The sequence below is a fragment of the Coregonus clupeaformis genome, chromosome 9 (assembly GCF_020615455.1).
Source record: "Coregonus clupeaformis isolate EN_2021a chromosome 9, ASM2061545v1, whole genome shotgun sequence".
In the NCBI taxonomy this organism is placed as follows: domain Eukaryota; kingdom Metazoa; phylum Chordata; class Actinopteri; order Salmoniformes; family Salmonidae; genus Coregonus; species Coregonus clupeaformis.
Window position 1 is genome coordinate 18,716,047 of NC_059200.1, and position 134,247 is coordinate 18,850,293.

General features: G+C 44.5%; 2 protein-coding genes across 6 annotated transcripts; both read right to left on the reverse strand.

The window, feature by feature from the left end:
* Positions 1-885: 885 nt before the first annotated feature.
* On the reverse strand, positions 886-87,287 carry LOC121573421 (semaphorin-4D). Of its 5 annotated transcripts, none has more exons than XM_041885390.2 (17): positions 87,143-87,287; positions 70,386-70,496; positions 54,295-54,366; positions 22,234-22,370; positions 18,358-18,503; positions 18,210-18,272; positions 17,969-18,067; positions 17,492-17,585; positions 17,151-17,264; positions 16,513-16,664; positions 15,757-15,932; positions 6,237-6,393; positions 5,835-6,057; positions 5,491-5,606; positions 3,638-3,810; positions 3,415-3,461; positions 886-3,139 (listed from the first exon to the last, which is right to left on the reverse strand). In XM_041885390.2, exons 4-17 carry the CDS (start codon positions 22,328-22,330, stop codon positions 2,124-2,126), a joined length of 2,673 nt encoding a protein of 890 aa, XP_041741324.1. In that variant the 5' UTR covers positions 22,331-22,370; positions 54,295-54,366; positions 70,386-70,496; positions 87,143-87,287; the 3' UTR covers positions 886-2,123. The 5 variants fall into 5 exon arrangements, with proteins under 5 accessions (XP_041741324.1, XP_041741321.1, XP_041741320.1 ...); XM_041885387.2 differs by lacking the exon at positions 54,295-54,366 and adding an exon at positions 80,806-80,889; XM_041885386.2 differs by lacking the exon at positions 54,295-54,366.
* A 6,405-nt stretch (positions 87,288-93,692) lies between these two features.
* Positions 93,693-99,582, reverse strand: LOC121573423. The gene is made up of 3 exons (XM_041885391.2): positions 99,239-99,582; positions 94,837-94,964; positions 93,693-94,611 (listed from the first exon to the last, which is right to left on the reverse strand). Exons 1-3 carry the CDS (start codon positions 99,532-99,534, stop codon positions 94,568-94,570), a joined length of 468 nt encoding a protein of 155 aa, XP_041741325.2. The 5' UTR covers positions 99,535-99,582; the 3' UTR covers positions 93,693-94,567.
* Between the last annotated feature and the right edge of the window lie 34,665 nt (positions 99,583-134,247).

A 134,247-nucleotide genomic window follows, 5' to 3' on the forward strand; every position in this document is an offset into this window, starting at 1 on the left:
AATAATGATTTACATATTTTCATTAAAAACGTTATTTGGATTAATTTATTCATACTATTTCATCCTTCCACAAGATATAGTCCCGACACAAATCTAGGGTTGCTACCCAAGCCGGCTGGTCATTTGTTCTATTGGTTCGGTTGCCAGAGACGCGACCCAGTCCTTCAGTCTTTTTGTTCTGTATCTTTGGACACGACCCAGTCGTTCGTTCTAAATGTTCTATTGGCATACTGGCTGGCAAAGTTATTCTCACTAAGTTATTGCTAGCTAGCTAATTTACAGTCACGTCAAACGGTGCAGCCAGAATAACAACAAAGTAGCTACATTTGCATTTGTTTAAGCTGTTTTCTAGTGACATTTATTTGGATACATCCATAACAATGAGCTAATGAGGCGCGATTTCACCTGGCATAGAATATGTGCTCTCTTGTCAGGACACTGTTGTTCAGAGGAGCTAGCCAATAACACAGCGAACACAATCACTTCAAACTGAAGCTGGAAAGACCGCAAACTAGCTGCACTTCGTTTCATTTGACCTGTTTTCTATTGACATTTCTTTGTATACATCCATAAAAATGATGCTGATTCACAATTTGGACTGGCTGAGAAAAGCTGCCTGTCTGTCTGTCTCATCCCGACACGTTCATTACTATGGGACAGCTGGAGATCGAATTTCAATACTGAAACAATGTTGCAAATGTCAGAGAGACAGACTATTGAAAACCAATTGTTAGTCTTAAAGAAATGGGAGATAATGTCTAGATGCTTTTTATAGTGGAGATCAAGTTTATGAATTGTCTGGCTGGGCTGATGAGACAGTGGCTTGCGCAGTCAGATGGAACAGAGTAAATAGGCATTTCAACGTCATAGATTTAGCCAGTGGTAACTTGTGGAATAGACACCGGTTGGAATGCGGTTTTAACCAATCAGCGTCCAGGATTACACCCACCCGTTGTATAAATATCTATAGATCTCATACCACAGTCGTACCACACCTCTTCCTTCAGTCAGTCACTGGCCACCAGTGGTTTTATCTGTTTATCACATACCTTTTTCTAACCACCACCCTCCCATTGTAGTGAACAAGGCTTAGAGCGAACTAACGAACCGTCCCTGAGAATTTACAGATCGTACTAGAGGTTCTATGGGAGATCGTACTAGAGGTTCTAGAGGAGATCGTACTAGAGGTTCTAGAGGAGATCGTACTAGAGGTTCTAGAGGAGATCGTACTAGAGGTTCTAGAGGAGATCGTACTAAAGGTTCTAGAGGAGATCGTACTAGAGGTTCAATGGGAGATCGTACTAGAGGTTCTAGAGGAGATCGTACTAGAGGTTCAATGGGAGATCGTACTAGAGGTTCTATGGGAGATCGTACTAGAGGTTCTATGGGAGATCGTACTAGAGGTTCTATAGGAGAACGTACTAGAGGTTCTATAGGAGAACGTACTAGAGGTTCTATAGGAGAACGTACTAGAGGTTCTATGGGAGATCGTACTAGAGGTTCTATAGGAGAACGTACTAGAGGTTCTATAGGAGAACGTACTAGAGGTTCTATAGGAGAACGTACTAGAGGTTGGGATGGAAAGCAGCTGACCTACTATATCAAATAGCCTTATTCACTGAACATTCAGAAAAAAATTAACAAGCGTTAGAAGAGTTTTCCCCGCATTGTATAAAAAAAATAACTAAAAGGCTCCAATTTGGAAAACATCAAGTTAACTTACCAATTTGGTAAACAATGTTTCCAATTTGGAATAAAAATCAGCGTTTCTTGCTGGAAAATGCCGAGAGAGAGGGTTACAGGTTTGCACAGAGATTAGGCTATGATTTTAATATTTAGTTAGTAGGTCCTAGATTGTATTGATCTTGGGGTATGTAGAGTGAGTAAGAGAATCTCTGAAGGCAAGCGGGATGTGTGACTTGACCTCCTAATAACTGAAGTAATCTGCCTCTGTCTGTCCTTCTGAAAGAGAGGTGGCCACTGAGCTTACGTTTACCCATGTATAACACACAGGTTTGTATATATAGGCCCACTATGTAGAGAGAGACAACGAGGGAGAGTACCCCTATAAATAACAAGCCTTAATATTCACTAGTAAAGAGAGAAGCTGGGATGTGTATCTTTCAGTACGGTGACGCGTCTAGATCCGCGTCTGCATATTCAATGGGCTGTGAGTCACAGTCCACGTCAAAGGGCTTCTCTTTAGAAGGACTGTCTTCCCCCCCGTAGCTGCGACAGGGGATCCTGCCGTTGCTACACTCTGGCTCGGTCTCGTAGCCGGTGTCTCTCAGGGCTCGGAGCTGTGCCCCGTTCTGATTCAGGTGGATCTGATCCTTTACGTCCAGCTTCTCTACCGTGACAGGCTCCATGAGGCCGGCCTCGCAGGCTAAATACTCAGGCTGGGGCTTCTTCTGGCTTCCCAACAGAGCCGCACGCAGACGAAGACACGGCCCTGGTAGGTACTGCATGTAACAGTTGTAGACCAAGGCAGCCAAGAAGAGGAGGAAGAAGAGGAGGAAGAGGAAGAGGAAAGTGCTGCTGCTGTCGTGTTGGAGGTACTCTGTCGCAGGGTCCCGGGTCTCATCGGCGTCGCTGGAGCTGGGGGGAAGGAGCTTGGGCTGAAGCCTGGCGGTGCTGCTGCTGGGGGGCGTGGTTAGTGATGGCGAGGCGCTGTGAGTGGGTGGTGGTGAGGTGAGGGCGGTGGAGCTGGGAGGGGCTGAAGTTAGTGGGAGGGGTCTCACGGTGTTACCGTTATTACCTTCAGCGGCAGCGGTGGACTGGTGGTGGGGGTGAGCGGAGCTGAGGGTGACTGTCTGAGGGGGGTGGCCTCGCGGTGAAGGCCTCCTGGGGACATCCAGGCCTAGGACATACCCACCCAGGAGGCGGCTGAAGTTCTTCCCTGCAACAGGGGCCCACTCCAGTGACCAGCACTCGTACAGGCCCTGGTCCTCTGGGGCCACGCTGTAAATGAGCAGACCTGTCTCACCCATCAGGTGGAACTTGGAGGCCTCGGTCATGGTGCTGCCGTTCACCTTCCAGACCACCACGGCCAGGTTGGACTGAACCAGGCATGGCAGCTCAGCTGAGCTCCCTGGTTTAACTGTCACACGTTGGTAGTCTTCCACAGAGAGACCTGGCGCTGTGAGGAGGAGGAGAGGAGGAGTTTACTCTCTGAAGAGAGGGGTGGGTGTTACTATATCTTTCCTGAACTTTCTTGCTGTTTTTTAATGCTGTGTTTAATGACAAAAGCTCTGGTGAGTAAGATGTTTATATGGCAATTAAACTTTAACTAAAGCGATATAAAGACATTCCTAAATGAGTGTATTTGTTCACTGTTAGCACTGCATCCTGGGTCTGCCAATAGCTAGTCAGTATGCAGAGACTTTGGTCACGTTAAGACGCAGAGCTACATACCTGAGGGACACTTGTCTGCATCACCGTTAAGGCTCTGGATCAAGTTCCTGAAAAACAAACAGAACAGACATTAAGTAAACATACATCACAAAGTAGACAAGGTTTGACACTTCCAGGCTTGTAGTCGGAGAAACAGGATGGACTGGGTTACTCTGAGGCAGTAAAAACATGTAGGTTTTGCATTGTGCTGATAATCCTAATGCCATAATGAAAGGAGTGTTACCGGTGTGTGAGGCCCTGGGTGTGGAAGATGTTGACACAGGTGGAGGAGTCTGGGTCCCAGGCACAGTAAGGGTCCCGGGTCAAGATACAGTCTGAACAGGATGGGTACTTGTCACAGAACGCAGTAGGAGACTGCACCACGCCCGAGTCAGAGCCAGCATACAGGGACCTCGTCTGTGAACACAACCAGGCACATAGGTCTGTGATGGTAACTGAATACCGTGTAACTGACGGTTATGGATGAAAACCGCCATGAAAATAAAATAACCCTCAAAGACATTTAAATAGGCCTACATTCATTTTGGGGTATATTTTTTTTATAATTCACTTTATTTTCATGTAGATAAACTTTACCTAATAGCGGGAGTATTTATAGCCTATACTACAGCCATTCAGCAAGCAAGAGGATTGATCGATGCTTCTCTCCTCGAATAGGCCTAGGCCTATTAGTTTTAAACTATATACACTGAACAAAAATATAAAACGCAACATGTTTCATGAGCTGAAATAAAAGATCCCAGAAATGTTCCATAGGCACAAAAATCTTATTTCTCTCAAATTGTGCACAAATGTGTTTACATCCCTGTTAGTGAGCATTTATCCTTTGCCAAGATAATCCATCCACCTGACAGGTGTGGCATATCAAGAAGCTGATTAAACAGCATGATCATTACACAGGTGCACCTTGTGCTGGGGACAATAAAAGGCCACCAGAAATGTGCAATTTTGTCACACAACACAATGACAACAGGTGCCAGTTTTGCGTTTCCTCGGGGTGCAACTGAATTAAACATAGCCAAGCTCCTTTCATGATTCATCCTATAGAATGCATAGCCTATAACCTAATATTGTCAGTAGCATATTATTTTTCCAGTAATATATGATTTCTCTCATTACTGCGTCCTCTTTAGAAACTTTGAACAACATATTGTCACAGAGAATGACCGCAGCAGCTTTGGTGACGTTATGTGAATTGTTAGAAAAAGTGGGGGCAAAAACATAAATCGGACTGATGTATTATTGATTTATTGATTTATGTTTAGTGCGTCAAAACCTGAATCTGTGTTCTTTCGGAATTCCAATCTTACATTTCTTAGTTTGTATACCAGACTAATATTTAGAGGTAATAACTTGAATAATAAGAATGAAATGCTACTGATAAAAGCGAAGTTTAATGATAATATGGTAATAGTGAAGATGCAGAGAAAAGCCACGTCTGATACGCACCAATTACCGTAACCTCAAATTCCAAGACCGTCACAGACCGTCACAGCACACACACTAAAAGTCAACACATTCTATGAAGCACAACTTTCCCAGTGTCTGTAAAAATGCTTAAAAGCTGTGTAAGTCTGGCACACACCCATAGCAGAGCGGAAGCATAGAGAGAAAACAATGCTCATTATTCATTCACTGAGATTAAGGAGCAGTTGTGGTTTTAACTTCGGTGCAGACTTCCCGTCTCTGGTCGGAAACTTCCCCTTTTCTACTCTCGAGTTGAAAAGCTTCACACGAAAGCCAAAGTTAGTGGGTAGGTAGAGTTCTCAAACTGAGAAATAAAGAGCTTGTCTTGTGTATTCAATAGCTTAGTTTTATTGGGAATGGCTTACCAAGAAAAACTTAGAAAAGGACTAATTTGAGATTTAAAAAAAAGGAGTTGGAGCAGTTAACAAAAAAAGACAGATTTATTTATTTTTGCTCACTTTAATCCATTGTACAGGATGCGAACAGGTGACTGACGTTTCGACGTCTTCCTCAGCTGTATTGTTTTAGTGTTATTGTTATCACAGTAGATGAGAACTCGAGTTCCGTGAGAGATATGAGAGTCTCCTTCCATATTTCACTGTGACTTACCCCTTGTGATGACAGAAGCAAGGTCTTGATAGGCTCAGAGTTGTGGAGAAGCTGAATCTCTTCTACTGTATGGACCTCTCCTTCATACACCACTGATTTGTGCAGGATTCCTTTATCTAAAAGGGTTAGAGGGGGAAACATGTTAACGCCATATCAACGACTGAAAGATGTCCCTTAATCAGGAGCTGAGAGTTGATCGTAATAATAGTCCCACCAAAGAAGCACTTTTCACAACAACGAGGAAAATAGTAATTAACTGAACTGAAATGGAATTAACGCCAACTCCACACAACACTATCCTCTGAACCTCGGCCAGCCCCCCCCTGAGACCCGTTCGCGCCTACCGGTCCCGGTGAATATGACGTCATATACGTTGTTGTCCAGCGCCTGCACCCTCTCCACAGCGATCTGGGTGTAGTTGACGTCCTTGGTGATGAGTTTGGGCCCGTTGCCGATGGGAAGGACGGGGTCTTCCAGTAGGGGATGGTCTTTTACAAATTGTAGTGTCTTATCAGGCAGGTGGAGAGAGCTGTTGATGTTCTGGAGACGGTTGTGGTTGTTGATACACTACAGATGGATAAGAGTGAGAGGGGGGTGATGCTATGAATGGTCTAACCCAATCCAAATATTACACAATTCAATCCCCCCCCAAAAAATTAGGGTCAATGGAAAACAGTGGGGAAACCTGTTTAAAATGTAAATTTCGTAGTTATGTTTAGGAGGTGATTTCAGCAAGCAACACTTACAGCTCCTGGGCGAGGGGTGGGGGTGTTTCCGTTGTATCTCACCCACTTGGTGTGAGACTGTTCCACTGTTGCTTTCTGCATGTACTTCCCATTGGAGAACACCTTTTCAACTGACGACATGTCGTAGGCACACACTGCAGACAGGCCTACATTTCCCCTGGAGAAGAAAGACGAAGCCAACGAGGTCACAAAGACCCTTCCACAGGTGGGTGTCACCGCTTCCATGATGAGATGTGGTTGCTCCTATACCTGTGCAGTTACTGTCATTTCACTACATTTACATTTTAGTCATTTAGCAGACGCTCTTATCCAGAGCGACTTACAGTTAGTGAATACACATATACATATATATATATATATATATATATATATATATATATATATATATATATATATTTTATTTTATTTTTATATACTGGCCCCCCGTGGGAAACGAACCCACAACCCTGGCGTTACAAACGCCATGCTCTATCAACTGAGCTACATCCCTGCCGGCCATTCCCTCCCCTACCCTGGACGACGCTGGCCAATTGTGCGCCGCCCATGAGTCTCCCGGTCGCGGCCGGCTGCGACAGAGCCTGGATTCGAACCAGGATCTCTAGAGGCACAGTTAGCACTGCGATGCAGTGCCTTAGACCACTGCGCCACTCAGGAGTATGAGTAACACCATTGTAAAATTACAGTGCCTTCTGAAAGTATTCAGAAAGTGTTATTCTCCTGTCTTAACTGGTGTCCTGTGTGAATTTAAGTATGCTCCCTCAAATTCTCTCTCTCTCTCCCTCTCGGAAGACCTGAGCCCTAGGACCATGCCTCAGGACCACCTGGCCTGATGACTCCTTGCTGTCCCCAGTCCACCTGGTCGTGCTGCTGCTACAGTTTCAACTCTTCTGCCTGCGGCTATGGAACCCTGACCTGTTCACAAGACGTGCTACCTTGTCCCAGACCTGCTGTTTTCAACTCTCTCTCTCTCTCTACCGCACCTGCTATTTCAACCTCTAAATGCCCGGCTATGAAAAGCCAAGTGACATTTACTCCTGATGTACTGACCTGTTGCAACCTCTACAACCACTGTGATTATTATTTGACCCTGCTGGTCACCTATGAATGTTTGAACATCTTGGAGAAAATTCTGGCCTTCAATGGCCATGTACTGTTATAATCTCCACCACGCACAGCCAGAAGGGGACTGGCCACCCCTCAGAGCCTGGTTCCTCTCTGGGTTTCTTCCTAGGTTTCTGCCTTTCTAGGGAGTTTTTCCTAGCCACCGTGCTTCTACATCTGCATTGCTTGCTGTTTGGGGTTTTAGGCTGGGTTTCTGTATAGCAATTTGTGACATCTGCGGATTTGATTGATTGATTGATTCACACCCCTAGACCTTTCCCACATTTTGTGTTACAGCCTGAATGTAAAAATTGATTAAATGTTGATTGTTTGTCACTGGCCTACACACAATACCCCATAATGTTGGTGGAATGTATATATATATTTTTGTTTTTACAAATGAATTAAAAAAAATGTCTTTAGTCAATAAGTATTCAACCCCTTTGTTATGACGAGCCTAAATAAGATCAGGAGTGAACATTTGCTTAACAACTCACATAAGTTACATGGTCTCACTATGTGTGCAATAGTGTTTAACATGATTTGAATGACTACCTCATCTCTGTACCCCACATATACAATTATCTGTAAGGCCCCTTAGTCAAGCAGTGAATTTTAAACACAGATTCAACCACAAAGACCAGGGAAGTTTTCCAATGCCTCGCAAAGAAGGACACCTATTGGTAGATGGGTCAAAATAAAAAAAGCAGACATTGAATATCCCTTTCAGCATGGTGAAGTTGTTAATTACACTTTGGATGGTGTATCAATACACCCAGTCACTACAAAGATACAGGCGTCCTTCCTAGGGGTGACCCCATTTAGTCGACTGGTCGAGTGTTTGGTCGATCAAGATTTCTTTAGTCGAGCAGTAGCAAAAAAAATAATGCATGGTGTACAAGACACCTGTCTGATTGGCTCCTGTCTGAGTGGACTGATCCATTGTGGAGGCCGTGGGGATGGCACAGTCCATCACTCTAAGACATGTGCTGCTGAAATTGTATTTGGTTAAGGACAATGGTGCAACACTAATACATTTTTTATTATTTTATAACAAATGCGCTTTCTCCTGCGTTTGATAGCGGTCGCTGTCCGCGGTTCTGAAACATCAGCGCGCTGTTGAATTGGCGCCTATTCCTAGACCGTGTTGCTATGTGCATAATAGCAAAGTTAACCAGCATATTGGTGTTGAGAACAATGCGGTGGAGTTAGGAGACGAGAAAACAGCCCTTGGCCTTAATTGTCTAAGAAAAGTGAGAAGATCGGAAACCCCAACTTAATTAGGTCTATAATCAATAGCCTAACCGTTAAATGTGCCTGGATTTATACATTTTACATTTACATTTTAGTCATTTAGCAGACGCTCTTATCCAGAGCGACTTACAGTTAGTGAATACATATATATATTTTTTTATACTGGCCCCCCGTGGGAATCGAACCCACAACCCTGGCGTTGCAAACACCATGCTCTATCAACTGAGCTACATCCCTGCCGGCCATTCCCTCCCTACCCTGGACGACGCTGGGCCAATTGTGCGCCGCCCATGAGTCATCCATATCATCCATATACACTACCAGTCAAAAAATGTGGACAGACCTACTCATTCCAGTGTTTTTCTTTATTTTTACTATTTTCTACATTGTAGAATAATAGTGAAGACATCAAAACTATGAAATAACACATATGGAATCATGTAGTAACCAAAAAAAGTGTTAAACAAATCAAAATATATTTTTAGATTTGAGACTCTTCAAAGCAGCCACCCTTTGCCTTGATGACAGCTTTGCACACACTTGGCATTCTCTCAACCTGCTTCATGAGGTAGTCACCTGGAATGTATTTCAATTAACAGGTGTGCCTTGTTAAAAGTTAATTTGTGGAATTTCTTTCCATCATGCGTTTGAGCCAATCAGTTGTGTTGTGACAAGGTAGGAGTGGTATACAGAAGATGGCCCTATTTGGTAAAAGACCAAGTCCATATTTTGGCAAGAACAGCTCAAATAAGCAAAGAGAAATGACAGTCCATCATTACTTTAAGACATGAAGGTCAGTCAATACGGAAAATGTCAAGAACTTTGAACGTTTCTTCAAGTGCAGTCGCAAAAACCATCAAGCGCTATGATGAAACTGGTTCTCATGAGGACCGCCACAGGAAAGGAAGACCCAGAGTTACCTCTGCTGCAGAGGATAAGTTCATTAGAGTTAACTGCACCTCAGAAACTGCAGCCCAAATAAATGCTTCACAGAGTTCAAGTTATAGACACAGCTCAACATCAACTGTTCAGAGGAGACTGCGTGAATCAGGCCTTCATGGTCGATTTGCTGCAAAGAAACCACTACTAAAGGACACCAATAATAAGAAGAGACTTGCTTGGGCCAAGAAACATGAGCAATGGACATTAGACCGGTGGACATCTGTCCTTTGGTCTGTTGAGTCCAAATTTGAGAATTTTGGTTCCAACGGCTATGTCATTGTGAGACGCAGAGTAGGTGAACGGATGATCTCTGCATGTTGTGATGTCACGAGAGGCTGTGTCCTGGAGGGACGTTACATCCCCCTGAGGTGGCTGCAAACCCAGACAGCTATGGCTCCATCTGCTGGTATGGTCGGGAACTCCACCCCTCTATGGCCAATCTTCCCACGCAGCTGAAACAAATGAGGAGCTGATGAGCTGAAGGTTTGGGGAAGGGAAGAGACACAGTCTCCAACCTGGGCTCTCTGGAGGACAAGAGTGCTGCACGTCCACTTCCATGAGGAATATAAGGATTTGGAGATACTTACCTTTGGGAAATACTCACCTTTGGATATATGCACCTGTGGAAATACGTGAGAGACATTTGGAAGGACTTTTTGCTGGGTTGGCCACTAGCTGCAACGTGGACTACAGTAAGGCTGGGGAAAAGTTATCTGAGCGAGTGAGAATTATGACTTTGGATGTGGAAGAGACATCCCTGAACTGTTAACCCTTAAAGAGCCACAAGAGAACAGAATTTTGTTATATTTTCGTTAATTTCCCAAGACCTATAATAAAATCCTTGTTTTGTTTGAACCTTGTCTCCTTGCACTACTTGAGCAATCCCGCTGAAAGCTGTGTAGCCTCTCGTGACGTCACAGATGGTGGAGGATGCAGGCACGCTCAAGCGTTAATAGTGCATGTCAGAGGAGGATACCGAAGGTTTGATCACCCAGTTTTCCAAGTTGGCCGTAGGCTCCCCGCCGACTGAAATGGAGGACATATTGAAAGCCCTTGTTGCTGGCCAGCAAGCCCAGATGCAAGCAAACGTGGCTCTCTTGGAGGAGCAAAAGAAAGCCAACCTTCTGAAGGCAGAGGAATTGCAGTTGCAGAGACAGAGGGTTGTCCAAAATACCCGCCCAATAAAGGCAAGTGACTTTATATCTAAGATGGGAGCTACCGATGACATTGAGGCATACCTGCATGCATTTGAGGCCACGGCCACTAGGGAAGCCTGGCCCAAGCAACAGTGGGTTGGTCTGTTAGCCCCCTTTCTAACCGGGGAATCGCTGAATGCTGTCCGGGACCTGGGCCCTGACCAGGTTACTGACTATGATGCCCTGAAGTCTGAGATCCTCAGCAGATATGGACTCACAAAGTTTGGTAGGGCCCAGCGCTTTCACGGCTGGACCTTCCAACAAGACCAACCTCCTCGGGCGCAGATGCATGAACTTGTCCGAATCGCAAGGAAATGGCTGGATCCGCAGAGGAATACAGCAGCGGCGGTGGTGGAGGCCGTTGTGGTGGATCGTTACCTACGCGCCCTGCCTTATGAGGCAAAACGGTTCATCAGTCAACAGGCCTTGACCACGGCTGATCTGACCGTGGAAGCTGTGGAAAAGTACCAGGCCACAGCGGAGATGCTGAATGCTTCCCGAAAAGACCCCAGGAGTGCGGCCCCACCACAAATGGGAAGAACCCGTCCAAAGGACCCCAAGGTCTCGAACCCAGCCACGTCAGGACTTATCCCGGCTCCAGGGGGAGCCAGAAACCAGGCGGGTCCAAGAAGAGTACACCAGGAGGGGGAAACTCGACAGTGTTACCGGTGTGGGGGAGATGGGACATATCTCCTGGCAGTGTGGGAAACCAGCCGATGAACCTATGCCCACTGCGGAGTCCTCCAGCTCAGCACCCACACACCGTTTTGCCTCGCTCTTGGGAGTCGTAGATGGCGGCCCAGATCGACCCCCCACCTGCCCGGTAACTGTGAATCACCATGATGTGGAGGCCTTACTGGATTCTGGTAGCCGGGCCACCCTGGTGCGTAAGGATTTGGTGGGCCCAACGTGTCTGACCCCGGGGAAAGTCCTCCCAGTTTCCTGTGTCCATGGGGACACCAGAGAATACCCCATTACTGAACTTACAATGACCAGCACACGGGGAACCATACACACGACGGTGGGGGTGGTTGATTCCCTCCCGTCCCTGTCCTAATTGGACGAGACTGCCCAGCCTTTTACCCACTCTGGAGAGAGTCTCAGGAGAGGATAACCCGAGTACCTCGGAAACGGAGAGGCAAGACTCATCCTGGGAAGGCTCCGGTGCAATCCTCCGAGTTACTCACTCCCGCCCGGGCTCTGATAGGGATGGCAGGTGCCCAGACCGACACAGAGACGGAGCTACAGAATCTGGACAAAGAACTGTCTGGTCTGAAGGGGACCGCTGAGAGGTATCGTTTGTTAAAGCAACAGTTAGACATGAAGACAGAAGAGTTAGATATCCTCCAGGCTAAACTCCAACAGAGCTCCTTCCATAAGCAACAGGGGGGAGCTGGAGAGGCTGCGCAGGACCATCGAGGAGTGTGAGGAGACCCTGCGCAGTAGTAAGGGAGGTCCAGAAGAAGGCAGAGGAGAAGTACAAGGTGTTGGAGAACAAGATGAAGAATGCGGAGGCAGAGAGAGAGAAGGAACTGAAAGCTGCTCAACAGAAGCTAAACTCTGCTAAAACCAAGGCTGATGCGTTCAGTAAGAAACTCAAGGAGAGACAACAGGAGGCTGAGTCCCTGGTCCTAGAGGTGGAGGAGTTGAAGAGAGAGCAGGCTGGCAAGCACCACGGCAATGCGGACGCCCTCTCCCGGCGTGATGCCTTCTTCGCTGCCTTTACCCCGACGAGGACGTCGGTCCCGAGGAGGGGGATGTGTGATGTCACGAGAGGCTGTGTCCTGGAGGGACGTTACATCCCCCTGAGGTGGCTGCAAACCCAGACAGCTATGGCTCCATCTGCTGGTATGGTCGGGAACTCCACCCCTCTATGGCCAATCTTCCCACGCAGCTGAAACAAATGAGGAGCTGAAGGTTTGGGGAAGGGAAGAGACACAGTCTCCAACCTGGGCTCTCTGGAGGACAAGAGTGCTGCACGTCCACTTCCATGAGGAATATAAGGATTTGGAGATACTTACCTTTGGGAAATACTCACCTTTGGATATATGCACCTGTGGAAATACGTGAGAGACATTTGGAAGGACTTTTTGCTGGGTTGGCCACTAGCTGCAACGTGGACTACAGTAAGGCTGGGGAAAAGTTATCTGAGCGAGTGAGAATTATGACTTTGGATGTGGAAGAGACATCCCTGAACTGTTAACCCTTAAAGAGCCACAAGAGAACAGAATTTTGTTATATTTTCGTTAATTTCCCAAGACCTATAATAAAATCCTTGTTTTGTTTGAACCTTGTCTCCTTGCACTACTTGAGCAATCCCGCTGAAAGCTGTGTAGCCTCTCGTGACGTCACAATGTGTGGTGGGGTATGCATGTGTGGTGGGGTATGCATGGGTGGTGGGGTATGCATGGGTGGTGGGGTATGCATGGGTGGTGGGGTACGCATGTGTGGTGGGGTATGCATGGGTGTCCTAGCTGTATGCCAGTAGTTCAAACAGACAGCTCGGTTTATTCAACATGCCAATGCAAAATTACAATGCTTGTCTTTCATAATTTGGTGAGATATACTTGGATGTGTAGTGTCAGCGTTTGTTGCTGGCATGTCATGCCTAAGTTCGCTAACCTTGCCAATGAAAAAATCATTAAAGTAGTTGGCAATATCAGTGGGTTTTGTGATGAATGAGCCATCTGATTCAATGAATGATGGAGCGGAGTTTGCCTTTTTGCCCAAAATTTCATTTAAGGTGCTCCAAAGCTTTTTACTATTATTCTTTATGTCATTTATCTTTGTTTCTTCTTCTTTTTATTCAGTTTAGTCACATGATTTCTCAATTTGCAGTACGTTTGCCAATCGGTTGTACAGCCAGACCTATTTGCCATCCATTTTGCCTCATCCCTCTCAACCATACAATTTTTCAATTCCTCATCAATCCACGGGATTTAACAGTTTTTACAGTCATTTTCTTAAATGGGTGCATGCTTATTAGTAATTGGGATAAGCAATTTCATAAATGTGTGAAGTGCAGCGTCTGGTTGCTCGTCATTACACACCACAGACCAACAAATATTCTTCACATCAACAACATAGGAATCACTACAGAACTTATTGTATGACCTCTTATACACAATATTAGGCCCAGCCTTTGGAACTTCAGTTTTCCTAGATATGGCTATTATATTGTGATCACTACATCCGATGGATTTGGATACTGCTTTCAAACAAATTTCTGCAGCATTAGTAAAGATATGATCAATACATGTTGATGATTTAATTCCTGTACTGTTTGTAACTACCCTGGTAGGTTGATTGATAACCTGAACCAGGTTGCAGGCACTGGTTACAGTTTTAAGCTTTCTCTTGAGTGGGCATCCTGATGACAGACAGTCAATATTTAAAATCACCCAGAAAGTATACCTCTCTATTGATATCACATATATTATCAAGCATTTCACACGTTATCCATATACTGACTGTTCGCACTTGGTGGTGTATAGCAGCTTCCCACCAGAATGGGCTTTAGGTGAGGCAGGTGAACCTGTAGCCGTATTACTTCAACAGTATTTAACATGAGATCCCCCCTAAGCTTTTCAGGAATGTGGTTCTGAATATAGACCACAACACAGCCCCCATTGGCATTTCTGTATTTTCTGTAAATGTTATAACCTTGTATTGCTACCACTGTATCATCAAAGGTATTATCTAAGTGAGTTTCAGAGATTGTCAGAATATGAATGTCATCTGTTACTAGCAAATTATTGATTTCATGAACCTTGTTTCTTAAGCTACATATGTTAACTTGGGCTATTTTTAACACTTTTCTGGGATGCTTTTTTCCTGCTTTACTGGGAAGCTTAGCAGAGGTAGACATACTCAAGTTATTTTTATTAGTGCAGGGTGAGCTGCACACAGTGGACTTCCTCATAGGGCACACCACCTCAGTGCTAACAGTATTACTCTGGTTCATAGGCATATGATTACTGCATACAATAGCTGTAGGATCAGCAGAGGCATTCCGGGCAGTAGGAGGGACATAAATTAGGTTATTTACATTGTGTCTTCCAACGCCCCTAGGATAATGTAGTGGTCCTCTGTAGCTCAGCTGGTAGAGCACGGCGCTTGTAACGCCAAGGTAGTGGGTTCGATCCCCGGGACCACCCATAAAAATGTATGCACGCATGACTGTAAGTCGCTTTGGATAAAAGCGTCTGCTAAATGGCATATTATTATTATGTACATTTGCTGAATCATTATGACAACTCAGCGACACAATGGTAGGGATTAAATGAGCTGGACTTGGGTCATTGATAAGTCATTGTCTCAACGCAGCCTTATAATGCTGTGAAAGGATCCAGGAACCCAAATGATTTGGGTGGATCCCATCCTCGTAATACGAGCTTAGGAAAACTAGTGGAAAACCTTGTTCAGTCTGCTTTCCACCAGACACTGGAAGATTAATTCACATTCCAGCAGGACAATATCATAAAACACAAGGCCAAATCTACACTGGAGTTGCTTACCAAGAAGACAGTGAATGTTCTTGAGTCGCTGAGTTAGTTTTCACTTAAATCTACTTGAAAATCTAATAGCAAGACCTGAACATGGTTGTCTAGCAATGATCAACAACCAATTTGACAGAGCTTGAAGAATAATGGGCAAATGTTGCACAATCCAGGTGTGGAAAGCTGTTAAAGACTCACCCAGAAAGACTCACAGCTGTAATTGCTGCCAAATGTGCTTCTACAAAGTATTGACTCAGGGGTTTGAATACTTATGTAAATTAGATATTTCGGTATTTCATTTTCAATAAATTATCCAAAAATTATAAAAACATGTTTTCATTTCATCGTTATGGGGTATTGTGTGTAGATGGGTGAGATATTTTTTTAAATACATTTTAAAGTCAGGCTGTAACACAACAAAATGTGGAATAAGTCAAGGGGCATGAATACTTTCTGAAGACACTAACACGTTAATAAAATGGTGTTACTAAAGTTATTACAGTGTCCTGACAGAAGATGCTAACTCACCACTGGGATGTGAACACTCCGTAGATGACCGTCTCTCTCCAGTCAGGAGTCTTCAGTATGAACACGTCATGAACCACGTTGAACACAAAGTTGAGCTCTGGCATGGAACACACCAGCTTGGCCTTCAGGAAACTGGTCCATTTCTTCTGTAGTGTCCGCTGGCCTCCCAGATCACCCTGCAGAGAGATGAGGCACATTCATATATAATAATAACAACAACATATGACACTTAGCAGACACTTTCATCCAAACATTGTTTGTATGTATAATTGATCCCTGCAGGAATTGAACCCACAACCTTCAACCAGTTGAAACAGGACACAGGGGAAAAAACGGTACTGTGGTTTGAAGAAAGACAGCAAGAGAGAGAGAGAGAGAGAGAGAGAGAGAGAGAGAGAGAGAGAGAGAGAGAGAGAGAGAGAGAGAGAGAGAGATACAGAGAGAGAGAGATACAGAGAGAGAGAGAGAGATACAGAGAGAGAGAGAGATACAGAGAGATACAGAGAGAGAGACAGAGAGATACAGAGAGAGAGATACAGAGAGAGAGAGATACAGAGAGAGAGAGAGAGAGAGAGATACAGAGAGAGAGAGAGAGAGAGCAGAGAGAGAGAGAGAGAGAGAGAGAGAGAGAGAGAGAGAGAGAGAGAGAGAGAGAGAGAGAGAGAGAGAGAGAGAGAGAGAGAGAGAGAGAGAGAGAGAGAACACCATAGTGGTGCCAGTGGCAGATGGTTAGCTACTCCGCTGACGTGTCCTAACCTTACAGACGCGTGCTATCCTGGGGATGAGCAGCTTGCCAAAGAACTCGTACTCCACAGAGACCTCAGTAAAGAAGTAGTAGATCTTATCATCCTCGCCATCTGCACTGTTCTTCCCCTCTCTGATGACATCAGCAAAAACAAAACTGGGTTCTGTGGGGTCGAGAGAGATATTGGATGGGTCAGTGGTAAATAAATGGTTTCTCTGTATATTGAACAGAGTGAGGAAAACTTGAAGGTGGATCAGCTGTTACTTTTTTAGAGGATCTTGGATGTAAGCTCCTTAACCCTTTACACTCGTGGGAATTGGCCTATATGGAAAGGGCTAAATAGACATGTCTTACAGAAGAAATATGAAGAGCATGTGCATAACCATGGTAGCAATTGAAAGGGAATAGTTTGGAGATTATGGGAAAGTTATTTGACTAAAATTGAGGACAACAGTTCACCTGACAAGACTGAATCCAAAACATTACACTGTTGATTTTGCCTTTACTCTACTTATAGCCGCATTTGTTGATAACAAAATCTGAAAACACTCTGGATACATTCAGTAACATGATAAGAATATTCCTGGGAAATGTGGGGTAGGGGCAACAAATTCCTTATATGGAGAGGAGCAAGTATCACAGCCTTTACCGTTCAGCCAAGATGTTGAATACTCTGTCCGCAGACTCTGTGAAAGAGAATATCTGTAGATGATCGGCTCACTTCCTAAGAAGTTATATGAGGTTCCAGAGTAAAGTTCTCCATCTAAAAAGACAGAAGAAAACACAAATAAGATGTAGCTATAATAAAGCTCTGACTTGTTTTTCTCTAAACCAGGTTTGGTTGTTTTTTTCGGGCCTAAATGCCTCAAAATATTATAAATCAGGATAATTATGTGTTTAGGGCTGTGTACCAAAAAAGCTATTTATGAAATCTGGGTCTACTATTGATTAAATCAGTGTCTACTATTGATTCAATCTGGGTCTACTTACCAACCATGACCGTAGTGAAGCTCTGAGATGGGTCAAAGGAACACTTCCCTCTCCCGTCCTCCGCTGAACCCTCCAGACTGAAATCCTTTAGGGACTGATGAGAGCACAAATATGATTATTACACAATGATTACTACTTACTGTGAAGACAAAGTTGAATTTCAACATGGTGTGGACAATAAAGACACTACATTGATTCAATTCCTTTCATTTCTACCTGTAACTTGAAATAAAATAAAGATATAATAAAATAAATCTATAAAGAGGTGGCTGTCTCCAGAGTGATCCAGGGGCGGCAGGTAGCCTAGCGGTTAAGAGCGTTGGGCCAGTAACCGAAAGGTCGCTGGTTTGAATCCCTGAATTGACCAGGTGAAAAAAATATATGTCGATGCGCCCTAGAGCAAAGGAATTGCTCCTGTCAGTCGCTCTGGATAAGAGTGTCTGCTAAATGACTAAATTGTAAACGTAATCCACTTACCAGGTAGTAACAGACAGGCTGAAAAGCATGTGTCCCACAGACATACAGTCGGTTGTCGTCAAACACTTGTAACACCCGGATGTAGTTTAGACAGTCTGTCTGTAAAACACATCACGGAGACACATTTACACCTGGCTGAGAGAGATAACAGAACGAAACAAATCGAGATACCGGAGAGCCAAGACATGGCTTCCTTTCACACGGATAAGAAGTCAGTCATTTGATGGAATAGCAGACGTACCTCTTTAGATTTTCCTTTTAAGATGCACATCGTCATGTGGTTTTCAGAGGCCTTCCATTGAACCTGCAGGGAGGCCATTTAAATAGAAACATTTTCAAAGACAAACTTTCAAGTTGAGACCTTTTGAAATGATAAAACCTTTCTGTACCTTGTTGTTCTTGATTGACACATTGGTCATGCTGAGTTCAAAGATGGCCTCCCTTGCTCCAACATACAGCACATCCTTATCCTCACTCAACAACAGAGTGGAATAGTTGAAGATTCCTGGCTCAGAAAACTCCACCAAATTGAGCTCTGTTGATAAACAAGACACACAGATTTTAAACATTGTCCAATGCCAACACCCATGATTGAATCTAGGTCAAAAGTAAAGTCAAGCAATTTCACATAGTTACTGAAGAAAAGCAACTAATGATTTCCTTATTGCTTATCTACAATTTCAACAGTGAGGGATAGATAGGCATATAGTGTTCCTCTTAGACATAATACCGGGCCAGTCCAGTCTAGATCTGTTTAGGGGTTATAAAATAAGTTATAGAGGGGTTATAAACCAGTCTCCTTGGTGCATCTGTCCGAGTGTCTATCGTTATGGCTCCTCAGAATGCTTTGTGTGTGTGTGTGTGTGTGTGGTGATTGATGGTGAAGATGGCAGTAGTTTGCATTAGGTTGAGTGTCTGGCAGCGCCAGCATCAGGTGTGAGAGGGCACAGGTTTCCAGATGCATGCCGGGTAAAAACTCTCAGATGCGGAAGGGCCCATGAGCTATATAAGGCCATAAGCAAACAAGAAAATGCTCATCCAGAGGCAGCGCTCCTAGTGGCCAGGGACTTTAATGCAGGCAAACTTAAATCCGTTTTACCTAATTTCTACCAGCATGTTAAATGTGCAAGCTGAGGGAAAATAAAACTCTAGACCACCTTTACTCCACACACAGAGACGTGTACAAAGCTCTCCCTCGCCCTCCATTTGGCAAATCTGACCATAATTATATCCTCCTGATTCTTGTTTACAAGCAAAAACTAAAGCAGGAAGTACCAGTTACTCGCTCAATACAGAAGTGGTCAGATGACGCTGATGCTATGCTACAGGACTGTTATGCTAGCACAGATTGGAATAAATTCCGGGATTCTTCCCACGGCATTGAGGAGTACACCTCATCAGTCACTGGCTTCATCAATAAGTGCAACGATGACGTCGTCCCCACAGTGACCGTACGTACATACCCCAACAAGAAGCCATGGATTACAGGCAACATCCGCACTGAGCTAAAGGGTAGAGCTGCCGCTTTCAAGGAGCAGGTCTCTAACCCGGATGCTTATAAGAAATTCCGCTATGCCCTCCGATGAACCATCAAACAGGCAAATCGTCAATACAGGACTAAGATTGAATCGTACTACACCGGCTCCGACGCTCGTCGGATGTGGCAGGGCTTGCAAACTATTACGGACTACAAAGGGAAGCACAGCCGCGAGCTGCAGAGTGCAATGTCTTCACTGACATTTTCAACCTGTCCCTGACGGAGTCTATAATACCAACATGTTTCAAGCAGACCACCATAGTCCCTGTGTCCAAGAACACTAAGGTCCTGATGGGCCGCCCCCAGGTGGTAAGGGTAGCTAACAACACATCTGCCACGCTGATCCTCAACACGGGGGCCCCTCAGGGGTGCGTGCTCAGTCCCCCTCCTGTACTCCCTGTTCACCCATGACTGTATGGCCAAGCACGACTCCAATACCATCATTAAGTTTGCCGACTACACAACAGTGGTAGGCCTGATCACAGACAACGATGAGACAGCCTTATAGGGAGGTGGTCAGAGATCTGGCCGTGTGGTGCCAGGATAACAACCTCTCACTCAACGTGATCAAGACAAAAGAGATGATTGTGGACTACAGGAAAAGGAGGACCGAGCACGCCCCCATTCTCATCGACGGGGCTGTAGTGGAGCAGGTTGAGTGCTTCAAGTTCCTTGGTGTCCACATCACCAACAAACTATCATGGTCCAAACAAACCAAGACGGTCATGAAGAGGGCACGACAAAGCCTATTCCCCCTCAGGAGACTGAAAAGATTTGGCATGGGTCCTCAGATCCTCAAAAAGTTATACAGCTGCACCGTCGAGAGCATCCTGACTGGTTGCATCACCGCCTGGTATGGCAACTGCTCGGCATCTGACCGCCAGGCACTACAGAGGGTAATGCGTACGGCTCAGTACATCACCGGGGCCAAGCTTCCTGCCATCCAGGTGTCAGACGAAGGCCCAGAGAATTGTCAAAGATTTCAGCCACCCAAGCTATAGCCTGGACCAGTGCACCAAGTCTGGAACCAACAGGACGCTGAACAGCTTCTACCCCCAAGCCATAAGACTGCTAAACAAGACCGCTAAATAGCTACATGCATTGACCCTTTTTTGCGCTAACTCTTGCACCAATTATGCACACACACTGGACTCTACCCACACACACACACACCTCAACACAACATACACACTGCTGCTGTCTATTATCTATCCCGTTGCCTAGTCACTTTATCCCTACCTATATGTACATAGCCACCTCAATTACGTTGTACCCCTGCACATAGACTCGGTACTGTTACTCCCTGTATATAATCATGTTATTACCTGGTACTCCCTGTATATAATCATGTTATTACCTGGTACTCCCTGTATATAGCCATGTTATTACCTGGTACTCTCTGTATATAGCCACGTTATTACCTGGAACTACCTGTATATAGCCATGTTATTACCTGGTACTTACATTTACATTTTTAGTCATTTAGCAGACGCTCTTATCCAGAGCGACTTACAGGAGCAATTAGGGTTAAGTGCCTTGCTCAAGGGCACACAGACAGATTTTTCACCTAGTTGGCTCGGGGATTAGAACCAGCGACCTTTCGGTTACTGGCACAACGCTCTTTACCACTAAGCTACCTATATAGCCATGTTATTACCTGGAACTTCCTGTATATAGCCATGTTATTACCTGGAACTCCCTGTATATAGCCATGTTATTACCTGGTACTCCCTGTATATAGCCATGTTATTACCTGGTACTCCTTGTATATAGCCATGTTATTACCTGGTACTCCCTGTATATAGCCATGTTATTACCTGCTACTTCCTGTATATAGCCATGTTATTACCTGCTACTTCCTGTATATAGCCATGTTATTACCTGCTACTTCCTGTATATAGCCATGTTATTACCTGGTACTCCCTGTATATAGCCATGTTATTACATGCTACTTCCTGTATATAGCCACGTTATTACCTGGAACTCCCTGTATATAGCCACGTTATTACCTGGTACTCCCTGTATATAGCCATGTTATTACCTGCTACTTCCTGTATATAGCCATGTTATTACCTGGTACTCCCTGTATATAGCCATGTTATTACCTGCTACTTCCTGTATATAGCCATGTTATTACCTGGTAGTCCCTGTATATAGCCATGTTATTACCTGGTACTTCCTGTATATAGCCATGTTATTACCTGCTACTTCCTGTATATAGCAGTGTTATTTTTTACTCGTTATTGTTATTCACTGTGTATTTATTCCTTTTATCACCATTTCAATTTTTTTTATCTTTAACCCTGCATTGTTAGAAATGGACCCGTCAGTAAGCATTTCACTGTTAGTCTACACTTGTTGTTTACCAAGCATGTGACAAATAAAATGTGATTTGATTACTGGAGCCATTATTTGTCAATAGCAGCATACAAACAGTTACTGAACTTCCTCCCCCCTTCAAGAAGCTTGAAAGGCTGGGCAGAGACTCAAGGGAGACTGTGTTGACTGATGTAATGTCTTTAAAATAGTGAACCCTGGGTGAATGTTTATGAGAATTTTAGAAGAAAATGACCTACCACCATCTCTCCGGTAAATCATTTCTCTACAGTCCATTGGTTCTATTGTACTGGGCAAACTTAATCTAGTCCTCAAGTATTTGAGAATACTTTACCCAGGTCTGCTGCAGTGTGAGTGTCTGTGAGGGAAAGTGCTGATTATGTTACCATACCTTCGTGTTTCCAGGAGGTCCGGGGAACGCTGTGGGGTCCGTGTGTGGAAACCTCAAGGAGTAGACCCAAGAACACACCTAGAACTCCGAACACCATGTTGGATTCCGGGAGCAGCTTCGGAACCGTGAAGTTTCCTCTGTGATGACAAAACACAAGAACATTGATTTAATACACAGTCTCTTCTAAAGAGGCAGGTAAAGAGACTAAAAGACTGGTAATGTTCTCCTCAGACACACAGATATATCTTATCACCAGCAGAGAGACAGTTGCTCACACAGTAAACCACTTCCTTTCAGAGACGGCCCCTATGACCGCATCATCCTCTTTCCAACGCATCTGTTTGTCATGAGCACTCTCTCTCCCTGGTAGCAACATTAATTGCATTCAATTATCTTCCACTCTGCTCACCTCCCTCTCTCTACTCAGCCTAACTAGCTCCACCTGCCCTGCTCTGCTCTTGTTACCTGGCCAGCTGCACTGCATTTCCCACTCACCATCCTCACCTTGCCTCACTCTGTTCTAATTACTCTGCCAGCTGAACTGCATTTCCCCACTACCTCTCCCAGTATATCAAGCCCTGGTTTTCAGCCAAGCCCTGTCAGATCGTCTTCAAACCCGGACCAGTAACCTGCCTGTCTGCGCTCTGACTCCTGTTTGTGATACCGATCCTTTCTTGACTGCCTCCTTGTTCTACTGCCCCGTCTATCCCAACCTGCCTTCTGGACCTCGACTACTCTCCGATCTTCAGCCCCCTCCGGTAACTCGTTTCTGCCTTCTGTCTCTCACCACGATATTTGCCCAGCCCTGATCTGTACTTCTGCCTGCCATTCATATTGCTGTTGTGTGTGTGTGTCCCCCAGGTCTCCGACCACCAGATGAGCGTGCCCAGACGTTTCACCACCCTCAGCCCGATACGCCGCTCCATCACTGGGGAACACACACACTAAGCACTTGGACTGGACACCCCCGGACATTTGGTGACCCCCGGAGCACAGGTACCCCCAGGAGGACCCTGAAAGACCCCTGACACCCCTGGGACTCCTCTTCCCGCCTGTAACCTTGAATAAAGAACTCTGAATTTGAACTTGCGCTCTTGGGTCCTCTTCTGTTCGTGACAGAACGATCTGACCATCATGGACCCAGCGCACTCCCTGACCACGATGGAGGAAGAGCCAGAGAGGACTGCCCTACAGCGACTGGAACGCTCTGAGGGAGACATAAATCGGATGGCTGGCGACATCGCTTCCCTTCTCCAGCTATTCAACCAGCAGCAACAACAGTTCCAACTGCAGCAACAACAGCTAGCCCAAGCCCTGCAACTACTCTCAAGCCCGGCTACTCCACCTGCACCCCCCTGGTCCTTTTGTTCCTGTACCACCGATACTCCTTCATCCCTCCGCTGGAGGTCCCAATGCTGCAGGCCCGGCAGTGCTGCCACCAGATCCCCACGCTCCTGAACCAAGGATTGGGAACCCGGAACGCTTTTGATGGCAACCAGAAGCAAGTAAGACCATTCTTGAGCAGCTGCCGAATCCAGTTTGCACTACAGCCCAGGACTTTCTCAACAGAGGGAGCCAAGGTGGGGTATGTCATCACACATCTCACCGGTCGAGCTCGGTTGTGGGGGAACGGCGGAATTCGACCGGCAAACCCCAGCCTGTGCCTCCTTCAGTGCCTTTGAGGAGGAGATGTTAAAGGTCTTTGACCTAGGCTCGCCAACAGCCGAAGCGTCACAAGCTCTGCTCACCATCCGTCAGGGCAATCGGACAGTGGCAGACTTCTCCATTGACTTTCGTACCCTGGCCAGTCAAAGCTCGTTTAACCCAGAGGCACTGGTGCAAGCCTTCCTCCATAGCCTGGCGGACTATATCAAGGACGAGCTTGTTTCCCATGACCCGCCCTCAACGCTTGATGCCGCCATTGACCTTGCCGTTCGCATTGACCGCCGTATACAGACCCGGAGGAGGGAGAAGGGGCCGTCTCAGTCAACCTGCCATCCGTACTCGGGTCGATACCGCTTCTGTCCAGCCCCTGCCTGTCAAGTCCCATAGCCAACTCAATCAGCCTGAGCCCATGGAGATTGGCCGTGCCTCTCTGACTCCCGAGGAGCGTCGGCGCCGTCTAAGCTCCAACCTTTGCCTCTACTGTGGTGGCGAGAATCACCGTGTCGCTACTTGTCCGGCAAAGCCGCAGCTCACCAGGTGTAGGGGAGATCCGGGTGAGCTCAACAAGCCTTCAGTCTCCCTCCATCCGAAAGACCCTGCTTCATCTCCGCCTTCAGCTTTCTGACAAGACTCATACATTGGCCGCCCTTGTGGATTCCGAGCCGAAGCAAACATCATGGACCCTGAGCTTGCACAGCAACTGGGCGTGAACCATCATCAACTGACACAACCCATTCCTGCACGAGCCCTGGATGGGCATCATCTTGGCACTGTCACTCATATCTCCGCCCCTGTGACAATCCTGCTGTCAGGAAACCACCAGGAGTCCATCCAGTTTCACCTCCTACACTCACCTGGCCAACCACTCATTCTTGGATACCCGTGGCTTCGTCAGCACAACCCCCACATCGACTGGGAGACAGGAACAGTCCGTGAGTGGGGAAGGAGTTGTCACCAGACCTGTTTAAGGGGGGCCACCCTGCCCGTTCACCGGGAAGGATCTAGCGCTACCTCCGACATATCCAATGTTCCGGCCTGTTACCACAGCCTGAAAGAGGTGTTCAACAAATCCAAGGCGACATCTCTACCCCCCACACAGACCCTATGACTGCGCGATTGATCTCCTGCCTGGCACAGCACCTCCCAAGGGTCGTCTGTATTCACTGTCAGCCCCGGAAAGAAAGGCCATGGAGGACTACATTAATGACTCTCTTGCCTCCGGGATAATTAGACCGTCGTCTTCCCCGCAGGAGCGGGATTCTTCTTTGTCGGCAAGAAGGACGGTTCTCTTCGTCCATGCATAGATTACCGGGGTCTGAACGACATCACGGTTAAGAATCGCTACCCACTGCCCTTACTTTCGTCTGCCTTCGAACTGCTGCAGGGAGCCACTGTATTCACTAAGCTGGACCTTCGCAATGCCTACCATCTGGTGCGGATGAGGGAGGGAGACGAATGGAAGACAGCGTTCAACACACCTACCGGCCACTATGAATATCTCGTCATGCCCTTCGGCCTCACCAATGCCCCAGCAGTTTTTCAAGCCCTAGTGAATGATATCCTCAGGGACATGCTAAATCGTTCGTATTTGTGTACCTTGACGATATTTTAATATTCTCAAAGACTCTGTCAGAACACACGCACCACGTCCGGTTGGTCCTGCGCCGCCTGCTGGAGAACTCTCTTTTCGTGAAGGCAGAGAAGTGCGAGTTCCATGCCAAGACCGTTTCATTCCTGGGGTATGTGGTGACCGAGGGCAGCATTCAGATGGATCTCACGAAGGTGTCGGCTGTCACTTCCTGGCCAGTTCCTGAGTCTCGGAAGAAGTTGCAACAGTTCCTGGGCTTTGCCAACTTTTATAGGAGATTCATCAGAAACTATAGCACAGTGGCTGCACCCCTCACGGCGCTAACCAGCACTAAACAACCGTACCAATGGACATCAGCTGCTGATAAGGCCTTCAATATCCTCAAGACATGTTTCACTTCTGCTCCCATCCTCCAGATGCCAGATGCAGCAAGGCAGTTTGTGGTGGAGGTAGATGCTTCGGACGTGGGAGTGGGTGCAGTGCTTTCTCAAAGAGCAGCTGAGGATGGCAAGATGCACCCCTGTGCCTTCTACTCCCGTCGGCTAACCCCTGCCGAATGCAACTACGACATTGGGAACCGCGAGCTGTTGGCTGTCAAGCTCGCCCTTGAAGAATGGCGGCACTGGTTAGAGGGGTCAAAGGAACCATTCGTAGTGTGGACAGACCACAAGAACCTGGAGTATATCCAAACAGCCAGGAGGCTGAACTCCCGTCAACAGCGGTGGTCTCTGTTCTTTACGCGCTTCAATTTCACGCTCTCCTACCGCCCGGGATCTCGCAACATCAAACCTGATGCTCTTTCCCGGATGTTTCAGAAGGACGAGACCACCGCCATGACAGCTCCCATTCTTCCCAGCCACTTGGTCGTAGCGGCCCTCACCTGGGAGATCGAGAAGCAGGTCATGGAGGCTCTTCGGGACCAGCCAGGTCCAAGCACCAGCGCCCCCAACCGTCTGTTTGTTCCAGCAAATCTCAGGTCACCTGTGATTCAGTGGGGGCACGAATCCCGTCTGGCCTGTCATCCCGGCATCACTCGCACCCTTCATCTGGTCCGCCAGCGGTTCTGGTGGCGGGGGATGAGACGGGATGTCCGAGAATTCATCCGAGCTTGTCCCACTTGTAACCGAAACAAGACTCCCAACCAGCCTCCTGCTGGGTTGCTGCAACCCCTACTCATACCCAAGAGGCCCTGGTCCCACGTTTCACTGGACTTTGTTACGGGCCTTCCGCCCTCTGACGGACACACAGTCATCCTTACCATTGTTGACCGCTTTAGTAAGATGACCCACTTCGTGCCCCTTCCCAAACTACCCTCTGCTAAAGAGACCTCCCAGGTGGTCCTGGAACATGTGTTTCGTATCCATGGCCTACCCCAGGATATAGTGTCAGACCGGGGCCCGCAATTCTCAGCAACCTTTTGGAAGGAGTTCTGTCATCTCCTTGGGGCCACCGCCAGCCTATCGTCTGGATTCCACCCGCAGTCAAACGGCCAGACTGAACGCATGAACCAGGAGCTGGAGAAGGCACTGAGGTGTGTGGCTTCCCAAAATCCCCGGGCCTGGGCTCAACACCTGCTCTGGGTGGAATATGCCCATAATTCACTCACCAGTTCCTCCACCGGGCTCTCCCCCTTTCAGTGTGTCTACGGGTATCAACCTCCACTGTTTGCCAGCCAGGAGGCGGATGCCACCTGTCCGTCTGCTCTTGCGTATGCCCGCCGCTGCCGCCGCACTTGGGCCCAGGCTCGCACTGTGCTCCTGAAGTCTGGAACCAGCTACGCCGTCGGTGCCAACCGACGGAGGACCCCAGCACCTACTTACCGGGTTGGTCAGAAGGTCTGGCTGTCTGCCCGGATCTGCCGCTGCGGGTTGTATCACGAAAGCTGGCCCCTCGCTTCATTGGTCCTTTTCCTGTGCAGAAAGTCATCAGTCCAACGGCGGTCCGACTTCAGTTGCCCGCTTCCATGCGGGTCCACCCCACCTTCCACGTCTCCAAGGTCAAGCCGGTCCATGAAAGTCCCCTGGTCCCTGCAGCTCCGGCGCCACCTCCTCCGCGCCTCGTAGATGGCGGTCCTGTCTTCACCGTCCGGCGGCTGCTCCGCTCTAGGCGAAGGGGTAGGGGTCTCCAGTACCTCGTTGATTGGGAGGGATATGGTCCAGAGGAGAGGACCTGGATCCCGGCCAGGAGGATAGTGGACCGGACCCTTATCACTGACTTCCACCGACTACATCCTGATCAGCCTGCAATCCGTAGGGGGCCGTCCAAGAGGGGTTCCTAGCCGTCCGGCCCGCCCTGCTCCTGTCTCAGTGCCTGTCCTGTCTCCCGACCGTGACCCTCCAGCTCCTTCTGAGGATGAGGAGATTCACTCGGACCGCTCGGAGGAGTTCTGACCCGCCGCCTGCTCCCCTCCACCCTCCCGGCATGATGTTGTTCTTGGGACTTCTGGGGCCGTCCCTTGGAGGGTCCTGTCATGAGCACTCTCTCTCCCTGGTAGCAACATTAATTGCATTCAATTATCTTCCACTCTGCTCACCTCCCTCTCTCTACTCAGCCTAACTAGCTCCACCTGCCCTGCTCTGCTCTTGTTACCTGGCCAGCTGCACTGCATTTCCCACTCACCATCCTCACCTTGCCTCACTCTGTTCTAATTACTCTGCCAGCTGAACTGCATTTCCCCACTACCTCTCCCAGTATATCAAGCCCTGGTTTTCAGCCAAGCCCTGTCAGATCGTCTTCAAACCCGGACCAGTAACCTGCCTGTCTGCGCTCTGACTCCTGTTTGTGATACCGATCCTTTCTTGACTGCCTCCTTGTTCTACTGCCCCGTCTATCCCAACCTGCCTTCTGGACCTCGACTACTCTCCGATCTTCAGCCCCTCCGGTAACTCGTTTCTGCCTTCTGTCTCTCACCACGATATTTGCCCAGCCCTGATCTGTACTTCTGCCTGCCATTCATATTGCTGTTGTGTGTGTGTGTTCCCCCAGGTCTCCGACCACCAGATGAGCGTGCCCAGACGTTTCACCACCCTCAGCCCGATACGCCGCTCCATCACTGGGGAACACACACACTAAGCACTTGGACTGGACACCCCCGGACATTTGGTGACCCCCGGAGCACAGGTACCCCCAGGAGGACCCTGAAAGACCCCTGACACCCCTGGGACTCCTCTTCCCGCCTGTAACCTTGAATAAAGAACTCTGAATTTGAACTTGCGCTCTTGGGTCCTCTTCTGTTCGTGACACTGTTAACTACAGACACATGCAAAGAAAAAATGGAAACAAAAACGCAAAACAAGCGCTTGCTGTTAAGATGATAGACCACGTAAAAAAAAAACCGCTATAACATGAAAACCTTGTAGTTTGGCCCTGTGACTGAAACGGTCGGTGCTCAGTGTCAGTGGATAGATACATAAACAGACATTGAGACATGCTTAAGCATTTACACATTATGACAGAGGAACATATTCCTGTCCTGTATACTAATGACTCAAAATCGCAACCCAGTTTTAGTGATGTAACCGAGTTTGGCACTTTGTCATCGGTAAATGTGTTATAATACTCTGAGGCTTGAGTGGTTAGTTCTGACAAATTACAGGTGTGTGACCGCCACAAGATCAAACTACAACAGCTAGTATACGTGTATTTGTGCTTTTTCTTATCGCTCAAGTAACCGTTACTCCTCTCAAACAGAACACCACATTTACACTATTTCACCAACCAAAGACATTTCACAACATCTCTCCCAACTCACATCAAATACGTGAAGGACATGCCTCTTCAGCTCGAAGCCGAGCTCTAGTCTACAGACCTGCTAAAGACAACAGCTGTGTAGCCTGTGTTTGTGTAATACATACACTACCAGTCAAACGTTTGGACACACCTACTCTTTCAAGGGTTTTTCTTTATTTTTACATTGTAGAATAATAGTGAAGACATCCAAATTATGAAATAACACACATGGAATCATGTAGTAACCAAAAGTGTTAAACAAATCAATATATATTTGAGATTTGAGATTCTTCAAATAGCCACCCTTTGCCTTCATGACAGCTTTGCACACGCTTGGCATTCTCTCAACCAGCTTCATGAGGTAGTCACCTGGAATGCATTTCAATTAACAGGTGTGCCTTCTTAAAAGTTAATTTGTGGAATTTATTTCCGTCTTAATGCGTTTGAGTCAATCAGTTGTTTTGTGACAAGGTAGGGGGGTATACAGAAGATGGCCCTATTTTGGTAAAATAACAAGATCATATTATGAGTAGGTGTCTCCAAACTTTTGACCTGTACTGTACACTATCTTGATCAAAGTACAAGACCGCGGGTGTTGAGTTCAGGTTGGGTAAGGGAGGGAGGGAGAGCAGAAAGCATGTGATGACAGGGCCCTGAACTAACATGATGGGAGTCACTCAGTCCGACAGAGAGGGACCATGCGCTCTTCATTTAACATGCAGAGAAAGAGAGCGAGCGAGCGAGAGAGAGCGAGAGACAGCCATGCTCTGCTGCTGCTTAGGTGGGGTCATGTTCATTAGGGCACACTGTAGCCTTTTTTGAAAAAACTGAAAGGCGGATCTCTTCTCTTCCGCAAAGGGCTTTACATGACAACCTTCCCAGCAGCATTACAGATTATATAAAACATGTAATCCGATTTTACTGTCCCTTTTCTATGTACTAATTCACAGCAGCATTATGTTACTCTGCTATTAATGTCAGTTTCCTGACACGGCTCTGATAAGAAACCAATTACAAAGCTTTTTGTCCGTTGACAAAGACGATAAGACCATACAACAACCCATATCTATGACTTTGGAAGGCCTACCTATTTCTCCAACTATCCCTCGGGCAGAGAGAGGAAGGAACTCCCTGGATGGTGCAAGTGGCAAACACCTCTGACAGAGTCAGGGGTCTCTGCCTATTGTTCATATGGTCAACTGGATTGGTTTAGTACACCCATAAATACCCCACAGGGATAATTAATTAGGTCAAGTCTGGAACTCTGGAATTGCACAACTAATCGCATTGGAAAAAACCATACAAAAAAAAAAGATCTGAAAAATGTTGATGCTTGTCAACCTAACTTGAGTTGCTCGTTACATTACATAAAATATTTGTCTGATATAGTGACATGTTTGACTTGCTGTCAATGCTCTTAAATTTAAATACATAGTAGGCCTATGTATTTCTAGGTCAGAGTTGGTCAACTCAGGCTGGAGAAAGCTCATAAACCTGTGAAATATATGAGCCCACAAAACCCAACTGAAATATAAAAACACATCTCTAATCTAAATGACCTTATTCTTCTATCCTAGGTAGGATTATAATACAAATATTCTGCAACACAAAACACACACTATTGAGGCAGTAACATACTGTAATAGGACATTTTATCAAATCAAAACAAATTATTTCTAATGTGGCTGCATGGAAGATTCATCGATTGCTTATTCACCAAAGTAACAACAGTGTGGTCAAAGACTTTGTAACTTAGTTGCAGTCACGATCTGGTTACCTATAACTACAAACAATTATGTTTTAGTTTTTTAAACATATTTATTAACTTATTTCCAGATATCTTCTACCCACAACGCACTATTTCTCAACGTCATATGGAGAATCTACTCTGTGTTAGCTAGCTCGAGCTGGCTAACGTTAGCCACTAGCCATGCAGACCGAGTGTTGGCAGTGGTGAGCAGCAATCCACCAATCACGAGGTGTGATGTAAAGAATCCGATTCTCCCACGTGGGGGCCGCATGGTCCTGCTCGGCTGCTCCAGTTCAGGCAGCTCTGACTTATCCTGCACAACCGGCAGGCTTGCTTCTGGCTCAAAAGGAAAAGTGGAAAATCATTCCTGCCTGCTCTAATTGTTTAGTATCTTGTCTGGTCAGTTTTTTTTTTTTTTTTGTCCTCCAATTTGTTTGGTCAACTTTTTTTAACCTGTTCTCCATGAAGTAGGCTACCTTTTTTTCACCCAACCTTGCCTTAGGACTAATGCACCACGGCAGCTGACACTGTGTTGTTGTGATCATTTCCATCTGCTGGAGCCTTCCTACCATCGCAGTCTTATTGTCGACTCTTTCCCTCGTCTCCTGTGCCCAATGCCGCCCCTGGATTACTGCCTCTCTGCATCTACTTTGGATTTACCGCACTATATATCGCTATTGGATTAAGCTGACTCTCCCTCAGCCTTATCTTAGCTTTTCTTTGATAGCTAACTCCGCCATTAATCAATAAGTCTCCGCTCTCTCTCATTTATATCTGCTGGCTTTTTTGTGTGTGTGTTTTGTGCCTGTGCTAGACTAGTTGGTGTTCTTACTACGTCGCCATAGTGGTTGGATAGCTATGCTAGTTAGCTGGCTAAGCTAGCTAGCAGGCTAAAATAACGGACTTTAGCTGGCTGGCTAAGATAAAACTGCATACACCGGTAACATTATTTGATAGCTGGTTAGATGGCGTTATGCATTTCCAAAACGTTGGTTTCTTTTAATGTAGCTGTAAGCTAGGTGTTGATAACAACTGGCTAACTCATGCGGTCACATAACGTTAGCAGGCTTGTAGGGCTAACTTTAGCAGGCTAACGTTAGCAGGCTAGTTGGCTAGCAACCTTGCAAGCTGATTTATAAACAATAAATTCATAAAATTATTTGCTTGTAAGTTGGCTGAAAATTCCAAGTAGCTTAGGCAAAATGCAACCATATCCTTGGAGGCAGTGATTTCATAAAGACTTCCATATGCCATTGAAACCAGCAGTCCATTTCTCTCATGTTCTATTGGTTTTCAACTTTCTTTCATTGTCCAGTAGCCAAATGCACATTTGTGCGTAGCCTACTGCCTGGTGCGTATTACTGCGATAATAATGTTAAGAAATAATAGTTTATCAAAACGGTAAGCTAAACATTCTCATTTGTTGCATCAGATTCATTCAAATCATTCAAAATAGGCTACTAAAGCATGATTTGGCCACAGAGGATCATTAGCTTCCCCTGGCCTTGATAAAAAAAAAGTGTGGATTGTTTTAAATTGCATTGCCTACAGTCTAAAGGAAAGGCAGCAAGTGATATTTGGGCAGAGCTCGCGGCTGTCAGGTCGTGTTGTAGGTGTGGTGTAGGAATCAAACGCAGGAAGCAGACTGAATTCCAAAAAGCTGTATTCCTGCCTAAACACAGGCAACAGGACGAAATAAGCCTGACAGCAAAATACGCACGAAGGCGAAAAGACAATGCGCACAAACAGGTGCGTCAGGATGAAATAAGTGCACACACAAGTGCAACGAACGCTCCAGCAAACAGTGGAGAAAATAACGCTCAACCGAGCAATACACAGACTGACGGTAACAATCACACACAACACAAGACAAACACAACGAGAAACTTATAGGACACTAATTACTACAAAACAGAAACAGGTGTAGAAACAAACAGACAAAAGCAAACGAACATGAAACATCAATCGGTGGCAGCTAGAATTCGGAGACGACGAACGCCGAAGCCTGCCCGAACAAGGGAGAGAGGCAGCCTCGGCCGAAACCGTGACAGTACCCCCCTTGACGCGCGGCTCCAGAGCGCGCCGACTCCGGCCTTGGGGACGACCCGGAGGCCGCGGCGCAGGGCGCGTCGGATACCCCCGATGGAATTCCGTCAGGAGCGACGGGTCCAAGATGTCTCTCCTCGGCACCCAGCACCGCTCCTCCGGACCGTACCCCTCCCACTCCACTAGATACTGAAGACCCCCTCTCCGACGTCTAGAATCCAAGATGGATCTCACGGTGTACGCCGGTACCCCTCGATGTCCAACGGGGCCGGGGGGTCTCCAAGATCTCATGTTCTTGGAGTGGGCCTGCTACCACCGGCCTGAGAAGGGACACATGGAACGAGGGGTTAATACACTTATACTCAACTGGTAACTGTAATCTATAACATACCTCGTTCAACCTTCTCAGGACTTTAAATGGCCCTACAAACCGCCGACCCAGCTTCCGACAGGGCAGGCGGAGGGGCAGGTTTCTGGCAGAGAGCCAGACTCGATCTCCAGGTGCGTACACTGGCCCCTCACTGCGGTGTAGGTCGGCGCTCGTCTTCTGTCGACGTATGGCACGCTGCAGATGGACGTGTGCAGCGTCCCACGTCTCCTCCGAGCGCCGCACCCACTCATCCACAGCGGGGCCTCGATCTGGCTCTCATGCCATGGTGCCAGAACCGGCTGGTACCCCAAAACACACTGAAAAGGGGTTAGTTGGGTGGAGGAGTGGCGGAGAGAGTTCTGTGCCATCTCGGCCCAGGGCACATATCTCGCCCACTCCTCCGGCCGATCCCGGCAGTACGTTCTGAGAAACCTACCCACATCCTGGTTAACGCGTTCCACCTGCCCATTACTCTCCGGGTGGTAACCCGAGGTGAGGCTCACCGAGACCCCCAACCGCTCCATAAAAGCTCTCCAGACTCTGGAGGTGAATTGGGGACCTCGGTCAGCCACAATGTCCTCGGGCACCCCGTAGTGCCGGAACACATGGGTGAATATAGCTTCGGCGGTCTGCAGGGCAGTAGGAAGACCCGGCATGGGGAGCAAACGACAGGCCTTAGAGAACCGGTCCACAACGACCAGGATGGTAGTATTCCCTTGAGAGAGGGGAAGGTCAGTTATAAAATCCACCGAGAGGTGGGACCATGGTCGTTGTGGAACGGGCAGGGGCAGTAACTTACCCCTAGGCAGATGTCTAGGCGCCTTACACTGGGCGCACACCGAGCAGGAGGAAACATAAACCCTCACATCCCTGGCCAACGTGGGCCACCAATATTTGGCACTAAGACAGTGCACTGTCCGGCCGATACCCGGGTGTCCAGAGGAGGGTGACGTGTGAGCCCAATAGATCAATCGATCCCGACACTCGAGCGGAACATACTTCCGACCCTCCGGGCATTGTGGTGGACTAGGGTCGGTGCGTAATGCCCGCTCGAGCTCAGAATCGAGCTCCCACACCACCGGTGCCACTAGACACGACTCCGGCAGTATGGGAGTGGGCTCCACGAACCTCTCCTCCCCGTCATACAGCCGAGACAGCGCATCTGCCTTCCCGTTTTGTGACCCAGGGATGTAGGTGATCTTAAAAGAGAAACGGGTCAAAAACATACTCCATCTAGCCTGCCGAGGGTTCAGCCTCCTCGCTGCCCGGATGTACTCCAGGTTACGGTCGTCCGTCAAAATGAGGAAAGGGTGTTGAGCCCCCTCAAGCCAGTGCCTCCACACCTTAAGGGCCTGTACCACAGCTAACAGCTCCCTGTCCCCTATGTCATAATTTCGCTCCGCTCGGGCTGAGCTTCTTGGAATAGAAGGCACAGGGGCGGAGTTTAGGTGGCGCGCCTGACCGTTGTGAAAGCACGGCGCCAATACCGGCCTCAGACGCGTCCACCTCTACCTGAAATGGTAAAGAGGGATCCGGATGCGCCAGCACCGGAGCCGAGGTAAACAGGTCCTTCAGCCTCCCAAACGCCCTGTCCGCCTCGACTGACCACTGCAGACGCACTGGACCCCCCTTCAAGAGAGACGTGATGGGAGCTGCCACTTGCCCAAAACCCCGGATAAACCTCCGGTAGTAATTCGCAAACCCCAAAAACTGCTGCACCTCTTTCACAGTGGTTGGTGTTTGCCAATTACGCACGGCCGACGCTCGGTCTACCTCCATCTTCACCCCTGACGCGGACAACTGATACCCCAAAAAGGAGATAGACTCCTGGAAAAACAGACACTTCTCTGCCTTCACATACAGGTCGTGCTCCACCAGCCTCCGCAACACTCTGCGCACCAGGGCCACATGCTCGACACGGGTAGGTGAGTACACGAGAATGTCATCTATGTACACAACGACTCCCTGTCCCTGCATGTCCCTGAAGATCTCATCCACAAATGATTGGAAAACCGACGGAGCATTCATCAACCCGTATGGCATGACTAGATACTCGTAATGGCCCGAGGTGGTACTAAAGGCTGTTTTCCATTCATCATCCTTCTTGATGCGCACCAAGTTGTACGCGCTCCTGAGATCTAATTTCGTGAAGAAACGCACCCCATGCAACGACTCAGTCATGGTCGCAATCAGCGGGAGTGGATAACTATACTTCACCGTAATCTGATTGAGACCACGGTAATCGATGCACGGACGCAAACCACCATCCTTCTTCTTCACGAAAAAGAAACTCGAGGACGCGGGGGAAGTGGACGGCCGTATGTATCCTTGTCTCAGCGATTCGTCTATGTAAATCTCCATAGCTTTCTTCTCCTCCTGAGACAGAGGATACACATGACTCCGTGGGAGCGCAGCTCCTGCCTGAAGGTTTATCGCACAATCCCCCTGCCTATGGGGTGGCAACCGCGTCGCCCTCGCCTTACTAAACGCGATAGCCAAATCCCCATACTCAGGTGGAATGTGCAATGCGGGCACCTGGTTTGGACTCTCCACCGAGGTAGCCCCCTACGGAAACGCCCAAACATCTACCCACACACTGAGCAGACCACTCCATCAGAGCCCTCTCCTGCCACGAAATCACTGGGTTATGGGTACTCAACCAGGGCATGCCCAGCACCACCGGATACGCAGGAGAGTCAATCAGGAACAGCTGAATCATCTCCTGATGATCCCCCCTGCGCACACATCCTAAGTGGCGCCGTGACCTCCTGATCAAGCCCGTACCCAACGGACGACTATCTAGGGCGTGAACGGGAAAAGGAACATCAACAGGAATGAGGGGAATCCCTAACGCTAAACAAAACTTTTTATCAATAAAATTCCCAGCTGCGCCTGAATCTACCAGCGCCTTATGCTGGGCATGAGGTGCTACCTGTGGAAAACATACAGGCATACAGAAATGGGCAACAGAGAGCTCTGGGTGAGTGGGGCGCCTACTCACCTGGAAGGAATCCCCAGTGCGGGACCTGTCGTCATCTCCCCTAGGAGGCCATCCCCAGCACCTAGCCGCGGTGTGTCCTCCCCGACCACAGTTGGTGCAGTGGATGGACCCCCTAGTCTGCCGACTCCTCCTATCTCTAGCGCCAGCGCCCCGAGCTCCATAGGACACGGCTCGGATGCGCTGGAGGATGGAATGGACGGACCCCCCTCAGGACGTCCGCGGGTAGCCAATAGGTTATCTAACCTGATTGACATGTCGACCAGCTGGTCGAAAGTGAGACTGGTGTCCCTACAGGCCAGCTCCCGACGGACGTCCTCTCTGAGGCTACATCGGTATAGATCGATGAGGGCCCGCTCATTCCACCCTGCATCTGCCGCTAGAGTACGGAATTCGAGTGCGAATTCCTGGGCACTCCTCCTCCCTGCCTGAGGAAGACCAGACGCTCCCCCGCCGCTTTCCCCTCCGGGGATGAGCCGAACACCGCCCTAAAGCGGCGGGAGAACTCGGTGTATGTAATAGTCGTGGCGTCGATCTTCCTCCACTCCGCGTTGGCCCACTCCAACGCTTTACCGGCCAGGCAGGAGATCAGGGCGGACACGCTCTCATGCCCTGAAGGTGCCGGATGTACTGTGGCCAGGTACAGCTCTACCTGGAGCAGGAATCCCTGACACCCAGCTGCGGTCCCGTCGTAGGACCTCGGGAGAGATAGTCGGACTCCGCGAGGTTCCGGCGCTGGACTGGGTGGGCTGGCCGATGGTGCTGGCAGGGCGGCTGGCGGTGGAGGCGGACCCCAGCCTCGGAGGGTGGTCATCACCTCCTGCAGGGCGGCTCCCATCTGCAGGAGCTGCTCTTGCTGTTCCCGAACCTGGGTTTCCAGTCTTGAATGTGCTGCTTCGGCTCCTGCTGATTCCATACTGTGTGGTGTGTGATTCTGTCAGGTCGTGTTGTAGGTGTGGTGTAGGAATCAAACGCAGGAAGCAGACTGAATTCCAAAAGCTGTATTCCTGCCTAAACACAGGCAACAGGACGAAATAAGCCTGACAGCAAAATACGCACGAAGGCGAAAAGACAATGCGCACAAACAGGTGCGTCAGGATGAAATAAGTGCACACACAAGTGCAACGAACGCTCCAGCAAACAGTGGAGAAAATAACGCTCAACCGAGCAATACACAGACTGACGGTAACAATCACACACAACACAAGACAAACACAACGAGAAACTTATAGGACACTAATTACTACAAAACAGAAACAGGTGTAGAAACAAACAGACAAAAGCAAACGAACATGAAACATCAATCGGTGGCAGCTAGAATTCCGGAGACGACGAACGCCGAAGCCTGCCCGAACAAGGGAGAGAGGCAGCCTCGGCCGAAACCGTGACAGCGGCAAATACCAAATAGATTATTGTCGAGTTGTGACTGTCAGTGAAAAGTAGCGAGGCCCAGATAGGCATATCGCAATATTTCAAAAAATTAAATCATGGGAAAACATCATGGGAAAAGCAAATGGCTGTAAAGAGAAGACAAATTAAAATACTAAATGTCAAAATTGTCAACTTAATTGAGCGAACAACAGTAGGCCTATAGCCTATCTTAATGGCACCGGCAAAGAGCACCGGCAGAGAGCATCGGCCATATCGCCGGAGAGCGCGCACTGCACAGTCACCATCAGTTGGGTCAGTGCCACTTAAAATCCACTCCTCCAGTTTAGATTGGACGTCATATTATATTTGTGTCGCCCCTTCTCGTAGGCCTATTATATGGACAACGTTGTTTTTATTGATCTGTTTGTCAGCGTCAGCAGAGTAGGCTATCTTGTAATTTGTCGTATTAAAAAAAGATTCTGCTAATGTCTCCAGTCATATAAAGTGTAGTAGAATTGCATGAATTGAATAGGCTATAGCCCAGGCCTCTACACACTTAGTCATGCATTGAACTGTCTTTTTTGCTAACATTGACTTGAGTTATATTATTAGCCTAAATTATGACTATCCAATCTACTCACCACATTACGGATGGTAGGCTATCTTACATATTTACATTTTAGTCATTTAGCAGACGTTCTTTTCCAGAGCGACTTACAGGAGCAATTAGGGTGCCTTGCTCAAGGGCACAGACAGATTTTTCACCTAGTCGGCTCGGGGATTAGAACCAGCGACCTTTCGGTTACTGGCACAACGCTCTTAACCACTAAGCTACCTTCCGCCCCATATATCTGCAAATGCGAAGATGCATGGAATATTTTATTATAAAAGGTGCATTTTAAATGGTGAAAATGTGCTTCCTCAAAACATGAAACTCACGCGCTGCGTATGCATAGTTTAGTGAGTTCGCTGTTCGTTACTTGTCTTGTTGGCTGAGGAAAAGTAAACGTGGACAGTTGTTCTAACGTCTTCAAAGTGAGAAGTAAGGACACACATCATTGCACCCTCGATTCGCATGTTCTGTTAAGATTAAAAGACCATAACCTAAATGTGATTTGTCATTTTGAGCACCGTGGGTGGACGCCCTAATCAGGTTACACCCAATGCATACGGTGCGGTAGTAGAGAGAACAGGCTATGACTTGGGTTGCTGGAGTCTAACAATTTTTAGGGCCTTCCTCTGACACCGCCTGGTACAGTTTATTCGGAAATACCTTATTTACATAAGTATACAGACCCTTTGCTGTGAGTCTCGAAATTTAGCTCAGGTGCGTCCTGTTTCCATGGATCATCCTTGAGATGTTTCTACAACCACCTGTGGTAAATTCAATTGATTGGACATGATTTGTAAAGGCACACCTGTCTATATAAGGTCCCACAGTTGACAGTGCATGTCAGAGCAAAAACCAAGCCATGAGGTCGAAGGAATTGTCCGTAGAGCTATGAGACAGGATTGTGTCGAGGCACAGATCTGGGGAAGGGTACCAGAAACATTTCTGCAGCATTGAAGGTCCCAAGAACACAGTAGCCTCCATCATTCTTAAATGGAAGATGATTGGAACCACCAAGACTCTTCCTAGAGCTGGCCACCCGGCCAAACTGAGCAATCGGGGGAGAAGGGCATTGGTCAGGGAGGTGACAAAGAACCCGATGGTCATTTTGACAGAGGTCTGGAGTTCCTCTGTGGAAATGGGAGAACCTTCCAGAAGGACAACCATCTCTGCATCTGCAGCACTCCACCAATCAGGCATTTATGGTAGAGTGGCCAGATGGAAGCCATTCCTCAGTAAAAGGCACATGACAGCCCGCTTGGAGTTTGCCAAAAAGGCACCTGAAGGACTCAGACCATGAGAAACAAGATGCTCTGGTCTGATGAAACCAAGATTGAACTCTTTGGCCTGAATACCAAGCGTCACATCTGGAAGAAACCTGGCACCATCCCTATGGTGAACCATGGTGGTGGCAGCATCATGCTGTGGGGATGTTTTTCAGCGGCAGGGATTGGGAAAGATGAACGGAGCAAAGTACAGAGAGATCCTTGATGAAAACCTGTTCCAGAGCGCTCAGGACCTCAGACTGGGGTGAAGAATCATCTTCCAACAGGACAACGACGCTAAGCACACAGCCAAGACAACGCAGGAGTGGCTTCGAGACAAGTCTTTGAATGTCCTTGAGTGGCCCAGCCAGAGCCCAGACTTGAACCCGAACAAACATCTGGAGAGACCTGAAAATAGCTGTGCAGCGACGCTCCCCTTCCAACCTGACAGAGCTTGAGAGAATTTGCAGAGAAGCATAGGAGAAACTCCAAATACAGGTGTGCCAAGCTTGTAGCGTCATACCCAAGAAGACTCGAGGCTGTAATCGCTGCCAAAGGTGCTTCAACAAAGTACTAAGTAAAGGGTCTGAATACTTATGTAAATGTAATTAATTTTTTTATAAATTAGCAAAACATTCTAAAAACCTGTTTTTGCTTTGTCATTATGGGGTATTGTGTGTAGATTGATGAGGGGGAAAAAAACTATTTAATCCATTTTGGAATAAGGCTGTAACGTAACAAAATGTGGAAAAAGTGAAGGGGTCTGAATAATTTCCGAATGCACTGTATATTCTCCATGTCCTTGTTCAGCTACGAAGAATTCCAGTTCTTCAGGTCCCGTTGATAGGACAGTCTCCAACGAAGCTCGTCCAGTTTGTTCTCCGGTGATTATACGTTCGCCAATAGAACGGATGGGTAGAGGCCGTTTATGTACTCACCAACGTAGTTTCGTCAGGGTGCCCGCACGTCGGCCTCTCTTGCGGCGTCTTTTCAGAGTCTCTGGGATTAGGGCCTGGTCTGTGGTGAGCAGTGTGTCCTGTGCCTACGACTCTTTCAAGTATAAACCTTGATCCAAATCGAGGTTAGTGATCGCTGTTCTGATGTCCAGAAGCTTCTTTTCGGTCATAGGAAACGATGGCGTAAACATTACGCACAAAAAGTTAAGATCAGGGCAAAAAAATTGCAGAATTTGTCAGGAGCCCGTAAAGAAATGGCAGCTATCCATTGCGGCTCCATTCTCTCAGCACGGACTCACAAGGGAGAAGGGAAAAGCTACGTTTATTGCGCGCCATTCAAGCCTTTCACAAAGGAAAGGTGACACCGGCACAAGAGCAGGTAATTCTGGTTTCCCAGGCCCAGGTGAAGGTATGGTATATACTAAACAGCAGTAGGCTACACCTCTGCTAAAGGCCTGGGACAGGTTCATGTGACGTGGGCGTATAGATACTAATCGCATTTCCTAGCAAGCTAAAGGTAGTAATTATTCTTAAAACCATGCTTCCTTTTCAGTGGGAAAAAGTTATGCTTTCTGATATACAAAGAGAACAAGAGCCAAGATTAAACATACAATGCAGAAGAAGGCTGGGCAGGAATTCAATTCACCTAAGAAGAACCATATGGACACCAGTTGCTGCCAAAATAAATGTAACTTCATAATTTCAGCATGTGAGCATCATAAGCAATGGTTTTATATAATTGTAGACCATAGACTGAAGCAAGGAGTGGGAGGAGACACCCGAAGGCATCGTGAAGTAGAATATCCTTTGCTTTCTCTAGGTGTAAAGCGAAAACAGACTCATCGGACAACTCATGTTATTAGAAAATAATACTTTCCCCACAGTTTTACAAAACCTATATCTTGCATTTTGAGTTTTAGTTTCACAGTATGTCTTTATTATTTGACATACCACCTAGTGTGACAGAACAAACAATGAAAAGGGAACTAACTAACCAACCAACCCCTTGCCTGGCCTACTGACACAGTTCTGCTACCATTACAGAGAGATGATGTAGTAATTAATGATTCCCCCGAGGAGGGATCATAAAACACAACACATATTGGAAATCAGTCTCAGGCGACAACAGCTAGGAAAACTCATTGATCAGTGACCCGATGTAATTGAAAATACACGTCCTGGGGGAGAATTCCAGTTCCACACCATAATATCTAGGAATGCTGAATGTAGTAATCCATAGAATAAGAATGTTTTCGAATGATGAACCGAAGAATTCCATTTTAGACGGAGTACCAAATTCCACCCTATCCAGTCACTCACAGCCTAGGACATTAAAGGGGGTCAAAGACACAAAGACCTATTGTTTTCGAAAGACCGGGAGGGCACTGAATCTCCCTTCTCCCCATGTGCATCATCATCTTCATACAGTAACTGAACAATGAATGGACACAAAACACCACCGAAAGGTGGAGGATGCCCACTTTCACCATTCCGCACTAACCTAGATCTCTTCCCAGCATTGCCAATCTAAATGCCAGACTAGATTATCAGAACACAGAGCCAAATGCAACTAAAGATGATCAAAACCGAGGGAAGGAGATTTAACACAACCATTTCTTAGTTCAGTACTACATTCAAAATCAAATCTATTACAATACAAGAAGAGGGGAACAAGTTGGCACCGCACCAGCCACACAGACAGAGAGATATTTAAAACTATAGCCATAGGCCTACTGGCATGCCTCTTTAAAACTGTAGCCATGCTGGCATGTCTCTTTGAGCCCTTTGTCTATCCTGAACTCAGCTTCTTTGGACACACAGTGAGTTTGACACCTGCTCTGGTGCTCGCTCTGCAGTGCTGCAGTGCTAGCAGGTCACAGCTAACTGGCAGGTCGATGGGTCTGCCTGCCTCAGCCTGGACATTCAGTGCCTGCCAATGCCTCCCAGCCTTTCAGGCCCTCTCCCTGCCAGCTTTCCTCTCCCCCCGGCCCTCAGCACCCCGGCCTGTTGGCACTTGCTGTGATAACTCATTGATCTGACAACATCAATGTGGATGCACTCTCCTGGTCCTCCCAGCGCCATCCTGCCAAAATCTGCTGCTCTTCCCTCTTCCTGTCGTTCGGTTCCCATTGACAGCCCCTAACAATCCCTTTCTCTCTCCTCTTCTGGAGCGGTTCAGTATCTTCTCTTCCAGGATGGTTCATCCACTGTCATGTCCCTCAGATACTCTGGTTTGTGGTGAGGGTGTCCTGAGAGTTATATACTAGAACAGTTTGTCCAAGATGAAACAGGACATGTCAGTTCCGCTGTTGTTTCGTTCACAGCGCATCACGATCAAAATCAATACACTCAGTTGTGTTCTGTTCATAATTCTGTTAGTTTGAAACGGACTAACATGCCCTCCAGATCCATGACCTTTACCAGATTGGAGGATGAATGAGACATTCCCGACAGAAACCAAACACACTCAACCCAAGGAGAACACCACGTTTTCAGATAGATCTACATCATTTCCAACGTCGCAGTAGCATCTGCAACATGTGGCATTTGGTACCGTGTGTCAACATGCAGGCCTGTAACACAACACTGAGACCGCCGCATCTCTCTGCGATGCTGCCTGACAGATGTCTGATGTCTACTCCACTATAACTATAAGGTTGAGCTTGGGTTTGGCTACAGATGTGACCGTACTGGGACATGACATTATACTTAAGGCTAGATGTGGATGTGGATGCCCTCAATGAAACGTCATTTACAATCATGATTAAACCAGACAATGTAGGCCTATATTATGAGAAAACCTTTTGGACATTTAATATAGCATTGATTGTTTTAATAAAAAAATGATAAGAAACTGCGACTCTTATATCAACTTAAGTGAACACACTGCCTGACCTCCAGGACATCTACAGCACCCGGTGTCACAGGAAGGCCAAGAAGATAATCAAGGACCTCAGCCACCCGAGCCTCGGCCTGTTCACCCTGCTACCATCTAGGAAGAGGAGACTGTAAAGGTGCATCAAAGCTGGGACCCGAGAGACTGAACAACAGCTTCTATCTCCAGGCCATCAGACTGTTAAACAGTCACCACTAGCTGGCCTCCGCCCAGTTACTCTGCCCTGAACTTTAGTCGCTGTCACTAGCCGGCTACCACCCGGTACTCTACCCTGCACCTTAGAGACTTCTGCCCCATGTACATAGAGTCATTGAACACTGGTCCCTTTAATAATGTTTACATTCTGTTTTACCCACTTTATATGTATATACTGTATTCTAGTCAAGACTCATCCTACATAACTACTGCTGTCCACACCTATTCATATTCTGTCCATAGACAGTATATACAGTGGCATTGGAAAGTATTCAGACCCCTTGACTTTATCCACTTTGTTAGGTTACAGCCTTATTCTAAAATTGATTGAATTATTCCCCCCCCCCCCAACCTACATACAATACCCCATAATGACAAAGCAAAAACAGGTTTTTAGAAATGTTTGCTAATTTATAAATAAATAAAAACTGAAATATCACATTTACATAAGTATTCAGACCTTTTACTCAGTACTTTGTTGAAGCACCTTTGGCAGCGCTTTCAGCCTTGAGTCTTCTTGGGTATGACGCTACAAGCTTGGCACACCTGTATTTGGGGAGTTCTTCCCCTTGTTCTCTACAGATCCTCTCAAGCTCTGTCAGGTTGGATGGGGAGCGTTGCTGCACAGCTATTTTCAGGTCTCTCCAGAGATGTTTGATCGGGTTCAAGTCCGGGCTCTGGCTGGGCCACTCAAGGACATTCAGAGACTTGTCCTGAAGCCACTCCTACGTTATCTTGGCTGTGTGCTTAGGGTTGTTGTCCTGTTGGAAGGTGAACCTTCAACCCAGTCTGAGGTCCTGAGCGCTCTGGAGCAGGTTTTCGTCAAGGATCTTTGTACTTTGCTCTGTTCATCTTTGTCTCGATCCTGACTAGTCTCCCAGTCCTTACCACTGAAAAACATCCCCACAGCATGATGCTGCCACCACCATGCTTCACCGTAGGGATGGTGCCAGGTTTCCTCCAGACATGACGCTTGGCATTCAGGCCAAAGAGTGCAATCTTGGTTTCATCAGACCAGAGAATCTTGTTTCTCATGGTCTGAGAGTCTTTAGGTGCCTTTTGGCAAACTACAAGCGGGCTGTCATGTGCATTTTGAAGAGTGCCTTCCGTCTGGCCTCTCTACCATAAAGGCCTGATTGGTGGAGTGCTGCAGAGATGGTTGTCCTTCTGGAAGGTCTCCACAGAGATTTGAGAGTGACCAGCGGGTTCTTGGTCACCTCCCTGACCAAGGCCCTTCTCCCCCGATTGCTCAGTTTGGCCAGGCAGCCAGCTCTAGGAAGAGTCTTGGTGGTTCCAAACTTCCATTTAAGAATGATGGAGGCTGTGTTCTTGGGGACCTTCAATGCTCCAGAAATTTTTTCGTACCTTCCCCAGATCTGTGCTTCGATACAATCCAGTCTCGGAGCTCTACGGGCAATTCCTTCTACCTCATGGATTGGTTTTTGCTCTGACATGCACTGTCAACTGTGGGACCTTACATACAGGTGTGTGCCTTTCCAAATTGTGTCCAATCAATTGAATTTACCACAGGTGGACTCCAATCAAGGATGATCAATGGAAACAGGATGCACCGGAGCTCAATTTCAAGTCTCACAGCAAAGGGTCTGAATACTTATGTAAATAAGGTATTTTCTTATTAAATCAATTTTAGAATAAGGCTGTAACAATTTAACGGTGTTTCCTCCGACACATTTGTGCGGCTGGTTTACGGGTTAAGCTGGCGGGTGTTAAGGAGCACGGTTAGGCGGGTCATGTTTCGGAGGACATGACCTATTACCGGTGTGATCATATATCTACAATTTTTTTATATCATTTTAAAAACAGTCTGACAAGAACAACATTGGCAGGGCAATTCAAGCATAGCCAATATGCAGTGATAATGTATTGGGCCTATAGCCTACTGCACAAACCTCATTGCTACAGAACTGTTTTTAACTGGTTAATGTTGCATAGGCTTATGTTTATTAAGTCAAGTTTAAAAAAAGAAATCTGAGCGGTAGATTTCAGCCTGCATTTTGACTCATAAAAGTTTGGTGACCACCGATCTAGTGGTATTCTAGAATTAGAACATCAGAGGTGATACTCAGTGTTCCGCTAAGCTAGATAGAATCGTACTTCCTGGCACTTCACCACAGCAAAAAGGGCTTTAAATGGTACCTCAGAAAAGCCCCTAAACAGTACCACTAACACATAGCCACTAATTGAACTGAGGCCGGAGTGCGATTCAGAGAGAGGATCATTTTTTTATTAAATCAATTTTAGAAAGTCAAGGGGTCTCAATACTTTCTGAAGGCACTGTATAATGGTGTCTATGGACAGTATAGTTATATAGGAGGAGTTTTGACTAGAATACAGTATATACATATAAAGTGGGTAAATATATGAGAGAGAGTATATTTATATTTCAGACTCTGATATTGCTTGTTCTGATAGCAGTTGCCCAGAGAGTGTGGGCCAGGGAGGGAGGGAGAGCGAGAGAGCGAGAGAGAGAGAGAGAGAGAGAGAACAGAGGGGGAGAGAGCGAGCGAGGGGGAGAGAGCGAGAGAGAGGAGGACAGTGGAAGACGAAAGGACAGATATTTATTTTTTTTACTTTGTGTGTTTTTTTGTATGTATTGTTTTGCTAAATATTACTGCATTGTTGGAGCTAGAAAACACAATTTCACTGCCCTGTGATAACATCTGCAAATCTGTGTACGCGATCAATAAACTTTTATTTGATGAAATGAGTAGAACTTTAAGTTAAATCACATAAGACTGAAGGAGAGTCACTCGCTGAGCACAGAAAGAACACTATGCTACGCTAGGGACATAAAATGTATCCCTCATATATAATAGCTGGGTTCAGGATCCATGCTGAGCCTTTTAGTCAACCTACAGTGACCACACTAAAGGGAAATGAAGGGTCAGTCCTTGCAAAGGGTATATTTAGACGGTGATGTAGTGCTATTTCAAAACAACACACCCTTTACCAGGTCACATGGGCTGTCAGAAGACTAAACAAAGACCATAAACAAACAGTTGAAGTAACTGTGTGTGTGTGTGTGTGTGTGTGTGTGTGAGAGAGAGACACGAATGCATAAGTGTGTAAAAAAAAAAAAAAAAAAAAAAAAAAAAAAAACTCCTGCTAGTTGGGTTAACCGTTGCTCCCGGTCAAGAGAGAAACGCTAATAAAATGTAATGACCATGTACACCATCTTAAAAAGATGAAAATAACTAACTTAATATCACCATCTGCTCCTGCTAAATTAGAATGAGAAGGCTTGCACTGTTGGTCACCTAGAAAAGGAACAACTAGATGGGGTAACTATTCCGCTTCCCTTCCCCATATTTATGGATCTAGGGACCTTCTACAGCGAGACAGATGTGGCTGTCATTGACGTGTCTAGACAACATACATGGTATAGTTTACACCCAGTGTGACCTCCTGCTGCCGTTCAGAGCATTCTCCCACCACGTTGAGCGTCATCCTGATCCCAGTTAACACTAACGACTTGTCTGTCCTTCACAGGGTGCTTTACAAAAAGGTGCTATTGACAACCTCAGAGGTACCAGTAAGAAAAGAGTGCTAGCTAGCGCACGATTCGAGAATCTAGCGATCGACTGGTTGATCTCCAAGGCATTCCTAGTCGATGCCCAAACATTTCTGTAAAACACCCAAAGATAAAGCCTTGGGTTTATTTTCTCAGTGGAGGGATGGAGAGAGGAGGGATGGTGAGTCGGGTGAGAGGCAGCCTCATGGCTGCTCCCTCCCTCCCCTCAGACTGGCCATCAGTCCATTAAAAAAAAAAAAAAAAAAGGGGGGCCTCACGAGAGGTGCAGCGGTCTAAGGCAGTGCATCGCAGTGCTAGAGGCATTACTACAGACCCGGGTTCATTACCAGGCTGTGCCACAACCGGCAGTGGCCGGGAGTCCCATAGGACGGCGCACAATTGGCCCGCATCGTCCGGGTTAGGGGAGGATTTGGCCGGGGGGGCTTTACTTGGCCCCTCACGCTCTAGCGACTCCTTGTGGCGGACCGGGTGCCTGCAGGCTGACCCCAGTCGCCAGTTGAACAGTGTTTTCCCCCTGACACATTGGTGCGGCTGGTTTACGGGTTAAACTGGCGGGTGTTAAGGAGCACGGTTAGGCGGGTCATGTTTCGGAGGACGCATGACTCCACCTTCGCCTCTCCCGAGCCCGTTGGGGAGTTGCAACGATGAGACAAGATCGAAACTACAATAATAAAAATACAAAAATATGTTATGCTCACTCAGCTGTCCCTCAAGTAATTCAACAAATGATCTATTACCAGTGTGATCATATATCTACAATTGTTTTATATCATTTAAAAACGGTCTGACAAGAACAACGTTGGCAGGGCAATTCAAGCATAACCAATATGCAGTGACAATGTATTGGGCCTATAGCCTACTGCATAATAATAATAATAATCTGAGTGGTAGATTTCGGCCTGCATTTTGACTCATAAAAGTTTGGTGACCACCGATCTAGCGGTATTCTAGAATTAGAACATCAGAGGTGATACTCAGTGTTCCGCTCAGCTAGTTAGAATCTTACTTCCTGTGCAGTACTTCACCACAGCGAAAAGCAAAAAGGGCTTTAAATGGTACCTCAGAAATGCCCCTAAACAGTACCACTAACGCATAGCCTCTTATTGAACTGAGGCCGGAGTGCGATTCAGAGAGAGGAGAAATCCTAAAAAGGCAAAAACAGTATTAGCTTGTGTTTGAGAAATCCTCAGTAGGTCACTAGCTAGCATTCATTTAATACCTCACTGGCTAGAATAGTCCTTTTCGCTAGGTGTATTTTCTTAGAGACTAATGTGATCTGTTACACAGAGCTCAGGGCGTACTCTGTCCGGGACCAGGGACTATTTTAGGAGCTGTGAAAGAGCAGATGCAGCCCTGAGACCTTGTGGTGCTCCTGGTTGTGATAGCCAAGGGCAGGTGCCCAGAGAGTGTGGGCCGGGGCCAGGGAAGGAGGGAGAAAGGAAGAGGGCCAGGGAGAGGGGGTGGGGAGTGAGGGAGAGGGGGAGTGAGGGAGAGGAAAAGAGCGGGTAAAGGAAGGGAAAGGGGAGAGGGACGAAGGGAGAGGGAGGATCTCCAGCAACCTTGGTGGGCAAGATCGCTTACAGATCCCAGGCAGAACCAGGCACCGTCCTCCCTCCCACTGCCCACCTCTTATGTGTACTGTGTGTACTGTGTGTGTCTTGGAGACTCCCTGTCTTGATCAGATCTCCCTGTATGGTTCATAGATAAATCACACACTGCAGGATGTGTAGCTATCAAAACATCAGGATGTTGAGCCACGTTAACAGCCAGTCATTGAATAGATCCACGTCTGTCTGTTCCTCTACCGCCAGAATGCAGAAATGCCCACGTACTGTTGGCTTATATACAAACATAGATCACATCATAATTAGAACAATATTGGCTGTTAAATTCTTATTGACGCCTACTGTGAAATGTATATGGCCTGCATTTACTGTAGGTTTCAGCTACCTCCACAATATTCTACCTATTAAACTACTCACTGTTTACCTGTGGATGCCCAAGAAGGCTCAAAAGGCTTTCTAAAGCAACTTCATCTGTGTTACCATTTTCCCCACCAGGCAAATTAACATTTAATGCATCTCTAAAACGCCCCTGGTGAAAACCCTAAAGGCCTATAGTCCCCCTCACTGAGCTGCACCACCGGGCTCTTTAAGACCCTCTTTCTTTCCCCTTTTTACTGTCTTTTCTCTTTTCCTCATCTTTAGCAACTGATTTCATGGTTCGATTTAGTTTCCCAGAGACAAAACCTCTTTAGGAGTCCTCTGCTGTGAAACTACCAGCACCCACTGCTCTCAGAACACTTCCAGCCTGTCCTCCTGAACTTGGCTCACATGGGAGGGGAAATACTAATTTCACCGCTTTCAAGGAAGACAAATAAAACCAAAACATTCCTCCGACTCTAGCTGCCAATCTAACTTGCCGATCTATGGTGTGCTGAGAAATGTTCAAGGAATACTGTAAATGTAGCGTGCTGGCTAGGCTGCTAGCTATACTGCAACTGTAGCGTGCTGGCTAGACTGCTAGCTATACTGCAACTGTAGCGTGCTGGCTAGACTGCTAGCTATACTGCAACTGTAGCGTGCTGGCTAGGCTGCTAGCTATACTGCAACTGTAGCGTGCTGGCTAGGCTGCTAGCTATACTGCAACTGTAGCGTGCTGGCTAGACTGCTAGCTATACTGCAACTGTAGCGTGCTGGCTAGACTGCTAGCTATACTGCAACTGTAGCGTGCTGGCTAGGCTGCTAGCTATACTGCAACTGTAGCGTGCTGGCTAGGCTGCTAGCTATACTGTAGCGTGCTGGCTAGGCTGCTAGCTATACTGCAACTGTAGCGTGCTGGCTAGGCTGCTAGCTTTACTGCAACTGTAACGTGCTGGCTAGGCTGCTAGCTATACTGCAACTGTAGCGTGCTGGCTAGGCTGCTAGCTATACTGCAACTGTAGCGTGCTGGCTAAGCTGCTAGCTATACCTCAACTGTAGCGTGCTGGCTAGGCTGCTAGCTATACTGCAACTGTAGCGTGCTGGCTAGGCTGCTAGCTATACTGTAGCGTGCTGGCTAGACTGCTAGCTATACTGCAACTGTAGCGTGCTGGCTAGGCTGCTAGCTATACTGCAACTGTAGCGTGCTGGCTAGGCTGCTAGCTATACTGCAACTGTAGCGTGCTGGCTAGGCTGCTAGCTATACTGCAACTGTAGCGTGCTGGCTAGGCTGCTAGCTATACTGCAACTGTAGCGTGCTGGCTAGGCTGCTAGCTATACTGCAACTGTAGCGTGCTGGCTAGGCTGCTAGCTATACTGCAACTGTAGCGTGCTGGCTAGGCTGCTAGCTATACTGCAACTGTAGCGTGCTGGCTAGGCTGCTAGCTATACTGCAACTGTAGCGTGCTGGCTAGGCTGCTAGCTATACTGCAACTGTAGCGTGCTGGCTAGGCTGTTAGCTATACTGCAACTGTAGCGTGCTGGCTAGGCTGCTAGCTATACTGCAACTGTAGCGTGCTGGCTAGACTGCTAGCTATACTGCAACTGTAGCGTGCTGGCTAGGCTGCTAGCTATACTGCAACTGTAGCGTGCTGGCTAGGCTGCTAGCTATACTGTAGCGTGCTGGCTAGGCTGCTAGCTATACTGCAACTGTAGCGTGCTGGCTAGGCTGCTAGCTATACTGTAACTATAGCGTGCTGGCTAGGCAGCCCTTGAGCAAGGCAGTTAACCCCCACATTCAGAGGGGTGGGTTAAATGCGGAAGACACATTTTGGTTGAATACATTGTTGTGCAATTGACTAGGTATCCCCTTTCCCTTAACTATACTGTACAGTGCCTTCAGAAAGTATTCATACCCCTTGACCTATTCCACATTTTGTTGCGTTACAGCCTGAACTCAAAATTGATTAAATATATTATTTTCCCCCCTCACCAATCTACACACAATACCCCATAATGACAAAGTAAAAACATGTTTTTATAAGTGTTTTCAAATGTATTGAAAATGAAAAGCTGAAATGTTTTGAGTCAATAGGTATTAAACCCCTTTGTTATGGCAAGCCTAAATAAGTTCAGGAATACATACAGTACCAGTCAAAAGTTTGGACATACAGTGGGGAAAAAAAGTATTTAGTCAGCCACTAATTGTGCAAGTTCTCCCACTTAAAAAGATGAGAGAGGCCTGTAATTTTCATCATAGGTACACGTCAACTATGACAGACAAATTGAGAAAAAAAAATCCAGAAAATCACATTGTAGGATTTTTAATGAATTTATTTGCAAAATATGGTGGAAAATAAGTATTTGGTCAATAAAAGTTTCTCAATACTTTGTTATATACCCTTTGTTGGCAATGACACAGGTCAAACGTTTTCTGTAAGTCTTCACAAGGTTTTCACACATTGTTGCTGGTATTTTGGCCCATTCCTCCATGCAGATCTCCTCTAGAGCAGGGATGTTTTGGGGCTGTCGCTGGGCAACACAGACTTTCAACTCCCTCCAAAGATTTTCTATGGGGTTGAGATCTGGAGACTGGCTAGGCCACTCCAGGACCTTGAAAAACTTCTTACGAAGCCACTCCTTCGTTGCCCGGGCGGTGTGTTTGGGATCATTGTCATGCTGAAAGACTCAGCCACATTTCATCTTCAATGCCCTTGCTGATGGAAGGAGGTTTTCACTCAAAATCTCATGATACATGACCCCATTCATTCTTTCCTTTACACGGATCAGTCGTCCTGGTCCCTTTGCAGAAAAACAGCCCCAAAGCATGATGTTTCCACCCCCATGCTTCACAGTAGGTATGGTGTTCTTTGGATGCAACTCAGCATTCTTTGTCCTCCAAACACGACGAGTTGAGTTTTTACTAAAAAGTTATATTTTGGTTTCATCTGACCATATGACATTCTCCCAATCCTCTTCTGGATCATCCATATGCACTCTAGCAAACTTCAGACGGGCCTGGACATGTACTGGCTTAAGCAGGGGACACGTCTGGCACTGCAGGATTTGAGTCCCTGGCGGCGTAGTGTGTTACTGATGGTAGGCTTTGTTACTTTGGTCCCAGCTCTCTGCAGGTCATTCACTAGGTCCCCCGTGTGGTTCTGGGATTTTGCTCACCGTTCTTGTGATCATTTTGACCCCACGGGGTGAGATCTTGCGTGGAGCCCCAGATCGAGGGAGATTATCAGTGGTCTTGTATGTCTTCCATTTCCTAATAATTGCTCCCACAGTTGATTTCTTCAAACCAAGCTGCTTACCTATTGCAGATTCAGTCTTCCCAGCCTGGTGCAGGTCTACAATTTTGTTTCTGGTCTCCTTTGACAGCTCTTTGGTCTTGGCCATAGTGGAGTTTGGAGTGTGACTGTTTGAGGTTGTGGACAGGTGTCTTTTATACTGTTAACAAGTTCAAACAGGTGCCATTAATACAGGTAACGAGTGGAGGACAGAGGAGCCTCTTAAAGAAGAAGTTACAGGTCTGTGAGAGCCAGAAATCTTGCTTCTTTGAAGGTGACCAAATACTTATTTTCCACCATAATTTGCAAATAAATTCATAAAAAATCCTACAATGTGATTTTCTGGAAAAAAAATTCTCAATTTGTCTGTCATAGTTGACGTGTACCTATGATGAAAATTACAGGCCTCTCTCATCTTTTTAAGTGGGAGAACTTGCACGATTGGTGGCTGACTAAATACTTTTTTCCCCCACTGTACCTACTCATTCCAGGGCTTTTCTTTATTTTCTACATTGTAGAATAATAGTGAAGACATCAAAACTATGAAATAACACGTGGAATCATGCAGTAACCAAAAAAGTGTTAAGCAAATCAAAATATAATTGTATATTTCAGATTCTTCAAATAGCCACCCTTTGCCTTGATGACAGCTTTGCACACTCTTGGCATTCTCTCAACAAGCTTCATGAGGAATGCTTTTTTTTGATTGTTTCATACCTTTGCCATTGAGGAACTGACACAAGCACACTTGTAGTTTGTTTTGAACACAACCCTGCGTCCCCACCATCACACAATTACTGTTGTTTACACAATCCAAAAACATTCCATTATATAAATCGCAATCTGGGTCAGGTGGGCATCATTTGAAAGCTTATTCTATTGCTAACATGGCTAGCTAAGTTATAAAATATGATCTTACAGTGTTTGGCTTTGCAATTCAGACAAACAGATTGTAATTTTGGTGCGCATAGAATGGAGTCATGAGTGCATTCAGGTGTGTGTTCCGCTGCAAATTTTCTTCACGATATGACAAACATAGGCTCGTTCTGTTTAGGACAACCCAGGGTGTAACGCCATGTCATCGTGTAACTGGATCTAACACAGCGATCGTAAACATAAAGATTGATTATTATTGATGAAAACCTATACAGCACTGTGAAGCGGAGAACCTGAGCTCTGACGTTGCGTAAAGCATGTTACTGTACAGCCTCCGCGTTCCAATTTAGGTGCTTATTAATGACACAATCTGCAATTTCCAAGTGGAAAGGGCTACTGCGAAGCTAAGTAAACAACATCATGGGTCTCTGACTCTCCTGTTACATAAGCTACTTTCTAGGTAGGCGGTGTAGGCCTGCTTATGAGGTCAGGTTCCAATGGAGCATAATACTTTAAAAACATGAGACACTGAAGAAAACACAGCATTGCAGAAATGTCACGCATGCTAAAATGATTGAAATCAAGAGAAAACAAGTCTGAGAAATCAACAGGTGAAAAACATAAGACACATCAAGGCCATTATTTCAAGCAACACAAGGAGAGGGAGGGGCCCATGGAAGCGCCCAAGGCAGAGGGGAACAAAGCTTTAGCGGTAGTTTGGGAGGAAATCACATCTTTAAATGAACTCATTGGGACAAAAGAAAATGGAAAAATAACTTGATTATGAGTTGTTTTTTAACAGCTCCAAAGTAAAATGGAGGTTCTATAAAATCACCCAGGTTTTTTTTTCAGATCATGCGGACCATAAGAGAGAGAAGCTTTGCAGCATTTGGAGGCCATAGAAGCATGCAGCATTTGTGTTGCAACATGCAAGCCCACACGGGGGGGGAGGGGGTCAGGAACGGGGGGGGTTGTCCTGACCTGTGGCTCCTCAACGAGTCGGCTCTACTAGACGAGAGGCTCCTTCTTTGAGAGAATTACACAATTCTCAAGCTATAGGAGAGAGAGAAGATGAGATATGACAGTTATGATGATGCGGTACTGTAGATATCTCTGTGTGATATAAAGGAACCTGTCAGGATAGAAGGGAAGGGCAGAGGTGAACACTGTACAATACATCCGCTGTCACCCCAGCACATGTAGCGTAATAAATATATCATAGATACAATAAGACAGCCAGGACATGCAACAACAAAAAAACATCAGCCATAGCACAATACACTTCCCAGGACTCCAGACTAGTTTGATCATTAACCCAACACAGTGGCAGACTGTACGACATTGAGAGGATTCAGGCGAACATTTAATCATTCGGTGAAATTACATGTTGGTTGCCTGCTGTGTTTGTAGTTGTAGTGACTTTTCATTACTAAGGATATAATCATATAGCCTGGTCCCAGATCAGTTTGTGTTTGGCATGACAAAGACTATAGGAGTTGGAAAGACCGCACAAAGCAGATCTGGGACCAGGCTAATAACCATACAAATGAAAGACAATAATTGTATAGGATCGAACGAACAGAACACTACAGGCTAGAAAGGGCAGCCTTGGCTTGGCCTGTCCGTTCTGAATCTGAACAATAGAGTAATACCATTTTCCACGCTTACAAGAGTCTGAGGGAAAATGTCAATCCGTGTGCATCTCTGCCTTCAACTCCAACCAGCTGTAGGCTGTGTGTGTGACAGCCAGGGGAAGCTCTATTCAGAGCCTCAGAATATACTGAGACCCCTCGAACCCCACGACTACATCTTTATTGGTATGGTCTAGAGAGGCTGGTCTTATGGCTACATCATTGGTTGTCGGAGAACATGTTTTATAATTACGTTATAGAACTGCTATAGGCAAAATAACCTGTTAGAGCAACTCAAATAGCACAACATTTAAATAAAATTAATTAACACTCACACACACACACACACACACACACATATATTCTTGAAAGATTGATGCTTTAAGATATTACAGCCATTTGTTTTTTGTTCAGCTGTCAAATCTCAGACGTGACGTAAATATTTTCCCATGGCATATCAATGTCATTACCATTTTGAAACAAAGGGAATATTCTGAATATGCGTCACAGAAAGTTCCACAATAGTTTGTTGAATAAAAAAAGATTTTCTGACATAGTGGCAAACAAATAATAAATCATTCATAAAAATATTTAATTTTTCTTTCTGGCTGCAATAGAAGCAGAATGAATAAAGAGATGAAAGAACATAGAACTCGTTAGAGTTCTGCAGACAGATGGTCAAACCTCCATTCACAACACTTTCCCTTTCCCGGTGTCTGCTTCCCAATCCCCTAACGCAAAATTCAAGCACTTCAAAAGAGTGAATGCATTTCCCCCTTCAAGAGAACAGGGGCTAAGCCCTGCCTTGCTGCACTCAACTCAAAACATATAATTAAAACCTGTGTCAAAAAAAAACGTATGGGCTCCCCTATTCAGTTAACCTTTGATGGTGTACATTAAAAAGCACAAAATAACCAGGTTTAAACATTAAGATACAGCAACATTAGCTTACCATCTTTGTAACTCAAACTATGAACACATTAATATATTTTGGCAAGTGTAAGTTAATTTCATGAATAATAAAAAAAGAAAATGACAAGGAAACCAGCTGGCATTACCGTTTATCTTGAAATAGACAGTCTTAACCTCAATGGCTAAATGAAAAAAATAAGAAATATGATTAGATGAAACTCAAAGAATAGTTTCTATTGTACTGCATTGGCCCTCAGCACCTGGCAACGCAACACAGATCATTATCCCATGATAAGATACAGTCTTCCAGACAATTGAAATCAGGTCACAGAATTGAACCCAAACATTGAATTAATTTGCATTTTTTTTGATGAGTTGCTGTACTAAACAAAAGGACAATTTGTCAAGTCATGCAGAGAATTTGGGTGCATAAACACAATAGAATAAAAATTCATTTAAATAAAAACATTCAATTTATATGGCTTGTATGTTCTTTGTTCTGTCTATTTCAAATAGCCTATATGGCAAACAATAAATTGCAGAGATAGGCTATTGGGGAATCCCTTTGTGATTCAAAAGGCAGTCAGTGAATATTCAAATTGCGTAGAGTATGCATGCACCATTGAACTTTGACTATGTTTTTTACTCCAAACTCACGTCTCAGTTAACATACAGTGGCTTGCGAAAGTATTCACCCCCCTTGGCATTTTTCCTATTTTGTTGCCTTACAACCTGGAATTCAAATGGATTTTTTGTATCATTTGATTTACACAACATGCCTACCGCTTTGAAGATGCAATTTTTTTTTTTTTTTTGTGTGAAACAAACAAGAAATAAGACAAAAAAACAGAGAACTTGAGCGTGCATAACTATTCACCCCCTTAAAGTCAATACTTTGTAGAGCCACCTTTTGCAGCAATTACAGCTGCAAGTCTCTTGGGGTATGTCTCTATAAGCTTGGCACATCTAACCACAGGGATTTTTGCCCATTCTTCAAGGCAAATCTGCTCCAGCTCCTTCAAGTTGGATGGGTTCCGCTGGTGTACAGCAATCTTTAAGTCATACCACAGATTCTCAAATGGATTGAGGTCTGGGCTTTGACTAGGCCATTCCAAGACATTTAAATGTTTCCCCTTAAACCACTCAAGTGTTGCTTTAGCAGTATGCTTAGGGTCATTGTCCTGCTGGAAGGTGAACCTCTGTCCCAGTCTCAAATCTCTGGAAGACTGAAACAGGTTTCCCTCATGAATTTCCCTGTATTTAGCACCATCCATCATTCCTTCAATTCTGACCAGTTTCCCAGTCCCTGCCGAGGAAAAACATCCCCACAGCATGATGCTGCCACCACCATGCTTCACTGTGGGGATAGTGTTCTCAGGGTGATGAGAGGTGTTGGGTTTGTGCCAGACCCTTGATGGCCAAAAAGCTCAATTTCAGTCTCATCTGACCAGAGTACCTTCATCCATATGTTTGGGGAGTCTCCCACATGCCTTTTGGCGAACACCAAACGTGTTTGCTTATTTTTTTCTGTAAGCAATGGCTTTTTTCTGGCCACTCTTCCGTAAAGCCCAGCTTTGTGGAGTGTAGGGCTTAAAGTGGTCCTATGGACAGATATTCCAATCTCCGCTGTAGAGCTTTGCAGCTCCTTCAGGGTTATCTTTGGTCTCTTTGTTGCCTCTCTGATTAATGCCCTCCTTGCCTGGTCCATGAGTTTTGGTGGGCGGCCCTCTCTTGGCAGGTTTGTTGTGGTGCCATTTTCTTTCTATTTTTTAATAATGGATTTAAAATGGTGCTCCGTGGGATGTTCAAAGTGTTGGATATGTTTTTATAACTCAACCCTGATCTGTACTTCTCCACAACTTTGTCCCTGACCTGTTTGGAGAGCTCCTTGGTCTTCATGGTGCCGCTTGCTTGGTGGTGCGCCTTGCTTAGTGGTATTGCAGACTCTGGGGCCTTTCAGAACAGGTGTATATATACACTGAGATCATGTGACAGATCATGTGACACTTAAATAAAGTCCACCTGTGTGCAATCTAACTAATTATGTGACTTCTGAAGGTAATTGGTTGCACCAGATCTTATTTAGGGGCTTCATAGCAAAGGGGGTGAATACATATGCACGCACCACTTTATTTTTTAAATTTCACTTCACCAATATGGATTATTTTTGTGTATGTCCATTACATGAAATCCAAATAACAATCCATTTAAATTACAGGTTGTAATGCAACAAAATAGGAAAAACACCAAGGGGGATGAATACTTTTGCAAGGCACTGTAGTCATCACTAAAACATTATCTTGGGTTTCAAGAGCGTTGTGACTTATTAGGGCTATTTAGACCAAGACCTTGAATATCCTTCCTTCCATCGGAGCCTGTGACCTTAGCAAACAGTCACAACAAAGACAGCAACACCCCAAATAAGGTAACGCCCTGTGCTGTCCCACTCTCGCACACACATCCCCATAAATCACATCTCAACCGTGGTTCCTCCTGCCTCTCAATGCTGACATCATCAATAGTTTGTGAGGAGATGACAGGGCACCAAATTGATGAGCTATAGGTTAGGGGTCACATCCCCCTCTACATACTGAGGAAACAGGCTTCACTTGACTCCCACAAAACATGGCACTGGCTCCAGACACTGAGACACGTCTCAATTGAGCGTTGACTGACTGGCGCCGCGGACCCATAGACCCCTGCCCCGCCCTAGTGACACTGCAAACAGACTGAAGGACGTCAGGGCGTCACAGGGTCCGCATCTCTAATTGATGAGTGATGCTGACAAAAGAGGTGCCATTTCACTTTTAACAAATGGCCTACTTCACAACAAACGTATGGCAAACAGACTGATAGAAATCACTGGGCCGTGACACCTGATTTCAAGTGCACTTCTATGAGAAGGGAAGTAAAGTTCAGATCTCCTGTAGATAGTCTGATGGATATAAATAGTGTGTAGATATAGTCTGTCTATGCCTTGATGAATCTCTGAGCCTGCCCTATAAGAGGAGAGGAAGCAGGTGGTCATGGTAACTACTAGTCACACTCAGACCATCCTCAGACAGCAACAGGCTGGCCTCTCAGTCTATATGTAGCTGCGGGTCTGGTTTTCCCCTGAGACTGATAGGAATACACTTCACACGCATGGTGGACTGGCTGAGACCGACTGGGAAATGCCACTCATGCCCTGGCCATGTGGCCTTTCCAGTAAAGATACCGCCACCCTCCACCCCAGCCTGCTCATCTGTGCTGTCATGCTTAGGCTCAGTCCCAAATGGCACCCTATTTCCTATATAGTGCACTACCTTTGACCAGGGCCATTTGGGACACACCCTATCAACATCCACACTCCACTGACAGTCCTGTCAGCATGCTGAAGAGGGGGAGGGGAGAGACAGAAAAGAGGAGAGGGGCGGGTACAAGCCACGGCGAGAGAATGGGGGTTGACAGAGTAGAGGAAGAGAGGGGGCGGGGGATGAAGAGATGGTGGGTGAGTATGCGTCCGCATTCATAGGTTCGGTTTGCTCCTAGCAGAACTCGGCTAGGCGAAGTGATCGTCTGTGCTCGCATACTCCCTAAAGAACTTTGGCTGAAAAACGAGAAAAAAAGCGATAATACTGTTCGTCCCTTGAGCCACCAAAGCAACATAGCCAAGATAAATCTAAGATAAATCAAGAAATCTGTCATTCATTTGGATGTTTTTGCAGGAGAGGTCTTAGTTGCGCAATTTTACATCTAGCGAAGATGTTTGGTTCTTAAGTGAAAAAATGTGCATGAAAACTACTACTGCACTGCAGACAGTAGGGCCTAGCTGAGCTCTCTCGTCTCCCTTGTTGAATGACAGCAAAAACTTAATTGAAGAATCCTGTCCATAGTTCCCAACCCTACTGTTAACCAATCAACAACAAAGGGGCTTAGATTTTAGCTACTGAACTTAACTCAAATAAAATTTGCGAACAGTCGAAAAAATAACCTTGCCAAACACCAAAACAAACAAAAGTCATAATATTATGTACAAACTGTTTTGACTGCGACAGGCTTTAGAGGTCAGAGACACCAAGAAAACTGACCGCCGAAAGGTACTTAGCGCTGTAGGCTGCCGTGCCTTCTCTTGCTAGAACAAAAAAAAAAAAAAAGAGACTGCTGAGTACCGACCTGGTACCAACGAACCGGACGTCTCTACCTGTTGAATCGCCTGCCTGTCAGCGGCCAACAACTTCACTGAGCCAATCCGAGAGCACGGACCTCCAACTGGGTGAGCCGAAAGGAGTATCAACAAAATGGAAAAATAATAATGTAATGAACCCCCTTTTCATCAGGATTGTTCTAACTAAAACAATAACGCTGCATAATACTTTTTTTTTTCTCCCTAGAGCAAGTCTTTACATATTCTACATCTAGCTAAGGAGTTTAGTACTTGAAGAATAATGTTTTGTTAAGTTTGATAATGTGCACTTGCTCATTATTAGCTAGCTATCTAGCATTAGCTTGCTCTGAGCCAGGCAGTCACACACTTCATATGAAACGAATGGGGTGATAAGGGCAGCACAAAGCAAACAACACTAAATGATTTACCAAGCTAGCTATCAAGCAAGATGATGAAATCATTTAATGCACTCTCCTTTATCCCACAGGTTAGCTAGCTAGCTGGCAACAACCTTAGCGAAGCTTGCTACAAGCCAAACATAGCTTAAGAAAACCACGCTACTGCCACCCTGTGGTCTGGAGTATTTTAACGAGGCTGAACAGTTCTATCTGAACAACAAACTTGACTGCCGACACTCTGGGCCGAGGTGCTAAGTACCTATAGGCAGTCAAAATCCTTGGTGTGTCTGAGGCTTTAGAGAGTGTACTGACAGAGTTCCCAATCCCCTCCCCTCAGATGCCTCTGCTCTTGGCAGCTTGGAAGAGCTGGATAACCTTGCTCACAGATAGCCTTTTCAATCTTTGTTCCAATCCAATCCAGACTAGTTTAGGAGTTCAACTTTGGATCAGCAGATGTTTGTTATTTGTGTGTTGACTGTTAGGTCATTAGGCCTGACCGGGTGGAGTACTGGTCCATCAGGTTTTAAAGCTGTGTACTCGCATGCAACCAGCTAGTCCTCGCTGTGTAAACTACATTTGGAGTAATCTATGTAAGCTTTTCTGTCCTAGATTCTGTCCCCATCGGTGTAATGCAGCCAACCAACACTCAAGTAAAACAATTTCGTTATACAGAACAAAACAAATTACTGGGTGAAATCCCAGTGTTCACAATCAGCAAAGAGAGGTGTACCCAGAGGACTATTGGTTTCTGTAATCCACCCAGTGCACAGTGCAGTACAAAGGTTTGGGTTTCAACAGAACAAATCCCTGTCTACAAGTATTAAAACCCAAATCTGGCTTTAGAAACAGAGGGAATGGTGCACAATCTGGGAATACTTTAAGTAGATCATTTTAAAAACAGCTTCCACAACCAGTTTAATATATTACCAATCTCTCGCCTGACTGATGCAATGTGCACATTAAATTTTTCCAAATGGGCTAGGTCGTTTACTTGGACTTCAAGGTTATTCTAATACTGTGGTAGATTCAGAGGTTTATACAGGACTCACATTTTATTAAAACACAAAAAATGACTGAATTTTGTTTTCCTCAAGACAAACTACTCAAGACGTTCCGTTTTCCTACAAAGGCCTCTAGCTACTAGGCTGTTAATATGTAGGGTGTAGCCTTCCATCAGATTGCACACATTTACTGGGATGTCTGCTGATATTTTGTGTGTAATTGTTTGCTGCTGGAAAGCATGCCAGATAAAAATTAGATGGATGAGATGGGATGGGGGATGTGTTGGGATGGGGGGGTTTAGTGGGGGTGTTCAGCAGCAACAGCACTGATCAGAGCTGCATGAATCTTAAGTAGTCCCATGTTGAGGGGGTCTTTGTTCCCGGACCACTGACGGGGGACACTCTCCCACTTTTCTCTTCACTTCCTTTTGGCAGGAACATTTATCATTCTTCCAAAACGAACAATTGCGCTACAACACTGACCAGCACAGGCAGAACAATGAACTACTAAATCTGGGGCCTCCGTCACCCCCGACGCTGGTTGCTAAGATACCTTTGATCCGCCGGACAGCTTGTCAACAAGCTCATCACTTACTTCCTGAACTCAAAACCATGACAAAGTTCATTCTGCACGCATGTAGAAGTACAGACAGACTTACACTACCAGTCAAAAGTTTGGACACGCCTACTCATTCAAGGGGTTTTCTTTATTTTTATATTTTAGAATAATACTATGAAATAACACATACGGAATCATGTAGTAACCATTGAGAAAGGCGTCGCTGACTGAGTGCACACTGCACGGCTCCAGTAATGTTAAACGTATTGTTCTATTGACCTTTATCGCATCAATGCAGGCAATTTATCGCAATCTGGATTTTTGACAAGGTGGTGCCGACAAACCCGGTCGATCTGTTTCTAGCTCCAAGCCAACTTTGCAGTATTTTCCTTTTTTTTGTGTCATTTCTTACATTATTTGCTCAGAACGTTTCCAGTATTATTACCTACAGCCGAAAATACTTTTGGACATTAAATTGGCGGTCATTCGACTTCCCTGGCCTGGATCCCGCTTGACCATTGTTCCTCTCCCTTCCGGGGAAGGCTACAAGGCACTCCCACGCCCTCCCTTCGGCAAATCAGATCATGCCTCCATCCTGCTCCTCCCCGCCCATAGGCAAAAACTTAAGCAGGAAGCACCTATGGTAAAAACAGTTACAGTGGCTTGCGGACGTACCCCCCTTGGCATTTTTCCTATTTTGTTGCCTTACAACCTGGAATTAAAATTGATTTTATGGGGGTTTGTATCATTTGATTTACACAACATGCCTACCACTTTGAAGATGCAAAATAGATTTTATTGTGAAACAAACAAGAAATAAGACAAAAAAACAGAAAACTTGAGCGTGCATAACTATTCACCCCTCCAAAGTCAATACTTTGTAGAGCCACGTTTTGCAGCAATTACAGCTGCAAGTCTCTTGGGGTATGTCTCTATAAGCTTGGCACATCTAGCCACTGCTCCAGCTCTTTCAAGTTGGATGTTTCCGCTGGTGTACAGCAATCTTTAAGTCATACCACAGATTCTCAATTGAATTGAGGTCTGGGCTTTGACTAGGCCATTCCAAGACATTTAAATGTTTCCCCTTAAACCACTCAAGTGTTGCTTTAGCAGTATGCTTAGGGTCATTGTCTTGCTGGAAGGTGAACCTCTGTCCCAGTCTCAAATCTCTGGAAGACTGAAACAGGTTTCCCCTCAAGAATATCCCTGTATTTAGCACCATCCATCATTCCTTCAATTCTGGCCAGTTTCTCAGTCCCTGCCGATGAAAAACATCCCCACAGCATGATGCTGCCGCCACCATGCTTCACTGTGGGGATGGTGTTCTCGGGGTGATGAGAGGTGTTGGGTTTGCGCCAGACATAGCGTTTCCCTTGATGGCCAAAAAGCTCAATTTCAGTCTCATCTGACCAGAGTACCAGAGTTTGGGGAGTCTCCCACATTGCTTTTGGCGAACACCAAACGTGTTTGCTTATTTTTTTCTCTAAGCAATGGCTTTTTTTCTGGCCACTCTTTCGCAAAGCCCAGCTCTGTGGAGTGTATGGCTTAAAGTGGTCCTATGGACAGATACTCCAATCTCCGCTGTGGAGCTTTGCAGCTCCTTCAGGGTTATCTTTGGTCTCTTTGTTGCCTCGCTGATTAATGCCCTCGTTGCCTGGTCTGTGGGTTTTGGTGGGCGGCCCTCTCTTGGCAGGTTTGTTGCGGTGCCATGTTCTTTAAATTTTTTAAATAATGGATTTAATGCATGCTCCGTGGGATGTTCAAAGTTTGATATTTTTTTTATAACCCAACCCTGATCTGTATTTTTTTATTATTTTTTTATTATAATAATATGCCATTTAGCAGACGCTTTTATCCAAAGCGACTTACAGTCATGCGTGCATACATTTTTACGTATGGGTGGTCCCGGGGATCGAACCCACTACCCTGGAGTTATAAGCACCATGCTCTACCAATTGAGCTACAGAGGACCACAACTCCACAACTTTGTCCCTGACCTGTTTGGAGAGCTCCTTGGTCTTCATGGTGCCGCTTGCTTGGTGGTGCCGCTTGCTTAGTGGTGTTGCAGACTCTGGGGCTTTTCAGAACAGGTGTATATATACACTGAGATCATGTGACAGATCATGTGACACTTAGATTGCACACAGGTGGCCTTTATTTAACTAATTATGTGACTTCTGAAGGTAATTGGTTGCACCAGATCTTATTTAGGGGCTTCATAGCAAAGGGGGTGAATACATATGCATGCACCACTTTTCAGTTATTTATTATTTTGAATTTTCTGAAACAAGTTATTTTTTACATTTCACTTCACCAATTTGGACTTTTTTGTGTATGTCCATTACATGAAATCCAAATAAAAATCCATTAAAATTACAGGTTGTAATGCAACAAAATAGGAAAAATGCCAAGGCACTGTAAACGTTGGTCTGACCAATCGGAATCTGTGCTTCAAGACTGTTTTGATCACGCGGACTGGAAAATGTTCCGGGTCTCCCCTGGAAATAGTGTTGATGTATACACTGACTCGGTTCATCAGGAAGTGCATAGAGGATGTTACTCCTACTGTGACAATTAGAACTTATCCATTGTATGCAAAACTGAAAGCGCAAACCACCGCATTTAACCACGGCAAAGTGACTGGGAACATGGACGTGTACAAACAGACCAGCTATGACCTCCGTAAGGCAATCAGAGGCAAAACGATAGTACAAGGACAATGTCATTCGCATGAGAAAGAAGACAGAGATATCGTGGACGTAGGTCGAGGTGCCTTGTAAGGATCCGACGGCGAGCGAGTTAACTGCCTCTTCCATCAATCCTATTAGCCAATGTTCAATCATTTGACAACAAATTGGATGACCTAAGACTAAGGTTATCCTACCAACGGGACATTAAAAACGAATATATCTTATGTTTCACCGAGTCGTGGCTGAACGACGACATGGATAACATATAGCTAGCGGGCTATACGCTACATCGGCAGGATAGAACGGCTGACTCCGGTAAGACAAGGGGTGGCGGTCTGTGTATATTTGTAAACAACAGCTGTTGCACAAAATCTAATATTAAGGAAGTCTCAAGGTTTTGCTCGCCTGAGGTAGAGTATCTGTAGACTACACTATTTACCAAGAGAGTTTTCATCTATATTTTTTGTAGCTGTCCATCTACCACCACAAACCGATTCTGGCACTAAGATTGCTTATGGCCTTATACAGCTCATTGAGTGCAAACAGGAAAACGCTCATCCAGAGGCAGCGCTCCTAGTGGCCGGGGACTTTAATGCAGGGAAACTAAATCCGTTCTACCTAATTTCTATCAGCATGTTAAATGTGCAACCAGAGGAAAAACAACTCTAGACCACCTTCACTCCACACACAGAGACGCATACAAATCTGACCATAACTCTATCCTCCTGATTCCTGCTTATAAGCAAAAACTAAAGCAGGAAGTACCAGTGACTCGTTCAATTAAAAAGTGGTCAGATGACGCAGATGCTAACCTACAGGACTGTTTTGCTAGCACAGACTGGAATATGTTCCGGGATTCTTCAGATAGCATTGAGGAGTACACCACATCAGTCACTGGCTTCATCAATAAGTGCATCGATGACGTCTTCCCCACAGTGACCGTACGTACATACCCCAACCAGAAGCCATGGATTACAGGCAACATCCGCACTGAGCTAAAAGGGTAGAGCTGCCGCTTTCAAGGAGCGGGATTCTAAACCGGAAGCTTATAAGAAATCACGCTATGCCCTCCGACGAACCATCAAACAGGCAAAGAGTCAATACAGGACTAAGATTGAATCGTACTACACCGGCTCTGACGCTCGTCGGATGTGGCAGGGCTTGAAAACTATTAGACTACAAAGGGAAGCACAGCCGCGAACTGCCCAGTGACACAAGCCTACCAGACGAGCTAAATCACTTCTATGCTCGCTTCGAGGCAAGCAACACTGAAGCATGCATGAGAGCACCAGCTGTTCCGGACGACTATGTGATCACGCTCTCCGTAGCCGATGTGAGTAAGACTTTTAAGCAGGTCAACATTCACAAGGCCGCAGGGCCAGACGGATTACCAGGACGTGTACTCCGAGCAGGTGCTGACCAACTGGCAAGTGTCTTCACTGACATTTTTAACATGTCCCTGACTGAGTCTGTAATACCAACATGTTTCAAGCAGACCACCATAGTCCCTGTGCCCAAGGACACTAAGGTATCCTGCCTAAATGACTACAGACCCATTGCACTCACGTCTGTAGCCATGAAGTGCTTTGAAAGGCTGGTCACGGCTCACATCAACACCATTATCCCAGAAATCCTAGACCCACTCCAATTTGCATACCGCCCCAACAGATCCACAGATGATGCAATCTCTATTGCACTCCACACTGCCCTTTCCCATCTGGAAAAGAGGAACACCTACGTGAGAATGCTATTAATTGACTACAGCTCAGCGTTCAACACCATAGTGCCCTCAAAGCTCATCACAAAGCTAACGATCCTGGGACTAAACACCTCCCTCTGCAACTGGATCCTGGACTACCTGACGGGCCGCCCCCAGGTGGTAAGGGTAGGTAACAACACATCTGCCACGCTGATCCTCAACACGGGGGCCCCTCAGGGGTGCATGCTCAGTCCCCTCCTGTACTCCCTGTTCACCCATGACTGCATGGCCAGGCATGACTCCAACACCATCATTAAGTTTGCCGATGACACAACAGTGGTAGGCCTGATCACCGACAACGATGAGACAGCCTATAGGGAGAAGGTTAGAGACCTGGCCGTGTGGTGCCAGGATAACAAACTCTCCCTCAACGTGATCAAGACAAAGGAGATGATTGTGGACTACAGGAAAAGAAAGAGGACTGAGCACGCCCCCATTCTCATTGACAGGGCTGTAGTGGAACAGGTTGAGAGCTTCAAGTTCCTTGGTGTCCACATCACCAAACAACTATCATGGTCCAAACACACCAAGACAGTCGTGAAGAGGTCACGACAAAACCTATTCCCCCTCAGGAGACTGAAAAGATTTGGCATGGGTCCTCAGATCCTCAAAAAGTTATACAGCTGCACTACCGAGAGCATCCTGACTGATTGCATCACCGCCTGGTATGGCAACTGCTCGGCCTCCGACCACAAGGCACTACAGAGGGTAGTGCGTACGGCCCAGTACATCACTGGGGCCAAGCTTCCTGCCATACAGGACCTCTATACCAGGCGGTGTCAGAGGAAGGCCCTCAAAATTGTCAGACACCCTAGTCATAGACTGTTCTCTCTGCTACCGCACAGCAAGCGGTACCGGAGCGCCAAGTCTAGAGCCAAAAGGCTTCTCAACAGCTTCTACCCCCAAGCCATAAGACTCCTGAACAGCTAATCATGGCTCCCAGACTATTTGCACTGCCCCACCACCCCCACCCCATCTTTTTACGCTGCTGCTGCTACTCTGTTAATTATTTATGCTTAGTCACTTTAACTCTACCCACATGTACATATGACCTCAATTACCTTGACTAGCCGGTGCCCCCGCACATTGACTCTGTACCGGTACCCCCCTGTATTTAGCCTCCCTACTGTTATTTTATTTTACTGCTGCTCTTTAGCTATTTGCTTTTATTTTCTATTTTTCTTTAATTCATACTTTTTTCTTTTACATTTTTCTTTCAAAAAACTGCATTGTTGGTTAAGGGCTTGTAAGTTAGCATTTCACTGTAATGTCTACACCTGCTGTATTCGGCGCATGTGGCAAATACATTTTGATTTTATTTGATGTGGAGTCGCAATGAATTGGCTCAGAAATAAGACATGTGGCAGGGACTCCAGACAATCACGGGTTATAAAGGGAAAGCCAGCCACGTCGGACACAGACGCCTCGTTCCCGGACAAGCTAAACACCTTCTTCGCCCGCTTCGTGGAAAATACAGAGCCGCTGAAGTGTTGCCCCCGCTGCTCACGAGGAATGTGTGCTCCCGATCTCCGTGGCCGACGTGAGTAAAACACTCGCAAAGCTGTCTGACCAGACGGCATCCTAAGCCGCGTTCTCAAAGCAACTGTAGTTCAGGAACAATGGGAAAGTAATTCTGCTTTTAAAGTTGATAAACTTGTAACCTTACTTTTGAGAAATTGGCCCTTGAATGTTTTGGTACACCTACTGGAGATCTCTTCTTTGTCTACACCTATTCAGCATCGGTCACACCCTCTTAAGCCTTAGCCCCACCCAGGTAGTGTAGTAAACAACCAAAGATTAAGACTAAAAGTGGTGAAAGTAGTAGCTTACAATAAGGAAAAACTCCAGGTAAAAATACACTTTAGCTAGTCCTTGGCCTATATCCTAATCTGACTTTGAAAGTGTCCAGAAAAATGATCTACTGTAGGGATACATACTGTAGGGATACATACTGTATATCCCTAACAAGAGAGATGTCTAAAATGTTAGACTAAGATGACATAGTATCAAAATGATTGTGCAATATAGCTACAGTACGATTAGGTAAGAGGCAGATGTTTGCAACAGGGTAGTTGGTTAAAACTCTAGAGGGAAAAATTAGTGTCAGACGCCCAAGTGACACTACTGACCACCAGAAACGTGACAAGGTAGCGTTGCATTGCCTCCGTTTCAACATAGAGTATTACATAGGCTACAGAGAAACTCCAGCATTCCAATGGAAAAGAACAGGCGAGCCAGCAGCAACAGCAAACATAACAAATGAGCAGGATGCCAATGAGACCCCATCGAGAATCACATACGTCTTCTGGGAGAAAACAGAAAGAACGTTTATACCAGGCTGGTTTAGTGCTGGATCACATGGGGTGGAGGTTATACCAGGCTGGTTTAGTGCTGGACCACATGGGGTGGAGGTTATACCAGGCTGGTTTAGTGCTGGATCACATGGGGTGGAGGTTATACCAGGCTGGGTTAGTGCTAGATCACATGGGGTGGAGGTTATACCAGGCTGGTTTAGTGCTGGACCACATGGGGTGGAGGTTATACCAGGCTGGGTTAGTGCTGGATCACATGGGGTGGAGGTTATACCAGGCTGGGTTAGTGCTAGATCACATGGGGTGGAGGTTATACCAGGCTGGTTTAGTGCTAGATCACATGGGGTGGAGGTTATACCAGGCTGGTTTAGTGCTGGATCACATGGGGTGGAGGTTATACCAGGCTGGTTTAGTGCTGGATCACATGGGGTGGAGGTTATACCAGGCTGGTTTAGTGCTGGATCACATGGGGTGGAGGTTATACCAGGCTGGTTTAGTGCTGGATCACATGGGGTGGAGGTTATACCAGGCTGGGTTAGTGCTGGATCACATGGGGTGGAGGTTATACCAGGCTGGGTTAGTGCTGGATCACATGGGGTGGAGGTTATACCAGGCTGGGTTAGTGCTGGATCACATGGGGTGGAGGTTATACCAGGCTGGGTTAGTGTTAGATCACATGGGGTGGAGATTATACCAGGCTGGGTTAGTGTTAGATCACATGGGGTGGAGGTTATACCAGGCTGGGTTAGTGCTGGATCACATGGGGTGGAGGTTATACCAGGCTGGTTTAGTGCTGGACCACATGGGGTGGAGGTTATACCAGGCTGGGTTAGTGCTGGATCACATGGGGTGGAGGTTATACCAGGCTGGGTTAGTGCTGGATCACATGGGGTGGAGGTTATACCAGGCTGGGTTAGTGCTGGATCACATGGGGTGGAGGTTATACCAGGCTGGGTTAGTGCTGGATCACATGGGGTGGAGGTTATACCAGGCTGGTTTAGTGCTGGATCACATGGGGTGGAGGTTATACCAGGCTGGGTTAGTGCTGGATCACATGGGGTGGAGGTTATACCAGGCTGGTTTAGTGCTGGATCACATGGGGGTGGAGGTTATACCAGGCTGGGTTAGTGCTGGATCACATGGGGTGGAGGTTATACCAGGCTGGGTTAGTGCTGGATCACATGGGGTGGAGGTTATACCAGGCTGGGTTAGTGCTGGATCACATGGGGTGGAGGTTATACCAGGCTGGGTTAGTGCTGGATCACATGGGGTGGAGGTTATACCAGGCTGGGCTAGTGCTGGATCACATGGGGTGGAGGTTATACCAGGCTGGGTTAGTGTTGGATCACATGGGGTGGAGGTTATACCAGGCTGGGTTAGTGCTAATTTCCTCTGTACCTCCACCCCATGTGATCTAGCACTAACCCAGCCTGGTATAACCTCCACCCCATGTGATCTAGCACTAACCTTATACCAGCCCCCTCTTTGTCTTTCTGCCTCTTGGCATGCAAAGCCTTGCATGGGCGGGGAGAGCGTAATAAAAAGGCACACTAACATGATGACGACATCCTCTTACTTCATCCAAGACAACAAAACAGGCATGAGAGAAGACAGTGGAAGCTTTCTAGTAACGTTCATACAGACAATAGGAACAACAACTTACTTGTCTGTCATGGCTTCAACTAGCGAATATTGATTCATGAAACTGCTTTTTCTGTCTTGCACAGTAGCTGGAAACAGGGGAGTGAAGGATGGGATGGTTTACATCACAGATCTGTGAAGGGAGAGAAGAGGTAAACAGAAGAGATGAGGGGGGAGGAAAAGAGGATAGGAATATTGAGTTCAATATGAAACAATGAATCGTCAATGGCTTTACATGTATGTCATTACAGCATTTATAAAATGCTACTTGATGACATGGAACTCACAATACCCTATCTTTTCATGAAAAATCCACAGATATCCTTAACTAGGGAACCTAAAATGCCCTTTAAAAATGGCTCAGTAGGTCTTTCCCTTGCTTGTTATGGACACCAAGCTTCTCTGGACCACTTATTTTAACAAGAACACAACACAACACCCTGTGTTTGAGCACAAAAAACATTTGAACAGGCTGGGGATAACTTGCAGTCATGCCCGACTTGCTCACAATTAGCAAAGGCAAGGATTGGTCTTCACCAACTTTGTGGGGGATACAGTTGCCATGGCTACCAGCGGAGCTGAAGCCGCCAAGCATAAATTGTGTTTCTAGCACCGAGTAATCCACCAGGCAACCAGACGGCTGGAAAGAGTGGTCTAGGATATACTTCAGGGCATAAATTGCCAAAACGTTTCACTAAATCAAATTTCACCACAACAAAAATGTGATTACGTGATGAAAATGCATTACACCATCCAGTGTACATGCTGTTGCTACGGTTGCATCAATGTTAACAGTCATCACGTGGTGCAGTATGTAGGCACTTGACTACAGAACACAATGCATTTCTTTATGCATGCCAATGATGCCATTGTTTTTCTAAATAAAAAAGACACCTATAGTATCGTTATGAGGTAAAATGTGTTCATATATTATTTACAACTGCAGTAGTAAAAAAAATGCATAAATCATTATGCAGAGCACATTCTCTAATCCTATAATAGAGCTTATCCTGCAATAGAGCTCTGATATTACAAAGTAATGAGAACCTGCTAAATTTTGGATTTTCATTAGGATGTTCATGGCAACGTTTTAATTTGGAATTCTCCATTTGCCACGCGCTTAGCCTTTCTGTGATCTCTAGGCTGTGTCCTCACTGCCCAGTAACGCATCAGCCCAAAAAATACAATAAACAATTGGCCATAAATCTATTAGTTTATCTTTACATAACATATTAAAAATGGCAACACATCATTAGCTAAATAGATTGTGCCCATCCACATGTCAACACACATAGGGGGAAAAACATCCAACACCCATCCAGCTCTGGAGCGGGAATAGACAGAGAATCAGCTAGATGGGTTTGTGCTCTTTTAGCCTACAAAACAGGGCCTGGCTACTGCAGTTTTTCAGCAAGTAGACAAACTTACAATAGGCCTTTGCACTGCTCCTCTGACATTACTCGGCAATCACCCACAAGATAAGATATTTTCACCACCTAATCAAAAACAAAAATGTTAAAAAGCCGTAATGGGTTTAGGTCTGCTGGTGCGGATACCATAACAGAGAAGCTCCAGGGGATAAAAGTGTTATATTGGGGCTGATCAAGGATCAGGTCCTCCCGGTCCATAATAATCGGATTCATTATGACCTAATGCCGGGCATACAGTACACGATTTCACCACGTTTTCGCCGTCCCAGACAGATTTTCGCAATCATGGTGAAATCCTATGACCTTAGGCTAGGATCAGTATGTCGGGACTGGGGTATTTTGAGTGGGTCAAGGAAGCACAGATGATGGCTGTGCCCCTTCTCCAGACCCCTGTCAGATGTCCCGATCATTTTCTGACATGTCAGAAATGTTGGTTTTGCATCTTGTAGTTGAAGCAGTGCTACAACTTAATTGGACAAGGACTACTGCCAGTAGCCAATGAGCGCTCAGCATGTGAGACCAAGACAATGACGGCGAACAGGAAAGCAACAACACGCAGGTTGTCACTAGTTACCACAGCCACTAAGTCAACATTGGCTATGTCGTAAACATAAATGACATTTTTGGGGGTCTTAATTTAAGATTAAAGGTTAGGCGTAAGGTTAGCAGTGTGGTTAAGGTTAGTTTTAAAATCTGATTTTAAGAAGATAAAAGTTGTAGAAATAGGTGGTGTTTAGCCATAATTAACGAGATTGGTGGAGCTGTGGGGAGAATGCAGCTTCCTTTTCAATATTAAACGTTTTCACCTCCAAACCCTACTGTAGAATACAAATCCATATTGTCCACGCCATATTCTGCGCCTCCGAGAAACACAAGGCAGGATCAACTAGGAAATAATCATGTAAATGTGAGTACCCACGTCCTGGGGTTGAGGATGGACGGAATTAAAAGACAACAACAAAACAAATTCGAGCACGTCCAAGTTGTTACGATTTTAGAGGTTGTGTATGCATAAAAAAGGCTACATTGATCCTACTCAGAGGCTTGATAAATACAGACCCAGACAGCCTCTAGCTGTGGGGGAAACCATCCTGGCTAGGCTGTCTGTCGTCTAGAGTTCCTGTCTGCCTCCCTCCACCTCGTTAGTGAGTTCAGGATGTCTGATGATGCCCTGGGACATGGCTTGAGATTAGATTCCTATGGCGTTCCAAATTAACAGCCATGTCTTAGGGCAAGCAGTCTGCTTCCAGTCCCCTCGGTGCTCCTCCTCGTCAACAGGCCCTCTCTATAACATAAGGCAGCAGAATGACTGACATTCTTCATCTAGGTCTATGCTCTTGGTCCTACCTCTATAGATCAGTAAAGTTCAAATCTTCTCTGAAATATACAGGCCTCCTTTTCGTCTTTAGATCCCCCCCATAAGCAATTGTTCATTCAATTCTTCTGTGAAAAATGTAAGAAAATTAACATTGACGTGTGCCTGCCAACATTTGTATGGGTCTCTTGGGCAGGCGGATTAGGCTACCCCAGAATGTGTGGGGCGATAACATGTGTGGCAACCACTCTTTTCTCCAGTATATGTCCATTTCCTACTGCCCATAATGGAATGGTTTGAAATAAGCAGAGATTGCAGAGGGTTTTCCACAATGCAGTTGGTCATGACCCAATTGTCGAAGTGCTCAGTGCTGCAGACACCATGGAAAAATGGCAAGCATTGCAGTTTGCCTTGCGCAGAGGAAATTCCTTTAAAGCATGTCCAAGGGGAAAAAACAACTGTCAAAAGGGTAGGCCTGTGGAATTTCAAGAATATCTTGACATTTGCATAGATGAATGCGTAAATTAGTTTCAGGTATTATAAAGCTTCCAAGGGACTTGGAAGTCAATTCAGTTTTCCTTTACCTTAGTTCAACCATGATCTAGGTGATAGAATGTTTTCAATTTTACAAAGACCTGTCCAATAGAATTCATGAGGCTCAACAAGAAACGTGAACTTCACTACCACAGCAGGAATTCATAAAAAAGCAGTATCTAAAATTGTTCATTCATAAAACAAAAAAAAAGGGGACTTAACCTATTTCTGTGATAAACAGACAAAAGAAAACTGTTGAAAAATATCATCCTTGCCTTTTCCACTCAGTACATGTAGGATTCAATGGAAAAGAATGAGGTGGTGTCAAATCACACATCACTTGATCCTTGTGATGTTTAGAGATGGAACATGAATGACAAAAGGCTGCATGGCTATCTGTTCTGTGCTACCACTGCTATTTTGGGGAATCGAGAGCTCTGAGGCACGAGCCCAGAGTCTTTGAAGTGCAGCGATAGCACTTGAAAATACATTAACTGGCTTTGATCTTGTGAAGCAAGGCAACACCGACTGGGCTGGCTGCTGGAGCGTAGCCTATACCAGGCAGTCGCTGAAAGAACTGCTGAGCTCACAAGCAAACGAAAGAAGTGTCCCCATGCCCAATAATGGGGTGGAAAACCAGCATCTCTACAGGGAGAGACCACAAGTACCAGCTTCCTTGTCAGGGTAGATTTATGACACAGCGAGTAGCTTCCCAACCTTTTCCCAAGTCCTGCTGTAACAAAACTTCAAAAAGGAATAGGTCACTTTAGCAAATAATCTCATCTATATAGCCTGGTAGAGGAAGGATATTAGTTACGCTATTTTCTTTTAGAGCATGTAGAAATTCACCCCTTGCAGATCTAACTACCGGTAAATCAATTATCAATAAGCTAATTTAAAAAGTAATAAATATTATTTTTTAAATGAAGAGTATAAGATTCTCCTAAAGGCACCTTCAGAGTCAAGTGGAATATCTCACCACCGATAGTACAGTAGTGCTGCACAGTTTTAAAATCAAAGGCAGGCACCAGGAGATTTCACTAGAAACAAAAACAATGAATAATTTAACATCCAGACAGACAAAATATGTAAAAAATACTAAATCCATATGTATAAGCTTACTTCAAATGTGGAGAGTACTAGTACACCTCCAAAGACAAACTAATAAAGAGTTATTGGTCACATTATGCTGCTTCAGTCCAGTGTCTGTTGTCCCATGCAAGTCCTGGTAGTATTTATGATAAGGGACTCTTACCAAGCTCTGTAGCCCAGTCAGAAGCTCCTCCAGCTGGGGAGAGTAGTAGTTGGAGGTGGCTCCACTCTTCACAACCCTCTACCAAGATATTAGCATGACCACTGACACCACTGCTGACCATGACAAAGAGAAAAAATACGAGCAACCACCAGAGGTAGTAGTCAGTAGTCACCTCCTCTTTCCAGAGGCAGTCGTCACCTCCTCTTTCCAGAGGCAGTCGTCACCTCCTCTTTCCAGAGGCAGTCGTCACCTCCTCTTTCCAGAGGCAGTAGTCAGTCGTCACCTCCTCTTTCCAGAGGCAGTAGTCAGTCGTCACCTCCTCTTTCCAGAGGCAGTCGTCAGTCGTCACCTCCTCTTTCCAGAGGCAGTCGTCAGTCGTCACCTCCTCTCTCCAGAGGTAGTAGTCGCCTCCTCCTCTTTCCAGAGGTAGTAGTCGCCTCCTCTTTCCAGAGGTAGTAGTCAGTCGTCACCTCCTCTTTCCAGAGGCAGTAGTCAGTCGTCACCTCCTCTTTCCAGAGGCAGTAGTCAGTCGTCACCTCCTCTTTCCAGAGGCAGTAGTCAGTAGTCACCTTCTCCTTCCAGCCATACCGCTCTCCTTCCTTCTCTTCAGCAACAATAAATTATTAAACCCAGTCTGTCCAAAAATGCGACAGAAATAAGAAATGGAGGGGAAACACTCACCATCCATCCATCCATCCATCCACGGAGAGTAGAGCAGCCTTGCCTCTTTGGCAGCCCTGCTCAAACAATAGGAGTAGCTAGTGGACTTGTCTGCCTGCCTTCTCTCTGTCAAGGCAGTCAAGCAGTGTGGAGCGATAGCGCTGAAATCTCTCTCGCCTCTAGAACAATTCCAGGAGGAGCAGGAGGGGGAAGAGGAGGGGTTTGGGGTTCCTCTGAGTGAGTGTCTATTGTTTAAAAGGGTCGTTTAGCGATCCTTAGCAGGCAGGGTGAATAGGGATCAGTATTCCAGCTGCCCTCTTTCAACAGTAAATCCTGTTGTAACCCAAGGTGCTCTGGTGCTGCCACAGTGAGAGAGAGACAGGAGGACTGGGGACCATTTCCATCCTCAGGGCATTGTATTGGGGACCCTTCACACATTGCAGCTCTGAGACCCTTCACACACACCATTACTTTACATACGCCATACTCTACACACACACTCTTGCATCAAGATTTCCTCATTACTTTTTATTTTTTTCGACTTTGTGTGTGTGAGTGCCATTGACGGTATTAACTGTAAAATACCATATTTGGAGGAGGATTTGTTTTTTGGGGGGAAGTATTACATTTTACAGATGTTGGAATCTGAGACCACACCATGCAAATTCAAAGCAATTAACCAACTGTTGTGATAGAAACAACTGATAATAGATAACGGGAAGAACAAAATCTAATCCACAATTTCACAGTGGCTAGCGTCTACCTGCGTGAGTAGAACATGTGTTCTACTGTGTATGGTAACGGTGTGGACGTCAGCTGCAAAGAGCGGTGGACATCCCAGTGACAGAATGTACTGTATGTAGACCACTCCACTTTTCTCTTTCAGCCACGCTGGAACTCTCTCTGGGAACCTTTTCAAAAACACTAGGCTGTCAATAGCACTGTTCTTCACTGAGCCTTCCATGTCTCCCCTCTACCCTCCGTGATCTCCACCCTCTTGGCTTCAGCTGTTGGATCTTGGAGACTTTTCATCCATTCTGAGTTCTGTTTTTCCTTTGGGAAGGGGGCCAGGAGTTGCCAGGACAACCATAAATACTCTTGGAAATGGAAACCATTGGTTACACTGACTGAAGGCATTTGTAAGACTGAATGTTGCAATAATGGCCATAAAGTATAACACATGACAGCTGGGTTTCTTTTGCATCAAGCGGTTTTACACTGATGTAGGCTACCTCACGTCAATGGTATTCACAGCATTTCAGTTTGATCCTCCTTGGCATATACCTAAAGGCTCAATTTAGACTAATACGCTTTTGCTTTCCCCTCCTCTTCAATCATTCTGGTATGATGAGCACAAAGCCTAAACCACCATAATGTTTTGATGCTCCATTGATCCTGGACAATTCACGTCACATGCATGGAAGTCACCGAGGCGATTTCATAGCAATATTTTAGATTTTCTAAAGTCGCTAAGACATGGCAATTGACAAGTGAATTTGAGCCTAGATGAGAAATCAGGAGTCGCAGTGCTGAAACGAGATCTGCCTCAACTCCTCCATATAAGTTGGCAGTTCTTATAGTAGCAACTGAACAGCGCAACTTCTCAAATAAAACGAGTCTTACATAAATCATACTGTACGTCAATACGAGAGCTCCATGCCAATAGAAACAAAGAAACTTGTATTATCTTTTTTTGTGTGTGAAGAAAGCAGCTGTGCAGGAAACAGAGCTCAATCTTCAATATGTAGCTTCTTATCATTTGATATGAAATCATATTTCTGCTAAATTGCAAGACAAACAGTAAAAAGGAATATTGAAGGATTCTGGAATGCAATGCAACACACATTATTCCCTGAAGGTTCCTACAACAATGTCATTGTGTCTGTTGCTAGGAGCAGATGCTCCTCATGTTTCTGTTCCAATAGGAAATGATTCAAGCCTGGGGATGTTGGGGTGTGGCAGAGGGGGGAGGTTGAGTGGGTTGCTCGCTCCAGAAGAAGCGGAACTACCCTCATAATCCTGTCGGAATGCAACATATTACCTAAAAACAGCTACAGTAGGTCCTCATGTTGCTCAGGTCCTTGATTGCCAGGGGAACTGAGGTAATTCATATGTAAAATCGGGGTAAAGAACAATAGGGTGTGTATGGACGACTTCATAGCACCGTTTACAGTGGCCTCCACAGCTGGGAGTAGAGGGCAGCTCACAACTGCTCTGGACATTGCCAGTCTAGCCCGGAATTCAAACGGATATTAAACTATATCAGTTTGGTTTCCAGGCTATTATCGGGGGGACACACAGAAAGAGACAGAGAGACAGAAGGTAAGCAACTGTCAGAGTAGCCTATATTGTGGTCCCCAAATCCAATAGACCCGGTTCATTGAATGACCTGATGCGGGCCGACTTACTGCAGCAGGAAAGCATCCGAAACACTGATCCATCTTTAACTTGGCCGTGTTCGGCACCAAGTGGAAGAAAAGAAGAAGGGAAAAAAGAGAAGACTACCTGAACTTGTCCAATAAGAAACGTGTTTCTGTTTCCCATTGCAAAATGTTTAAAAGTGATTTCAGTTGTGTACCCTAATGAACATGTCCTCCGCTTATTATTTACATTACTGGGTTTGCCTCACTGCTAGCAATAGAAAACCCTCTGTGTGCAAACGTCTTGTCCATGCCACCCTGTAGAGCCCTCGGTTGGAGGCAATTTGAGCACTCATAAATTCTGACAAATAGTCTGGTCTCACAGACAAGGAGTACAACTCATGACAAGCAAAACAAAACTCAATTTTTTTTGTTGGAACAAAGATCATTTTGAATGATATAGAGCATTCCATTTCAGTCTTATTCCAACTAGCCGTAAATCAATTACCGGTGAAAAGTCCCTAAAGTCTGGGTTGCGTGCTTCGATAGAATACTCTTGCTTGTGACAGATAACCTATGTAATTCGATCTAAACTCGTTTGTGAGTCCTGTGCTTCCAATGATGTTGTACACAGAGTGAACCTCAACGTCAAGACAACACACAGTACTCACAAAGACGTTTAGTCAACGAAAGGATTGCAAGCGTTCAAAACATCCTTAGCGTGCTTGAATTAAGCAGTCACTCCAAAACAATCTACTGCAATGAATAACCTTTCACCTTTCCTGACCTATATTCTGAAATAACAAGACCTTAGGAAAGGTTCTTGATATTGGAATTCAAGAAGTAAAACAAAATACCAGAGCAAAGTCAAAACAACTAATTTTTGCATCAATTACTGCAGAACGATGAGCAATGAGGAAGTCTACTGGTGGTGGGATAAGTTTCTCAAAACCATGTGAAAACACACCAAAAATAAATAAAATTAAAATAAAGTTTACTTCTCCTTTAAAATGGCAGAACTGTATTCTGATGGAGGCACAGAGTGTGACTACAGACTCTTCTCTTCCCTGGAGTACCTGACGCTCTATTGATGAGCTCTGAAAGCACTTGGCACAAGTCAACACAGCCCTTCTGTTGACAGACAGGGTCCTACATTGTCTATTTGGGTTCACTGGGTGTGCTGAGAATCATAAGTCATCAATGATATTCAAGATGTTTGAGTAGACAGTTCATAAACGTCAACGGTTTCATGAACACGATTCGAACCAAAGTGACCGAAAGCTGTCATCATATACTGTCCATAACCAGCTGATTAGTCTGTTTTCCAATGCCTTGGACTTCGCTCGTCAGATGTCGGTTTCATGTACCTCCACTGTTTATGAACAGCTATAAACACACAGCTTTGTTAAACATTACTACTACCACCACCTCAGACACTGTTTAATGATCGTCTGCTGGATGGTAAATGTTCACAGCAATTTCCGGTCCAGCTCTGACAAAGAGCCAGAGCGACAGGGCCAGAGGAACGTGCAAGTCCACCATTATATTGACGAGGTCCGGGTGGCTGCCATGCCTCATATGACCCAACACAGGACTGGAATCTAATTTGATGAGGCAGAATAATTACTATATTGAGGCCTCAGGGGGGGACTTCCAATCAGACAGACAGGCAGAGGATAGCATTCCGTCAGTGGGTCTTCAAGTATTGTAATTCAATGTTCAGAGTAATGAACCTTTGATGTATAAAATAATAAATGTAGTAAAAGATGAAATGAATGAGGTACATAACAGATGTATTCATACAACGAAAGCATTTTGTTGCCTGTCTGTCCTCAATGCAAGGACGCATTTCTCACACTTGATAACTCATCCACAAGGTATATTACCTTCTGAATGTCAAATCAAAACAGGTGTAGACCTTACTGTGAAATGCTTACTTACAAGCCCTTAACCAACAATGCTGTTCAAGAAATAGAGTTAAGAAAATATTTGCTAAAAAGTAACATGAAAATTACAGAACAATTACGAGGCTATATACAGGGGGTACCAAGTCAATGTACGGGGGTACAGGTTAGTAAAGTGACTATGCATAGATAATAAACAGCGAGTAGAAGCAGCGTAAAACAAAGGGGGGGGGGGGTCAATGTAAATAGTCCGGGTGGCCATTTTATTAATTGTTCAGCAGTCTTATGGCTTGGGGGTAGAAGCTGTTAAGGAGCCTTTTGGTCCTAGACTTGGCGCTCCGGTACCGCTTGCCGTGTGGTAGCAGAGAGAACAGTCTATGACTTGGGTGACTGGAGTCTTTTACAATTTTTTGGGCCTTCGACACCGCCTAGTATATAGGTCCTGGATGGCAGGAAGCTTGGCTCCAGTGATGTACTGGGCCGTACGCACTACCCTCTGTAGCGCCTTACGGTCAGACGCCGAGCAGTTGCCATACCAGGCGGTGATGCAACCGGTCAGGACGCTCTCGACGGTGCAGCTGTAGAACTTTAGGCCTAACATTCTACATGACTATGTTGTTGTTGGCAGACAGTGCCCAGTGTTCTCCACTATCAATATCTCCACAGGCTTCACATTTGACTATAAGCTAAGAGTAACACAGTCAACTGGGTGGCAGGTAGCCTAGTGGTTAACAGCGTTGGGCCAGTAACCGAAGGGTTGCTGGTTTGAATCCCCGAGCTGACTAGGTGCCCTTGAGCAAGGCACCTAACCCTAATTGCTCGTGTAAGTCGGTCTGGATAAAAGTGTCTGCTAAATTACAAACATTTAACTTCCAAATGTATTTTCATTTTCCTATATTTGCTGGCAGGCTCCTGGAAAAGCATAGCTATAGGCCAGTGGTTCCCAAGCAGGGGTACTAGGACCACTGCTACAGGGGACATTACCTTTAATGGCTTTGCATTGATATGTCTCAACTGGAATAGATTCTCTCTTTATCCTACTTCACTCCATATCACCCAGGAGATCTGCTGAAAGAGTAAAAAGATAAAGCTTTCCCAGTAACAAAAATGACTATCATTATGAAAACTATGATTGATGTGTGTGTGTCAGCAGCAGTTCTCACGCATAGGCAGGCATTGATATACAACAGGTCATTCCAACGTGTATGCGCTTTGGTTCGACCCTAGCCTGGAAACCCGACGATGAATTTCATTGAATTCTACTTCTGGCATAAATTAGCGTTTGGTTCACAACTACAAACCAGAATGTTAGATACATTTATATTTTAACTTACTTTACTGGTTGTCCATGTGGTCCTTTTGCAGTTAAGAATGTGAGACAATATATCCACAGGAAAGTATAATTACGTCAAGGTTTCTAGGGGCAGGACACCTGACAGTCCTTCTGCCTGCTCAGGTCAGAGCCTCATTCTCTCTCCAAGTGGACAAGAGTGATAGTATTTGAAGCTATGTGTTATACAGTCCTTTGCTTTTGTCACCACCTCCTTATTTAGTCAATATTATTATTGGGCTTGTGCTAGTCCTCATTCATTCTCATGCTGTTTATTATGGACAGTATATTCATTCACATCTCTTCTCTGTACAGAACCACATCCATCTCATATGTCCTCTGGAAGTTGCCTTATTCCTGTCAGTGAGTCCCAACTGGAGCACCACTCTTTCACTGGTAGTGCATTCAGAGTTCCATCACCTGAAGCATGGCACAATATGAAAATACATACATGAGACGCATGCATACTTGCCAAGTTCGTGCACGTGTTTACATGGTTCTGTGCATGCTTCAGGTGATAGAAATCTGAACTCACTACCTGCTGTAAAGTTAGTTAAAATATTGTATTTAACATTCTGGCTTGTAGAGGTCGTGAGAGCGAACTTTACTGATCCAACCGCTAATTTATACCAGGCATTGAATCCAATGCAATTCAACGCTGGGTCTCCAGGCTAGTTCAACCAGTGCCTTCGGAAAGTATTCAGACCCCTTGACTTTTTCCACATTGTTACATTACAGCCTTATTCTAAAATGGATTAAATCAAATAAATTCCTCAATCTACACACAATACCCCATGACAAAGCGAAAACAGGTTTGTAGAAATTTTTGCCAATGTATTAAAAATAACAGAAATACCTTATTTACATAAGTATTCAGACCCTTTGCTATAGGCTCGAAATTGAGCTCAGATGCATCCTGTTTCCATTGATCATCCTTGAGATATTTCTACAACATGATTGGAGTCCACCTGTGGTAAATTCAATTGATTGGAAATGATTTGGAAAGGCACACACCTGTCTATATAAAGGTCCCACAATTGACAGTACATGTCAGAGCAAAAACCAAGCCATGAGGTCGAAGGAATTGTCCGTACAGCTCCGAGACAGGATTGTGTCGAGGCACAGATCTGGGGAAGGGTACCAAAAAATGTCTGCAGCATTGAAGTTCCCCAAAAACACAGTGGCCTCCATCATTCTTAAAATGGAAAAAGTTTGGAACCACCAAGACTCTTCCTAGAGCTGGCTGCCTGGCCAAACTGAGCAATCGAGGGAGAAGGACATTGGTCAGGGAGGTGACCAAGAACCCGATGGTCACTGACAGAGCTTTAGAGTTCCTCTGTGGAGATGGGTGAACCTTCCAGAAGGACAACCATCTCTGCAACACTCCACCAATCAGGCCTTTATGGTAAAGTGGCCAGACGGAAGCCACTCCTCAGTAAAAGGCACATGAAAGCCTGCTTGGAGTTTGCCAAAAGGCACATAAAGACTCTCAGACCATGAGAAAGAAGATTCTCTGGTCTGATGAAACCAAGATTGAACAATTTTTTTTTTGGGGGGGGGGTTAAATCAGCTTTAATATTTCAGATTGTAACTTCCATCAATGTAATTGTCTGCATTACTTCCAATCCCCCATGTTTTTTTCCCCCTCGCACACATACACATACACACACACACACATATCCTTTTTAAAATAATATTTCCCTTTATTACTTTCCAACCCCACCACCCCTTCCCCAGTTGGAGTAAACTAGTGAACAACAACACTTAGGCCTCTACTTCCAGCCCATACATACTATATACATTTTATGGACACAGTCAAATTCTACAATAATTACATTTTGTTTGTTTTTACTACTGAACTTCCTCTGATCATTTTCATGATGTCCATCCGGTTTGCTTCTATATGCCATATTTTTCTAACTGTGCTCTTTCACAAAAGCTCTCAACCTATAACCTATATACTTATTATGGACACAGTATGCGTTACATTAGCTATCTTGTTGTTATTAGTCCCATCCTTCAACTCCATTCAACACCTCCCATCTATCTCGTAACACCATCCATATTGGATTTCTATTTTCCATATATTTTTCAACTGTACTGTGATGTTTTACAAAAGTTCTGAACCTTTCTATTCTCATTGTTTCAACAGATCAAAAATTGAATATAAACATTTTTGCTAAAAGTATTATTATATTATTGATCGATTGACTATGACTTTTCAGATCACCCAGTAGTGTTTTCTGAAGGGTTGAACTCTTTGGCCTGAATGCCAAGCCTCACGTCTGGAGGAAACCTGGCACCATCCCTACGGTGAAGCATGGTGGTGTTAACATCCTGTTGTGGGGATGTTTTTCAGTGGCAGGGACTGGGAGACTGGTCAAGATCAAGGGAAAGATGAACGGAGCAAAGTACAGAGAGATCATTGATGAAAACCTGCTCCAGAGCGCTCAGGACCTCAGATTGGGGTGAAGGTTCACCTTCCAACAGGACAACGACCCTAAGCACACAGCCAAGACAACGCAGGAATGGCTTCGGGACAAGTCTCTCAATGTCCTTGAGTGGCCCAGCTAGAGCCCGGACTTGAACCCGATTGAACATCTCTGGAGAGACCTGAAAATAGCTGTGCAGCAACAGTCCCCATCCAACCTGACAGGGTTTGAGAGGATCTGCAGAGAACAAGGGGAAAAACTCCCCAAATACAGGTGTGCCAAGCATGTAGCGTCATACCCAAGAAGACCCGAAGCTGTAATCACTGCCTAAGGTGCTTCAACAAGGGTCTGAATACTTATGTAAATTTACTATTTCAGTGTTATATTTTTTTATACATTTGCAAAAATGTATAAAAACCTGTTTTTGCTTTGTCATTGTGGGGTATTGTGTGTAGATTGATGAGGGGAAAAACCTATTTAATTCATTTTAGAATAAGGCTGTTACAGTTGAAGTCAAAAGTTTACATACACTTAGGTTGGAGTCATTAAAACTATTTTTTCAACCACTCCACAAATTTCTTGTTAACAAACTATAGTTTTGGCAAGTCGGTTAGGACATCTACTTTGTGCATGACAAGTAATCTTTCCAACAATTGTTTACAGACAGATTATTTAACTTATAATTCACTGTATCACAATTCCAGTGGGTCAGAAGTTTACATACACTAAGTTGACTGTGCCTTTAAACAGCTTGGAAAAATTCCAGAAAATGATGTCATGGCTTTAGAAGCTTCTGATAGGCTAATTGAAATCATTTGAGTCAATTGGAGGTGTACCTGTGGATGTATTTCGAGGCCTACCTTCAAACTCAGTGCCTCTTTGCTTGACATCATGGGAAAATCAAAAGAAATCAGCCAAGACCTCAGAAAAAAGATTGTAGACCTTCACAAGTCTGGTTCATCCTTGGGAGCAATTTCCAAACGCCTGAAGGTACCACGTTCATCTGTACAAACAATAGTACGCAAGTATAAACACTATGGGACCACGCAGCCATCATACCGCTCAGGAAGGAGACGTGTTCTGTCTCCTAGAGATAATATGCCATTTAGCAGACGCTTTTATCCAAAGCGACTTACAGTCATGTGTGCATACGATGATCGTACTTTGTTGGTGAAAAGTGCAAATCAATCCCAGAACAACAGCAAAGGACCTTTTGAAGATGCTGGAGGAAACAGGTACAAAAGTATCTATATCCACAGTAAAACAAGTCCTATATCGACATAATCTGAAAGGCCGCTCAGCAAGGAAGAAGCCACTGCTCCAAAACCGCCATAAAAAAGCCAGACTACGGTTTGCAACTGCACATGGGGACAAAGATCGTACTTTTTGGAGAAATGTCCTATGGTCTGATGAAACAAAAATAGAACTGTTTGGCCATAATGACCATTGTTATGTTTGGAGGAAAAAGGGGGACCTTGCAAGCCGAAGAACACCATCCCAACCGTGAAGCACGGGGTGGCAGCATCATGCTGTGGGGGTGCTTTGCTGCAGGAGGGTCAGGTGCACTTCACAAAATAGGAGGAAGGAATATTATGTGGATATATTGAAGCAACATCTCAAGACATCAGTCAGGAAGTTAAAGCTTGGTCGCAAATGGGTCTTCCAAATGGACAATGACCCCAAGCATACATCCAAAGTTGTGGAAAAATGGCTTAAGGACAACAAAGTCAAGGTATTGGAGTGGCCATCACAAAGCCCTGACCTCAATCCTATAGAAAATTGTGGGCAGAACTGAAAAGCGTGTGCACGCAAGGAGGCCTACAAACCTGACTCAGTTACACCAGCTCTGTCAGGAGGAATGGGCCAAAATTCACCCAACTTATTGTGGGAAGCTTGTGGAAGGCTACCCAAAACGTTTGACCCAAGTTAAACAATTTAAAGGCAATGCTACCAAATACTAATTGAGTGTATGTAAACTTCCGACTTCAACTGTAGGTAACAAAATGTGGAAAAAGTCAAGGGGTCTGAATACTTTCCGAATGCACTGTGTATATACCCTGGATTGCTGATCCTATGTATTGGCCATTGAGAGGCTTTGAAGCCACCGGCGGCCATATTGGGACTCCCCAGTAGGAACAGTCCTCCATAGGAATGAATGGAATTCTACAGTATTTAAATGAAATGTTAAGGCCAAAATTATATTTACATTTACATCTTAGTCATTTAGCAGACGCTCTTATCCAGAGCGACTTACAGTTAGTGAGTGCATACATTATTTTTTATACTGGCCCCCCGTGGGAATCGAACCCACAACCCTGGCGGTGCAAAACGCCATGCTCTACCAACTGAGCTACATCCCTGTCGGCCATTCCCTCCCCTACCCTGGACGACGCTGGGCCAATTGTGCGCAGCCCCATGGGTCTCCTGGTCGCGGCCGGCTATGACAGAGCCTGGATACGAACCAGGATCTCTAGTGGCACATTCGGGAGACCCAAATGTATTTAAGTATTTTTTTATACTTTAAGGAAAATCTTTTTACATTTTTTAAATATTAATTTCACATAATATAATTTAAGTATGCATTAAGGTGTCTAATAGAATAAAAGTGGCAAAAACCAATGTAGACATTAATACATGCATTTCTATAGCTTCCAAAATATGTTTTACAATGGATAAGAGCGTCTGCTAATGTAAATGTAAATGTGTGGAGTGCTAAAGATGGAGGCACGGTAGCTTCAACAGAGCCCCCGCCCCCTTCCCATCAGCCATCTAGTGTATATAATTATGTAAATCATTAAGTTCAACCACTAACGTGGATAGGCTATCCTTCACTCCATTTCAATACCAATATTTTGTTGTTCAAATGAATGAGCGACCTTGATTTATGCGTGCATCGCTAGCAACCCCGGAATGACACTGAGAACTCATTAAAACATGGAGAGAGATTTTTTAATCTTTAAAAGTCTCTCGGCTAAATAATAACACTACTCTCACGGAAACAATTTTACGGTAACTTTGTAATTTAGATGAGGCGAGACGCTGCTGTGGCTACATTGTAACAAACGTGTATTTGCAATAGTTTTAATATTAAAAAAGCACGAAATCATTTTAAGCCTTCCTTCGAAATGATTTAGGTGGTGATGACAACCTGCACACGAATTTAACGTTAGTCTGATAAAGTCTAGTCAACAAACTTGTACTTACAGGAAAATCGACCTTTCAGAAGCATTCATTAAATGTACCTAGATAGCAAACTTCAAAGAAACATGGTAAAGCTGTAGTAAATTCGCTACAAAAGAAACAACCTGTTGTAAACTACATATAACAAGTGCAGGGCGAACTAAAAGCTCCAACCCCTCATATTTAGTCATTGCTCTAACCCTACTTACTCACTGAGAGAACAGAATGCATGACCGCAAGGCAAGCTCAGATACCAAACGGATAAATAGCCATGCAACAACCGCAGCAGATAAAGTTACAACAAATGCTCAATACAACATCTCCGTATCACGAATTAAACGGTGCATTGATCTAAACATTCAATCAATGTTTGACTTACTTGGTAAAAAAAATATCCTCTTTGTCTTTCTTTGGTCGTTAAAATAGTTGACCGTTGTTGCAGGAGCTTGTCAAGTTTTTAGTCGCTATCGCTCGCAGCATGGCGGGTGTGACCAGTGTGTGTGCTGCTTCGAATCTAAAAATCCTTTCTCAGCAGCGATATCAATCGAGATAGAGAGGGGGGTGGGACAGGGAAAATAATTATGCAAACAAGCAAGGTAGGTAGGTATCCAGAGAGCACTGATGCCGCTTGCAGCTGGAGAAAGAGGAGAGTGGCACAAATGCCTGCTGTTGTTACCCATTTTATACAGTCCATATGATTGTTACAAATAATATTATCTCTGAAAGTTATTGTGATACATATGATATTATCTCTGAAAGTTATTGTGATACATATGATATTATCTCTGAAAGTTATTGTGATACATAGGCCTAGCATATAGTGCTGTTTATTTAACACCTTTACAAAAAAAATAAGATAATTGAGGACAGAGTAATTTAAATGTTTTAGCACATTACATTTAGAATAGAACAGAACAGACTCAAACCTCCAAATGGACATGGACTCACTCATGTCTAGATTATACCCTTGACCAAAACTGGGGGGAAATCCTTGGACAGCAACTCACATATATTCTACTGAAGGGCTTGAAAAGGTCATTGTTAGGGGTCAAAGGTTATGTAACATTTCCTCAAATGGAGCAGTGAATCAAAAACACAGTAAAGACAGACAAACCATCCCTTGTCTTATTGTCCAAAGAAGGGGGCGGAGAGGGCAGAGTGCCGGGGGGTTCCAGCCCAGACTCCTTCAAGTGGTGGCTAGAGCTAAATACAATCACATCTTTCAGCCGTGGAGCTTCTTTTCTTGATGAAATGTGGTCGTGAACAAAGTACTGTCGAATGCAGCCATTTTTACAATAGCCTATCTAAATGCATGATGATTACCCCTCAACCCTTAGCTTAACTTAAATTCCATGAATTGCCATGCTCTCCGTCTGTATAATATTAGTGGGTGATGGCATAGTATTCCTATATATCTTTTAGTTTAATGGTCAGAATATACAGTACATGTTTTCCTTCTACATTGATTTTCAGCTAGATCTTCATGACATACATCTAAACTTAAATGTCACATTATCTTTCTTGACCTTTGTCTTTACGACTTAGGTCCTTCTCATGTTTTGAGAAAATAATTGTAGATGTTGCCTCTAAGTCAGAAGTATGATGATGGTAAGATGTAACCCCTCTGTTACACACTATCATTGAGATGTACAGTAAGTCATATAACCTAGTCCCATCAGAGTTCTATCAGTCCCTGCAGTATCTAGAGCAGAGGAGGCTAGTGGGAGGAGCTATAGGAGGATGGGTCATTGTAATGGCTGGACTGGCATAAATGGAACGGTATCAAACACATCAAACATATGGGAAACACGTTGGACTCTGTTCCATTTATTCCACTCCAGCCATTACAATGAGCCTGTCCTCCTATAGCTCCCCCCACCAGCCTCCTCTGATCTAGCGCTTACCTTAAATGACTCACTGTGTTAGTGGTACCCTAAGTCCTGCCCAAAATGAATATAAAAAGCAGCTGTGGTATTCTTCATTCACCATGTGCCATGTGTTGGTTAAGAGAAAACAGGTGACTATGGAATGTTTGTTGGAACCAGTCCCCACATGCAATTAGGAGTCTGCTGATTTGTACAGATGTGCTTTCTAGAATCTAGATCCCTCCCATTGCATTCTAGATCCCTCCCTGTGCATTCTAGATCCCTCCCTGTGCATTCTAGATCCCTCCCTGTGCATTCTAGATCTCTCCCTGTAGATTCTAGATCTCTTCCTGTAGATTCTAGATCCCTCCCTGTAGATTCTAGATCTCTCCCTGTAAATAATAATAATATGCCATTTAGCAGACGCTTTTATCCAAAGCGACTTACAGTCATGCGTGCATACATTTTTACGTATGGGTGGTCCCAGGGATCGAACCCACTACCTTGGCGTTACAAGCGCCATGCTCTACCAGCTGAGCTACAGAGGACCACAGATTCTAGATCTCTCCCCCACATATAATAATAATAATAATAGGCCTCCTGTAGCTCAGTTGGTAGAGCATGGCGCTTGCAACGCCAGGGTTGTGGGTTCGTTTCCCACGGGGGGCCAGTATGAAAAATGTATGCACTCACTAACTGTAAGTCGCTCTGGATAAGAGTGTCTGCTAAATGACTAAAATGTAATAATAATAATAACTTATTCAACTTTCACAGCGCTATTCATTACATAAAGAACCTCAAAGAGCTTTAAAACAACACAAAAAATACAAGCAATTTAGAAAACAACAACATAATTCATGAGATGGAAGGTCATGAGAGGGTTGGAATGTTCATGGCTTGAGTGATCATCGGAGGGAGGTGGTCAAAGGGGAGAGCAAGCAAAGATGGTCTCTGGAGCAAGTCCAGGGGAAGGCAGGCAGCACGGTGTCATCAAGGTGACTTGCTGTCCTTGCCGTCTGTGTGGCTTCTCCATAGTAGGACTCGGATGAAGTTTGAGCTCCGCCACTGCAGTTCATGGACTCCGTAGTAGGTGTAGCCAGCTAGTCCTTCACTACTACCAAAATGAAGCACCCACGGGTGAAGATACGGCGGCTGTCACGTGGCCAGAAAGCACACCTCATTTTAATAATTGAAGGAGATGTATCATCTGCTTGGATAGTTCCATCAGTGTCACTGACTTAGTCTGGCTATAATTCAAGTTTGTCTACAAAGTAATAATTTATATGTTGGATTCACATCTCCATCTCAACCAAAAATGTAAGTTAAAGAACAGGACTAAATAATGATGTAAGTTAAAGAACAGGACTAAATAATGATGCAGTCCTATTCTTTAACTGACATTTTTGGTTGAGATGGAGACGTGAATTTTTACATTGACCCCCCCCTTTGTTTTTACACTGCTGCTACTCTCTGTTTATGATCTATGCATAGTCACTTTACCCCAACCTACATGTACCTCAACTAACATTTTTACATATCCAGAGCGACTTACAGGAACAATTAGAGTTAAGTGCCTTGCTTAAGGGCACATCGACAGATTTTTCACCTAGTCAGCTCAGGGATTAGAACCAGCGACCTTTCAGTTACTGGCACAACGCTCTTACCCACTAAGCTACCTGCCGCCCTACCTGTTGAGTCGGTACCGGTACCCCCTGTATATAGCCTCGCTATTGTTATTTTATTGTGTTACTTTTTTTTTTATTTTTTTACTTTTTTTTATATTATTATTATTATTATTATTATTTTTATTTAATTTTTTACTTTACTTTATTTAGTAAATATTTTCTAAACTCTATTTCTTGAACTGCATTGTTGGTTAAGGGCTTGTAAGAAAGCATTTCGCGGTAAGGTCTACACCTGTTGTATTCAGAGCATAATAAAATTTGTTTTGATTTGAATCCCACATATAAATTATTAATTTATAGACAAACTGTAATTCAAGCCAGACTAAGTCAGTGGCACAGATGGAACTATCCAAGCAGATGATACATCTCCTTCAAATGTTGAGCTTTGGTTGCTTTGACAACCAAATACAATTCAAATACAACTCAATATCACTAAATATCATTACATTTGAAATCAGTGAGCTTGAAACCCTAGGCCTAATGTATTGTCTATGTTTAGTTAATAATAATAATATGCCATTTAGCAGACGCTTTTATCCAAAGCGACTTACAGTCATGCGTGCATAAATTTTTTATGTATGGGTGGTCCCAGGGATCAAACCCACTACCTTGGCGTTACAAGCGCCGTGCTCTACCAGCTGAGCTACAGAGGTTGAGATAGAGTTGAATTCTAGTTTGAATTGAAACAATGACTGTTCATGACTAAACAGCATCATTGATGATACAGTGCCTTCAGAAAGTATTCATACCCATCTACACACAATTCCCCATAATGACAAAGTGAAAACATGTTTTTAGAAATGTTTAAAATGTATTGAAAATTAATACAGAAACATCTAATTTACATAAGTATTCACACCCCTAAGTCAATACATGTTAGAATCACCTTTGGCAGCAATTACAGCTGTGAGTCTTTCTGGGTAATTCTCTAAGAGGTTTCCACACCTGGATTGTACATTTCCCCGGTTATTCTTTTCAAAATTCTTCAAGCTCTGTCAAATTGGTTGTTGATCATTGCTAGACAACCATTTTCAGGTCTTGCCATAGATTTTCTGATAGATTTAAGTCAAAACTGTAACTCGGCCACTCAGGAACATTCACTGTCTTCTTGGTAAGCAACTCCAGTGTATATTTGACCTTGTGTTTTAGGTTATTGTCCTGCTGAAAAGTGAATTCATCTCCCAGTGCCTGGTGGAAAGCAGACTGAACCAGGTTTTCCTCTAGGATTTTGTCTGTGCTTTGCTCCATTACATTTTGTTTTTATACTGAAAAACTCCCCAGTCCTTAACGATTACAAGCATACCCATAACATGATGCAGCCACCACTATGCTTGAAAATATGGAGAGTGGTACTCAGTAATGTATTGTATTAGATTTGCCCCAAACATAACACTTTGTATTCAGGACAAATAGTTAATTGATTTGCCACATTTTTTGCAGTTTTACTTTAGTGCCTTATTGCAAACAGGATGCATGTTTTGGAATATTTTTATTCTGTACAGGCTTCCTTCTTTTCACTCTGTCAAGTAGGTTAGTATTGTGGAGTAACTACAACGTTGTTGATCCATCCTCAGTTTTCTCCTATCACAGCCATTAATTAAACTCTGTAACTCTTTTAAAGTCACCATTGGCCTCATGGTGAAATCCCTGAGCGGTTTCCTTCCTCTCTGGCAACTGAGTTAGGAAGGACGCCTGTTTCTTTGTAGTGACTGGGCGCATTGATACACCATCCAAAGTGTAATTAGTAACTTCACCATGCTCAAAAGGATATTTATTTTTACCCATCTACCAATAGGTGTCCTTCATTGGAAAACCTCCCTGGTCTTTGTGGTTGAATCCGTGTTTGAAATTCACTGTTTGACTGTGGGACCTTACAGAGAATTGTATGTGTGGGGTACAGGGATGAGGTAGTCATTCAAAAATCATGCTAAACACTTTTATTGCGCTGTTAAACATTTACGTCATTTAGCAGACGCTCTTATCCAGAGCGACTTACAAATTGGTGCATTCACCTTACAGCCAGTGGGATAACCACTTTACAATATGTTTTTTTGTTTTGTTGGGGGGGTGGGTAAGGGGGGTAGAAGGATTACTTTATCCTATCCCAGGTATTCCTTATTAAACCTAACCTTTGGAATGACTTTGATAGCAACAGTGAATCTATTTAGTTTTTAAGTGGAGATCTGTCAACACTCATTCTCATGATAGCACATTGGTAATAGTCAGTGACAAATATCATAACTAAACAGGGCATGGTTAAAACCCTGGATGGCAGACCAAAGGGTAGCTGTAGATAGATCACTTCTGCAGTAGGAGGTGCTGCCCACCCTGTTTTTTTCTTCTTCTGATAGTGGATATACATCTGATGTTGTTTTAAAGGTACAAATTCAACATATTTTATACAAGGATTGTCTGTTGAAATTTGGTTACCATGATGACATAATGCTGTAGTTTTAAAGTTCATCCTCAAAACGAAATGATGGTAGGTTATGATGATTCATACTGTAATGACAGGGTCCCTCTGAAATACTCGATGAAACGCTTTTTAAAATATTTTCCACTGTTTAAAAGCCGGATCATATTATATATATTTAATAGAAATAGTTATTCTGCCACAGCCATCTGGGGGAATTCCAGATATGAACTAGAGACCAGACCATGCCAAGTCTACGTTGCCCTGCACTCTCAATAATATGAGCACTGCACCCACAGAAAGACAGTCACAATGTTCATAAAAGCAAGACAATCAAAAGTGCATTGGTAGAGAGGAAATGATCAATTCAGTCAAGGGTTTACCTACTCAGACACATAAGGGTGCTGTACAATCAGCAGTTGACCTCTAACGACATAAAGCATTGCCTATATACATTATTTTGGTAAGTTATATATTGTACCATTAAATTAAAGATGAAAGTCTACACTTCAAGCACATCTCGATCGTTTCCTTTCAAATCCATTGTGGTGGCGTACAGAGCCAAAATGATGCAAATCGTGTCACTGTCCAAATTCTTATGGACCTGACTGTACATTCTTTTGGTAAGTCATTTATTGTGAAGTGAAAGCTGTCTGTATTTCAAATCATCCTCACATGCCCACCGCTGTGCCAGCCACCAATACACTGATTCTCAGCAGTTATATCCACCAGCAGTATTGTAGTCAAACATAGCCATCTAAATGATGGTACACCATCTATGACCATGTCAAAGTGGCATCCTGCATAATGCTAAATTACAGTGTTTCTTTCTTCTTCCTACACCTCAACATTGGACAAGTATGTACCAATGAGTTCCTATCTTCTCTGATGCCCTATTTTAACCGGTCCTATAGCACCATCTCATGGCCAAAAGCTTACAACACAAAATTCTACAGGACCAAGTAAACCATTTCAAAATATATATTTATTCTCATCAAAAGTCATGACATTCAAAAAAGACAACAGCCAAATGCCACAGGTTGATTTAGGCTCAAAAGGTGATAAACATTTAAATCTTCCTTCATACCATTCTGTTAAGTGATACCAAGAAATGGGGCTGGTTGTCAATCACAAATGATCCGTTTTGCATTACAGACTGATCACATCCTCATGTGGTTCATTAGTGGTGCAGTTCAGAGGCTGTGCGGCTCTATCAACAGTTTTGATCACTAATACGTGAGCAGAAAAATAAACGTGTGGCCTGGCTGGCTACTGCCTGCACGTCAGTGGATAGAGGGACAGTGAATAGAAAACAAGCACTTTGGAGAACCTGGAACAAGTACATTATCCAGGCAAACACCACCTTTACTGTGCTTTCAATCAGAGTGGATTTTTATGTACAAAAGCTAGTCAATACCGTCTGGTGCATCTACTTATAAATCCATTCAGTTACAAAATAGAAAACACAGTACATATCAATAGTCATAGAAAAGTGAGCGTATGGAGCCATTTGTGAAGGTCATACAACAATTATATTAAAGTACAGAAAAAACAACATGTTTATTTCAACACTTGGTCAAAAGGGTTGATGTCATCGTAGGCACTTTGGTATTAGTGTAGTACTTGTAGCAACATATTTGTGACGTATATCAACCCTTAAATTCCACAATGCCACAGTGACAGACAGGACGTTCACCTCTTCCATGCAATCAGACTGAGCTTGGTTGCTGAGACAACTACAGCTTCATGCACAGCAGACAATATAACTTGGGTAGGGGAGCAAGTATTCAATGAATACCACAGAACGTTGACAGGAAGGAATGTTCTAAGGAATGCATAGATCAGTTCTTCGGAAGTGGTCGCCTAAACAGCAGAATGTGAGGCTCTGAAAGAATCGGAGAAAAAAAAAAATATGTGACTTACAAATTACAAACCCTTTACATTTAGCCTATGCTTAGCCTGGTCCCAGATCTGTTTGTGCCGTCTTGCCAACTCCTATGGGTCACTCACCGTCAACGGAAAATTGGCAAGAAAACACAAGACCTGGGACCAGGCTATTTGCCTTGAGACATGATCAATGTGGCGTAGACAAAGCATTGAGGGTACAAACCAGGTTCATGGATCATATAGTGCACCCATCCAAGAGACTGCTGCACTCCCATTCGCCTCCACTCATCCTCAGACATCAGGTGGGATTTGGGGACTTGTTTCACCATCTCCCGCGGCAACACAACATGTCTGTTGAAAGAACAAGTAGAGCAACACTAAACACATTTTTACTGTAATAAATAACGTATTCAAAGTCCATATAGTTTGAATATTTTCTAAAAGTACTGGTTAGTGGTTATGTACTTTATAACCTAAAACCAGTGCGAGTTCATCTTTAGACTATAGCTAGCTAGGCCTATCCAACTGAATGGAACAATAAAAGATGCTAAGATTCAACGTTAGATATTGGTAGGTAACAGTTAAAGTAGCTAGCTAGACCACCACTTCCAATCATGGACCGGTAATCAATGGAATTATCAATTGAAAGCTGAAACTTCCAACTTTCATCAATGACTGTATGAATGGACAAAGCCATCGATCCCGTGACACCATTCATTCTTATGTGAAGACTCAATGGGAGATTTATGTAGACATAAAATGATTAGCTTGAGCTACTTCAATAAATATTGTTGCAGGCTGGCTCAGTGTTGCCCCCTCTCATTGAGTGTCTCAAGTTAAAGGCTGACTGGAGTACTGCAGGCTACCATTAGCTACTAAATTATCCTTATAACTTCCTCTTTGTGGGATTTTTTAAATAATCAGGACATACATCTCGTGTAATAGAAGCAATTATTGGTTCCATGGTTGTCTTTGAAATTGTTATTAACACAAAGATTGACCACAAAGATTGCCTGCAGAACCGCGGTCGGCCTTGAACTTCGTGACTTCGATGAGGGCAGTAGTTAACCCCCAACTTTCACCAAGGGTGGTAAGCAGTAGCTCTATCACTGGGGTCCCAATATCTACGGTGCCTTGCAAAAGTATTCATCCCCCTTGGCATTTTTCCTATTTTGTTGCATTACAACCTGTAATTTAAATGGATTTTTATTTGGATTTCATGTAATGGACATACACAAAGTAGTCCAAATTGGTGCAGTGAAATTCAAAAAATTACTTGTTTAAAAAAAAAAAAAAATAACGGAAAAGTGGTGCGTGCATATGTATTCACCCCCTTTGCTATGAAGCCCCTAAATAAGATCTGGTGCAACCAATTACCTTCAGAAGTCACATAATTAGTTAAATAAAGTACACCTGTGTGCAATCTAAGTGTCACATGATCTGTCACATGATCTCAGTATATATATATATACACACACCTGTTCTGAAAGGCCCCAGTCTGCAACACCATGAAGACCAAGGAGCTCTCCAAACAGGTCAGGTACAAAGTTGTGGAGAAGTACAGATCAGGGTTGGGTTATAAAAAAATATCTGAAACTTTGAACATCCCACGGAGCACCATTAAATCCATTATTAAAAAATGGAAAGAATATGGCACCACAACAAACCTGCCAAGAGAGGGCCGCCCACCAAAACTCACGGACCAGGCAAGGAGGGCATTAATCAGAGAGGCAACAAAGAGACCAAAGATAACCCTGAAGGAGCTGCAAAGCTCCACAGCGGAGATTGGAGTATCTGTCCATAGGACCACTTTAAGCCCTACACTCCACAGAGCTGGGCTTTACGGAAGAGTGGCAAGAAAAAAGCCATTGCTTAAAGAAAAAAATAAGCAAACACGTTTGGTGTTCGCCAAAAGGCATGTGGAAGACTCCCCAAACATATGGAAGAAGGTACTCTGGTCAGATGAGACTAAAATTGAGCTTTTGGCCATCAAGGAAAATGCTATGTCTGGCGCAAACCCAACACCTCTCATCACCCTGAGAACACCATCCCCACAGTGAAGCATGGTGGTGGCAGCATCATGCTGTGGGGATGTTTTTCGTCGGCAGGGACTGGGGAAACTGGTCAGAATTTAAGGAAAGATGGATTGCGCTAAATACAGGGAAATTCTTTAGGGAAACCTGTTTCGGTCTTCCAGAGATTTGAGACTGGGACGGAGGTTCACCTTCCAGCAGGACAAAGACCCTAAGCATACTGCTAAAGCAACACTTGAGTGGTTTAAGGGGAAACATTTTAATTTCTTGGAATGGCCTAGTCAAAGCCCAGACCTCAATCCAATTGAGAATCTGTGGTATGACATAAAGATTGCTGTACACCAGCTGAACCCATCCAACTTGAAGGAGCTGGAGCAGTTTTGCCTTGAAGAATGGGCAAAAATCCCAGTGGCTAGATGTGCCAAGCTTATAGAGACATACCCCAAGAGACTTGCAGCTGTAATTGCTGCAAAACGTGGCTCTACAAAGTATTGACTTTGGGGGGGTGAATAGTTATGCACGCTCAAGGTTTCAGTTTTTTAGTCTTATTTCTTGTTTGTTTCACAATAAAAAATATTTTGCATCTTCAAAGTGGTTGGCATGTTGTGTAAATCAAATGATACAACCCCCCCCCCCAAAAAAATCAATTTAAATTCCAGGTTGTAAGGCAACAAAATAGGAAAAATGCCAAGGGGGGTGAATACTTTCGCAAGCCACTGTATGTCCATAGATGATATTAAAGACAATGTAAAGGGAGGAAGAGGGATCGAGGCCAAAAGGTTGATCAGTAGGAAAGAAGGTCCAAGAAGTGAAAGCCTATCAGTGCTGCTGAGGTTTGAGAAGGTTTTGCCTGGCAAAGTACATATAGGATTCTTTAGTTTCAATATCAGAGAATTTGTCCCTTCCCCATTGCGGTGTTTTAAATGCCAAAGAACGGGACATGAAGCTGTTCAATGTAATGGAAGGAAAAGATGTGCCAAGCGTGGAGGGGAACATGATTATGGTGAACGTGGGAGCAATGTGAAGGTTGTGTTGTAATTGTGGGGGGAACATAGTGCAGCATTTGGTGGATGCCAGGTGCAGAGAGGCTAGAGATATAGAATGAGTCATGATGTATCATATGCAGAGGCTGTAAGACAGATTGGTGGAACTACCGTGTGGAATGTTGGAGCTTCCATGGCTGCTCCTGTACTAAGTGGACCTAACGTCGGGGCTGGTGTTTCTGCTGGTCCTGGCATTGTTTCGAGTTCAGAAATCTTGCGCTCTTGAATGTGCGGTGTTAAAGGACACTTTGATAATGAATAAAGTTTACTTCATATTTTTATTGGTAAGGTTATCAATACGACTCGGGTTGTGGAAAGCAGAAATGGCAGGTTGATGTTATGGTGGACACGGCAAAATAGATATTGGGGGTAACAGATGTTACTGTTGAAATAGTTGTTGACATGCTGAATAATCCTAAGGGTGGTGTTTCCACATGTGGTAGAAGTTAGTAGGGATTTATTCGTTTTTTATTTTATTTTCAAGGTAATACAGAATTGGGCAGATCATGATTGATCGTACATTCCACTGTAGGTGGCGGCATGCACTTAAACGATTGTTTGCGGACCGCCATGACATCACAGAAGAAGAAGAAGCTGTAGCTCCGTCGTTCTGCAGCGCGCCAATCCACCCACATGCTTTGTAGTGGAGATCTGACGCATGCGCATTGATCTGGCGGTAATCAAACGCCGTTTATTTTGTATTTTGAAGAAATGACACCAGGCATATAGAGAAATGTTTGTCAAGACTCTACCTACATCGTCATATATTGAAGTCCGTCATTAATCAAAATTCCCTCAATGTGAGAACAGTGAGTACGCACCCGAACAACGTCATGGACCAGCGCTAACTAAGTAAGCAGAGTAGTAGTACAGATAGAACAATGAGACAGATATTTCACCGGATGTATAAATGTGAAGCATCCGGTTGGCGTTTCCACTCACTACCAAATATGGTGGTGAGAGGAAGCCCAGTGGCTTGCAGAGGGAGAAGATGGAGCGAGATGGATTTTGGCCGATATTCTGCTCGATAAAACATTTAATCTCAATACAGTTCTGTTTCTAAAACTACAATCTGTTACGAACAGAGTGGACACATTTTTGTAGTCTTTACCAAAGTAGTTATAAATATATTTGGTAGTACTACTAGTAGCAGCAAAGATGGAAGAAGTCTAACTCAAATCGTTAACTACCTAGCTAGATAGTAACAGTTTACTGGAGTAATGTAGGATATAAGGAGGAACGACAGTCATTGATGTTGGTAGTTACGCCATTTTTGGTTCAGAGACAACGTTTGTTAGCTAGTTATTCGTGTGGTTTGCGTATTGCTGCCTTTCACAGTTTGGAAAGTGAAGTAGCTACACATTTTGCCCACAAAAAATGGTAATGGGGGGAGAGAGAGAGAAATTGCATCACCATCTAACTCTACATATATACCCCGTACCACTACCTTGGCCCTAACAGAACCTGGCTAATTAGATAAACCACACACGCGAATAGTAGCTACCGTTAGCTGGCTAGCAAGCCAAGTTAATACAGGAAGCGAACATACCTGTATTCATAGTGTTCGTCGTTATATTTGTCTGAGTAGTAGATTTGTTTGTGTGACATATTGCCAATAAAATAACTTGAAGACAGTATACACATACAATTCCACTGCACTTCGTTAGCAAGTATTCCACGAACGTCCCCACTGCTAGCTTTCTTGCGACACGTACGGCTAACCGATTCAAACCTAATGGAGGAAGGAAAAAAAAAAACCCGTACCAAGCCCCTGATTGGATAAAAAGGGATCACATGACAATAACTAGGCATGTGGAAGTCCGATGAGGGGAAAAACATGTCCATCCTAGGCAAATCAAATGCCTAAATTACACCATTCACAACAATAATATATTTGCGTTTCATCAAATAATTGTGATAGCTATGACAACAACAAAAAAAATTCATTCACTTTGCAGTTGCGTCCTGCAACATTGTAACGAATGCTGGAACGTACGACTTCAGCAACCGTAGCACTCTGATAGCGCCTAGCAAGGTAGCTACGTTGTATCATATCGGAGAGGAAGAAACTAAGCGAGAGGGTTTACTCCGCCAAAGATATGGAAATACTGACAAGATACATATCTCCGCCCTAACTTTGTCCACAAAGTGGCAAGGTGGGCTGTCTAGCTCCCGCCTATTGTCGTAGTAAATATTAAAATGTTATAGCTTGGTCTGACTAAAATCTTGTGCATGACCCATTTTAATGTTAGGAGCTTGTTTTCAGTCAATGCTGTTCCTATGCAAGAACAATGGACAGAGCCAATATCTTCTCAAGGACAACTCCCACGCCACAGGCCACAATCTGGTTGCTCCCCACGAGACTTTCCTTTGAGAACATACACACATTCACACACACATCTCCATGCATACGCACACTCATCCTCATGCCTCACGAGTTACGCACACACACAAACTGCACATCTTTCTACTGGTCGGTGCCTAGGGCAGAGGACTCTGCCGTGCACAAAATGGGGCTTCTACTCTGGACAGAGCAGACCCGCCTCCTACGCTTCGGGAACCAATCAAGGGACTAGAAGAAGGACCCCTTCCTTTGTGTTGCATTGTATAAAGTAATGCTGAAAACTCTGTTTTTGATCCCTTTTCAACTGTCTCCATAAGAGGCAACTGAAATGGGTCCATGCATGTAGCTTGAGCAGATACCAGCTATCTCTGTGTTTAATAAACTGCCTTTTGCTTAAACATATTCCTCTCCGTCTAGCGTCGTTGGTTCTGTACTTCCTCTCCTGTATGGTTTCACCAACAAAAATGGTAGCAGAGGATGGTTTTTAATTCGATCTAAAAGTTGGTGCGAGAGGAAAAGGCAAATCATCGATCTAAAAACAGACGGAAGAGTGACCTGAAAATCCTGGAGAAATCAACTATTCGTCTTGGCTCAGGAAACCTGATCAGAGCGCGCTCTTCTAAAAAGGTATGCAGAGCCTGTTAAAACGAAATCTTGCATATTGTATTATAGACCAATACCAAATTTTGACCAGAAGTACTGAGCGTGAGTATGAATACTTGTTAAATAATTTCCATCCTAAATGAATTAAGGCATACATGAGATATCTCGTACTGTGATTTATATTAATTAATCTATGTGAAGGCATAGTGGAAATCATAGTATAGATCTATGTGGAAGTTAAATCTATGTGAAGGCATAGTGGAATCATAGTATAGATCTATGTGGAAGTTAAATCTATGTGAAGGCATAGTGGAATCATAGTATAGATCTATGTGGAAGTTAAATCTATGTGAAGGCATAGTGGAATCATAGTATAGATATATGTGGAAGTTAAATCTATGTGAAGGCATAGTGGAATCATAGTATAGATCTATGTGGAAGTTAAATCTATGTGAAGGCATAGTGGAATCATAGTATAGATCTATGTGGAATTTGCTGTGTTTTATATTTTAACGTGTCTGTGTTATATCTTAAACGTGTAATGGATGATGGGAAGTTATAGTGAGACTTATGAGACCGAACACCAATCTGTGGAATTGAGTGAATTTGACCTAGGGTTTCAGGAACCAGGGACTGGGGAGACTGATATTGAAGTTGTGCAATGATTCTAGAACAAGCGTGAGATAACTAAAGTGTGGTGTGTGCTGTGTGTAGAAATTACTGCATTGGTATATGTGACTGGAATTCTGACTTTTATGATAATGATTGCACTACACATAATATAAAAACAATCAGCCTCTTTATATACGAGGGTGTCGTACATGAGATAAGTCTGTATTTGATACCGATAATACATCCAAGATAGAGAAAGCAAGATGGCAGGACCAAACATAACCATACCCAAATTCAATGAATACTTAGAACAACGAATGACAGGGAGAGTAATGCCAGGTCCACCAAGGGAGGGAGGTCATATGCCCGCCCTTGATGTACAACAGATAGAAATGACTGATTATGTGTAGAAATTGACGGAATTTTCTGCAGCACTCTCTTCTCAGGTGCAGAAGGCCCAAGAGGGGGAGCTGTCGGGAAGTACGCTGCCGCTGAAGGTAAACGTGGGAGACTGGGTAAGGGTTAAAGTCCACAAGAGAAAGTGGCTGGAACCCAGGTGGACTGGACCGTACGAAGTGAAGGAGGTTACTTCACACTCAGTCCAGGTCAGAGGTAAATCAGGCGCACCCTGGCACCATCTAACACACTGTACTCCAGCCCCCACTCCTTCCAGACCATTGTCTGAAGTAAGAGCTGATTTGAGCAGCGAGAACCAATCCTGACAACACAATGAAGAAACCCTAATGGGAACAACAATCTCACTCAGGGTGAAGAATAACTTTTTCCCCCTGGGAGAGATTGGGAGTGTCTGAATGTTTGTATGTATGTTTTCTGATAGGAATTGGACTCCTGCTGGGCACTCCTTATGAGGGGTTGTTGTGTGAAGCTATTTTGAATTACTTTAAATTTACTTGTAATATAGAAGAGGTGGCTAAGGGATTTTTAACAGTACCAACCATGGGGGGGGGAAATCCTCACAAGAGGTCCCAGAATTTACTGGGGACGAGAAATGCTTGATGTAATTAAAATGGAATCCAGAGATAGAAGAAATCTCCATTATATAACGAGGTGGAGGGAGAGGTATGGTTTTGAGGGACGTCTGGACGCAGATAAACTCGAATCAATGCTTAAACAGATACATAAGGTGTGTAAAGGAGAAATAAGCAGTGAGAGAGAGAGAGAGTAGGAGGGGGCCAGTACCCACTGATAGCCTTACCTAATCTATTGGCGGGGAATGATAGGGGCCCCAGCAACCTTAGATGTATACAGTAATAATAATAATATGCCATTTAGCAGACAGGCCATGAACACAGAGGACGTGGCCAGAGCGGTAGAAAGAATGACCCACCCCATGACAGGAATAGTAAGGTTTGGGCTGCCGTTAGAGGGCAGTGGGTTTCAGGGGATGCCCATAGGACACTTTTGCCATGGGCCGATTACGGAGAGTATGTTGGGAAAATAACTGAATTGTGTAATAGCCTCAGAGAGACATGCAATCCATCAGACAGGAGAGAGGAGAGAGAAGTCCATCCCCCAGCTTTGAGTGTGAGAAAGAGGAAGATAAGGCGTGACTAGTCCTTGAGGGAGAAATAGTAGACTCTAGTGGGGGGAAGACTAAGGAACCCTTTGATCCAAATTGTGAGGTGTTTGAATTGGCTACTATTGACTTAGCACTTCAACAGGAACAGAGAAACCTAATTTGGCATTGACAGTAATGGGTATGAAAATTAATTGGATGATGGGGTTTTGTGTTGAATTAGAGACAGTGAGACTATTAGTCAATACCTAGGAGAGAAGAGAGGTTACGGTAGCAAAGACAGACAAGAAGGAAATAGTAATAGTAGAGACAGGAGTGAGTGGAAGTGTTACAATTGTGACAAAACGGGACATTTTGCTAGAGAATGTGAGGAACCGTGTAGTTACTGCAAGGAAAGGGCACCAGTTAAGAAACTGTAGGCAGAAGGGGAAGAGAGAAATCAGGAGTCCTCATGACCTGGCTGTTTGGTTGTTGTTTTTTAATTGGGGTTTTCAAATAGAAAACAACACACCTAGTATGATGTTTATAAAGCCTTGTTGTTTCAATTTTGGAGGGTTTTCAGCAGGTCAAGGGTTATAGGTCTTAAAGGTGCACACAGTGAATTTTATGGATTTTTTAGGTTTTGGCTGAGTTTGGGGTATATATGATTTCTTATGAGAATGAATGTCATGAGGACTTAATGAACACTTGGGATAACTAACATTTATGAAATATTTAGAATAATGGTAATTGTTTAGTATACTATGGGATTAAACAGTTCGTTAAATGATTTCAATGGCCTCTGAACTCTGTTTTAACATTCTGGTGTTAATTAATCATCCACACTAGTACATTCTAAAGGCATGAGAGGAAGACTTTAAGATAGTTTATTTTACTAAGTTGAGGGTAATTTATAGTACTGTGAAAATTGTGAAGAATATTATAATTTGGTAATAATATATTTGATTTGAACCATAAATAACAGAAGAGAGAGTGGAGGAATGGCAATTGGATAATGAAATACCAATATTAACTAAAGTGATTGTTTAGGTAGGTGGTAATATTGACACATGGCCAAATCATGTGTCAAAGAGGGGGATGGTTGGATTAAATATTAAATATATACGAAGGAGAGGACAAAATACTTAAAAAAAAAAAACATGTATGATAGTTTATTAACCACACCTGTATGTCAGAGGTTTTGTGCCCCACAGGTGAACTAAAGGAGAAGGTGACCCACTCTATCTAACCAGGAGACTGAATCAGGCCTGGCGGGAAGGGGCCCTACCAAGTACTGCCTTTGCCAGCAGAATAGCTGAGAGATCCATCTGGGTGCATGTCACACACTGTACAAAACCAGCTACACCTGACGAACAAACACAGAGTTAGGAGAAAGATCCGATCACCACTATGGTTCGGGGTTGCCTCCTTAACGAAGATTCCCTTACCCTGTCTGATCATCCCTGTGTGAGTTCGATAGAAGGTAAAGCAATGGGTTGGCCTCTGGCATCTGACATGTTCTCAGGGCAAGGGTGGGGATTCACAGGTCTCCCGACGGTAGGTAGCTGTCTGATTGTGGGGGCCATATTCCTAACACACACGGACCCTCCTGTTTCAGCCAGAAGTGGTAGTTAACCTAACACAAGTTGAAAAGGCATAGGAGACAGCTAGACGTAGGGAAAGGGGAAATTCTAGAGTAAACCTCTCTGAGGGAGGTAGTGAGACCGGGGCTGTGATAAAGATAGTGCAAAACTATGGACCTGGAGGAAGTAGTACAGGTGGAAACGGGGTATAGAAATCTTAACCTGTGGTTGGAATGGATTCAGTATACGGAAAAAAACTATGTCTAAAGAGGACTGTTTTGCCTGTAGGACAGCCAAACCAGGGATAACAACTACTCCGTTCCCCTTGACAGGCTTTAACTCTCTGTCAGGTTTTTCCTCCATGCAAGCCACCTGGGAATGTGGTGAAAGAGTCTTATGGTAACTTGCACTATCTGTTTCCCCCGATAACAAAATCATCCCGACCTGGGTTGCCTCAGTTTGAAGTCACAGGGGATTCTAAATTGTTTTTCTAGGACTAGTAAGGATAGGATACAGGGTAGGGCATCTTAGCTCCTGCTCCCACACAGAGAATATCACAACTAAAAGAGACCATGATTAATCTCTCCTCTTTGTTGCAGCCAGAGGATTATAGGAGCCAAAAACCAGACCCGTGCTGACATCTGATGGATGTGTGGTGATAACTGATTGTGAACTCACCTACATAAGCAAACAATCAAACGTGTCAGAGACTGGTGAGTTGTCACATAGAAAGTAGGACCTCCTCCCGGGATCCTTTGATGAAAGGATATATATTGATGGGATCCACAATCAGATCGCAGCTGGGTTTGAATCAAGTATTTTCTGGTGGTCAAACAATTAATAAAAATGTAAATTGGATAAATTATATTTAATATAACCAGCAAAAGATTTATTAACCACACTCGTGATGCAATAAAGGGATTAGCTGAGCAGACAGCGGCAACTAGCTTAATGACATGGCAGAATAGAATAGCTTTAGATATGCTTTTGGCTGAGCGGGACGGGGTTTGTGTTCTGTTTGGATATATGTGTTGTACTTTCATCTCCAACAATATAGCACCGGACGGGCCCGTGACCAAAGCGCTTGAGTGACCATCACCACGCTGGAGAACGAACTGGTTGAGAACTCTGGTATTGATAGCTCCATAAACGGTTGGTTTGATAACATATTTGGTAAATGGAAAACTATTGTTGTGACTATTCTGGGTGAAGTTATGGCCTCTATGGGTATACTTGTTCTTTGTGGATGTTGCCTTATTTCCTGGCTGAGTGACTGGTTTGGTGAGTACTCTTCTATGGTGGTTACTGGATTTCTGACCCTAGTGATTGTGTTTTTGCTGTTAATGTGTTGTGCTGCTTGCATCGTCCCCCTGTCTCAGGAGGTCAGTGGTAGGAGTGGTGCAGGCGTCGGGTATGATGCTGTTGTTACCGGCCCAGGATGATGCAGGTGACTCTGCTACTGACTCTGAGACCAAGCTGGATGATCCATGTTTTGCCTAGTAAAATACATACACGCATTTATTTTCAGTTCTTGCTCATTTATTACCTTATGTTTTTACTAACCACTGTGATTGTTTATTCTTCCTGATGTGAAGGTAAAGGATTCCTGGGTGGCTGGTAGCCAACTCAGTACATGTTAGGTGTAGGGGAGGAATAGAGGGTTAAAATTATTATTTTTATTTTTTATTAACATTAAATGTTGTGATTTAATTTCCATATCCTGTTATTCTTAAGGGTGATTATACTCTGTTTAGAGTGACACCATAAAATTGTTGGGTTTTATTTTTTGGATCTGTATGTGATGAATAGCTTGGAAGGAATGCATTAATGAGGAGCACTGTACTGATATGGATTGTTTCACATAACAGGCTGATAAGAACACTCTCTCTTTGTTGTCTGTGAAACTGTCCTTGAACATGGGTACATGGAGTACAGTTTTTGGGGGTGTCTTTTGGGTGCTGACTGTTGTACTATTAATAAAAACGTCGATAGAATTAACTACATACATTAATGTCCAGAAATTAGAAAACTGGACTCAACAAGGTTTTGAGGCTGTTCATGGACAACTAGCTGCAACTTCATTAATGGCTTTTCAGAATAGAATTGCTGTTGATATGTTACTTGCTGAAAGAGGGGGGTGTGTGTGCTATGTTCGGGGAACAATGTTGTACTTTTATTCCTAATAATACTGCTGCAGATGGAAGCTTGACAATTGCTCTAGAAGGTTTGAGGACTCTTAATGGTAAAATGAAGAGCCACTCAGGGGTGGATACTTCAATGTGGGACTCTTGGATGGATGCGTTTGGTAAATATAAAACGCTTGTTTCTTCTATACTTGTATCCATCTCTGTTTTTGCTGCAATTCTAGTGCTTTGTGGATGCTGTTGCATTCCATGCATACGGACGCTGACAACCAGGATTATAACCACCGCTATTGATCCAAATCCTGCAGATAACGGTCAGATGTTTCCTTTGCTTGCTATTGACGATGCTGACCAAGGATATCTGGATGATGAATAGCATCTAAGCTTTTGTCACGTCTCTTGTGAGACGTGAAGAGGGGGGAATGTAAAACTTTATCTTCTGATAAAGTTTTCCCTATTTTGCCAATTGCAGCATTTAAGCTTTTGTCACGTCTCTTGTGAGACGTGAAGAGGGGGAATGTAAAACTTTATCTTCTGATAAAGTTTTCCCTATTTTGCCAATTGCAGCATTTAAGCTTTATGTCACGTCTCTTGTGAGACGTGAAGAGGGGGAATGTAAAACTTTATCTTCTGATAAAGTTTTCCTATTTTGCCAATTACACTGTTAGCTTGTGTCACGTCTCAAGTTTTCCTTCTTTACTGTTACTTGGTCACGTCTCTGGGGAGACGTGAAGAGGGGGATTTGTCGTAGTAAATATTAAAATGTTATAGCTTGGTCTGACTAAAATCTTGTGCATGACCCATTTTAATGTTAGGAGCTTGTTTTCAGTCAATGCTGTTCCTATGCAAGAACAATGGACAGAGCCAATATCTTCTCAAGGACAACTCCCACGCCACAGGCCACAATCTGGTTGCTCCCCCACGAGACTTTCCTTTGAGAACATACACACATTCACACACACATCTCCATGCATACGCACACTCATCCTCATGCCTCACGAGTTACGCACACACACAAACTGCACATCTTTCTACTGGTCGGGTGCCTAGGGCAGAGGACTCTGCCGTGCACAAAATGGGGCTTCTACTCTGGACAGAGCAGACCCGCCTCCTACGCTTCGGGAACCAATCAAGGGACTAGAAGAAGGACCCCTTCCTTTGTGTTGCATTGTATAAAGTAATGCTGAAAACTCTGTTTTTGATCCCTTTTCAACTGTCTCCATAAGAGGCAACTGAAATGGGTCCATGCATGTAGCTTGAGCAGATACCAGCTATCTCTGTGTTTAATAAACTGCCTTTTGCTTAAACATATTCCTCTCCGTCTAGCGTCGTTGGTTCTGTACTTCCTCTCCTGTATGGTTTCACCAACACTATCCTTTATTTCAATTGGTGGATACATCTCATTATTGTAATCCTTTTTTTTTTTTTTATATATATTCGATGAGGGTTGTTGATGTCAGCAGCCTGTATTCAATGGAGAGAGACGCTATGCTACTAGCCTCATATCATGAATATGCAAAGCCATCTCGCGACAACTCCGATATAAAGTATTTTTTCTCAATGTTGCCAGGATGTCACGTGTCCTATTTATATCAGTACACCCATAAAACTTACCATGCACTCACTAACTGTAAGTCGCTCTGGATAAGAGCGTCTGCTAACTGACTAAAATTGAAACTTAAGCATTGCGAAACTCCTATTAGATCAAATAAACCTCACTTTCTTCCTCTTACTCTCTGACTCCGCTCAAAATCTGTCCACGAAAATATGACCACGAAGTTTATAATTGTTGTATGGAGTTCAATGAGAGACTCGAGTTTGGTAAACGAAAAAATGTATGGCTTATTTGCTTCATCAGGTTTATTTTATCAAATAGAAGTTTTGTAATGTTTCAAGTTTCAAGTACAGTGAAATGCCTTTCTTGCAAGCTCTAAACCCAACCACTAATGCAGTAATCAAGTGCAGCAGCAGAGAGAACAGTCTATGGCTTGGGTGGCTGGAGTCCTTCATGATTTTCCGGGCCTTCCTTTCACACCGCCTGATATAGAGGTCATGGATGGCAGGGAGCTCGGCCCCAGTGATGTACTGGACTGTCCGCACCACTCTCTGTAGCGCCGTGCGATCGAAGGCGGTGCCTTTGCCATACCAAGCATTAATGCAGCCAGTCAAGATGCTCTCAATGGTGCAGCTGTATAACCTTTTGAGGATTTGGGGGCCCATGCCAAACCTTTTCAACCTCCTGAGGTTATTTTGTTCCCAATAGAAATGAATGGTAAGTAAATGTATTGTGTCATTTTGGAGTCACTTTTATTCTAAATAATAATAGAATATGTTTCTAAACACTTCTACATTAATGTGGATGCTACCATGGTTACGGATCATCTTGAATGAATCGTGAATAAAGATGAGTGAGAAAGTTACAGACGCACAAATATCATCCCCCCTGTTATTGTAATGGTGAGAGGTTAGCTTGTCTTGGGGGTATGATATTATTACATTGTTATTCACCATTCATTTCTATTGGGCACAAAATAATTCTGAACACAGCCAAAACAAACAGAAAATGCATCCAGCAAGTTTGTAGAGTCACAAGCTTGATGTAATCATTGCATGCTAGGAATATGGGACCAAATACTAAATATTTAATTACTTTAATACACATATAAGTGAATTTGTCCCAATACCTTTGGTCCCCTAAAATGTACATAAAGTGCTAATTTCTAAACGATTCACCCGATATGGATGAAAATACCCTCAAATTAAAGCTGTCAGTCAGCACTTTAACCTGATAGTCATTGTTTGATTTCAAATCCAAACGTTTGGAATATAGAGCCAAAAGAAGAAAGATTACTGAGGGCACTGTAAGTTATGATGAACTTCAAAGGGTGTTGAAAGTGCAAGGTGATGAGCTTGATACTCCTTTTCAATAAAGTGAGCAGTTCTCCTTTGCCAACATAATCCATCCACCTGAGATGTGTGGCATATCAACAAGCTGATTAAACAGCAAGATCATTACACAGGTGCACCTTGCGCTGGGGACAATGAAAAGCCACGCTAAAATGTGCAGCTTTGTCATCAACACAATGCTACAGATGTCTCAAAGTTTGGGGGAGCGTGCAATTGGCATGCTGACTGCAGGAATCTCCACCAGAGCTGTTGCCAGATAATTGAATGTTCATTTCTCTACCATAAGCCTCCTCCAACGTTGTTTTATAGAATCTGACAGTAACTCCAACCAGCCTCACAACCACAGACCACGTGTATGGCGTCGTGTGGGCGAGCGGTTTGCTGATGTCAACGTTGTGTCTCTCTCGCTCTGTCTGGGGGGTCTTATTCTGTTGACATGATAATCGATGCTTGGTTGCCGTTTGAAAAATATAAATAATCTTGCTCTTTTGTCCATATAATCTCATCATGTAGGCTATACGTGCGCTAGAGCGCACTTGCAGATACCAGAGTGGGCACACTCCTTATTTAACGCACTTGCCAATACCAGAGTGGGCACACTCACTATATACAGTGCCTTTGGAAAGTATTCAGACCCCTTGACTTTTTCCACATTTTGTTACGTTACAGCCTTATTCTAAAATTGATGAAATAGTTTTTTTCCCCCTCATCAATCTACACACAATACCCAATAATGACAAAGCAAAAACAGGTTTTTATACATTTTTGCAAATTTATAAAAATAAAAACGGAAATATCACATTTACATAAGTATTCAGACCCTTTACTCAGTACTTTGTTGAAGCACCTTTGGCAGTGATTACAGCATCGAGTCTTCTTAGGTATGACTCTACAATCTTGGCACACCTGTATTTGGGGAGTTTTTCCCCATTATTCTCTGCAGATCCTCTCAAGCTCTGTCAGGTTGGATGGGGAGAGTTGCTGCACAGCTATTTTCAGGTCTCTCCAGAGATGTTTGATCGGGTTCAAGTCCAGGCTCTGGCTGGGCCACTCAAGGACATTCAGAGACTTGTCCCGAAGCCACTCCTGCGTTATCTTGGCTGTGTGCTTAGGGTCGTTGTCTTGTTGGAAGGTGAACCTTCGCCACAGTCTGAGGTCCTTAGCGCTCTGGAGCAGGTTTTCATCAAGGATCTCTGTACTTCGCTCCGTTAATCTTTGCCTCGATCCTGACTAGTCTCCCAGTCCCTGCTGCTGAAAAACATCCGCACAGCATGATGCTGCCACCACCATGCTTCACCGTAGGGATGGTGCCAGGTTACATCTTGGTTTCATCAGACCAGAGAATCTTGTTTCTCATGGTCTGAGAGTCTTTAGGTGCCTTTTGCCAAACTCCATGCGGGCTGTCATGTGCCTTTTACTGAGGAGTGGCTTCCGTCTGGCCTCTCTACCATAAAGGCCTGATTGGTGGAGTGCTGGAGAGATGGTCGTCCTTTTGGAAGGTTCTCACATCTCCACAGAGGAACTCCAGAGCTCTGTCAGAGTGACCATTGGGTTCTTGGTCACCTCCTTGACCAAGGCCCTTCTCTACCGTTTGCTCAGTTTGGCCGGGCGGCCAGCTCTAGGAAGAGTCTTGGTGGTTCCAAACTTCTAACATTAAAGAATGATGGAGGCCACTGTGTTCTTGGGGATTCAATGCTGCAGAAATGTGTTGGTACCCTTCCCCAGATCTGTGCCTTGACACAATCCTGTCTCAGAGCTCTACGGACAATTCCTTCGACCTCATGGCTTGGATTTTGCTCTGACCTGCACTGTCAACTGCGGGACCTTATATAGACAGCTGTGTGCCTTTCCAAATAATGTCCAATCAATTGAATTTACCACAGGTGGACTCCAATCAAGTTGTAGAAACATCTCAAGGATGATCAATGGAAACAGGATCCACCGGAGCTCAATTTCGAGTCTCATAGCAAAGGGTCTGAATACTTATGTAAATTAGGTATTTCTGGAGAGGTTGAAAATGACAGTGAATATGCCTGCCAGCTGTTTTGCGCTTGGTTGCGGTTGGGTTTTTACAAATGCTCCGATATAAGTGGACACGTGGCATTTCGGCAACTTTGAAACCCACTTTATATCAGAGTGGTGCCTGTTGATCATACGCGTAGCTATAATGATCCCACCTGACCATTGTTAGAGCGGTCACTCGACCGTCTTGTCCATATACAGTGAGGGAAAAAGTATTTGATCCCCTGCTGATTTTGTACGTTTTCCCACTGACAAAGACATGATCAGTCTATAATTTAAATGGTATGTTTATTTGAACAGTGAGAGACAGAATAACAACAAAAAAATCCAGAAAAACGTATGTCAAAAATGTTATAAATTGATTTGCATTTTAATGAGGGAAATAAGTATTTGACCCCTCTGCAAAACACGACTTAGTACTTGGTGGCAAAACCCTTGTTGGCAATCATAGAGGTCAGACGTTTCTTGTAGTTGGCCACCTGGTTTGCACACATCTCAGGAGGGATTTTGTTCCACTCCTCTTTGCAGATCTTCTCCAAGTCATTAAGGTTTTGAGGCTGACGTTTGGCAACTCGAACCTTCAGCTCCCTCCACAGATTTTCTATGGGATTAAGGTCTGGAGACTGGCTAGGCCACTCCAGGACCTTAATGTCCTTCTTCTTGAGCCACTCCTTTGTTGCCTTGGCCGTGTGTTTTGGGTCATTGTCATGCTGGAATACCCATCCACGACCCATTTTCAATGCCCTGGCTGAGGGAAGGAGGTTTTCACCCAAGATTTGACGGTACATGGCCCCATCCATCATCCCTTTGATGCGGTGAAGTTGTCCTGTCCCCTTAGCAGAAAAACACCCCCAAAGCATAATGTTTCCACCTCCATGTTTGACGGTGGAGATGGTGTTCTTGGGGTCATAGGCAGCATTCCTCCTCCTCCAAACACGGCGAGTTGAGTTGATGCCAAAGAGCTCGATTTTGGTCTCATCTGACCACAACACTTTCACCCAGTTCTCCTCTGAATCATTCAGATGTTCATTGGCAAACTTCAGATGGGCCTGTATATGTGCTTTCTTGAGCAGGGGGACCTTGCGGGCACTGCAGGATTTCAGTCCTTCATGGCGTAGTGTGTTACCAACTGTTTTCTTGGTGACTATGTCCCAGCTGCCTTGAGATCATTGACAAGATCCTCCTGTGTAGTTCTGGGCTGATTCCTCACCGTTCTCATGATCATTGCAACTCCACGAGGTGAGATCTTGCATGGAGCCCCAGGCCGAGGGAGATTGACAGGTCTTTTGTGTTTTTTCCATTTGTGAATAATCGCACCAACTGTTGTCACCTTCTCACCAAGCTGCTTGGTGATGGTCTTGTAGCCCATTCCAGCCTTGTGTAGGTCTACAATCTTGTCCCTGACATCCTTGGAGAGCTCTTTGGTCTTGGCCATGGTGGAGAGTTTGGAATCGGATTAATTGATTGCTTCTGTGGACAGGTGTCTTTTATACAGGTAACAAGCTGAGATTAGGAGCACTCCCTTTAAGAGTGTGCTCCTAATCTCAACTCGTTACCTGTATAAAAGACACCTCAGAGCCAGAAATCTTTCTGATTGAGAGGGGGTCAAATACTTATTTCCCTCATTAAAATGCAAATCATTTTATAACATTGTTGACATGCGTTTTTCTGGATTTTTTTGTTGTTTTTCTGTCTCTGTTCAAATAAACCTACCATTAAAATTATAGACGGATCATTTCTTTGTCAGTGGGCAAACGTACAAAATCAGCGGGGGATCAAATACTTTTTTCCCTCACTGTAATAGAACATCTTTGATCAAATTCATTTTTAAAAAACGGCTCATTTTTTGTTTCTGAAATCTGAAATTGACTTGTTTTCTCATTTATTGTGTCAAACTTGGACATGGTATAACGGAAAAACAAATAACAACTACATTTATAAATTGTTTGATTTTTGTTTTTCATTTTGTTCATACCCGGATGTACAAGCCCCCTCATATAATATTCACGGGATTAGGATGTGTGTTTACAGCCTAGGTTGGCAGCACAAAGAAAGGATTAGACTGTGTGAGTGTGACAGGAAGAAAAACTACTCATGCTAGCTAAAATGGCTTGCACTAGCTGGCTAGCTAGCACCAGCTAGTAGCTGGCTAGCTAGAACTATCTGGCTACTGACTAGCTAGCTGGCTGGCTAGCTAGCTTTACCTTGTTCCGATTTCTCCATTACTTTCTGTAGCTAACTTAGCTAGAACTTAGTCGGCTGATGGTGTTTATTCAAATCAAATCAAATTTCATTGGTCCCATACACATATTTAGCAGATGTTATTGCGGGTGTAGCGAAATGCTTGTGTTCCTAGCTCCAACCGTGCAGTAGTATCTAACAATTTATAACAATACACACTAATCTAAAAGTAAAAGAATGGAATTAAGAAATATATAAATATTAGGATGAGCAATGTCTGAGTGGCATTGACAAAAATACAGTAGAATACAGGATATACATATGAAATGAGTAAAACAGTATGTAAATATTATTAAAGTGACTAGTCTTCCATTTAAAGTGACCAGTGATTCCATGTCTATGTACATAGGGCAGCAGCCTCTAAGGTGCAGGGTTGAGTAACCGGGTGGTAGCCGGCTAGTGATGGCTATTTAACAGTCTGATGGCCTTGAGATAGAAGCTGTTTTTCAGTCTCTCGGTCCCAGCTTTGATGCACCTGTACTGACCTCATCTTCTGGATGATAGCGGGGTGAACAGGCTGTGGCTCGGGTGGTTGATGTCCTTGATTATCTTTTTGGTCATCCTGTGACATCGGGTGCTGTAGGTGTCCTGGAGGGTAGGCAATGTACCCCTGGTGATGCATTGGGCAGACCGCACCACCCTCTGGAGAGCCCTGCGGTTGCGGACGGTGCAGTTGCCGTACCAGGCGGTGATACAGACCGCCAGGATGCTCTCAATTGTACATCTGTAAAAGATTGTGAGGGTTTTAGGTGCCAAGCCAAATTTCTTCAGCCTTCTGAGGTTGAAGAGGCGCTGCTGCACCTTCTTTACCACACTGTCTGTGTGGGTGGACCATTTCAGATTGTCAGGGATGTGTACGCAGAGGAACTTGAAGCTTTTCAACTTCTCCACTGCGGTCCCGTCGATGTGAATAGCGGCGTGCTCTCTCTGTTGTCTCCTGAAGTCACGATCAGCTCCTTCGTTTTGTTGACGTTGAGGGAGAGATTATTTGCCTGGCACCACTCTGCCAGAGCCCTCACCTCCTCCCTGTAGGCTGCCTTGTCATTGTTGGTAATCAGGCCTACTACCGTTGTGTCGTCTGCAAACTTGATGATTGAGTTGGAGGCATGCGTGGCGGCCCGTCAGGAAGTCCAGGACCCAGTTGCACAGGGCGGGGTTCAGACCCAGGTCCTCAAGCTTAATGATGAGCTTGGAGGGTACTATGGTGTTGAAGGCTGAGCTATAGTCAATGAACAGCATTCTGACATAGGTATTCCTCTTGTCCAGATGGTATAGGGCAGTGTGCAGTGCGATGGCGATTGCATCGTCTGTGGATCTATTGGGGCGGTACGCAAATTGAGGTGGGTCTAGGGTGACAGGTAAGGTAGAGGTGATATGATCCTTAACTAGCCTCTCAAAGCACTTCATGATGACAAAAGTTAGTGCTACAGGGCGATAGTTATTTAGTTCAGTTACCTTTGCTTTTTTGGGTACAGGAACAATGGTGGACATCTTGAAGCAAGTGGGGACAGCAGACTGGGATAGGGAGAGATTGAATATGTCCGTAAACACTCCAGCCAGCTGGTCTGCGCATACTCTGAGGACGTGGCTACGGAGAACGAGAGCCCACAGTCCTTGGGAGCGGTCCGCGACGGTGGCACTGTGTTATCCTCAAAGCAGGTGAAGAAGGTGTTTAGCTTGTCCGGGAGCAAGACGTCGGTGTCCGCGACGTGGCTGATTTTCCCTTTCTAATCCGTGATTGTCTGTAGACCCTGCAACATACGTCTCGTGTCTGAGCCGTTGAATTGCGACTCTTCTTTGTCTCTTTACTGACGTTTTGCCTGTTTGATTGCCTTACGGAGGGAATAACTACACTGTTTTGTATTCAACCATATTCCCAGTCACCTTGCCATGGTTAAATGCGGTGGTTCGCGCTTTCAGTTTTGCGCGAATGCTGCCATCTATCCACAGGTTCTGGTTTGGGTAGGTTTTAATAGTCACAGTGGGAACAACATACCCTATACACTTCCTGATGAACTCAGTCACCGTTTCCGTGTATACGTCAATGTTATTCTCAGGGCTACCTGGAACATATCCCAGTAAACGTGATCAAAACAATCTTGATGCATGGATTCCAATTGGTGCGTATGGCCCAGTACATCACTGGGTCCAAGCTTCCTGCCATCCAGGACCTTTATACCAGGAGGTGTCAGAGGAAGACCCTAAAAATTGTCAAAGACTCCAACCACCCTAGTCATAGACTGTTCTCTCTGCTACCGCAAGGCAAGCGGTACCGGAGCGCCAAGTCTAGGTCCAAAAGGCTTCTTAACAGCTTCTACCCCCCAAGCCATAAGACTCCTGAACAGCTAATCAAATGGCTACCCAAATTATTTGCATTATCCCCCCCTATTTTACGCTGCTGCCACTCTCTGTTTATTATCTATGCATAGTCACTTCAACTCTACCTACATGTACAGTACCGGTCAAAAGTTTGGACACGCCTACTCATTCAAGGGTTTTTCTTTATTTTTACTATTTTTTACATTGTAGAATAATAGTGAAGACATCAAAACTATGAAATAACACATATGGAATCATGTAGGAACCAAAAAAGTGTTAAACATATCAAAATATATTTTATATTACATTTTAGTCATTTAGCAGACACCCTTATCCAGAGCAACTTACAGTTAGTGAGTGCATACTTTTCCCATACTGGCCCCCCGTGGGAGTCAAACCCACAACCCTGACATTGCAAGCGCCATGCTTTACCAACTGAGCTACAGGAGGCCTGTATATTTGAGATTCTTCAACTAGCCACCCTTTGCCTTGATGACAGCTTTGCACACTCTTTTTCTATTTTTTACTTAACACTTATTTTTCTTAAAACTGCATTGTTGGTTAAGGGCTTGTAAGTAAGCATTTCACTGTAAGGTCTACACCTATTGTATTTGGTGCATGTGACAAATAACATTTGATTTGATTTGATTTGGCAGTCCGCTTAGAGTTTGCCAAAAGGCACCTAAAGGACTCAGACCATAAGAAACAAGATTCTCTGGTCTGATGAAACCAAGATTGAACTCTTTGGCCTGAATTCCAAGCGTCACGTCTGGAGGAAACCTGGCACCATTTCTACGGTGAAGCATGGTGGTGGCAGGATCATGCTTTGGGGATGTTTTTCAGCGGCAGGGACTGGGAGACTAGTCAGGATCTAGGGACAGATGAACGGAGCAAAGTATAGAGAGATCCTTGATGAAAGCCTGCTCCAGAGCGCTCAGGACCTCAGACTGGGGCGAAGGTTCACCTTCCAACAGGACAACGACCCTAAGCACACAGCCAAGACAACGTAGGAGAGGCTTCGGGACAAGTCTCTGAATATCCATGAGTGGGCCAGCCAGAGTCCAGACTTGAACCCGATTGAACATCTCTGGAGAGACCTGAAAATAGCTGTGCAGCGACGCTCCCCATCCAACCTGACAGAGCTTGAGAGGATCTGCAGAGAAGAATGGGAGAAACTCCCCAAATACAGGTGTGCCGTGCTTCAACAAAGTACTGAGTAAAGGTCTGAATACTTATGTAAATGTGATATTTCGTTTTATTTTTATTTTATAAATTAGCAAAAATGCCTAATAACCTGTTTTTGCTTTGTCATTATGGGGTATTGTGTGTAGATTGATGATGGGGCATTTTAGAATAAGGCTGTAACATAACAAAATGTGAAAAAAGTAAAGGGGTCTGAATACTTTCCGAATGCACTGTAGTTTGAAACACATATATAAAAAACATGTATCACTATATTACATATTACATATTCAACAAGAAACACATCCCACAATACTTTACAAGGGTGTCTGATTATATTTGCCATCCAATTATGTTTGTTTGTCAACTGTCTCTACTGGGCAGTTACGTTTTGTACGTTTAGGTTTTCAGCCCTGAAGTCCACTTTACTTAATGCATGTCCGAGGTTGACGAGTGCTAATTTCACTGAACAATAAAAAAATTAAAAAGTGTAGTAGACATTTACAGATCAGTCTAGCCCAAAACTAATGGTACTGTTTCAGCATGTACAAAGTAACAATACAAAACATACATCATCTTAGAAAACATTTAAAAAAGCAACGTAAATTCATCCAAGTGACTTAATATATACAGTGCCGTGGAAAAGTATTTGCCCCCTTTCTGATTTTCTTTATTTTTGCATATTTTTGATACTGAACGTTATCAGATCTTCAACCAAAACCTAATATTAGATAAAGGGAACCTGAGTTTATAAATAACCCCAAAAATGTATACTTATTTTATTTATTTAATTAACAAAGTTATGCAACACCCAATTACCCTGTGTGAAAAAGTAATTGGCCCCTTACACTCAATAACTGGTTGTGCCACCTTCAGCTGCAATGATTGCAACCAAATGGTCGGAAGAAAAAGCCGCTCTTGAACAGTTTTTTGTTTTACAACTGCAAAACTTTTGGCACAGGTTAGTCGCTAAATTAGTGCCAAAACAGATTCGACACAGGTTAATGTAGTTTTGATTCACAGAGGAAGATTCAGCAAATTCTTATTGGATTTGTTCACATATCAAGTTACATGTTTGCAAGTGTTGTTGTATTTATTGACACATCACATTACCTGCTTGCTAGTGTTGTTGCATTTATTCTCAAATAAATGTTTGCATATATTTTTTGCAACTACAAAACTGATTATACAGGCGCAACGCATATTTTACATGTGAAAATCATACTTTACATTCTTGTACACTTATGACATGTTTCCTTCATAACTGTGGCCCAAGAAACAGTTGTGAGGAGTCTGAATCATAATGATATTCCCGAATAATAAAATGTCATCAATAGACACAATTCAATATTAAGACAGTGGTGTCATCTCCACAATTACTTATTACATGTGAATTTTACTATAACGGGAAGTTGATCAGGGGTCCAGTCCTCAGTGCTGAAACAGCAGCTGCATCTGCTGACTACACAGAGGGACCTGATCAGTGATCCTAGACCAGCAGTGCTACCCTGAGACACGGTGAGAATACAGACTTAGATCTTCCTTGAATTGTATGTGTGTAAGTAAAGTGAGGGAGGGGAGAGGACTGTACTGTAAGTGTGTGTGGTGGCCTGGCGGGTCATTTATTAGTGGGCTTTAGCCTCGGGCCTCTGCCTCTTAATTCTCTGACCCCTCCACTCTCTTCCAATGAGCCAGTGCCTGAGTATTTAATATGCAGTGCCTTCAGAAAGTATTCATACCCCTTGACTTATTCCACATGTTGTTGTGTTACAGCCTGAATTCAAAACGGATTAAATTGATTTTTGTTCTCTCTCACCCATCTACACACAGTAACCCATAATGACAAAGTGAAAACAGGTTTTTAGAAATGTTTGCAAATGTATTGAAAATGAAATACATACTGTAAATATCACACCCCTGAGTCAATACTTTGTAGAAGCACCTTTGGCAGTGATTACAGCTGTGAGTCTTTACATATCTCTGTGGCAGTAATTCTGAAAAATACATCTTTATTTTATACCAGAGAGAACAAATAGCAATATTTGTGCAATCAAAAGGGAATATTCACAAGGTACAGACCACACCTTCAACTGTATATGTTTAAGATATTTAATGGAGTGACAGACAGGAGGTGAGTGCTCAACATTACCCACTTTGTATGACACTTAAACTTTGCATGTCACATGTGTCTAGATCACAACCAGTCATATCTAGTATCCATCAAAGCAACATTCGCAATTCAAATTCAGGTAATTTCATTAATTGGGACATTTCCTCAGTACTTCAAGGGTGAAAATAAAAACTCACATTAGGCCTCTTTGAATGTGGTAACACATTACTGCCATCTAGTGGATGAAAAATTGTGCAACATGGATTACTTTGTAAATACACCACAGTTCAACCATATTTGAGACATGTTTTTTTTGCCTTTATTTAACTAGGCAAGTCAGTTAAGAACAAACTCTTATTTACAATGATGGCCAAACCCAGGCCAATTGTGCACCGCCCTATGGGCCTCCCAATCACAGCCATATTGTGATACAGCCTGGAATCGAACCAGGATCTGTAGTGACACCTCTAGTACTGAAATGCAGTGCCTTAGACCGCTGCTCCACTCGGGAGGCCCTTGAGATGCAGGATTAATAATAGTAATGTCAACTCATTTCAGATTTAAGACTATTGGATGCTTTATTGTACATCCAGTACCTATACAGAAATAACCACAATAATACAGCCTGTGTCCCATTTTTGACATTTCATCCAAAGTGCTTAACCTTAAAATCTTAAAACAGGCCTAAAAACAGGAAATGTTATTTTAAGTGGATGATGACTACATTTGGCCAATAGTAAACAGACGTGTAAAGATTAAGTAATATCGTGCAGTCTCAATTTGTCTTAGCTTCTAACTTTATATAAAATATTTTATTTTATTTTTATTTTGGATGACAGGAAAAACGCAGCAATTACAGTCACTTTTAGGGGGTAGGGGGAGAGGGAGTTTCTTCAACCAAACCCATTTACACCCATCTGTCCACTCTCTCCCCCGACATCCCTCCGTACAAGCGCCATCTGGCAACTTTCAGTAAAAAATAGAAGCAAATTTAAACATTGAATTAAACCGATTTAATCAAAGGGCAGTTGAACAAGAGTGAGCAAAGTTTAGTATGAGGGGGATGAAGTAGTTGATTTGGCAGCTTGGCAGCATGGGATTGGTGCCAACAGTAAACAACTTGCCCAAATGTATCCTGGAGCGAGTGACCGAGCATGGGGTAGTTGAGGTATCATTCAAATTCTGTGAGAGGGATGCAGTATTTAAACACACAGGTAACAACTAAACAGCCGGAATATGTGGACAACCATTCACAGGCAAACAATTAGAAAGTGTCTAGGGGTCATCTCAGTGTTTCCTCTGGAAAAACTTGTAGCAGTGGGGGGAAAAGGTTGCGGGGGGGGGGTTGAAGGGGGGGTCCCTCCTACATTTACATTTTACATTTTAGTCATTTAGCAGACGCTCTTATCCAGAGCGACTTACAGGAGCAATTAGGGTTAGGTGCCTTGCTCAAGGGCACATTTACGTCATTTAGCAGACGCTCTTATCCAGAGCGACTCACCAATTGGTGCGTTCACCCTAAAGCCAGTGGGATAACCACTTTACAATTTTGGGGGGGGGGGTAGAAGGATTACTTTATCCTATCCCAGGTATTCCTTAAAGAGGTGGGGTTTCAAATGCCTCCGGAAGGTGGTGAGTGACTCCGCTGTCCTGGCGTCGTGAGGGAGATTGTTCCACCATTGGGGTGCCAGAGCAGCGAACAGTTTTGACTGGGCTGAGCGGGAACTATGCTTCCGCAGAGGAAGGGGAGCCAGCAGGCCAGAGGTGGATGAACGCAATGCCCTCGTTTGGGTGTAGGGACTGATCAGAGCCCGAAGGTACAGAGGTGCCGTTCCCCTCACTGCTCCATAGGCAAGCACCATGGTCTTGTAGCGGATGCGAGCTTCAACTGGAAGCCAGTGGAGTGTGCGGAGGAGGGGGGTGACGTGAGAGAACTTGGGAAGGTTGAACACCAGACGGGCTGCGGCATTCTGGATGAGTTGTAGGGGTTTAATGGCACAGGCAGGGAGGCCAGCCAACAGCGAGTTGCAGTAGTCCAGACGGGAGATGACAAGTGCCTGGATTAGGACCTGTGCCGCTTCCTGTGTAAGGCAGGGTCGTACTCTCCGAATGTTGTAGAGCATGAACCTGCAGGAGCGGGTCACCGCCTTGATGTTGGCGGAGAACGACAGGGTGTTGTCCAGGGTCACGCCTAGGCTCTTCGCACTCTGGGAGGAGGACACAGCGGAGTTGTCAACCGTGATGGCGAGATCATGGAACGGGCAGTCCTTCCCGGGAGGAAGAGCAGCTCCGTCTTGCCAGGGGTTCAGCTTGAGGTGGTGATCCGTCATCCATACTGATATGTCTGCCAGACATGCAGAGATGCGATTCGCCACCTGGTTATCAGAAGGGGGAAAGGAGAAGATTAGTTGTGTATCGTCAGCGTAGCAATGATAGGAGAGGCCATGTGAGGATATGACAGAGCCAAGTGACTTGGTGTATAGGGAGAAAAGGAGAGGGCCTAGAACTGAGCCCTGGGGGACACCAGTGGTGAGAGCACGTGGTGCGGAGACAGCTTCTCGCCACGCCACTTGGTAGGAGCGACCGGTCAGGTAGGACGCAATCCAGGAGTGAGCCGCGCCGGAGATGCCCAGCTCGGAGAGGGTGGAGAGGAGGATCTGATGGTTCACAGTATCAAAGGCAGCAGACAGGTCTAGAAGGACAAGAGCAGAGGAGAGAGAGTTAGCTTTAGCAGTGCGGAGAGCCTCTGTGACACATAGAAGAGCAGTCTCAGTTGAATGACCAGTCCTGAAACCTGACTGGTTTGGATCAAGAAGGTCATTCTGAGAGAGATAGCAAGAGAGTTGGCTAAAGACGGCACGCTCAATAGTTTTGGAAAGAAAAGAAAGAAGGGATACTGGTCTGTAGTTGTTGACATCAGTGGGATCGAGTGTTGGTTTCTTGAGAAGGGGAGCAACTCTCGCTCTCTTGAAGACGGAAGGGACATGGCCAGCGGTCAAGGATGAGTTGATCAGCGAGGTGAGGTAGGGGAGAAGGTCACCGGAGATGGTCTGGAGAAGAGAGGAGGGGATGGGGTCAAGCGGGCAGGTTGTTGGGCGGCCTGCAGTCACAAGTCGCAGGATTTTATCTGGAGAGAGAGGGGAGAAAGAAGTCAAAGCATAGGGTAGGGCAGTGTGAGTAGGACCAGCAGTGTCATTAGACTTAACAAACGAGGATCGAATGTCGTCAACCTTCTTTTCAAAGTGGTTGACGAAGTCATCCACAGAGAGAGAGGAGGGGGGCGGGGGGGGAGGATTCAGGAGGGAGGAAAATGTGGCAAAGAGCTTCCTAGGGTTAGAGGCAGATGCTTGGAATTTAGAGTGGTAGAAAGTGGCCTTAGCAGCGGAAACAGATGAAGAAAATGTAGAGAGGAGGGAGTGAAAAGATGCCAGGTCGGCAGGGAGTTTAGTTTTCTTCCATTTCCGCTCCGCTGCCCGGAGCTCTGTTCTGTGAGCTCGCAATGAGTCATCAAGCCACGGAGCTGGAGGGGAGGACCGAGCCGGCCGGGAGGATAGGGGACACAGAGAGTCAAAGGATGCAGAAAGGGAGGAGAGGAGGGTTGAGGAGGCAGAATCAGGAGATTGGAGGGAGAAGGATTGAGCAGAGGGAAGAGATGATAGGATGGAAGAGGAGAGAGTAGTGGGAGAGAGAGAGCGAAGGTTGCGGCGGCGCATTACCATCTGTGTAGGGGCAGAGTGAGTAGTGTGGGAGGAGAGCGAGAGAGAAAAGGAAACAAAGTAGTGGTCGGAGACATGGAGGGGAGTTGCAGTGAGATTAGTAGAGGAGCAGCATCTAGTAAAGATGAGGTCAAGCGTATTGCCTGCCTTGTGAGTAGGGGGGGATGGTGAGAGGGTGAGGTCAAAAGAGGAGAGAAGTGGAAAGAAGGAGGCAGAGAGAAATGAGTCAAATGTGGACATAGGGAGGTTGAAATCCCCCAAAACTGTGAGGGGTGAGCCATCCTCAGGAAAGGAACTTATCAAGGCGTCAAGCTCATTGATGAACTCTCCAAGGGAACCTGGAGGGCGATAGATGACAAGGATATTAAGCTTAAATGGGCTAGTGACTGTGACAGCATGGAATTCAAATGAGGAGATAGACAGATGGGTTAGGGGAAAAATTGAGAATGTCCACTTGGGAGAGATGAGGATTCCTGTGCCACCACCCCTCTGACCAGATGCTCTCGGGGTATGCGAGAACACATGGTCAGATGAGGAGAGAGCAGTAGGAGTAGCAGTGTTTTCAGTGGTAATCCATGTTTCCGTCAGCGCCAGGAAGTCGAGGGACTGGAGATTAGCATAGGCTGGGATGAAGTCAGCTTTGTTGGCAGCAGAACGGCAGTTCCAGAGGCTGCCTGAGACCTGGAACTCCAGGTGTGTGGTGTGTGTAGGGACCACCAGGTTAGAGAGGCAGCAGCCACGCGGTGTGGGGCGTTTGTGTAGCCTGTGCGGAGAGGAGAGAACAGGGATAGGCAGAGGCATAGTTGACAGGCTGCAACAGATGGCTACAATAATGCAGAGGAGATCGGGATGAAATAATTGTTATGTACAGTATATAGCCTATGTACAGTATATAGCCTATGCATGGTCCATATTATCAGGTATGCTATTGGCAATAAACTTTATCACATTTAGCCCAACTGATGCAGCAAAGTGTAAATAAATAGGCTGAAGCATGGGGTTGCCTATCTGCATTTACCCTATTGGGCTAATCATTACCCAGATCTCAAATGTGATCTTTTAACTAGTTATTATCATATTGATGAATTTTATGTCCCAAAAAACTTGCATAAACACTGAATATAAGGGTAACTTAGGGTAACTCGCCACCCTGGGTAAAACGCCCCCTGCCTGTACTTCTCACAGAAACCACTTCATGTCACAATTTTTTCCCCAACACTTTCCCTGGTTTCCACTACTCTTGCTCAACAAAAAATATTATCTGTCTCATCACCATTTTTTAAGTCAATCCAAATAAATTATTTGGAGGAAAAGAGGCGTTATACCCCAAGTCACCCTACAATTGACCAGTGTTACATTTATCCCCACTCTCCCCTATGCACTCACTGCGAATTGCGGAGCGGTAACGCGCTTAACCATGCTTCTGCAAAAAAAAGAACGTGTTTAAAATAGCGCAGTTCGCACATATTTAGGAGTTGATAAATAAATAAAGTAACAATGGAATGCTGGGATTCCCCTCTTTTTAACAAAAGCGATTAAAACTGCTGTTTTCGCGATTGCACGAATTGTTGTGCATTGACTACTTGTCAGGATGCATGTTTCCCTCCCTATGGTACTTATAACATGAATGCGCAACGAGATGAATATTTATCTAGCATAGAACACAACAACAAGCCGACTAGGTAAATAGATCAACTATTTTACTATGGGGTTGTTAGCTTTTTCTATTAATTAATCGTTTTGTTTGCAGAGGAAAGGTACAGGAATGTTCTAGCATCTTCAAAATGCGCCTCAGCAGAAATATTTTTTCATGTTCCATTTTGGACAAGTAGGACTGATGTATTACTTGTCCAAAAGCTCAAGTCACTTGTCCAAAAAATGTTAAATGGTCTGTAACACCATGGTCCAAAAAGGTGACTGAAAATGGTGTTGTATGACGCAAGGAACCACTTAAAAATAATATTCATTATTATCACTGGTATTGACAATGGAAGGCTGCTGTTCTCTGATCCCATGTATTATATCTCCTGCCGTTGTGGCCTTGAGCAAGGCACTTAACCCCACACAAAGTAAAATACTGCACTGATAGACTACTGTGTAAAACACGTGGTCCGTCCATCCTCCACCTGGAGAGCTTTTGTGAGTGCAGGCTTCTGCTCAAAGACACCAGTTATCAAGGTCCTGTTGATCAGCTGTTTTTTTACAATGTGGTGTGTTCGAGCAGGGCTGGAGAAAAAGCCTGCACACCCAGTAGCTCTCCTGGAATCTCCTGGAGGATGGTTGGCCACCGTGCAATATTACAATTACAACAAAATACTTTTTATGTCTTTAGAAAATAATTCCCTCATTCAATGAACCAGTGATCAAAATGCTAAGGTAGGCAAGGTAGCTAACTAAGATGTTTATCTATTTGTTAGGCTAAAATATTCAGTGTTCAGGGGAGATCTTGACAGTTTAGGAGTTAGGCTACTTTTAAATTAGGCTATTCTAATAATTATTTTTACCTGTGTCAGAACTCAGAATTACATAGCCAGTATTGAATAGAAGAGAATCCTTGCCAATTTTGAGTGTTTGAGAGACGGTTTTACAACCAGAGTATGCAGCATTTGTTTCACCCGTATCAACTGGGTGTTGGCCATTTGCGCTTATACATGAGTGCCGGTGGGAAGTTATTTTAGGACATCGGACATGACAATTACATTAATACATGCGAATAGCTAAATACAGTTGAAGTCGTAAGTTTACATATGCCTTAGCCAAATACATTTAAACTCAGTTTTTCACAATTCAGTTAGGATCACCACTTTATTTTAAGAATAATAGTAGAGTGAATGATTTCAGCTTTTATTTATTTCATCACATTCCCAGTGGGTCAGAAGTTTACATACACTCAATTAGTATTTGGTAGCATTGCCTTTAAATTGTTTAACTTGGGTCAAACGTTTCAGGTAGCCTTCCACAAGCTTCCCACAATATGTTTGGTGAATTTTGGCCCATTTCTCCTGACAGAGCTGGTGTCAGGTTTGTAGGCCTCCTTGCTCACACACACTTTTTCAGTTCTGCCCACACATGTTCTATAGGATTGAGGTCAGGGCTTTGTGATGGCCACTCCAATACCTTGACTTTGTTGTCCTTAAGCCATTTTGCCACAACTTTGGAAGTATGCTTGGGGTCATTGTCCATTTGGAAGACCCATTTGCGACCAAGCTTTAATTTCCTGACTGATGTCTTGAGATGTTGCTTCAATATATCCACATAATATTCCTTCCTCATGATGCCATCTATTTTGTGAAGTGCACCAGTCCTTCCTGCAGTAAAGCACCCCCACAGCATGATGCTGCCACCCCCGTGCTTCACAGTTGGGATGGTGTTCTTCGGCTTGCAAGGTCCCCCTTTTTCCTCCAAACATAACAATGGTCATTATGGCCAAACAGTTCTATTTTTGTTTCATCAGACCAGAGGACATTTCTCCAAAAAGAACGATCTTTGTCCCCATGTGCAGTTGCAAACCGTAGTCTGGCTTTTTTTATGGCGGTTTTGGAGCAGTGGCTTCTTCCTTGCTGAGCGGCCTTTCAGATTATGTCGATATAGGACTCGTTTTACTGTGGATATAGATACTTTTGTACCTGTTTCCTCCAGCATTTTCACAAGGTTCTTTGCTGTTGTTCTGGGATTGATTTGCACTTTTCGCACCAATGTATGTTCATCTCTGGGAGACAGAACGTGTCTCCTTCCTGAGCGGTATGACGGCTGCGTGGTCCCATGGTGTTTATACTTAGTACTATTGTTTGTACAGATGAACGTGGTACCTTCAGGCGTTTGGAAATTGCTCCCAAGGATGAACCATTTACATTTACATTTACATCATTTAGCAGACACTCTTATCCAGAGTGACTTACAAATTGGTGCATTCAACTTATGATAGCCAGTGGGACAACCACTCATTTTTTTTTCTTTCTTTTTTTTATGGGGGAGGGGGGATTACTTTATAGAAGGATTACTTTATACTTTATAGAAGGATTACTTTATACTATTCCAGGTATTCCTTAAAGAGGTAGGGTTTCAAGTGTCTCCGGAAGGTGGTCAGTGACTCCACTGTCCTGGCCTCGTGGGGGAGCTTGTTCCACCATTGGGGTGCCAGAGCAGCAAATAGCTTTGACTGGGCTGAGCGGAAACTGTGCTTTCGTAGAGGTAGGGGAGCTAGCAGGCCAGAGGTGGATGAACGTAGTGCCCTCGTTTGGGTGTAGGGTCTGATCAGAGCCTGAAGGTAAGGAGGTGCCATTCCCTTCACAGCTCCGTAGGCAAGCACCATGGTCTTGTAGTAGATTCGAGCCTCAACTGGAAGCCAGTGGATTGTGCGAAGGAGCGGGGTGACATGAGAGAACTTGGGAAGGTCGAACACCAGACGGGCTGCGGCGTTCTGGATAAGTTGTAGGGGTACTAATGGCACAGGCAGGGAGCCCAGCCAACAGCGAGTTGCAGTAATCCAGACGGGAGATGACAAGTGCCTGGATTAGGACCTGTGCCGCTTTCTGTGTAAGGTAGGGTCGTACTCTGCGAATGTTGTAGAGCATGAACCTGCAGGATCGGGTCACTGCTTTGATGTTAGCGGAGAACGACAGGGTGTTGTCCAGGGTCACGCCAAGGTTCTTTGCACTCTGGGAGGAGGACACAATGGAGTTGTCAACCGTGATGGCGAGAACATGGAGCGGGCAGTCCTTCCCCGGGAGGAAGAGCAGCTCCGTCTTGCCGAGGTTCAGCTTGAGGTGGTGATCCGACATCCACACTGATATGTCTGCCAGACATGCAGAGATGCGATTCACCACCTGGTTATCAGAAGGGGGAAATGAGAAAATTAATTGTGTATCGTCTGCGTAGCAATGATAGGCGAGACCATGTGAGGATATGACAGAGCCAAGTGACTTGGTGTATAGAGAGAATAGGAGAGGGCCTAGAACTGAGCCCTGGGGGACACCAGTGGTGAGAGCATGTGGTGCGGAGACAGATTCTCGCCACGCCACCTGGTAGGAGCGACCTGTCAGGTAGGACGCAATCCAAGAGTGAGCAGCGCCGGAGATGCCCAACTCGGAGAGGGTGGAGAGGAGGATCTGATGGTTCACAGTATCAAAGGCAGCGGATAGGTCTAGAAGGATAAGAGCAGAGGAGAGAGAGAGAGTTAGCTTTAGCAGTGCAGAGAGCCTCCGTGACACAGAGAAGAGCAGTCTCAGTTGAATGACCAGTCTTGAAACCTGACTGGTTTGGATCAAGAAGGTCATTCTGAGAGAGATAGCAGGAGAGTTGGCTAGAGACGGCACGCTCAAGAGTTTTGGAGAGAAAAGAAAGAAGGGATACTGGTCTGTAGTTGTTGACATCGGAGGGATCGAGTGTAGGTTTTTTGAGGAGGGGTGCAACTCTCGCTCTCTTGAAGATGGAAGGGACATGGCCAGCGGTCAAGGATGAGTTGATGAGCGAGGTGAGGTAAGGGAGAAGGTCTCCGGAAATGGTCTGGAGAAGAGAGGAGGGGATAGGGTCAAGCGGGCAGGTTGTTGGGCGGCCGGCCGTCACAAGTCACAAGATTCCATCTGGAGAGAGAGGGGAGAAAGAAGTCAAAGCATAGGGTAGGGCAGTGTGAGCAGGACCAGTGGTGTCATTTGACTAAATAAATGAGGATCGGATGTCGTCAACCTTCTTTTCAAAATGGTTGACGAAGTCATCCACAGAGAGGGAGGAGGGAGGGGGAGGAGGAGGAGGATTCAGCAGGGAGGAGAAGGTGGCAAAGAGCTTCCTAGGGTTAGAGGCAGAGGCTTGAAATTTAGAGTGGTAGAAAGTGGCTTTAGCAGCGGAAACAGAGGAAGAGAATGTAGAGAGGATGGAGTGAAAAGATGACAGGTCCGCAGGGAGTCTAGTTTTCCTCCATTTCCGCTCGGCTGCCCGGAGCCCTCTTCTGTGAGCTCGCAATTAGTCGTCAAGCCACGGAGCAGGAGGGGAGGACCGAGCCAGCCGGGAGGATAGGGGACATGGAGAGTCAAAAGATGCAGAAAGGGAGGAGAGGAGGGTTGAGGAGGCAGAATCAGGAGATCGGAGGGAGAAGGACTCAGCAGAGGGAAGTGTTTGATATAGTGATTTTTTCGATTGTAGGCCTTCAGCATGGGAAATGCAGACTGGCCACATCTAGTGTAACTGTCACGATCGTTATAAACAGCGGACCAAGGCGCAGCGTGGTAAGCGTACATCTTTTATTTAAGTCCACACACGAACAAAACAACAAACCAAACGATACGTGAAGTCCTAGGTTAATACACCAAAACAAACCTTACGGAACAAGATCCCACAAATAACTAGTGCCAACAGGCTGCCTAAGTATGGTTCCCAATCAGAGACAACGAGAATCAGCTGTCTCTGATTGGGAACCACCCTGGCCAACATAGAAATACACGAACTAGAACAAAACATAGAAAATAACACATAGACAATCCACACCCTGGCTCAACATATAAGAGTCCCCAGAGCCAGGGCGTGACAGTAACGAGTAGTACATCGGATTCAAGTTGACAGTCGTTTAAGCAGTTGAGTAGATATTTTGTGTCTTTTAAAATGGATGGCAACTTAAAAAGGATATCTTTCAGAAAAACATCTATAGATTTCTAAAGGGGCTCTATGACTGATCCTATGCCACTGAAAATCAGTCTGGGTGGCAGCTAAGTAGGGTTCTTATGCACTTTCAGAAAGGAATAAATGACTGGGGTGACTGGATAGGTGACTTTTAGGAACTCGTGTTCATGCTTAGTGATCCAGTTTTGGTCAGACGCATGTTGTAACAAGCTATCAATTTCTGATTTTATAGAGGCAATAGGGTCACTTTGCAAAAGTCAATTCAGAATTGTAATAGCTCATGTCCATAACATGTCCTTTATCCGCAGTCCTTATTCTCCAGGAGTTCTTTTAGTCTTTCGGCTGGAGGAAGATTGTGATATTGGTCATTTTTTAAATATAGTTTCCAATTCTTTTTAAACCAGTCTGCCAAACGTGGAACGAGGAACTGGGCTTGAAAGGGTATGGGGGGATGAACAATGAGGGTTTTGAAAAAGTGCGAAGGGGCGGGGAGGGGCCGCTGGATTGGGGTTCCTCGTTCTTTGTAGGGTCTTTCAATATGTAGCTTGTACTGGATCTATTTAGAGGGGGAAATAAACATTTCAGGTGCAGTTGTCGAATGCATTTGTAGGTATCCACTTTCAATTTGAAAACATTAATCTTTTGAGTGGTAGAGAAAGACAGTTCCTTACTTAGCATAGACTCCAGCGTCAGTATCAGGGATATTTTGGAGAGGTTCAGGACAAGAACTTGCATGTTCTTGGTGACCGCCTTGGTGGGCCCCATGCTCCATCTCTGCCTCTCCTGGTTTTGGGAAGCGCTACATTGATGACTTAATTTTATTTTGGGGTTCATCTAAAGACAATCGTGATGACTTAGTCTGTGACCTGAACAACACAATGACTTTCATTCAATACACTGTTGAAAGTGACTCCAACAGTATCAACTTCCTAGATCTCAAAATATTCCGTTTTGATACTAACAAAATCCAAACTACCATCTATCGGAAACCAACAGAGAGGAATACTGTCCTCCACTTCAACAGTAATCATCCGCAACATCTCAAAACCAATATCCCGACTGGCCAGTTTCTATGCCTGAGACACAACTACTCTACACTCAAAGCGTTTGATGATAAGGCAAAGGACATGACACATACAGTGCATTCGGAAAGTATTCAGACCCCTTAACTTTTTCCACATTTTGTTACGTTACAGCCTTATTCTAAAATTGACTAAATTCTTTCCCCCCCTGATCAATATACACACAATACCCAATAATGACAAAGCAAAAACAGTTTAAACAATTTTTTTTGGCAAATGTATAAAAACTTACAAACAGAAATACCTTATTTACATAAGTATTCAGACCCTTTGCTATGAGACTCGAAATTGAGCTCAGGTGCATCCTGTTTCCATTGATCATCCTTGAGATGTTTCTAGAACTTGATTGGAGTCCACCTGTGGTAAATTCAATTGATTGGACATGATTTGAAAAGTCACACACCTGTCTATATAAAGTCCCACAGTTGACAGTGCATGTCAGAGCAAAAACCAACCCATGAGGTCGAAGGAATTGTCCGTAGAGCTCTGAGACAGGATTGTGTCGAGGCACAGATCTGGGAAGGGTACCAAAAATGTCTGCAGCATTGAAGGTCCCCAAGAACACAGTGGCCTCCATCATTCTTAAATGGAAGAAGTTTGGAACCACCAAGACTCTTTCTAGAGCTGGCTGCCCTGCCAAACTGAGCAATCAGGGGAGAAGGGCCTTGGTCAGGGATGTGACCAAGAACCTGATGGTCACTCTGACAGAGCTCCAGAGTTCCTCAGTGAAGATGGGAGAACCTTCCAGAAGGACAACCATCTCTGCAGCACTCCACCAATCAGGCTTTTATGGTAGAGTGGCTAGACGGAAGTCAAGGGGTCTGAATACTTTCCGAACCTACTGTTTATTGCAACAATTGTTGGTTCACTAATGTTTTTATTACACTATGTACCGCCCTCACACAGGTGTGGGCATTTGTAATTATCATGCCGAAACGCATTAGCCTGCCCGGCCGAAAAAAATTGTAAAATGAGGTGACGTCTTTTTTTTTTCTTTTTGGTGTGCCGCCGTTTCCCAATGTTTCTTGAACTTGAGATTTCATTTGATGAGTATTTTGTTCTTCCTGTCACACTCACACAGTCTAATCCTCTTCTTTGTGCTGCCAACCTAGGCTGTAAACACACACCCTAAGCCCCGTGAATATTCTATGAGGGGCCTTGTACTTCTGGGTATGAACAAATCAAAAAACGAAAATCAAAAAAGATTTTTTTGTTGTTATTTGTTTTCCGTTATTCCAAGTCCAATTTTGACACATTAAATTAGAAAGCAAGTTGATTTCTTATTTTCGTTTTTCAAATTCAGAAACGAAAACAAGCCGTTTTCCTTTTTTTCACCCTCCGTTTTGACTCGGAAATCTAAATAAAGAAAGGTACAAGGACATTGAATTAGTAATTAACACAAGGCTTGATTCCTTTTTGCACAATTATACGTTTTGCACCATAGTTTTGGAACTTATTTTCAGTGAATAAAACATTTTGTACAAAAAGGTACAGTTAATGTCAAGACAAAATACTGTCAAGAAGAAATACTGTAAAGTTTTAACACGATTGAAAATAACATGTGCACACTTTGCTTTAGTAAATGTTTTAATTACTATTAAATCATCTGTCTGTCAATCGTTTACAGCCCTCATATGACAATATTATAATAAACCTGTAGTAACATTATCCTCCAAATGCATCCACCAAATTCCCCCGACCCTACTACAACTCATTCATTGGCAATGTGACATTTGTGATGGCATGTGTGCTTACAGGCATGCCCTCCCCATCCCTGCAAGTGTACAGTGGAGCGTCTCTCCCCTCACAAATACAACTCACCGCCAGGCAGGCAGCCATGGCATTTGCTGGATTAGAGCTGTCAATCTCTTTAGCCAGCCCCCTCACCCCATTCTTGTTGCTATGCTGTCTTTGAAACTATGGTTACGGTAAAGGTGCCTTTAGGGAGTGATCATCCTGTGCTGACTTGCCTCGTTTATATGGCCAATCATGGTGGGCTGACTGTCTGACTGACTGGCTGTTTCAATACAGAAACAAATAAACAGGTATTTTATGACTGTTAGTTATGGGAATTATTTAATCAAAATATAATTGTGCTTCTTTGACTAGCAAATAGTTGATGACCTCATCTGTGTTTGGATAGGATTGTGTTATATAAAAGCAGATAACAAATACAGTACCTGAGAGACAAATAATTATTGTGTTTTAAAATGTGTATTATTATGATTCCTATAAAATTAATTTGTTAAAATAACAAATGAAAAGCCTTTCTAAATACCATGTTCCATCTTGAATTAACTGATTATCATTTCAACTGTAACATATACAGTACTTCACAGGATGAAATCAACCAGAATTGTATTCCCTGTTTCTCCATCATGGGTTGATATGGATATTTTAACTCTGCATGTGCTCCTGGCTTAGAGGACTATTCCCCAGCCTATCTTCCTTACACACACACACACACACACACACACACACACACACACACACACACACACACATAGCCTCGATTTCCTCTCCTCCACTTCCTGTTGCTCCTGTCTTAATGAACCAGTCTGAGAGGGGGCTTGACACACTTGAGTCATGATTATGGAGATGATCTGTCAGGGTTTTGTGGATTATTATCATCAACAGGAAATCCTTCTCTTTCTCTCATTCTCTTACTCTCTCTCTTTCTCGCTCACGCTCTTTCTTTCACTCTCTCTCTTTCACTCGCTCTATCTCTTTCTCTCTCTCTCTCTCTCTCTCAGCGGCCATTGAATGGTCTCTGTGTTTACCATTTTCCAGTCCAGTTTTGTAACAACATAACAAAACAACATACAGTTTAATGATTCTGTGTGGATTGACTGATACTCCACTGGGACCACAGTCGTTTACGTTACTAGGTTCTGTGTGAAATCTCAATGGTACACAAACTAAACACAAACTAAACAGTTTTTTCCCCCCATTTCAACATTATGTATCGTTATATATTTATCTTCTATATTACTTTATTGTCTTGTTTCTGTAGCTAAACCGTCATGGACAAATTAACTCGGGCCTTCAGCTGATGATGAGGTGAGTTTCACTCCATAGTCAAAACAACAACAACACATTGTACACAGTACAGACATCCCTGTATTAATACAATTACTTGCAGGCCACATACAGTATTTTGCTGAATACCAGTACGTGTCTGAACATATGAGTTATCATTTACCGTCAACAATTACATTTTAGCAGATGCTCTTATCCAGAGCGACTCACAGTAGTGAGCGCATACATTTTCATACTTTTTTTTTAGTACTGGTCCCCCGTGGGAATCAAACCCACAACCCTGACGTTGCGAGTGCCATGCTCTACCAGCTGAGCTAAAGAGGACTATTATAGCAATTTATTATAATAGAATACATGTATACAGTAATACATTTAGACAGAAACACATTAATACGTGTTAATTTTGCAGTAGATGCCGTTTGACATATTAACTGAATGTGTAGATGACCACCATTCATATGAATGTAGAAAAATAGCCAGAGACAAATCATCTCAAAAGAGGGGGGGTTACATTTTCCTTTGTTAA

Coding starts and splice junctions, on each gene's coding strand:
- LOC121573421 (XM_041885386.2), bottom strand. CDS start 70,423: ATGAATCAATATTCGCTAGTTGAAGCCATGACAGACAA. Junction 18,273..18,357: donor TGTCAATCAAGAACAACAAG/GTACAGAAAGGT, acceptor GCCTCCCTGCAG/GTTCAATGGAAGGCCTCTGA. Junction 3,462..3,637: donor ACCCAGGGCCTCACACACCG/GTAACACTCCTT, acceptor TTTGTTTTTCAG/GAACTTGATCCAGAGCCTTA.
- LOC121573423 (XM_041885391.2), bottom strand. CDS start 99,534: ATGGACATGTTTTTCCCCTCATCGGACTTCCACATGCCTAGTTATTGT. Junction 94,965..99,238: donor GACGAACACTATGAATACAG/GTATGTTCGCTT, acceptor TTCTTTCAACAG/ACATGTTGTGTTGCCGCGGG. Junction 94,612..94,836: donor CTATATGATCCATGAACCTG/GTTTGTACCCTC, acceptor CGATTCTTTCAG/AGCCTCACATTCTGCTGTTT.